The sequence below is a fragment of the Pristiophorus japonicus genome, chromosome 9 (assembly GCF_044704955.1).
Source record: "Pristiophorus japonicus isolate sPriJap1 chromosome 9, sPriJap1.hap1, whole genome shotgun sequence".
Lineage (NCBI taxonomy): Eukaryota > Metazoa > Chordata > Chondrichthyes > Pristiophoridae > Pristiophorus > Pristiophorus japonicus.
Genome location: NC_091985.1, coordinates 57,580,862 through 57,725,040, shown reverse-complemented (window position 1 = coordinate 57,725,040; position 144,179 = coordinate 57,580,862). Strand labels below are relative to the sequence as shown.

General features: G+C 46.7%; 1 protein-coding gene across 1 annotated transcript; it reads left to right on the top strand.

Annotated features, from left to right (window-relative positions):
* The first annotated feature begins 39,727 nt into the window (after positions 1-39,727).
* Positions 39,728-131,751, top strand: LOC139273893 (uncharacterized). The gene is made up of 11 exons (XM_070890968.1): positions 39,728-39,784; positions 51,206-51,331; positions 52,323-52,434; positions 56,547-56,572; positions 112,913-113,155; positions 114,446-114,565; positions 114,710-114,793; positions 117,296-117,455; positions 117,665-118,444; positions 128,086-128,187; positions 131,669-131,751. Exons 1-11 carry the CDS (start codon positions 39,728-39,730, stop codon positions 131,749-131,751), a joined length of 1,893 nt encoding a protein of 630 aa, XP_070747069.1.
* The last annotated feature ends 12,428 nt before the right edge of the window (positions 131,752-144,179 follow it).

Below are 144,179 nucleotides of genomic sequence, written 5' to 3'. Positions count from 1 at the left end.
AGTAGTAAGGACCTCATCTAACTCCTTTTTGAATATATTTAGTGAATTGGCCTCAACAACTTTCTGTGGTAGAGAATTCCACAGGTTCACCACTCTCTGGGTGAAGAAGTTCCTCCGCATCTCGCTCCTAAATGGCTTACCCCTTATCCTTAGACTGTGACCTCTGGTTCTGGACTTCCCCAACATTGGGAACATTCTTCCTGCATCTAACCTGTCTAACCCCGTCAGAATTTTAAATGTTTCTATGAGGTCCCCTCTCATTCTTCTGAACTCCAGTGAATACAAGCCCAGTTGATCCAGTCTTTCTTGATAGGTCAGTCCCGCCATCCCGGGAATCAGTCTGGTGAAACTTCGCTGCACTCCCTCAATAGCAAGAATGTCCTTCCTCAGGTTAGGAGACCAAAACTGTACACAATACTCCAGGTGTGGCCTCACCAATGCCCTGTACAACTGCAGCAACACCTCCCTGCCCCTGTACTCAAATCCCCTTGCTATGAAGGCCAACATGCCATTTGCTTTCTTAACCGTCTGCTGCACCTGCATGCCAACCTTCAATGACTGATGTACCATGACACCCAGGTCTCTTTGCACCTCCCCTTTTCCTAATCTGTCACCATTCAGATAATAGTCTGTCTCTCTGTTTTTACCACCAAAGTGGATAACCTCACATTTATCCACATTATACTTCATCTGCCATGCATTTGCCCACTCACCTAACCTATCCAAGTCGCTCTGCAGCCTCACAGCATCCTCCTCGCAGCTCACACTGCCACCCAACTTAGTGTCATCCGCAAATTTGGAGATACTGCATTTAATCCCCTCATCTAAATCATTAATGTACAGTGTAAACAGCTGGGGCCCCAGCACAGAATCTTGCGGTACCCCACTAGTCACTGCCTGCCATTCTGAAAAGTACCCATTTACTCCTACTCTTTGCTTCCTGTCTGACAACCAGTTCTCAATCCATGTCAGTACACTACCCCCAATCCCATGTGCTCTAACTTTGCACATCAATCTCTTGTGTGGGACCTTGTCGAACGCCTTCTGAAAGTCCAAATATACCACATCAACTGGTTCTCCCTTGTCCACTCTACTGGAAACATCCTCAAAAATTCCAGAAGATTTGTCAAGCATGATTTCCCTTTCACAAATCCATGCTGACTTGGACCTATCATGTCACCTCTTTCCAAATGCACTGCTATGACATCCTTAATAATTGATTCCATCATTTTACCCACTACCGATGTCAGGCTGACCGGTCTATAATTCCCTGTTTTCTCTCTCCCTCCTTTTTTTAAAAGTGGGGTTACATTGGCTACCCTCCACTCTATAGGAACTGATCCAGAGTCAATGGAATGTTGGAAAATGACTGTCAACGCATCCACTATTTCCAAGGCCACCTCCTTAAGTACTCTGGGATGCAGTCCATCAGGCCCTGGGGATGTATCGGCCTTCAATCCCATCAATTTCCCCAACACAATTTCCCGGCTAATAAGGATTTCTCTCAGTTCCTCCTCCTTACTAGACCCCCCGACTCCTTTTATAACCGGAAGGTTGTTCGTGTCCTCCTTCGTGAATACCGAACCAAAGTACTTGTTCAATTGGTCCGCCATTTCTTTGTTCCCCGTTATGACTTCCCCTGATTCTGACTGCAGGGGACCTACGTTTGTCTTTACTAACCTTTTTCTCTTTACATATCTATAGAAACTTTTGCAATCCGTCTTAATGTTCCCTGCAAGCTTCTTCTCATACTCCATTTTCCCTGCCCTAATCAAACCCTTTGTCCTCCTCTGCTGAGTTCTAAATTTCTCCCAGTCCCCAGGTTCACTGCTATTTCTGGCCAATTTGTATGCCACTTCCTTGGCTTTAATACTATCCCTGATTTCCCTTGATAGCCACGGTTGAGCCAGCTTCCCTTTTTTATTTTTATGCCAGACAGGAATGTACAATTGTTGTAGTTCATCCATGCGGTCTCTAAATGTCTGCCATTGCCCATCCACAGTCAACCCCTTAAGTATCATTCGCCAATCCATCCCAGCCAATTCACGCCTCATACCTTCAAAGTTAGCCTTCTTTAAGTTCTGGACCATGGTCTCTGAATTAACTGTTTCATTCTCCATCCCAATGCAGAATTCCACCATATTATGGTCACTCTTCCCCAAGGGGCCTCGCACAACGAGATTGCTAATTAATCCTCTCTCATTACATAACACCCAGTCTAAGATGGCCTCCCCCCTAGTTGGTTCCTCGACATATTGGTCTAAAAAACCATCCCTTATGCACTCCAGAAAATCCTCCTCCACCGTATTGCTTCCAGTTTGGTTAGCCCAATCTATGTGCATATTAAAGTCACCCATTATAACTGCTGCACCTTTATTGCACGCACCCCTAATTTCATGTTTGATGCCCTCACCAACTGTGCATTGATGGAGTTGAACCCCTTCTGTTCATGTAGGCCATTGCATTATAGAGAGGGATTCAAACAGTCACATGGGGCAATTTCAACTCACCCCACTGGGCAGGAATGGAGTGGGTCAGCAGTGAAAATGGACTGGCTCCATTTCCCCCTCTATTCCCATCAACCTCCAATTTTAACACCACTAGTTTTGCCGGCGAATGAGGAGCCTGCTGGACTTGGGCAGGAGCCTCGTGCATTAATGCAAATCGGGCATCTATGATGTCTATAGGACTCCAATGGCATTTTAACCGGGGCCTGGGCATAGAAGCCACTGTGGCTTTTCTGGCAGGTTGAATCTAGTGGGAAGGATGAAGAGGCCCTCCAGGTAGATGAGAGATTTTCCGGATGGGGCAAAGAGGAGCAGGAATGCTACTTACCTGGAAGATGGTGGGCGACCCTTATTAGTCACATCTTCATCTGTTGGCTGCTGCTCTGTGCTCTCTTCCCGCCCATTCCAGGCACGGAGTAAACTGATAGCATATAGATGAGGCTTGGGCCTGAAATCTACCTGTTTCCTAGAGCCAGAGAACAACCTAAAGAAAGAAAAGAAAGAAAAAAAGACTTGCATTTATATAGCACCTTTCACAACCACCGGACGTCTTAAAGTACTTTACAACCAATGAAGTACTTTTTGAAGTGTAATCACTGTTGTAATGTAAGAACCGCAGCAGCCAATTTGTGCCCAGCAAGCTCCCACAAACAGCAATATGATAATGAACAGATAATTTGTTTTTGTTGTGTTGCTGGAGGGATAAATATTGGCCAGGACACCAGGATAACTCCCATGCTCTTCTTTGGAACACTGGAGTGTCAGCTTAGATTTATGTGCTCAAATATCTGGAGTGGGACTTGAACCCACAACCTTCTGACTCAAAGGTGAGACTGCTACCCACTTTTTTTTTAATATCATTTATTTAACGTAAAAAACACTTACAACATCGTGAGCATCCCATTGTATCATACTCCACTCTGCACAGCCATTCCGCCAACCCATATTAACATCAAAACCTGAAGTTTAATTTGTCTCCCATAACATATATTATTAATCTATTGTACTTTAAAAATTGATCATAACTAACCTTCCAAACTCTTTCTCGGATATCCTCATCCTTGCAAACACAACAGGTCAGTGCCTCTAAAGCACTGCTGCAACTGCTGCAATTTCTTCTCCCCCCTCAGTCCATTCACATTAATCGAGACCAATGTAATAAAATAAATGATACGTCCTTACTACACAGTATAAATGCACATGAGGCCCATGCTTGAGAGAAGGTCAGTCTGTGACCTGTCCTTTATTCCTTAGCACTCAAGTGATGAAGGTGGGTGGAGCTTCCCCTTTTATACCTGAAGGTCCAGGTTAGGAGTGTCTCCCACCTAGTGGTCAGTGTTCTCACGGTGTACAACTTAGGTCAGTTTATACATGGGTTACAATGCTGGTTGAATACATGACATCACCTCCCCCCCAAAGTCTTATTGGGATCACAGGTTGAGTCTCTCTGGTGGTTTACGCTCCCTTGTAGAGCGCCTGAGTTGGGGCTCCGGTTGTTGGGCGCTGGCCTGAGTGTCTGCTGTTAGCAGTGCCTCAGGCCTGTCCAGACTGCCCACAGTGACTGGGCTCTCCTCCCTTTGGTTCCGGTGTTCGGTCACCTGTGGTGGAGTGAACTCTATATCGTGTTCTTCCTCTGCTTCTTCTATGGGGTTGCTGAACCTCCTTTTTGTTTGATCCACATGTTTGCGGCACATTTGTCCATTGGTAAGTTTAACTACCAGAATCCTATTTCCCTCTTTGGCAACCACAGTGCCTGCGAGCCATTTGGGCCCTGCAGCGTAGTTGGGGACAAAAACAGGATCATTTACATCAATACATCGCGCCCTCGCATTCCTGTCATGGTAGCGATATTGTGACTGGCGCCTGCTCTCGACAATTTCTTTCATGGTGGGGTGTATAAGGGATAATTGGGTTTTGAGCGTCCTTTTCATTAGTAGCTCTGCGGGTGGAACCCCTGTGAGCGAGTGTGAGGCGTGATAAGCGGGTTTGTAGGGAACCCCCTTGGAATCTGAGCATCCCCTGTTTGATTATCTGCACTGCTCGTTCTGCCTGGCCATTTGAGGCCGGCTTGAACGGTGCCGTTCTAACATGGTTAATTCCATTGCCTGCCATGAAGTCCTGGAATTCAGTGCTTGTGAAGCACGGGCCATTGTCGCTGACCAAGATGTCCGGTAGACCGTGGGCGGCGAACATTGCCCGTAGACTTTCTACCGTGGCAGAGGATGTGCTTGAATTTAAAATGTCACACTCGATCCATTTGGAGTAGGCGTCTACTACAACCAAAAACATTTTCCCCATGAAAGGACCTGCGTAGTCCACATGGATGCGTGACCAAGGCTTGGCGGGCCATGGCCAGGGGCTAAGGGGGGCTTCCCTGGGCGCACGGCCCAGCTGGGCACACGTGTTGCACCTGCGAACACAAAGTTCCAGATCTGCGTCTATCCCTGGCCACCAAACGTGTGACCTGGCAATTGCCTTCATCGTGACAATGCCCGGGTGCCCATTGTGGAGTTCTCTGATGAACACCTCTCTGCCCATCTGGGGCATGACTACGCGGTTTCCCCACAGTAGGCAATCGGCCTGAATCGAGAGTTCATCCTTGCGCCTGTGAAATGGTTTAAATTTCTCAGGGCATGCCCTGTACGTGGCTGCCCAGTCCCCATTCAGGACACATTTCTTGACTAGAAACAATAGCAGGTCTCTATTTGTCCAGACTTTAATCTTACAGGCTCATGGGTGAGCCTTCGCTTCTGAAAGCTTCAACATGACTATCTCAGTACCATGCTCAGTAGTCCCCTCAGTGGTGGCTAGTGGGAGCCTGCTGAGTGCATCGGCGCAATTTTCGGTGCCCGGTCTGTGCAGAATTGTGTAGTCATAGGCAGCTAACGTGAGTGCTCATCTCTGTATGCGAGCCGATGCGTTTGCATTTATGGCCTTGTTGTCGGCCAAAAGGGACGTTAGGGGTTTGTGATCTGTCTCCAGCTCAAATTTCCTGCCAAACAGGTACTGGTGCATTTTCTTTACCGCATATACACATGCGAGCGCCTCCTTTTCTACCATCCCGTAGCCCCTTTCTGCCTGGGACAGACACCTGGAGGCATAAGCTACCGGCTGTAACTGACCCTTGGCATTGACATGCTGCAACACACACCCGACACCATAGGACGACGCATCGCACGTTAACACAAGTTTCTTACATGGGTCATATAGCGTTAACAGATTGTTGGAACATAACAAATTGCGTGCTCTATTAAAAGCCCTTTCCTGGCTGTCCCCCCAGACCCATTCGCGACCTTTGCGTAGGAGCACGTGTAGCGGCTCTAGCAGCGTGCTCAATTTGGGAAGAAAGTTACCAAAATAGTTCAGGTGCCCCAGGAACGAACGCAGCTCCATCATGTTACGGGGTCTGGGTGCTCTCTGGATCACTTCCGTCTTGAATGCAGTAGGGCTGATCCCGTCTGCTGCTACCCTCATCCCCAGGAATTCTACCTCTGCAGCTAGGAAGACGCACTTCGCCTTTTTCAGTCGCAGACCTACCCGGTCCAGTCTGCGTAGCACCTCCTCCAGGTTGTGGAGGTGTTCTTCAGTATCGTAACCCGTAATGAGGATGTCGTCCTGAAAAACCATCGTCCCTGGAATCGACTTGAGGAGGCTTTCCATGTTTCGTTGAAAGATCGCAGCGGCCGAGCGAATCCCGAACGGACATCTGTTGTACTCAAACAACCCCTTGTGTGTCGTGATGGTGGTCAGCTTCTTCGACTCACTCGCCAGCTCCTGGGTCATGTAAGCTGAGGTCAGGTCCAATTTTGAAAAAAGTTTGCCACCGGATAGCGTCGCAAAGAGATCCTCCGCTCTCGGTAGTGGGTACTGGTCTTGGAGTGACACCCGATTGATGGTGGCCTTGTAATCGCCACATATCCTGACCGACCCATCCGCCTAGAGCACCGGCACAATCGGGCTCGCCCAGTCACTGAATTCGACTGGCGAGATGATGCCTTCCCTCAACAGGCGGTCCAATTCGCCTTCTATCTTTTCCCGCATCACGTATGGCACCGCTCTGGCCTTGTGGTGTACTGGTCTGGCGTCCGGGTTTATGTGAATCACTACCTTGGCCCCCATGAAATTGCCAATGCCGGGTTGAAATAATGAGTCAAATTTGTCCAGGACCTGTAAGCATGATACTCGCTCCACAGAGGAAATTGCATTGACATCGCCCCATTTCCAGTTCATGACAGCAAGCCAACTCCTCCCTAGTAGTGCGGGACCGTCCCCTGGGACAATCCAAAGTGGCAACCTGTTCTCCGAATCTTTGTGGGTCACGACTACCGTGGCGCTGCCTAGCACCGGAATGATCTGCTTTGTGTAAGTCCGTAGCTGTGCGTCAATCGGCGATAATTTTGGCCTCCTGGCCTTGGATGCCCACAACTTTTCGAACTGTTTGATACCCATCAGGGACTGGCTGGCACCCGTGTCTAACTCCATTGATACTGGGATGCAATTGAGGAGCACTTTCATCATTATCGGTGGCGTCCTAGTGTATGAACTGTATACGTGCTCTACATGAACTCGCTGAACTTCAGCTTCCAGCGATTTCCCCCAGTGTCCATTTCTGCAATTTCTGCAGGTATTTTGCTCATCTCTGCAAACTCCGGCTGAATGTATGCCTCCATGCCTCAAGCATGAGTTGCGATTTGAAACAAAAGGTCCCTTGCCAGTCGATCGTCCCTGACTGCCCCTGTTATTGTCCTTGAGTGCACCATTAACAGGTGTTGATGGCCCCATTACTGGCCGCATTGTCCCTTGCAATGGCGTGAATCGCTGTTCAGCTTGCCATTGTCTCTGTCGAACACCCCCTCTGGGTTCGACTACATGTTGGGGCATGCCTGACTGCCCTTGTCTGCCTGGAGAACTGTGTGCTGCTTTAACAATGTTGAATCTCTGTCCCAACCATTCCTTAACACAGTACCTCTCGTCTGTTCTGCTAGTGGCCATGCTCGCGTGGTTTAAATCCCAGTTTCTTGTCGCCATTGATACATCCTTACTAAACAGTATAAATGCACATGAGGCCCATGCTTGAGAGAAGGTCAGTCTGTGACCTGTCCTTTATTCCTTAGCACTCAAGTGATGAAGGTGGGTGGAGCTTCCCCTTTTATACCTGAAGGTCCAGGTTAGGAGTGTCTCCCACCTAGTGGTCAGTGTTCTCACGGTGTACAACTTAGGTCAGTTTATACATGGGTTTCAATGCTGGTTGAATACATGACAAGAAATGTGTCTGATAATCCGCACATCATTTAATCTCTGGCTCGTCCCTCCTCTCGTGCTCCTTCCTAACTTTTCGGGCAGCAGTTGCTTTCTCCTGCAGCCTTTGGCTCTTTTTCACCTCCTGTTTGAACCTTCCCTGCTGTTTCAGCCTCTTTCTTACGTTAGGTTTAGGCCGAGGAGCTGCCCCTTCTCGCCCCTGCTGCCGCTCACTAACCTTTCCCTTCCCACATGATGCCACCCTATTCCCCATTTCCATGCCTCCATCTTCCTCTGATTCCTCACTCTCGAGCCCTTCCGTAATCTCCCATCCCTGTTCCCTGTCAGATACATAGGGCTCAATTTTTCCCAACGTTTTTTTTTGGCGTACTTGAAAAGTTACGCCAGTTTTTGGGGGGCTCAAGTCCGCCAAAAAAAAATGTTCCAAGTTTCCACGTTTGATTTCTTCATTTTGGCGCAACCTAGCCTGTCCTTTAGTTTTGAGGGTGGAGCCTTGATCTGCACCAAAAAGATTGGGTTGCTACAGTAATCAGGGACACAATGCGGGTTGAAGCTGGAAAGTAAACCATACAGCCAGCTCTCAACCTGCACAAGCACCTTAAAATACATTGCAGCAACTTACCTCCATTAAATTATTAAAGTTCCTCCTCCCACCCCTCCCCTGCCGGTGCCGATTCCCGCTCCTATCCCTGGCTGAGTGGCCTCCTCCCTCCCGGTCCCGGTCCCCGCACCTATCCCAGGCCGAATGGCCTCCCAGTCCACTCCCTCGCACCTATCCCAGGCCGAATGGCCTCCCGGTCCGCTCCCCCGCACCTAACTACACCCGAAAGGCTTCCACTCCCCCACCTCTCTCTCCCTCTCTCCCCCTCTCTCTTACCTCTCCTGCTGCTGCTGTCTGGGCATCTGCTGCACTTACCTGCGTCGATTTCCTTAACTCTCCAAAAGATTTTTCTACAGAGGCCACACACGCTGGCCTCAGCAGAACTTGCGTAAATTGCCAGAATTGGCGCGGGTGGCAGGTTACGCCCTCTTTGGCTGAAAAAAATAACTTACCTAAAAAAGTCGTAAGTAACTGAGTCACGCTGGTGTAAATTGATCGGGGAAACTTGTTTTTTTAAACTTAGGCCAAAAACAGCGGCCTATGCCAAAAAAACGGCGCAAATCACTGGGGAAAATTGAGCCCAGAATCTCCCTTAGAGTCTTCCTGATATCATGGTTTCACCAACAGTGCTGCTCCCTTCGGCCTCATCTCCACCACTGATCCTTGCTCCCTGTTTCTTCTCTCTCTGGGACAGTGGCGCGTCTTCCCTTTTGTCTACTGTGTCTCCCCACTCCCGTCCTGCTGCCCCTTTAAGGCTTCTGCCTCTTGCACCCTCTCCTTGTCTTTCCCCCATCTACTCCCCAAGATGTCCAACTCCCCGTCTTTCTTTGCAGTACTTACCCATCTCCGCTCCTCCCACGGACACCTGATTTTTTTAGGGAGATCTCTCTGTTACCATACTACTGCCCCTTTAATGGCTCCTGCCTCTTACACCCTCTCCTTGTTTTGCCCCCTCCTGCTTCCCGAGATGTATGACTCCCTGTCTTTCTTTGGAGTACTTACATTTGCCCCGCACCCCGCTCCCGCCTCCACTCCCCCCATGGACACCCGATTCTTTAGCGAGAACCAAGCTGTATTATGACACGACTCTGTCCTTGACCCATGCTGTCCTCTGCTGTTTTTGTCCTTTTCCACTGTACATGGTGTGTTTTCCACCATCTCCATCCTGTTTTCTGCTCTGCGATTTCCTGCCTCTTCTTGCGCTCTTTTCCCATTACGTTCGCTGGCTGTGCCCTCCTCCTGCTCCGCTCCTCCAGCCACTCCACTCACAACTCCTTTTCCTTCTCCCATATCCTCCATCACTCAAGGGGCTTCCTTCTGCCTCACACTCACAGTGGGTGGGATCTTTGTGCACACCACACAGCTCTTTGCCGATCCGAGTGATGGGCCAAACTCGCCACAGTTATAACAGTACAGGTCTGGGCAGCTTCTTTCAGGATGGTCATGTCCAAGACAGTCATAGTAAACCTTCATCTGTTTATCATGCAGTACCAGAAGTACTGCATCCTTCCATTGTCTCAAATTTTATGACTGTACCCCCTCTGGGAACCACACCTTTACATAACGGGTTCCATCGGCTACGCGCGTTCCTGGATATTATCTCCTCTTTATTACTGAACACATTTTAATGTCCCACGACTCCAACTTTTTTTATCAGCACATCGTCCTCAACATAAACCGACAGGTTTAAGAATGAGACCACCACCTCTTCAGAATACAGCAGAGATACATCCAAGTTCTTCTAACCCACCTTCAGGCTCAGTAAAAGTCTTTCCACCTCCTCTTGGCCATGACTGTCACCTCGAATCCAACATTCGGCTTTGGTCGGCAAGCAAAGCAACTTCCCTCACCGCAGTCCTCATGTGCCGCTTGGATGATATCCCAAGCTCGTATCTCCTTATCCTGGCAGTGAACCACCACCGTGCTTTCTTTTCCAAACCTCCTGGGGTCCCAGCCCAAATCTTTGGGCCTTTTATTCTCCCTTCCCCCAACATTTTCTCCCCTGATTAAATTCATCCTGGGAGCATTGTCCTCTGAGGGGCCCGGCATTCCAGGCCTCTCAGCAGCCATAAGCTGCTGTTTATGAACCAAAATGGCCCTAAAATTTGAAAAAAAACAACCCCAAAACCCACCATCAACTTTTTACAAACTCACTCCAACTTCGGCAGTAATCAGCAGCACCTGCTTACTCCTAGCCCTTCCCACATAGAGAATGCTACCGCTGAGCCACAGCTGACACTAAATAGCAATAGGTGACCTGAAAATAAACAAGTACGGTGAGAAGTTATCTTCCAACAATAGTCATTTTCACATTTTAAAATGAAGGTAAATTTACTTTTACTGTTTTTATCAGCCTCTGATTTTGCACATTTAATCAGAGGAAGGTGATATGACCAGGTTTCAATCACCGGGCTGTTACAGCTTGCTGCTCTTCTTCCTTTATCAGTGAGATTGCAAGATTTGATCTGATTGACGTCACAGTGGTAGATAGCATAAACCAAAAGTGAGCCTGTGGTTATTGGTGCCTGTATATAGTACCTTCTGCCCCAGTAAGGACGAAGGAAGCCTGCCTGCTCTGTTTGCCATGTCTCATTCGAAATGCATGTCAGATTCTTGCACAGCAGTTCTTGTCTATAGTTGATTGAAGCCAGATTATGGTGTGACCAAGTTTGCCTTGGGTTATTTGATTTAAGATTAGAGGCTCCACACGATACTGTAAGTCAATGCTTTTTAATCGCTGGGGGTCTGAGTTCATATCTAGTTCAAGAGTATAGGATAGAGACTGTCGGTCACTTTAAAATTAACTATAAGTAATGATACAAGAGATGGACTGAGACCAAAGCATAGAATTGTCACTTTTCAACTCGAGATAAAAAAACATTTGGTAGCACCAAAACTAACAATACACTAAATCTAATTTTTGTGTAAACTTTAATCATTCAGTTCATGTCATTTTTAAATGTTGCGATGAAAACAGAGTTCTGATGGAACATCAGCTATATGTTTACTAGCATTTGGTTCCACGTGAGTGATAAGATCTGCAGTGTGTCAGGTAAGAAGGTCTGAAGGAGTATCCTTCCTGTCTGCTTGAAGTTCTGCATTGCATGAGTCGTTGAGTTCCTTTTGCGTTCTGCATGTTGCAGAAGGATGTAAGGCCCGACTAGCCACCGTGATATTTTCCACACAGCAACTCTTACCGCGTTTAGAGAAGAACTTTTGGTAGAAGCTGCAATGGAGCTGAGGAAAATATGGGGAGAATTGACCCTTTTAAAGACAAGGCATTAGGGTATCAATAAAGAAAGACTTGCATTTATATAGCGCCTTTCACGACCACCGGACATGCAGCACAGAAGGAGTGGAAGGCCACCTTCCAGTGAAAGTGACTTGCAAGCTGTATGGAACGGCTGTGTAAAGGTTCCAACTTGAATGACTTGGATATTTTTTATAAAGCGCCTTTCACAACCACCAGACGTTTCAAAGCACATTACAGCAAATGAAATACTTTTTGAAGTGTAGTTACTTTTGCAATGTAAAAAAAGTGGCAGCCAATTTGCGCATAAGCAAGCTCCCACAAACAGCAGTGTAATAATGACCAAATAAACTGTTTTTATTATGTTGATTGAGGGATAAATATTGACCAGGACACCGGTCCAGGACCAGGACAACTCCCCTGCTCTTCTTCCAAAATAGTGCCATGGGATCTTTTATGTCACTTGAGGGAGCACATGGGGCCTCGGTTTAACATCTCATCCAAAAGACAGCACTCCCTCAGCACTGCATTGGAGTGTCAGCCTAGATTTTTGTGCTCAAGTCCCTGGAGTGGAACTTGAACCCACAACCTTCTGACTGAGAGGCAAGAGTGATACCCACTGAGCCATAGCTGACACTGATAATTGTATAATTTAAAATGGCAGTTAATCTACAATAGATATAAAATCTACCACATGCTGTATCTGGGGACACTGTGTATGTGTGAAGAAAGACGGAACTTGCATTTGCCTTTGATGACCTCAGGGTGTCCCAGTAGATTTCATTGCTTGGCAATACTGATGCAGAACCTGGATCTAGAAATTAATGGAAGCAGTGAGCGCTTGCCACACCAATCCTCCTTACTGCAACTCTGCTTCCTCCTATTAAAGGAAAAGTCACTCAAATAAAACCCCTAAACACCCACTGGGAATGGGCGGTCAACATCCTACAGCACTGCTAAGGCTTCCCAGCGGATTTGTAGCGACTCCTCTTAATTTACATGATATGTGGATCTCGATGAGCCTTGTACAGACTCCAAAGAGGCTAGGTGCCTCATGCTTCCATTTCCAAGCACTCATCGCATTGGGCACTGAGTGGAGGGTGCATCCGGTCAATACCAGTAATGCAAAATGGGCTGATAGCGAATTGGCAGCCCGTTTTACACCGTGCCAATGGAAAAGAAAATTGGGCATGGTGTAAAATGGGCTGCCAATTCACTATCAGCCCATTTTTCTCTCTTGACCAATTTCACCTCCAGTAGGCCTTAGGCTTCTGAGCCCAATAATAAAGAGCTCCTATGCTGAAAGGGTATTGTCAGCCCTCATACATAATATACAGCACTATGGCCAGGGTAGGGTGCGGGTGAGGCCAAAGAAGCTGGCAAGGCCGTGGAGGCAGATCTTAACGGCTGGACCTCATTAACATTGTGTAGCTCTGCCACCCACCCAGCTGCCGACCAAATGAACAGCCTGTCCGGTGAGCGGGAGGGAACACCCATGGCACGTGACTGCAGCTGGGGACCCTTGTGGGTGGTCCCCGGAACAGGAAGGGGAGGAGGTCGGCAATTGGAAGAGGGATTAGAGGCCTCTGATTGTGAGAGCTGGGTGGGTGTCTGGAGATCGGGTCTCGGGGGGAGACTGGCAATCGGGGCTGGGAGGGGGGTTGGGTGGCGGAAGACTGACGATCAGGCCTGGGGCAGGAAGGCTGGCGATCGGGGCTGGAGAGGTTAACGGCTTCATTGAGGAGCCTGGGGGGAGCACTCCTTCTCCTCCTGGCTCACAAGGAATGCTGAAACAGCCACTGGCACTGGGGGACGCGGGCAGCTCCCACCTCCGTTTCTCTGCCAAGTTCCCCAACCCCTGGGAAACCCAGGCAGCAGCAGTTCACTTCAAATCGGGCTCCCAATTGCACTTTCGGAGCCCAATTTAAATATGTTAATAAGCGTCCCAATATCCACCACTGTAAAAATGGCAGTGAGCGTGCGTGGCAGGTTGGAGTCATATTCTCCGTATTTCACTTTTAAACACCCACCCCCAACTCTCTTCCACTCATTGTGTGGGGGGGGGTGGGGTGGTGGTGTTAATATCTATGCTTATGACTATGACTCTCCCCATCTCCCCCATTATTACAGAAATGAGAAGAGCTCCTGGAATTTCTAGGCCTATATATTTTAGAATGCTATCCACTATAAACGCTATGCACTATATCGTATACATTCCAACATGGGTCTGATAGCCTGAGGCCCACAATGTATGTGAGACATTAAGTGCACCCGAATACACTTTCCCAGTGATGGGAGGGGGATCAAAGAGGGGGACACCAAGCAAGGAGGTATTGGTGCCGAGGGCCCGGGCAGAGGCGGACCAACCCGGCAGGAGTGCCCGATTTTTAAAGAAAGTCTTACAAATGGCATTATATTAGCAGGCAGCAAGTGCAAAGATGCTGGAAGCCAGCACACAATTCTTCTGCCAACTCATTAGGCCCCGAGTTATGTTTAAGACTGCTGCCCAATAATGTGACTGGAGTGACATAGAGCCACTGCTCCAGCTGTGCAGTGCTTATTGGCAATGATCTTGGTGCTGCCAAGCATGTCAAGGCAGATCACCCATGGTGCAAGTACATTTTCCAAATGATCTTGCCTCACTTTACCCAGAGATGTCAGACCATTTGGACGAAGATGTGACTCTTTGGCACCTTTAAGTTCTCATATGCAATACATAACAATATGCTGTGCAGTGTTTTTGTGTTATTGTTATTTATTCTGATATATGCCATACAGTATACAATGTCAGCTGTGGCTCAGTGGGTAGCACACTCGCCTCGGAGTCAGAAGGTTGTGGGTTCATAGTCCCACCCCAGGGACTTGAACACATAAATCATTATCACATTGCTGTGTGTGGGAGCTTGCTGTGTGCAAATTGGCTGCCGCGTTTCCCACTTTACAACAGTGACTACACTCCAAAAAAAAGTACCTCATTGGCTGTAAAGCGCTTTGAGATGTCCGGTGGTCGTGAAAGGTGCTATATAAATGCAAGTCTTTCTTATAACGATATGTTACAATATATTATGCAATATATATTATGATATATTGTACACGTTATTATATCTGTTGTTGCCTGTGCAATGTTTAGATAATGCCTCTCTCTTTAGGTGGCAACAGTTTCCTTCTTGAATCTGTAATAACCGTTACACCTCATCCAGGAAATTGCGGTTAAGAAAGGCTGAAACGTTTTACTTTTGACAAATCATCCGAGTAGGAAACCAAAATAGATCTGTAGCCCTGCCACAAGTCCATGGAATATCACTGTTTGGCCTGCAAACTTAGGATTGTGAAACATATGGAAGGCAGGCTTGTATAGTTTAGAAACCGTTATTAACTGCAGACACTTTTGAGGTTAGACTTGTGGGTATGCTGACATGCAAGAATGTCTAACAGTCCCTTAAGTCATCTTGTGCACAAGCAAAAGATTCTTGTGATTATAACAAAATACAAAAAAGAGAATGTTCCATTTCTCCATTGTAACATTCTGCCCTTTGTTATTAGTCAAAAATCAAGAAAGAAATGGAACTGTTCGAAGGCATGGTGGTTGATGCTGTGCAGTGGAATCTTGTTCCATAAAGTGGTTGTTTCTGTTGTCATATATTTAGTTGCAGAGTGCAAAATGTTGATGTTTAGGGTTCTCTATTTTAACACTTAAGACTGTGAACATATAGCACATTGTAGACTCAATTATTCAATGCTCTCCATCCCAGCCTTCCACCCTACACCCTCCTTAAACTTCAGCTCATCCAAACCTCCCAGATCCTATCCCGCTCCAAGTTCTGCTTGCCCATTAACCATAGCCTTGCTGACTTACTCCGACTCCCAGTCTCCCCGATGCCTAAAATTTAAAATTTGCATCCTTGTGTTTAAATCTCTCCATTGCCTCACCCCTCCCTATGACTGTGACTTCCTCACAGCCCATAAAACCCAGCCTCCTGAACTCCTCTGTTCCTCTGACTCCGGCTTTTTGTGTATCCCCACTTCCTTCACCCCACCATTGCAGCCGTGCCTTCTGCTGCCTAGGCTCCATGTTCTGGAATTCCTTTTGTCAGACTCCTCCACTTCTGCACCTCTTTGTCCTCGTTTAACACTTAAAACCAAACCCTTTGACTTAGCTATTGGTCGCCTTGCCTAAAATTCCTTTTTTGGCTCTGTTTTTCTCTCACACTTCTGAAAGGTACTTTGGAATTATTTTTGACATTAATGCAAGTTGTTTTAGTAAATAATCAAAGCAGAATTCTATACACACATACATGTGTGTGTATAACACTGTATAAAATGGAATGGCAGATAACCCCAGAGCATTTACCAGACTATAATCTAATTGATGTGTGCAGATGATGTCAAGGCACAAGGGCAAAGTTCACTGGTTTGTAACTGTCATCTGAATCCTGAGATCAGATAGCAGCTTTGAAATCACTCCCTGGTATCAGTTATTATTCACAGCAGTGTTTCAACTTTATGTGAGGGAGGGTTTATTTTGTTTTTGTTTGTTAGGGGCTCAAATTGTGTGCCAGAGGTGTCTAATATTGCAGACCGCCACTGCCAGCCACTGCTATTATTGATATGCAACGGTATTTACACTGAACTACAGCCCTAGGAATAAATAATCCGCATTCTACACAAATGATCACAATAACAAAAATGCAGAAATAAAAGGGAAGAACAAACTCACCAAAAAATAGGAAAGGAAATTAAAGTTCTTTCTTACTCCCTTCCCTTGCCCAAATCCACCCCCCCCCCCACCCCCCGCATTTCCTGACCATGCTGAGTCTTGCTGTTGTAACGTTCAACATATACCCGTTTGCCACCAGTACTTCAGCCAAGTGACCGTTTTTAAATCTAGATAATGGTTGTTGATTGGTTATTCAACTGTGGGGATCACAGTTGAGCTCGATCCTGTCCTAGCACAACAGACACCTTTCAGCAGGGATCACTGGATAGCAATCAGGAATGGGAACGCTGGTTGATTTTACCGCCCAACAAGAACAATTATCGCACCCTTATTGGGACTGCAGCTGAGATTAGCTAACTAACCGGGTGGGATTAAACCTGGGACTTTTTAGGTCTGTTGACTCAGTTCAATATCAAATAATTCACTTATCAACTCAGTCATGGGGTGAGAATGAGATCAGAACTCTTTAAATGAGTTAGGTGCGAATTCACTCAGTGAAACACTTGCATTAATACCTTTCACTGGAATTAAAGATAATGGCCCTGATTTTCTCGTAAACAATTCAAGGAAATAACATCCATTTAAGCGTCTCTTTATCTTCTGTTCAAGAGTTTGAGGATCAATACTCATGTGAAAGTCTCTTGATACCTCTGCTTCAGCTGTCCTGAGCTACATTCAGCACTGTCGCTTTTCATCTGTGGGTAGTGAGGTTCCTTTGAAAAATGAAGAAATGTGACTCATTTCTAAAGCCGCCAACTAAGATTGGAAGTTTGCAACAGAAAAAAAATGCGAGGACTGGCAGAGAGATGCACAGTTTGTGCAGAGAAGATTGCAAGTGTGAATTGATTCATAACTAGTTGCATCAATTGACTAATTTACACTGTTTCAATTTTTACAGAAAGCCTGAAAGGTGGATTTTCAACTGCCGGCTGCCCATCTCTGGCCTGCTCCTGAAAATGGTTCCTGCCTCCTGACTGGGGAGATAAGCCAACCGCTGACTGAAAGCCTGCAAACCACTTCCAGCTGGAGAAAGGGGCATTTCCTCTCTTTCACACCCAGGTCCTCATTCCCAGCAGTGCCAAGTACTTCATCCAGTGAAAACCCTTCTGACTCACTGACCACTTCCTCCTGGATGGGTGTAGGGTGTCAACCCTCCAGGATTGTCCTGGAGTCTCTGGGAATTAAAGATTAATCTCCGGGATACTGCTGCGAGCGGCCCAGGAGAAAAAGCATAGGGGCAGTAAAAAATTGTGTTTTTTTTTTAAAGTGTCTCTAAACAATTTTGTGTATTAGTTATAAAAAAAGTATTGGATGTGGGGAAAAAAGACTGTTTGACTGACAGTCAAAAATCATCCAATAGGGGAATTAAGAGTGCAGTCCATTCACTTTCCGATTGGTGTAGGAAGCCGATGCACCATGAGGATGGACATGTCGGGCGACCAATAGCGAGAGTGTTGGGGCGACTGGGGGCAGGTGATCCAGTGATGAATCCTCCAGGAATAAGTCCAACCAGAGTTGGCAACCCTAAGCGGGTATCTCTGAGCAGGTAAGATGCCATGATGCAGTTGGTGATGGTGTGGCAGGAATTGTGGATTTAGAAGTGTCAGCTGTTGCGGCACTGGAAGGTGGTTGTCAGAGCGGTTGGCCCCTTCCTCCAACAGAGCTTCTCGTGATGTGAAACAGGGAAGAGCTTGTTTAGCTGTGCACACAGTGACATTTGACCATGAAGAAATAGCAGGTGAACGCAAGGGCATTACAACACGAGAAAACACATGAAGCTGACATTATTTATGCCTTTACCAACCTCTGTTACCACCTCGCATCCAACCTCACTGTCTTCCACAATCTCTCCTATTTATAGGCTTCAATTTCCCCAGTATTTGCTCTGTTTTTTTTGGAGTAGGCTGCTTTTTCTGGCCTAACTTTAAAAATTCCTAGTTTCCTCAATCAATTTGTACCAGCGTAACTGACTTAGTACAGTTTTTTAGGGAAGTTTTGTTTTGCTCAAAAGGGGTCATTACCAGCCACCTACGCCAATTCTGGCCATTTGGGCAACTTTGGCCAGCTACTAGTTACTCCATTTCTACTTAGGCCAGCGTATGTGGCCACTCGAGGAAACCCTTGCAGAGAGTTAAAGAAATTGGCGTAGGTAAGGAAATCGGTGCAGGTAAGTGCATCAGATGCCCGTACAGCAGCAGCAGGAAAGATAAGAGAGAGGGGGAGAGAGAGGTGGGGGAGGAAGAGAGAGGTGGGGGGGTAGTTGAGAGGGTGGGGAGACGCCTTTCGGGTGTAGTTAGGTGCGGGGACCGGGAGGGAGGAGACCAATCGGTCTGGGCTAGGGGCGGGAGAACGCACCGGCAAGCCCTTCGGCCATGGCTAGGGGTGGGGGAGTAGACCAGGAGGCTGAAGACAGGGCAGGTAGGGGGTGGGGGGGGGGGGGGGGGAGGGTCATTTCGGCCCAGGATAGGTGCGGACCGGCCCGTTGCCATCCCGGGCCGTAAGGACCCCGCACTGGCCCGCTGCCTTCCCGCACCTGTGCGGGGTCCTTTCAGCCCGGGATGGCAGCGGCTTCAGTTTCCAGCCCAGCCTCAGCCCTTTTTCACTATCTAACCTCAGCCCTTCCGAGCGTCCCTCGTTACCCTAGCAACATCAGTTTTTGGCACAGGCCTTAAGCTCCACCCACAAAGCTTAAGGTCAATCTACCCTGCTCCAAATTCAAAGTTAATTTAGTGGCATTTGGGCCACTAAAAAATCGTACGTACCTCTTCAACTGCGCCAAAAATCACCCATGTGGAAAATTGAGCCCATTATCTGCAGAGCTTTCAATTTCTGACCAAACGCAGTCTTTATTTGCTTGAACGCCACTCCTATTTTAATGTAACCATAGGTAAAACAGAGCCATGCCTGCATTTTCAATAATTACTTTAAAAGGTCTAATTTGGTACATGAGTGAGCAAAGAAATGATAAAATGAGAAACAAAAATGAAATAATGAAGTCACAACTTTCTCCTCCCCACCCCCGCCCCCCTCACCATCTCCACCATATAAGCACACAAACGCTTACAAAAATCTAAAGGGAAAATAAATCACACCCTGAAAGAAAACTGGCCTCAAATTGGCCACAAGACAGTTGGGAAGAGAATATTTGCAGTGTCAATCTTTGCCCATTTTCAAGAGAATGAACAATGTAATCTTGTGGAAAAGCATTACATTGGGCTCAATTTTCCCAGGTCACTTGCGATGTGATTTTGGCACGTGTGTTTTTTCTGGCGTAATTATTTAATTCAAAGTTTCCCCCTCGAATCTGCGCCGGCGTAACTGCTTTAGTTACGATTTTTCTACGTTGTTTTTTTTTGACATCATGCAGGCGTTCCCTCCTGTCTGCACCAGTTTTCAGCATTTTTTGCAGTTTACCCAAATTTTTTTATCCTAGGTCGGTGTATCCGGGCACTCCCGAAAAACCTTCTGGTGAGTTAACAGAAAGCAGCGCACATTGAAATATCCATAATAAAGTTCAACTTTTTTTACCTTTTCAACGGAGTACATGGCAGTTTCTTAGATTTCTGAAGTTTTCATTTTTTCTTACTCACACGCCATCACCAAATGTCTTCAAGCAGGGCTGGAGGGGGGTACGTACCATCGGCCGTCAGAATCAGCCACGCACCCGGACACAGGGGCTCGGGGCTCGGCTGGAAAACAAGCCCCGAAGTGGGGGAGGGGGGAGAGATGGCGATCGGAAGGCTGCTGCACTAGGCACAAGACTGCAATGAGTTGGGGGGGGCGAGAATGGGAGAAGTCACGAGATTGCAATGAGTTGGGGGTGGAGGTGGGGGGTGGGGAGGGGAATAGAATTCAAAAGACCTGGGTGTAATCCATCCATACAGACCTTGGGGAAAGAGAACAAAGAACCTGTCCTGCCTGCCTGCCTGCTGTTTTGAGCTTCTTGCAAAGGTAAACTGTCACTATGGGGGCAATACTGACAATGCCATACCTTGTACGAGCCTTCGGCATGATGGTGCTATGTAGAAGACAATTGATTCAACGTCATCGCATGAGGAATATCAGAGCCCGTAGGGTGCTGGGCAGGAAGCCTTACCCACGTCCGCTATATCAAGACAGGCGCTCGTACCTGCACCTGAGTGATGCAGACTGTGTCAGAAGGCCGTGTTTCCGTAAAGAAGTTGTAACAGATTTGTGAGTTGGTGAAAGCAGACCTGCAACCTAGAAGCATCAGAAGGACTGCTTTGTGTTATGCATGTAACTATGTAATACTTGCCACCAGAGGGCATGACTATTGGAGTCCGAATGGTCACCTGCAGGGCCAGTAAAAAGGGTTGGCTGCCATCTTGTTTAGGTACTCTGCAGTTGTAATAAAGAAGACTAAGGTCACACTAAGTTTAGCTCACAGTACTCAGCCTCATGGAGTTCTTCTATACACTCCAATTGGCGACGAGTAACAGAATACACTAAGTTGGGTGGCAGTATGAGCTGCGAGGAGGATGCTATGTGGCTGCAGAGTGACTTGGATAGGTTAGGTGAGTGGGCAAATGCATGGCAGATGAAGTATAATGTGGATAAATGTGAGGTTATCCACTTTGGTGGTAAAAACAGAGACAGACTATTATCTGAATGGTGACAGATTAGGAAAAGGGGAGGTACAACGAGACCTGGGTGTCATGGTACATCAGTCATTGAAGGTTGGCATGCAGGTACAGCAGGCGGTTAGGAAAGCAAATGGCATGTTGGCCTTCATAGCGAGGGGATTTGAGTACAGGGGCAGGGAGGTGTTGCTACAATTGTACAGGGCCTTGGTGAGGCCACACCTGGAGTATTGTGTACAGTTTTGGTCTCCTAACTTGAGGAAGAACATTCTTGCTATTGAGGGAGTGCAGCGAAGATTCACCAGACTGATTCCCGGGATGGCGGGACTGACCTATCAAGAAAGACTGGATCAACTGGGCTTGTATTCACTGGAGTTCAGAAGAATGAGAGGGGATCTCATAGAAACGTTTAAAATTCTGACGGGGTTAGACAGGTTAGATGCAGGAAGAATGTTCCCAATGTTGGGGAAGTCCAGAACCAGGGGTCACAGTCTAAGGATAAGGGGTAAGCCATTTAGGACCGAGATGAGGAGAAACTTCTTCACCCAGAGAGTGGTGAACCTGTGGAATTCTCTGCCACAAAAAGTTGTTGAGGCCAATTCACTAAATATATTCAAAAAGGAGTTAGATATAGTCCTTACTACTCGGGGGATCAAGGGGTATGACGAGAAAGCAGGAATGGGGTACTGAAGTTTCATGTTCAGCCATGAACTCATTGAATGGCGGTGCAGGCTCGAAGGGCCGAATGGCCTACTCCTGCACATATTTTCGATGTTTTCTATGTTTTCTATAATACGAACCTTCACGCAACCGTGGCTGCCGATGATTGGGAAGCCTTCGTCGAGCGTCTCGACCAGTACTTCGTGGCCAACGAACTGGAAGGAGACACGAACGCAGCCAAGCGCAGGGCGGTTCTCCTCACCGTCTGTGGGCCAAAAATATAAGACCGCATCAAGAATCTGCTCGCACCGACAAAACCGACGGAGAAGGAATATACAGAGTTGTGCACGTTGGTTCGGGACCACCTCAAGCCAAAGGAGAGTATCCTCATGGCCAGATATAGTTTTTACACACACCATCGCTCAGGGGGCCAGGATGTGGCAGATTATGTCGCCCACCTGAGACGCCTCGCGGGACCTTGCGATATTGGAACTGCGTTAGGACAAATGCTGCGAGACTTTTTCATGCTGGGCATCAGCCACGAGGTCATTCTTCGAAAGCTGCTGGCTGCCGAAACCCTAGACCTGAGCAGGGCCATCGCGATCGCCCAGGCATGCATGGCCACGGATGATAACACCAAACAGATATCTTCTCAACAAGCACTGTGCATAAAATGACGTCGCTAGCAGGCCGAACTGCATTTGGCAGGGCCTATACGCCTGCGGCTGCAAGACCTGTGATGACTCAGAGTCCGCCATTGCGGGTGAATGTGAATCCATTAGCACCGTGTTGGTGCTGCGGGGGTAATCATCGAGTCCGTCAATGTCGATTCAAGCACTATATGTGCAAAGGCTGCGCAACAATGGAGCACCTCCAGCGAATGTGAAAACGTGCTGCGACATACCACGTGGCAGAGGATGATCGATCCGGCGCAGATCACGCAGCACAGGCAACTCAAACCGAGGAAGAAGTGTATGGGGTACAGACCTTCACCACCAAGAGACCTCCTATGATGCTGAAAGTCAAATTAAATGGAGTTCCAGTATCCATGGAGTTGGACACAGGTGCGAGTCAGTCAATAATGAGCCAGAAGGCTTTCGAGAAACTGTGGGGCAATAAAGCACAAAGCCCCAAACTGAACCCGATTAATGCAAAGCTGCTTACCGACACCAAAGAGCTCATACCAGTCATTGGAAGTGCAGTCAGTGAAGGTATCGTATGATGGAGCTGTGCATGACCTATCATTGTGGATTATTCCAGGCAATGGCCCAACGCTGTTCTGCAGAAGCTGGCTAGAAAAGATTAGATGGAATTGGAACAACATCAAAGCACTATCTTCAGTGGATGGCGCCTCGTGTGCTCAAGTGCTGAACAAGTTTCCCTCGTTATTCAAACCAGACATCGGCAACTTCACAGGCTCCAAAGTACAGATCCATCTAGGCCCCAGTGCACGGCCCGTCCATCACAAGGCTCGGGCGGTTCCATAATGATGAGGGAGAAAGTCGAGATCGAACTGGACAGACTCCAAAGCGAAGGACTCATATCGCCAGTCGAGTTCAACGAGTGGGCCAGTCCAATTGTTCCAGTGTTGAAAAGCGATGGCACGGTCAGAATCTGCGGAGACTACAAGGTAATGAATAACCGAGTCTCACTATAGGAACAGTACCCGCTGCCCAAGGCGAATGAGCTGTTCGCAACATTAGCGATGGGGGAGTCGTTCACCAAGTTAGAAACATAGAAAATAGATGCAGGAATAGGCTATTCGGCCCTTCAAGCCTGCACCACCATTCAATAAGATCATGGCTGATCATTCCCTCAGTACTCCTTTCCTAACTTCTCTCCATACCCCTTGATCCCCTTAGCCGTAAGGGCCATATCTAACTCCCTCTTGAATATATCCAATGAACTGGCATCAACAACTCTCTGCGGCAGAGGTTAACAACTCCCTGAGTGAAGAAGTTTCTCCTCATCTCAGTCCTAAATGGCCTACCCCTTATCCTAAGACAGTGTCCCCTGGTTCTGGTCTTCCCCAACATCAGGAACATTCTTCCCGCATCTAACCTATCCCGTCCCGTCAGAATTTTATATGTTTCTATGAGATCCCCTCTCATCCTTTTAAACTCCAATGTATAAAGACCCAGTTGATCCAGTCTCTCCTCATACGTCAGTCCAGCCATCCCGGGAATCAGTTTGGTGAAACTTCGCTGCACTCCCTCAATAGTAAGAACGTCCTTCCTCAGATTAGGAGACCAAAACTGAACACAATATTCTAGGTGAGGCCTCACCAAGGCACTGTACAACTGCAGTAAGACCGCCCTGCTCCTGTACTCAAATCTCCTAGCTGTGAAGGCCAACATACCATTTGCCACCTGCTGTACCTGTATGCCAACTTTCAATGAATGATGAACCATGACATCCAGGTCTTGTTGTACCTCCCCTTTTCCTAATCTGCCGCCATTCAGATAATATTCTGTCTTCACGTTTTTGCCCCCAAATGGATAACCTCACATTTATCCACATTATACGGCATCTGCCATGCATTTGCCCACTCATCTAACCTGTACAAGTCACTCCGCAGCCTCTTAGCGTCCCCCTCACAGCTCACACCGCCACCCAGTTTAGTGTCATCTGCAAACTTGGAGATATTACACTCAATTCCTTCATCGAAATCATTGATGTATATTGTAAAGAGCTGGGGTCCCAGCACTGAGCCCTGCAGCACTCCACTAGTCACTGCCTGCCATTCTGAAAAGGACCCGTTTATCCCAACTCTTTGCTTTCTGTCTGCCAACCAGTTCTCTATCCACATCAGTATGTTACCCCCAATACCATGTGCTTTGATTTTGCACATCAATCTCTTGTGTGCGACCTTGTCAAAAGCCTTTTGAAAGTCCAAATACACCACATCCACTGGTTCTCCGTTGTCCACTCTACTAGTTACGTCCTCAAAAAATTCCAGAAGATTTGTCAAGCATGATTTCCGCTCCATAAATCCATGCTGACTTGGACCAATCCTGTCACTGCTTTCCAAATGCGCTGCTACTTCATCCTTAATAATTGATTCCAACATTTTCCCCACTACTGATGTCAGGCTAACCGGTCTATAATTACCCGCTTTCTCTCTCCCTCCCTTTTTAAAAAGTGGTGTTACATTAGCTACCCTCCAGTCCATAGGAACTGATCCAGAGTCGATAGACTGTTGGAAAATGATCACCAAAGCATCCACTATTTCTCGGGTCACTTCTTAAGTACTCTGGGATGCAGACTATCAGGCCCCAGGGATTTATCAGCCTTCAATCACATCAATTTCCCAACACAATTTCTCGCCTAATAAGGATATCCTTCAGTTCCTCCTTCTCACTAGACCCTCGGTCCCCTAGTACTTCCAGAAGGTTATTTGTGTCTTCCTTCGTGAAGACAGAACCAAAGTATTTGTTCAATTGGTCTGCCATTTCTTTGTTCCCCATTATAACTTCATCTGAATCTGACTGCAAGGGACCTACGTTTGTCTTCACTAATCTTTTTCTCTTCACATATCAATAGAAGCTTTTGCAGCCAGTTTTTATTTCCCGGCAAGCTTCTTCTCATACTCTATTTTCCCACTCTTAATTAAATCCTTTGTCTTCCTCTGTTGAATTCTAAATTTCTCCCAGTCCTCAGGTTTGCTGCTTTTTATGGCCAATTTATATGCCTCTTCCTTGGATTTAACACTATCCTTAATTTCCCTTGTTAGCCACGGTTGAGCCACCTTCCCCGTTTTATTTTTACTCCAGACAGGGATATAGAATTGCTGAAGTTCATCCATGAGATCTTTAAATGTTTGCCATTACCTATCCACCGTCAACCCTTTAAGTATCATTTGCCAGTCTATTCTAGCCAATTCACGCCTCAAACCATCAAAGTTACCTTTCCTTAAGTTCAGGACCTTAGTTTCTGAATTAACTGTGTCACTCTCCATTTTAATAATGAATTCTACCATGTTATGGTCACTCTTCCCCAAGGGGCCTCACACAACAAGATTGCTAATTCGTCCTTTCTCATTACACATCAGCCAGTCTAGGATGTCCAGCTCCCTAGTTGGTTCCTTGACATATTGGTCGAGAAAACCATCCCTAATACACTCCAGGAAATCCTCCTCCTTCGCATTGCTACCAGTTTGGTTAGCCCAATCAATATGTAGATTCAAATCACCCATGATAACTGCTGTACCTTTATTGCACGCATCCCTAATTTCTTGTTTGATGCTGTCCCCAACCTCACTGCTGCTGTTTGGTGGTCTGTACACAACTCCCACTAGCATTTTCTGCCCTTTGGTATTCCATAGCTCCACCCATACCGATTTCACATCATCCAAGCTAATGTTCTTTCTTACTATGGCATTAATTTCCTCTTTAACCAGCATTGCCACCCTGCCTCCTTTTCCTTTCTGTCTATCCTTCCTAAATGTTGAATACCCCTGGATGTTGAGTTCCCAGCCTTGGTCACCCTGGAGCCATGTCTCCGCGATGCCAATTACATCATAACCGTTAACTACTATCTGCGCAGTTAATTCGTCCACCTTATTCCGAATACTCCTCGCGTTGAGGCACAGAGCCTTCAGGCTTGTCTTTCTAAAGCACTTTGCCCCTTTAGAATTGTGCTGTAGTGTGGCCCTTTTTGCTTTAGGTTTCTCTGCCCTCCACTTTTATTTTTCTTCTTTCTACCTTTTGCTTCTGCCCCCATTCTACTTCCCTCTGTCTCCTGCATTGGTTCCCATCCCCCTGCCATATTAGTTTAACTCCTCCCCAACAACATTGGCAAAGACTCCCCCTAGTACATTGGTTCCGGTCCTGCCCAGGTGCAGACCATCCGGTTTGTACTGGTCCCACCTCGCCCAGAAATGGTTCCAAAGTCCCAAGAATTTGAATCCCTCCCTTCTGCACCACTCCTCAAGCCACGTATTCTTCTGAGCTATCCTGCGATTCCTACTCTGACTAGCACGTGGCACTGGTAGCAATCCTGAGATTACTACTTTTGAGGTCCTACTTCTTAATTTAGCCCCTAGCTCCCTAAATTCAACTCGTAGGACCGCATCCCGTTTTTTACCTATATCATTGTACCTATATGCACCACGACAACTGGCTGTTCACCCTCCCTTTTCAGAATGCCCTGCACCCGCTCTGAGATATCCTTGACCCTTGCACCAGGGAGACAACCTATCATCCTGGAGTCTTGGTTGCGGCCGCAGAAACGTCTATCTATTCCCCTTACGATTGAATCCCCTATCACTATAGCTCTCCCACTCTTTTTCCTGCCCTCCTGTGCAACAGAGCCACCCACAGTGCCATAACTTGGCTGCTGCGGCCCTCCCCTGATGAGTCATCCCCCCAACAGTACACAAAGTGGTGTATCTGTTTTGCAGGGGGATGACCACAGGGGACCCCTGCACTACCTTCCTTGCACTGCTCTTCCTGTTGGTCACCCATTCCCTATCTGGTTGTGTACCCTTTACCCGCAGTAAGACCAACTCACTAAACATGCTATTCCCGTCCACCTCAGCTCCAGAGTGAATCCACCCGCAGCTCCAGTGCCGCAATGCAGTCTGTTAGGAGCTGCAGGTGGTTGCACTTCCCGCACACACAGTATTCAGGGACATCGGAAGCGTCCCTGACTTCCCACATAGTACAGGAGGAGCATAACACGTGTCTGAGCTGTCCTGCCATGACTTAACTCTTAGGTTAACTTAATTTGGCAACAACAATGCTAAAAGGTTACTTACTGATAAAGAAAAGATAAAGCAAAACTACTTACCAATCACTTACCCGCTTGGCTGTGACGTCACCTTTTGATTTCTTTATACTTCTTATTTGCCTTCTTTCCCCATTGCAGCTGCACCAGCTGGGCCTTTATAGGCCTCCCCCGCACTCCCGCTGCTCGGACTTCCGCTCCTCCTCGACATTGGGCCTTTTATAGACCTTCCTCGGCCTCCCGCTTCTCGGACTGCCGCTCCTCCTTGATGGGCCTTTTATAGACCTTCCTCGGCCTCCCGCTTCTCGGACTGCCGCTCCTCCTCGACATTGGGCCTTTTATAGACCTTCCTCGGCCTCCCGCTTCTCGGACTGCCGCTCCTCCTTGATGGGCCTTTTATAGACCTCCCCCGAACTCCCGCTGCTCAGGCTAACCTCCGCCTGCATGACACAGGAGCTGGCTGAATCTTCAAAAAGACTGATGTGCATCAACACACACAAAGGGCTGTTTATACACCACAGGTGCCCTTTTGGGATTCGCTGAGCTCCAGATAAACATGGAGAGTTTGCTGAAATCTGTTCCGTTGTGTTTCAAGACGTCATCCTGATCACCGGTCATGACACCATCGAACATCTACACAACCTGGAAGAGGTTCTAAGTTGCCTAGACAGAGCGGGACTCAGGCTGAAATGCTCCAAGTGTGTTTTCCTGGCACCAGAAGTCGAATTTTTGGGGAGAAATGTTGCAGCAGACCCACGGACTCAAAGACAGAGGCCATCAAGAATGCACCCAGACCCCAGAATGTGATGGAGCTGCGTTTGTTCCTGGGACTCCTCAACTATTTCAGCAACTTTCTACCCGGGTTGAGCACGTTGTTAGAGCCTTTGCACATGTTGCGACGTAAGGGTGATGACTGGGTTTGGGGCAAATCTCAAGACACAGCCTTTGAGAAGGCCAGGAACCTGCTATGTTCAAATAAGTTACTTGTACACTATGATCCATGTAAACGTTTAGTGCTAGCTTGTGACGCCTCATCGTACGGGGTCGGCTGTGTGTTACAGCAAGCCAATGTATCAGGAAACCTCCAACCGGTTGCATACACGTCTAGAAGTCTGTCTAAGGCTGAGAGAGCCTATAGTATGGTCGAGAAAGAGGCGTTGGCATGGGGTTAAGAAAATGCACAAATACCTATTTGGACTTCGGTTTGAGCTTGAAACGGACCACAAACTGCTCATTTTGCTGTTTCCAGCGAGCAAAGATATAAATAGCAATGCTTCGTCCCGCATCCAAAGATGGGCACTAACATTATCCGCTTATGACTATGTTATCCGCCACAGACCAAACACTGAAAACTGCGCTGATGCTCTCAGCCGGCTACCATTACCCACCACTGGGGTTGAAATGACGCAGCCCGCAGACTTGCTACTGGTCATGGAGGCTTTTGAGAGCGAGGGGTCACCCGACACAGCTCGCCAGATCAGGACCTGGATCAGCCAGGATCCTGTGCTATCACTAGTAAAGAGTTGCATCCTAAATGGGAACTGGTCGGCCGTTCCCGGGGAAATGCAAGATGAAATTAAGCCATTTCACCAACGCAAAGATGCAATGTCCATCCAGTCGGATTGTCTCTTATGGGGTAATTGCGTGGTTTTGCCAAAAAAAGGCAGGCAAACGTTTACACGCGACCTACACAGTACCCACCCAGGCATTGTCATGATGAAGGTAATTGCCAGGTCGCATGTTTGGTGGCCCGGCATTGACTCGGACTTGGAGTCATGCGTTCATCAGTGCAACACTTGCTTGCAACTGAGCAATGCACCAACGGAGGCTCCACTGAGTCTGTGGTCATGGCCCTCCAAACTGTGGCCCAGGATCCATGTAGATTTTGCCGGCCACTTAGGAAAGATGGTTTTAGTAGTTGTGGACGCTTACTTAAAATGGATTGAATGCATAATCATGTCATCCAGCATGTCCACAGCCACCATTGAAAGCCTCCGGGCCATGTTCACCACCCATGGCTTGCCTGACATCCTTGTCAGCGACAATGGACCGTGTTTCACCAGCTCAGAATTCAACGGGTTTATGACCCACAATGGCATCAAGCATGTCAGGTCTGCTCCGTTTAAACCCGTGTCTAATGGTCAAATGGAGCAGGCAGTCCAAACAATCAAGCAGAGCATGAAATGCGTGACGGACGGCTCCCTTGTCCGTATTCTGCTCAGTTACCGGACACGACCTCACTCGCTCACCGGGGTTCCCCCGGCAGAATTGTTAATGAAGAGAGCCCTCAAAACCAGGCTCTCACTAGGCCACCCGAATCTTAATGATCACTTGGTGACACCAGCAGAACATGTACCATGATCACGCGGATGTTTCACGTGTCATTGATGTTAACGACCCTGTGTTTGTTCTGAATTACGGTCACGGTCCCAAGAGGGATGCTGGTACTGTTTTGGCCAAGGAAGAGAATAGGGTGTTTATAATCAAACTGTTAAATGGCCAAACATGCAGAAAGCATTTACATCGGACCAAATTGCAATTTACTGACGATCAGGAATGACTTGAAGAGGACATCACCATCGAAGATCCACTAACACACACCCAACCAGCAATCAACCTTGCTGTCAATCACGAGGATGAACCCACCATTCCTGACAGTCCAGTCAGACCAGCCACGGTGCAATGCAGCAGTGGTCCGGCCAATTCACACATGCCAGGGTTTGAACTTAGACGATCAACCAGGGAGCGAAGGGCTCCGGATCGCATCAACTTGTTAATAACTTGTACCGAAGACTTTGGCGGGGGGGAGTGATGTTATGTATGTAACTATGTAATACTTGCCACCAGAGAGCGTGACTGTTGGAATCCTAATGGTCACCTGCACAAAAATGCCAGTATAAAAGGTTGGCTGCCATCTTGTTTAGGCACTCTGGAGTTGTAATAAAGAAAACTAAGGTCACACTAAGTTTAGCTCACAGTACTCAGCCTCATGGAGTTCTTCTATACACAACACTTTGTCAGCTGAAGTGAAGGTTACAGCTGCACTTTCATTCTATGCTTCCGGAATATTTCAAGCTACAACTGGGGATGTGTGCGCCATCTCTCAACATGCAACATGTCTGCATTCGGCAGGTGACAGCTGCAGTATATGCACGAGGAAATGATTACATAAAGTTCCCCATGACCGCCCAAGCAATGCTTCTCCAGGATTGCTGGCTTCCCAAAGGTACAGGGCTGCATTGATTGTATCCATATCGCCTTGCGAGCACCTTTGGAGGATTCCGAGATGTACAGGAACAGAAAAGGCTTCCACTCCATTAATGTACAGCCTGTGTGTGATGACATGCATCATGTCAGTCGATGCAAGAATACCTGGGAGCAACCATGAAGCGTTCAGCGTACGCGGGAGCATTATATCTGCCATGTTTCAGCAGCAGCCAGAAGAGCAGAGCTGACGACTGGGAGACAAAAGGTACGGCCTCGCCACCTGGCTCATGACGCCCCTACGCGTAACCCAGATGGAAGCTGACTGGGAATACAACATGTCGCACATTGCAATGCACAGCATCATAGAGAGGATCATTGGCATCTTGAAACAGCATTTCTGATGCTTGGACCATTCCAGAGGCTACTTGCTGTACTCCCCTGAGCTTGTCCGTCAGTTCACTGTTGTGTGCTGCATGCTGCACAACTTCGCCATCATGAGGCAGCAGCAGCTGGTCGTAGAAGACCCACCTGCAGTGAGAGTGGCTGATGATAATGATGAGGAAAATGCAGATGACGAGCAGGAGGACGAGGACGAGAACAAGGAAGCCATGCAACTACCTGAACCTGAAGCACGACGATGGAGGAGGATGGGCCATCGTGCCCTTTTAACAATTGTCAAAGCCTTGCACCAGCAGCTCATTCGTGAACGCTTTGCTGCCTGAAGGCTCAGTGACAACTCTCCCATCTGGACCATGTTTACTGTTTGGACCTGTTCTGTAATGTTTTGTTGCGTTAATGGAACAAATTATGGAAATGATTCTTGTTTACTTTAAAAGTTGTGTTAATAATCGAACAAATAATGGAAATGTTTCTTCTTGAGTTCCAAAAGTTGTGTTAATAATGGAACAAGTAATGAAATTCATTCAGATTTAATGTAAAATATATTTTATTTAAAAGTTTAACAAATAGTTCTTTGTACTTAATTTTAATAAAATTGTTCTTGTATCAAACTTTAAAGTTTTCAGTTATGATCACTTACAAACTTTAAGATCACTTACAAACTCTAAGATCACTTAAAAACTTTAAGATCACTTTTAAACTTGTAAATTTACATAACGTGCAAAAATCTTTTAATTTGAGAACAACAGTTACAACAGTATCAATAATAATAACAACAACAACAACAGCAGCACCCTTCTCTCCTCCATCTTATTCTAAGACCGCCTGCCGCCCTTGTTCTTGGTGACTCCACCATCCCTGCCCGCAGGCGGTGGCACAGAGTTTCTGGGGTTGATACCAATCTTATTCTTTCTAAGATCTCGGGTTGTATGCGCCCGGTGGGGGGGCGCGGGGGGGCAGGCGGCAATGTGGAGGGCCCATGCGGCAATGTGGAGGGCCCGGCTTGGAGTTCTTCAGAGACTGGTGTGGGGATTGGAGTGGGAGTGGCAGTGGGCGCGGGGGTCTGGACGTGTTTCCTTATTGCAGCAGCTAACTCCAACATACCGTCCCTCATGCGCCCTGACAGTGTCTCAACTACCTGCAACATTCCCTCCCTCCTGTTGAGCAAAACTGTCTCAACTACCTGTGACAATCCCTCCCTCATATTCACTGATAGTGTTTGCACCATCTCTGACATTCCCTCCCTCATGGTCACTGACATGATTTAAGCTGACTGAGATATTTCCTCACTCATGGTCCCGGATATCATTCTCATTTCTCGTGCGATTGCTGTTACTTCTCCAGACTGTCCAGCTAGCTCATCACCCACCCCACTGATAGTGTCCAGGAGTGATCGAGTAAGGTCAATGCGCTCCCCACTCATTGCCATCATCTGAACCACATCTGTTAGATCTTGCACCTCAGGAGAACACTGTCGAGCTCTCCTTCCCCTCCTCCCCATGGGTGTGGCTGGCACCCCATCACTGGGACCTGCAGCCTCGGAAGGTGGGGTCCTGGGTGTGCCTCACTGCACCACACCACTGGGACCCACAGCCTCGGACATTAGGAAACCATGGAATTTCCCACCAACACTCATACCACTAGTCAGGGAAGTGGCTGGCACCTCAATGGGCGGCAACTGCTCCTCCACCAAAATCAGTAAAACAGTGGGGGCTTCAACCAGCTCCATCCCCTCCCCCTCCCCATCACCCCCATGCTCTTGGTCTGGTGGGTGGGATTGGAAGATGTTCTCCTCTTCAGGTTCGTCCTCGTCTGAATCTTCTTCTGCATTGTCAGGGTCGGCCTTAAGTTCTGCAAAATATAACAGAACACAGACAAATGGTTAGCAGCAGAGGAGGGGGCAGGGTGGGTGGCATGAGTAAGCTCACACAGCGCAGGCAGCAGGCAGATTTGAAGGACCATGATGAATGATAGCACAACCAAAGCATAGCTGATGGAGACAGCCCCATGAAGAAAGACTGGATCGACTAGGCTTATATTCACTGGAATTTAGAAGAATGAGAGGGGATCTCATAGAAATATATAAAATTCTGACGGGATTGGGCAGATTAGATGCAGGAAGAATGTTCCTGATGTTGGGGAAGTCCATAAGAACATAAGAATTAGGAACAGGAGTAGGCCATCTAGCCCCTTGAGCCTGCTCCGCCATTCAACAAGATCATGGCTGATCTGGCCGTGGACTCAGCTCCATATACCCGCCCGCTCCCCGTAACCCTTAATTGGTTAAAAATCTATCTGTCTGTGACTTGAATACATTCAATGAACTAGCCTCAACTGCTTCCTTGGGCAGAGAATTCCACAGATTCACAACCCTCTGGGAGAAGAAATTCCTTCTCAACTCGGTTTTAAATTGGCTCCCCCGTAATTTGAGGCTGTGCCCCCTAGATCTAGTCTCCCCGACCAGTGGACACAACCTCTCTGCCTCTATCTTGTCTATTCCTTTCATTATTTTAAATGTTTCTATAAGATCACCCCTCATCCTTCTGAACTCCAACGAGTAAAGACCCAGTCTACTCAATCTATCATCATAAGGTAACCCCCTCATCTCCGAAATCAGCCTAGTGAATCTTCTCTGTATCCCCTCCACAGCTAGTATATCCTTCCTTAAGTAAGGTGACCAAAACTGCACACAGTACTCCAGGTGCGGTCTCACCAATACCCTGTACAGTTGCAGCAGGACCTCCCTGCTTTTGTACTCCATCCCTCTCGCAATGAAGGCCAACATTCCATTCGCCTTCCTGATTACCTGCTGCACCTGCAAACTAACTTTTTGGGATTCATGCACAAGGACCCCCAGGTCCCTCTGCACCGCAGCATGTTGTAATTTCTCCCCATTCAAATAATATTCCCTTTTACTGTTTTTTTTCCCCAAGGTGGATGACCTCACATTTTCCGACATTGTATTCCATCTGCCAAACCTTAGCCCATTCGCTTAACCTATCTAAATCTCTTTGCAGCCTCTCTGTGTCCTCGACACAACCCGCTTTCCCACTAATCTTTGTGTCATCTGCAAATTTTGTTACACTATACTCTGTCCCCTCTTCCAGGTCATCTATGTATATTGTAAACAGTTGTGGTCCCAGCACTGATCCCTGTGGCACACCACTAACCACCGATTTCCAACCCGAAAGGACCCATTTATCCCGACTCTCTGCTTTCTGTTAGCCAGCCAATTCTCTATCCATGCTAATACATTTCCTCTGACTCCGCGTACCTTTATCTTCTGCAGTAACCTTTTGTGTGGCACCTTATCGAATGCCTTTTGGAAATCTAAATACACCACATCCATCAGTACACCTTTATCCACCATGCTCATTATATCCTCAAAGAATTCCAGTAAATTAGTTAAACATGATTTCCCCTTCATAAATCCATGTTGCGTCTGCTTGATTGCACTATTCCTATCTAGATGTCCCGCTATTTCTTCCTTAATGATAGCTTCAAGCATTTTCCCCACTACTGATGTTAAACTAACTGGCCTATAGTTACCTGCCTTTTGTCTGCCCCCTTTTTTAAACAGAGGCATTACATTTGCTGCTTTCCAATCCGCTGGTACCTCCCCAGAGTCCAGAGAATTTTGGTAGATTATAACGAATGCATCTGCTATAACTTCCGCCATCTCTTTTAATACCCTGGGATGCATTTCATCAGGACCAGGGGACTTGTCTACCTTGAGTCCCATTAGCCTGTCCAGCTCTAACCCCTAGTGATAGTGATTGTCTCAAGGTCCTCCCTTCCCACATTCCTGTGACCAGCAATTTTTGGCATGGTTTTTTTGTGTTCCACTGTGAAGACCGAAGCAAAATAATTGTTTAAGGTCTCAGCCATTTCCACATTTCCCATTATTAAATCCCCCTTCTCATCTTCTAAGGGACCAACATTTACTTTAGTCACTCTTTTCCGTTTTATATATCTGTAAAAGCTTTTACTATCTGTTTTTATGTTTTGCGCAAGTTTACCTTCGTAATCTATCTTTCCTTTCTTTATTGCTTTCTTAGTCATTCTTTGCTGTCGTTTAAAATGTTCCCAATCTTCTAGTTTCCCACTAACCTTGGCTACCTTATATGCATTGGTTTTTAATTTGATACTCTCCTTTATTTCCTTGGTTATCCACAGCTCTTACCGCCCTTCTTTTTCACTGGAATATATTTTTGTTGAGCACTATGAAAGAGCTCCTTAAAAGTCCTCCACTGTTCCTCAATTGTGCCACCGTTTAGTCTGTGTTTCCAGTCTACTTTAGCCAACTCTGCCCTCATCCCACTGTAGTCCCCTTTGTTTAAGCATACTACGCTCGTTTGAGACACTACTTCCTCACCCTCAATCTGTATTACAAATTCAACCATACTGTGATCACTCATTCCTAGAGGATCTTTTACTAGGTGATCGTTTATTATTCCTGTCTCATTACACAGGACCAGATCTAAAATAGCTTGCTCCCTTGTAGGTTCTGTAACATACTGTTCTAAGAAACAATCCCGTATGCATTCTATGAATTCCTCCTCCAGGCTACCCCGTGCGATTTGATTTGACCAATCGATATGTAGGTTAAAATCCCCCATGATTACTGCCATTCCTTTTTCACATGCCTCCATTATTCCCTTGATTATTGCCCGCCCCACCATGAAGTTATTATTTGGGGGCCTATAAACTACGCCCACCAGTGACTTTTTCCCCTTACTATCTCTAATCTCCACCCACAATGATTCAACATTTTGTTCATTAGAGCCAATATCGTCTCTCACAACTGCCCTGATATCATCCTTTATTAACAGAGCTACCCCACCTCCTTTCCCTTCTTGTCTATCTTTCCGAATCATCAGATACCCCTGGATGTTTAATTCCCAGTCTTGGCCACCGTGCAACCACGTTTCTGTAATACCCATTTGTAATGATTTGTGCCGTCAACTCATTTACTTTATTTCGAATGCTGCTTGCGTTTAAGTAGAGTGTTTTAATACTAGTTTTTAAACCATGATTTTTAGTTTTATCCCCTCCTGCAGCCCCTATATATTCAGTGGCCCTTTTTGTTTGTTGCCTTGGGTTTCTCTGCCCTCCAGTTTTACTCATCTCCTTTCTGTCTTTTGCTTTTGTCTCCTTTTTGTTTCCCTCTGTCTCCCTGCATTGGTTCCCATCCCCCTTCCATATTAGTTTAACTCCTCCCCAACAGCACTACCAAACACTCCCCCTCGGACATTGGTTCCGGTCCTGCCTAGGTGCAGACCGTCCGGTTTGTACTGGTCCCACCTCCCCCAGAACCGGTTCCAATGCCCCAGGAATTTGAATCCCTCCCTGCTGCACCACTGCTCAAGCCACGTAGTCATCTGAGCTATCCTGCGATTCCTACTCTGACTAGCACGTGGCACTGGTAGCAATCCCGAGATTACTACTTTTGAGTTCCTACTTTTTAATTTAGCTCCTAGCTCCCTAAATTCGTCTTGTAGGACCTCATTCCATTTTGTACCTATATCGTTGGTACCTATATGCACCACGACAACTGGCTGTTCACCTTCCCTTTTCAGAATGTCCTGCACCCGCTCCGAGACATCCTTGACCCTTGCACCAGGGAGGCAACATACCATCCTGGAGTCTCGGTTGCGGCCGCAGAAATGCCTATCTATTCCCCTTACAATCGAATCCCCTATCACTATCGCTCTCCCACTCTTTTTCCTGCCATCTGTGCAGCAGAGCCAGCCACGGTGCCAGGAACTTGGTTGCTGCTGACCTCCCCTGATGATTCATCCCCCTCAACAGTACTCAAAACTGTGTATCTGTTTTGCAGGGGGATGACCGCAGGGGACCCCTGCACTACCTTCCTTGCACTGCTCTTCTTGCTGGTCTTCCATTCCCTAGCTGGCTGTGGACCCTTCACCTGCGGTAAGACCAGCTCGCTACACGTGCTACTCACGTCATTCTCAGCATCGTGAATGCTCCAGAGTGAATCCACCCTCAGCTCCAATTCCGCAACGCGGTCCATCAGGAGCTGGAGGCGGATACACTTCCTGCATACCGGAAGTGTCCCTGAGTTCCCACATGGTACAGGAGGAGCATATCACGTGACCGAGCTCTCCTGCCATGACTTAACCTTTAGATACACTTAAATTGGCAACAACAATGCTCAAGTTTACTCACTGTTATAGAAGAGGAAAAAAAACTACTCACCAATCACCAGCCAATCACTTACCCTCTTGGTTGTGATGTCACCTTTCTGTTTCTTTCTGCTTCTTTTTTGCCTTCTCCCTGTAGCTGCACAAGCTGGGCCTCTCCATGCACTTCCTTGACGCTGCTCCCGACTCAGCGACTCACCGCCCGACCTCGCAGCCTTTTATAGGCCTCTCCACGCACCTCCTCGACGCTGCTCCCGACTCAGCCAGAACCAGGGGACACAGTCTAAGGGTAAGTGGTAAGCCATTTAGGACCAAGATGAGGAGAAACTTCTTCACTCAGAGAATTGTGAACCTGTGGAATTCTCTACCACAGAAAGTTGTTGAGGCCAGTTCATTCGATATATTCAAAAGGGAGTTAGATGTGGCCCATATGGCTAAAGGGATCAAGGAGTATGGAGAGAAAGCAGAAATGGGGTTCTAAAGTTGCAAAAATGATCAGCCATGATCATATAGAATGGTCAAAGGGTTGAATGGCCTACACCTGCACCTATTTTCTACGTTTCTGTGTTTCTATGAACCAAAGGATGGTTAGCCTGCGCAGTACTTAGCATTTAGCAAAGCCAGACTGTGGAATTTGCAGGACTTATCCTCTCCTTCGAGTGTGGGCCCAGCTTGTGCAGTGATGGTTGCTTTTTTCCAGGCAGGACCCATCAAAGCAGCAACCCTCTCTTCCAAGGGTGTCAGTGGCTGCAGATTTGCCAGGCCTCATCCTGTTCAAGTTCTTTCCCTTTTATTATGTGCCACCTTCCACTGCAAAGATGAAAATGCAATGTTTTAGAGAGGATGTCTTTCTGCTGGGTGGGACATATACAGCTGGTCACATTTACAATTGCAATTCCATTGAATAAATGGAAGTATTACTTGCACTAACTACTTGACCAAGGTCCTGCAACTTCTTTTTGCACTGGCCTCCAGGTCTCGTGGTGGTCACCATTGCACAGTAATCTTCTACAACTTGGTTCTTCATTTCTTTGGGTGGAACTTTTATGTGACCTCTGCTGGTGTCCAGCTCCTGCCATCTGGTCTCAATCACAGTAACTAGTGCCTCCACTTCATCCTGTGAGAAATTCTTGGTCTTTGCACCACGTTGCATCTTATTGCTGCAGAACCGATTTTTCGAAGCTTTCACACAGCACTCCTTCTCACACAACTGGCCCTTTAAAAATGGCCGATTGCCAACCCAGAGCTGTACTGCGCATGCATGTCCATTGAAATAATGTCAAAAATATCACTTATTTTGTCATGCATGCGCAGAAGCTGCGACATCATTTTTTCAGCGCAGACAGCAGGCTCCACCCCCTAAGGCGACTGGACACGCTGCGTGGCGCCAAATTTGAATTATACATCAGGGAAACTTTGGCAAAATATTTCTGACGCATTTCTGGCCTAGAAAAACGGGCGTAACTCTGGCAATACGCCAGAAGGCGGGCATGGGCGAAATTGTGCCCATTGCCTCAGCCGTTTTTAAAGATTAGGTTGATACATTGCTAAGATTACAATGCCACTAGTTTCTGTGCCACTAGAAGAAATTTTGTAACATTAAGAGCAAACCATGATAAAGATGTTTAGGCCACAGTGAAAGTTGTTAAACAAAACAACAACTTGCAATTATCTAGCACCTCGAACATAGGAAACCGGGAGCCAATGTAGGTCAGCCAGCACAGGGGCGATGGGTGAGCAGGACTTGGTGCGAGTTAGGACAAGAGCAGCCGAGTTTTGGATTACGTCTAGTTTATGTGGGTAGAATGTGGGAGGCCAGCTAGGAGTTTATTGGAATAGTCAAGTCTAGAGGTAATGGATGAGGGCTTCAGCAGCAGATGAACTGAGGCAAGGGCAGAGACTGGCAATGTTACGGAGGTGGAAATAGATGGTCTTAGTGATAGTGTGGATATGTGGTCGAAAGCTCATTTCAGGGTAAAATATAACACCAAGGTTGCAAACCGTCTGGTTAAGCCTCAGACAGAAATTGGGGAGAGGGATGGAGTCAGTGGCTAAGGAACAGAGTTTGTGGCGGTGACTGAAAACAATGGCTACGGTCTTCCCAATATTCAATTGGAGAAAATTTCTGTTCATCCAGAACTGGATGTCGGACATGCAGTCTGTGAATTTAGAAACCGTGGAGAGGTTGGGAGAAGTGGAAGTGAGGTAGAGCTGGGTGTCATCAGCGTACATGTGGAAACTGACGTTGTGTTTTCAGATGATGTCACCAATGGGCAACATGTAGATGAGAAATAGGAGGGAGCCAAGGATAGATTCTTGGGGGACACCTGAGGTAACGATGCAAGGGCAGGAAGAGAAGCTGTTGCAGGTAATTCTCTGGCTACGGTTAGATAGATAAGAATGGAACCAGGCGAGTGCAGTCCCACCCAGCTAGACGATGGAGGAGAGACGATGGAGAAGGATAGAGTAGTCAAACATGCCAAAGGCTGCAGACGTCAAGAAGGATGAGGAGAGATAGTTTGCCTTTGTCACAGTCACAAAGGACGTCATTTGTGACTTTGATGAGAGCCAATTCAGTACTGTGGCAGGCGTGGAAACCGGATTGGAGGGATTTAAACATGGAGTTGCGGGAAAGATGGGCACGGATTTGGGAAATGACAACACGTTCAAGGAGTTTGGAGAGCAAATGGAGGTTAGAGATGGTGCAGTAGTTTTCAAGGATGGAGGGGTCGAGGGTTGCTTTTTGAGGAGAGGGTTGATGACGACAGATTGAGGTAATAGAGGACAGTACCCGAGGAGAGAGAACCGTTAACAATGTCAGCTAACATGGGAGCCAGAAAAAGAAGTTGGGTGGTCAGCAGTTTGGTGGGAATAGGGTCAAGGGAGCAGGAATTGGGTTTCATGGACAGGATGAGCTCGACGAGGTCACGAGGGGAGATTGGAGAGAAACTGGAGAAAGATGTGAGGTCAAGGCTAGGGCAGAAGTGATCCTTAGAGGAAGTTTGGCCTGGTGGGCTAGGCAAAGGGAGGGAAGTGGCAGCCAAACGGATGGCAAAGAGACAAAGAAGCCCATGAGCTGCTCATACTTCTTGTGATGAGGGTGGAGACTGGGCAGTGAGGTTAAAAAAGACGGTTAGCAGTGGAGAATGGAAACCGGGGTTTATCTTTACATTCCAAAATGATTCTGGAATTTTGTCAGAGGGCAGCAGGACCCAATAGTGCTTTACGTGGTCCAGCCAGATCTGGCGGTGAATGGCTAAACCACTATATCCATTCATGTCTGCGTCCCTTGCACTTAAGGGAGCGAAGATCAGGGCTGTACCAGGGGGAACGGCCAGGGTGAGAGAGTAATTGTTTTAACAGGGACTCGGGCATCATATGTGGCTATGATCGAGCAGATCAGTAGCTGCAGAAATGTCATGGTGAATGGAAGGCCAAAGGCTGGACAGATGGGAGTTCATAAGTGCAATTATAAGAGAGTCAGGAGAGAGCTTTTTCCAGGGGCGGACACAGAAGGAGGTAAGGTTGGGCGGGGGGGAGTGGAAGGGGGATGTGGATAGGGAGCGATACGAGGAAGTGGTCGGAGAGGTCCTTATCTGCAATTGACACGATGGAAGTAGTGAGGCCAAGAGAGATGGCAAGGTCGAGGGGGTGGCCATGAATATGGGTTGAGGAGTTTACATGGAGGAAGAGATTAAGGGAGGATAGTGTATATGCAGACTATGGATGTACTCTCTGTGTAGTCACTGTGTGGTTGCATAAGATGGAGACTTGTTTACCTAATGTACCATCAATGAGGTTTATACTGTGCATATATATATGCTGGCACCACTAGAGGGTGCAACTGGTGGAGACCGGGGGTTTCCTGCCCTGGTGGCAGGGTCCGGTATAAAAGGCGGCACCCCATGCTTGTGCTTCACTCTGGAGTTTGGAATAAAGGACCTAAGGGCCCAACTGATGACTTGCATCAATTTTTTGGGAGTAAGTTGTTTTTTCTGGCGTAAGTTAAAAAATGCCATTTTCCCCCCAAAATTTGCTCCAGATTAATTTAGTTAGGTACGATTATTTTTAGATCAGTTTTTTTTTCAAAAGGGGGCATCCCCAGACACTTATGCCAGTTTTGGCCATTTACGCCACTGACCATGACTGAACCATGAATGCAATCTACCCAATCCTGGCACACGACCGCAAAACATAACGAATGTAAGTCACTGAGCCAAGGTGTCACAGTACAAACTGTAAAAATGTTTCTTCTTCCTTTCTTTCTACTTGCACTGTGTCTGATCCTGCATCTTAAAAACTTACTCCAAATCAACTTAGGTTAGCGTATGTGGCCAGCTCTGAAAAACCTTGCGGACAGTGAAGAAAAAGCAGTGCATATTCGGCAGACATTAGGGCAGGGATAGGGAAGGGAAGGGAACTGGAGAGGACCTCAACAAGCACCAAACATTGCAAGGAAAAGCTCAAACAATTAAAATACCAATAAAAATGAAGTAATTCCTTCCGCAATGTCACCGGTGGGGGGGGGAGGGGGGCGGCGGAGGGGGTGGGCACGCTACGCAGAGCGACCGGAGTAATGCGAGCTGCTGGCCATGATGTCACCGGGGGTGGGGAGTGGGGAGTGGGGGTGGGGGGGCGGGTAGCCAGAGAGAGAGAGAGAGAGAGAGATGCTGGTATACACAACACTCTTTCTCCCCTCCCCCCCACCAAAACACTCTTTCTCTCCCCCCCCACCAAAACTCTCCTCCTCCCCCCCCCAATACATTCTTTTTCTCCCACCCCCCCCCCCCCCCAAAAAAACTCTCCTCCTCCCCCACCCCCAATCAAAATTCTCAAACACAACCAATAAATAAAAAATAAAACTGAAGTCCTACCTCACCCGGGAACTCAGCCGGCCGGTGCGGGAGGCCACTCGGCCGGGGATAGGGTGCGGCGAGATTGGGGCATCCCTTCGGCCGGGGATAGGAGCTGCAAGCATCGGGTCCTGCTCACAGCCCAAAGGACACGCTGGGAGGGCAAGGGGCATTTGCGCAGACCTCACTGCGCATGCGCGCAGGTCCCGGCAATGTTTTCGGCGTTGGCCTGTTGCTCCGCCCCCCACTTCAGAATGCACGCCACGCCGGGACTCCGGGAACTCGGAAGAGTGGCCAGGATGGGGCCCCTTTTTACGGGCGCCGTTTCCAGCACGCAAAGTCAGCGCACTTAAGACAGAGGCAGAGGGAGGAAAGTAGTGAAGAAATATCGGTAATGAAATATTTTTGATACTTGGGTGGGCAGTCGAGAATGAGAATTTGAAATGAGAGGTGAGAGGGGTGGAATCTTAGGTTCTTGAGAAGTAGCGGCAGGGATTGTGGATTCATTGGTTGTAATTTACCAAAATTCATAGAAACATAGAAACATAGAAAATAGGTGCAGGAGTAGGCCATTCGGCCCTTCTAGCCTGCACCGCCATTCAATGAGTTCATGGCTGAACATGCAACTTCAGTACCCCATTCCTGCTTTCTCGCCATACCCCTTGATCCCCCTAGTAGTAAGGACTTCATCTAACTCCTTTTTGAATATACTTAGTGAATTAGCCTCAACAACTTTCTGTGGTAGAGAATTCCACAGGTTCACCACTCTCTGGGTGAAGAAGTTTCTCCTCATCTCGGTCCTAAATGGCTTACCCCTTATCCTTAGGCTGTGACCCCTGGTTCTGGACTTCCCCAACATTGGGAACATTCTTCTTGCATCTAACCTGTCTAAACCCATCAGAATTTTAAACGTTTCTATGAGGTCCCCTCTCATTCTTCTGAACTCCAGTGAATACAAGCCCAGTTGATCCAGTCTTTCTTGATCGGTCAGTCCCGGCATCCCGAAATCAGTCTGGTGAATCTTCGCTGCACTCCCTCAATAGCAAGGTCTCAGGTTAGGAGACCAAAACTGTACACAATACTCCAGGTGTGGCCTCACCAAGGCCCTGTACAACTGTAGCAACACCTCCCTGCCCCTGTACTCAAATCCCCTCGCTATGAAGGCCAACATGCCATTTGCTTTCCTAACCGCCTGCTGTACCTGCATGCCAACCTTCAATGACTGATGTACCATGACACCCAGGTCTCGTTGCACCTCCCCTTTTCCTAATCTGTCACCATTCACATAATAGTCTGTCTCTCTGTTTTTACCACCAAATTGGATAACCTCACATTTATCCACATTATACTTCATCTGCCATGCATTTGCCCACTCACCTAACCTATCCAAGTCGCTCTGCAGCCTCATAGCATCCTCCTCGCAGCTCACACTGCCACCCAACTTAGTGTCATCCGCAAATTTAATCCCCTCGTCTAAATCATTAATGTACAGTGTAAACAACTGGGGCCCCAGCACAGAACCTTGCGGTACCTCACTAGTCACTTCCTGCCATTCTGAAAAGTACCCATTTACTCCTACTCTTTGCTTCCTGTCTGACAACCAGTTCTCAATCCATGTCAGCACACTACCCCCAATCCCATGTGCTTTAACTTTGCACATTAATCTCTTGTGTGGGACCTTGTCGAAAACCTTCTGAAAGTCCAAATATACCACATCAACTGATTCTCCCTTGTCCACTCTACTGGAAGCATCCTCAAAAAATTCCAGAAGATTTGTCAAGCATGATTTCCCTTTCACAAATCCATGCTGACTTGGACGTATATCATGTCACCTCTTTCCAAATGCGCTGCTATGACATCCTTAATAATTGATTCCATCATTTTACCCACTACCGATGTCAGGCTGACCGGTCAATAATTCCCTGTTTTCTCTCTCCCTCCTTTTTTAAAAAGTGGGGTTACATTAGCTACCCTCCACTCCATAGGAACTGAGCCAGAGTCAATGGAATGTTGGAAAATGACTGTCAATGCATCCGCTATTTCCAAGGCCACCTCCTTAAGTACTCTGGGATGCAGTCCACCAGGCCCTGGGGATTTATCAGCCTTCAATCCCATCAATTTCCCCAACACAATTTCCCGGCTAATAAGGATTTCCCTCAGTTCCTCCTCCTTACTAGACCCTCTGACCCCTTTTATATCCGGAAGGTTGTTTGTGTCCTCCTTAGTGAATACCGAACCAAAGTACTTGTTCAATTGGTCTGCCATTTCTTTGTTCCCCGTTATGACTTCCACTGATTCTGACTGCAGGGGACCTATGTTTGTCTTTACTAACCTTTTTCTCTTTACATATCTATAGAAACTTTTGCAATCCGTCTTAATGTTCCCTGCAAGCTTCTTCTCGTACTCTATTTCCCCTGCCCTAATCAAACCCTTTGTCCTCCTCTGCTGAGTTCTAAATTTCTCCCAGTCCCCGGGTTCGCTGCTATTTCTAGCCAATTTGTATGCCATTTCCTTGGCTTTAATACTATCCCTGATTTCCCTTGATAGCCATGGTTGAGCCACCTTCCCTTTTTTATTTTTACGCCAGACAGGAATGTACAATTGTTGTCGTTCATCCATGCGATCTCTAAATGTCTGCCATTGCCCATCCACAGTCAACCCCTCAAGTATCATTCGCCAATCTATCCTAGCTAATACATGCCTCATACCTTCAAAGTTACCCTTCTTTAAGTTCTGGACCATGGTCTCTGAATTAACTGTTTCATTCTCCATCCTAATGTAGAATTCCACCATATTATGGTCACTCTTCCCCAAGGGGCCTCGCACAACGAGATTGCTAATTAATCCTCTCTCATTACACAACACCCAGTCTAAAATGGCCTCTCCCCTAGTTGGTTCCTCGACATATTGGTCAAGAAAACCATCCCTTATGCACTCCAGGAAATCCTCCTCCACCGTATTGCTTCCAGTTTGGTTAGCCCAATCTATGTGCATATTAAAGTCACCCATTATAACTGCGGCACCTTTATTGCATGCACCCCTAATTTCCTGTTTGATGCCCTCCCCAACATCACTACTACTGTTTGGAGGTCTGTACACAACTCCCACTAACCTTTTTTGCCCTTTGGTGTTCTGCAGCTCTACCCATATAGATTCCACATCATCCAAGCTAATGTCCTTCCTAACTATTGCATTAATCTCCTCCTTAACCAGCAATGCTACCCCACCTCCTTTTCCTTTTATTCTATCCTTCCTGAATGTTGAATGCCCCTGGATGTTGAGTTCCCAGCCCTGATCATCCTGGAGCCACGTCTCTGTAATCCCAATCACATCATATTTGTTAACATCTATTTGCACAGTTAATTCATCCACCTTATTACGGATACTCCTTGCATTAAGACACAAAGCTTTCAGGCTTGTTTTTTTAACACCCTTTGTCCTTTTAGAATTTTGCTGTACAGTGGCCCTTTTTGTTCTTTGCCTTGGGTTTCTCTGCCTCCACTTTTTCTCATCTCCTTTCTGTCTTTTGCTTTTGTCTCCTTTTTGTTTCCCTCTGTCTCCCTGCATTGGTTCCCATTCCCCTGCCATATTAGTTTAACTCCACCCCAACAGCACAAGCAAACACTCCCCCTACGACATTGCTTGGATTCTGGGGAGGTCCCAGCAGATTGGAAAACTGCAAATGTAACACCCCTATTCAAAAAAGGAGGCAGACAAAAAGCAGGAAACTATCGACCAGTTAGCCTAACATCTGTGGTTGGGAAAATGTTGGAGTCCATTCTTAAAGAAGCAGTAGCAGGACATTTGGAAAAGCAAAATTCGGTCAGGCAGAGTCAGCATGGATGAAGGGGAAGTCATGTTTGACAAATTTGCTGGAGTTCTTTCAGGATGTAACAAACAGGGTGCATAAAGGGGAACCAGTGAATGTGGTGTCTTTGGACTTCCAGAAGGCATTTGACAAGGTGCCACATAAAATGTTACTGCACAAGATAAAAGTTCACGGAGTTGGGGGTAATATATTAGCATGGATAGAAGATTGGCTGAAAAACAGAAAACAGAGAGTCGGGATAAATGGTTCATTCTCTGGTTGGCAATCAGTAACGAGTGGGGTGCCGCAGGGATCAGTGCTGGGATCCCAACTATTTACAATCTATATTAACGACTTGGAAGAGGGGACTGAGTGTAAAGTAGCCAAGTTTGGTGACGATACAAAGATGGGAGGAAGGGTAATGTGTGAGGTGGTCATAAAGAGGCTGCAGGAGGACATAGACAGGCTAAGTGAGTGGCAAGAATTTGGCAGATGGAGTATAATGTTGTAAAATGTGAGGTCATGCACTTTGGCAGAAAAAATCAAAGAGCAAGTTATTATTTAAATGGAGAAAGATTGCAAAGTGCTGCAGTGCAGCGGGGCCTGGGGGTATTTGTGCAGGAAACACAAAAGGATAGTATGCAGGTACAGCAAGTGATCAGGAAGGCCAATGGAATCTTGGCCTTTATTCCAAAGGGGATGGAGTATAAAAGCAGGGAAGTCTTGTTACAGCTGTGCAGTGTATTGGTGAGGCCACACCTGGAATACTTCGTGCAGTTTTGGTTTCCATATTTACGAAAGGATATACTTGCTTTGGAGGCAGTTCAGAGAAGGTTCACTAGGTTGATTCCGGAGATGAGGGGGTTGACTTATAAGGAATGGTTGAGTAGGTTGGGCCTCTACTCATTGGAATTCAGAAGAATGAGAGGTGATCTTATCGAAACGTGTAAGATTATAAGGGGCTTGACAAGATGGATGCAGAGAGGATGTTTCCACTGATGGGAAAGACTAGAACTAGAGCGCATGATCTTAGGATAAGGGGCCGCCCATTTAGAACTGAGATGAGGAGAACTTTCTTCTCTCAGAGGGTTGTGAATCTGTGGAATTCGCTGCCTCAGAGAGTTGTGGAAGCTGGGACATTATAAAAATTTAAGACAGAAATAGAAAGTTTCTTAAACGATAAGGGGATAAGGGGTTATGGGAAGCGGGCAGGGAAGTGGAGCTGAGTCCATGATCAGATCAGCCATGATCTTATTGAATGGCAGAGAAGGCTCGAGGGGCCTTATGGCCTACACCTGCTCTTATTTCTTATGTAATAGGGTGAGAAAGTACCGGAGGAGTAGGGGGACAGACCAAGGTGTGATTTGGTGATGAGAGCCACACTGCCACCACGGCGGTCTGAGCGGGACAAGTGATGGACGGTATAGCCAGGCACGGAAGCTTCATTTCAGGGTAAGGTGTCATTGACCCTCAATCACGTTTCCGTCAGGGCCATGATGTCGATGCCTAATTCACGATAAACTCATGGATGGCAAGGGCCTTGTTCGAAAGCGAACTGACATTCTGGAGGGAGATGGGGAGAGCATCGGTGATGGCTGTCCCACTGCCAGTGTCCACAGGGTCAGCACTGGGGGGAAGGAGGGATGAGTTAGACAGGGAGGAGATGAGCAACAATAGCCCACAGTGGGCGGGAAGGTCAACAAGAGAGTAGGATGGGACAGTTGGGTTTGCTGCTCATAAGGAGGCAGCGACGAGTGCCTCAATGGGCCCTTTGTAGAAGGGCTATAAGTTTTTTTTAAGCTGGAGTGAATGAGCTGATAGGTTAAATGGCGCCCCTCAACTGTGACTTTGACATCCATCCTGCAAGTGCCCTCAGATCTGAGGATGACTAAGTAAAGTGTTGTAAATGAACTGGGGTAACAATGGAGGCAGTCAACCTCTTTCCTGATACAAGGTTAATATCAAGGTTTATAAATAAATGATATCACTGTGTCAGTAGAATTAAAACAAAATACACACACTGATTCCACCTTGGCCATAGCTAGCTATAGTCACCTGCTGCTCTCTTCCACTGGTAATTTATCAAGGGCTGGAAAACACCCCCTCCTTAGAATTTATTAGTCAAAAAAAGAGTATGAAATAGGTCACCAATATTTCTGTTTCAAAGTTCATTATATATTGATATTTATTATTTCCAGTCAGGTGTATTTTTCTTACTTACAACGCTGGAAATTATAGAAACACGCCTCATACTGAAACAAAGATGTCAAGACAGGAATCCTGCAGTAAAACGTCACAGTGATCGACTAACGTTTCCAATGTATTTCTCTTCCAGCTTATTATTGGCCTTTTTTATTATCCTCCTCTTCCCTTTCGTATCCTATTCACCTTGAAGCAGTTCAATAATTTGCAGGAGCTCCCAGTGTTGCGGAGCCTGATCTGTTTATGTTCCAAATGGATTCAGCAACATTACCAACAGCAAAAAAGCAACTATACATGTGTAATCTTGCGCTGATTGTTGAAAATTGGCAATAGCAGCTCTCGCCATTTCTCCAGCAGGTGGGGTAAAACAAAAAAGAGAGACATGCATTTATATAGTGCCTTTCACAGCCTCAGGACATCCCAAAACCCTTTACAGCCAATTACATACATTTGAAGAGTAGTCACTGTAATGTAGGAAACGCCGTAGCCAATTTGAGCACAGCAAGCTCCCATAAACAGCAACACGATAATAATCAGATAATCAGTTTTTAGTGATGTTGGTTCAAGGATAAATATAGGCCAGGATACCAGAAGAACTCCTCTGCTCCTCTTCAAATAGTGTTGTGTTGTGGGATCTTTTATGTCAGCCTGAGAGGACAGACAGAGTCTCGGTTTAACGTGTCATCCAAAAGATGGAAGCCCCGACAGTGCAGCATTCCCTCAGCACTGCGCTGGAGTGTCAGTTTAGAGTTTGTGCTCAAGACTCCTGAGTGGAGGCACGAGCACTCAATCCAAGTTGGCCAGTGGCACCAGCAATAGCATTCATTTATATTGACTGCCCATTTCCACAAAAACCCAAGAAAAATTTCTCCTAATGTGGGTCTCCAGTCCTCTTGAGGCAGCACTGCAACTTCATTGTATTTCCTTGATAATACTGTCAGCAAAGTAAGAGCAAATAGACAACCACACTGAAATGGCCCCTTCCACCCATATCTTCGGCCTTTCCCATCTTGGGCCAATGCTGGTCTTAAACCCTTCACTGGGAAGTTTGTGGAAGATATTGAGCCCCTCACTGGGAAGTTGGTTAAGACCTGAACAATGCACTCCCTTATTTCGCTTTCCATCCTGGTGGAAACATCATCTCACATTAACCCCTCGCCCCAGTCTGATGTAGATCAGGAATTTGCCACATGGAGAACTGCTGAGGCAAACCCATGTCCTATCGATCAGTGACACAGTATATGTCCTTGAATTGTATGGGGGGGAAAGCAAGGATGAATTGGGTGGGGGGGGAGCAGGTGGGATAGTTGCCCGGGGTCCAAGTCTAGATTGGGGCCCATACAGGATCAAATTAAGGGTAAGGGTAAACAGTATTGACATGTGACGTAACAAGAGCGGAGTGAAGCCGCGAGGGCTCAGGCACATATTATTCTCGACTTGATAAACTCTAGATGCCCTTTTTCTAGATGCATTCTACACACAAATCGAGAGCGTAAAAAAGGAAAGAGCACCAGCTACGCAAGGAGCAAACGAGACGAGAAGTAGCTAAACTGCTTAAACTAGATAATCTTTTCCAACTAAAAACTCAAGATCATAAAGATGAAGGTCAAGACGACGCTGTGCAGTCAACTTCAACAATGAAACCACTAGTGACACCGGACCCGGAGTTGGCCGAGTTGGAGCTCCAAGTCCAAATAGTTGAAGAAGATGAAAACCAACTGGTGCATACTGAGCTGAAAGAGGCGCAACTTACAAGTGACATTGGGCTGTGGGGAGACAATATCTCAGTTTTGGCTACCTTTTGCAATCCAATGGCTTTGCAAGACATGCAAAGCCATCGGATTGCAAAAGGTAGCCGAAACTGCGATAAAGACTTCCAAAACTCCGGAGTGATTCATGCCAAGGAAGGATGTTCAAAGTCCTTCTTCACACATGTGCACCCATTGACAGGGGGATGTGTGGATTGAACGTGGCTCTGTTATTCACTTTCAAATGGTAGAACATACTGCTTTGCTTGCAAGGTCACAGCATGAACAAATAACCACTTCACTCATGGGTTTAATGACTGGAAGCATGAAGATGAGAGGATTTCATCTCACGAAAACAGCCACCAGCATAGAGAAGCCATAGTAGTAATGTGCACTAGACAAGCAGGCACTGGTTGTGTGGATGGTCATATTGTCTTCCAGTTTGAAAATGAACGGCAGTACTGGATCAAGGTGCTAGAGCAGGCTCTCTGTATGATAACGTTTCTCTGTGAACAAGGTCTTCCATTGCGAGGCAGAGACAAAATTGTTGGGTCTCCAAGTAGTGGTAATTATTTGGGTGTTGTGGAGGTTCTCGCAAACTATGATGCATTTCTTGCGGTTCGCCAACAAAGGCAAGGGGCATACTTCATACTTCATACTTGTCTTCCACCACTTGTGAAGAACTGATTAGTCTGATAGGTGGCAAAGTACTATTATCCAGGAATTGAAATCAGCAAAGTTCTATTCAATATCTGTTGATTCAACGCCAGATGTCACACACTCAGATCTGCTGACATTTGTCATCCGCTATGTTCTACCGACTGGTCCTGAGGAAAGGTTCCTATAGTTCTTGCCAATAATCGGTCATATTGGATAAGAAATAGCAGAAATAATACTCGCCTTTTTGGATGGGAACGGGATCGACATGGAAAACTGTCGTGGACAATCTTATGATAATGCTTCAAATATGAATGGGAAATACATTGGTGTCCAAGCTATCATCAAAGAGCAATGCCCATATGCAATGTTTATACCATGCGCAATGCACTCACTCAACCTTGGAGGGGAAAACAGTGCCGAATGCAGCCCAGTGATCGTCATATTTTTTGTCATTGTACAAAAGTTGTACACTTTTCTCTCTGCATCAACGTATCGCTGGTGACTGCTTTATGAAAAACTAAAGCCTTTAGCACTGTCTGTTCTCAAACAGCTTCCTGCTACTCGATGGTCAGCAAGGTGTGAAGCAGTGTCAGCCCTGCTCAAAGGTTACACTCCCATATGCGAAATGTTGGAATCCTTGGCAACTGACGTGGAACAGAAAGTTGAATGCCAAAATGAAGCTCAGTTGATCCTTGACAAACTGGGTGAACTGGATTCAGCTATTCTCATTGTTATTTGGAACACAGTCTTGAAGCACTATCACCTGACCAATCTCTCACTTCAAGAGACCGGTTTGAATCTGAATATCACTCGAGTCCCTTGTCGATTTTGTCTTGATCCAGCGGACAGAGTTTGAGGACTTCGAAGACCTAGGGATTAAACTGTGTGGCCACAACGAGGACAATTCAGCTCAGAGGCGGGTCTGGTTACGCAACCACCGCTGTGACGATGGAGATGCTGAAAACACTGTGCTGTCACCCAAGGAGAAATTCAAAAGTGTTCCTTGTCATCATTGATCAACCTTGAAACGCCGCCTTGCAGCATACAACTGTAAGTTTGGATTCCTGTCCAAGCTAGCCGCTCTTTTAACTCATGAGATCAAGCAAGCCGCAACAAATCTTGGCCGCTCCTACCCCAAAGATCTGGAACCTATGATTGAAAGTGAAATTATCCAGTTTTCCAATTTGGTGGCATCCTCAACAAAGCTTCAAGTCTCAATTTGTGTCAAACAAACTAAGTCAGCAGAGCTGAGAATGTACCAATTCCTCCATGCACACTCCCTCACCCAAACCTTTTCTAACATTAAAATAGCTCTTCGGATATATCTGTCGACGATGGTATCAAATTGCAGTGGTGAGCGGTCCTTCTCAAAACTAAAACGCATGAAGGATGAGGTCAGGAACCGAATGGGACAAGATCGACTTAATAGTCTTTCAATCATAAGCATCGAGAGCAAAGTACTGAGAGGACTTGATTTCTCGAAAATCATTGACGAGTTTAGCTGACAAAAATCTAGGAAAAGACCAAAGTAATGTTATACTGGTAGTTGCCTCTGTGGAGAAAATGGAATGCAAATGACAAATGATGGACTTGCAAAAAAATTGCGCTGTCTTGTTCTAAATTGTTGTCATTGTCGATTTAGTTTCAAGATGGAAGGATTTTTTTTATTAAAGTGTTGTTGTTTACTGTTTCTATAGGGTTTCATCAAGGCATCAAGGTTTGATTGTTTGGAAACACAATAAAATATTAAATGAGTGTCGTCATAGTATCAATGAGAACATAACCTGAGATGTAGACCTAACATGACATTGACCTGGTGCATACTCAATATTAGGTCCTTCATTGAACTTTTTGATGTGGAAGCAAGTCATCCTCAATTCGAGGGACTACCTATGATGATGATGATGATGACTCAGTATAGTGCACTGTGACTTAGCTCACTAATGTCATTTATTGCAGGATGTGAATGGGAGTAAGGGGCCCATGGCCGGAATACTGCCCAAGGCCCGCAGCACCCTTGATCTGTCCCTGGCGGGATGGGTGTGCACGAGCGGGCGTCACAACCAGGCAGGTCAGAGATGTGGTGGCCCGGCCAATCTTAATGGCTGGGCCTCTTTTAAATAAAACTTCTCGGACACCCACCCAACACCTGGCCAGTGGCCGGGAGCGGGAATGTGGCCACAGGAGGGGAGAGCTGGGGACCCGCGGGAACGGACCTGCCAGTCAGTGGGCTGGGGATTCCCTCAACAATCGCATTAAGAACCGGGGAGGACCAGGGATTCCCTTTGCACAATCGGGTGGAGACTGGGGCTGGGGAAACATAGAAATATAGAAACATAGAAAATAGGTGCAGGAGTAGGCTATTCGGCCCTTCGAGCCTGCACCACCATTCAATATGATCATGGCTGATCATGCACCTTCAGTACCCCATTCCTGCTTTCTCTCCATACCCCTTGATCCCTTTAGCTGTAAGGGCCACATCTAACTCCCTTTTGAATATATCTAACGAACTGGCCTCAACAACTTTCTGTGGTCGAGAATTCCACAGGTTCACAATTCTCTGGGTGAAGAAGTTTCTCCTCATCTCGGTCAAAATGGCTTACCCCTTACCTTATCCTTAGACTGTGACCCCTGGTTCTGGACTTCCCCAACATCGGGAACATTCTTTCTGCATCTAACCTGTCCAATCCTGTCAGAATTTTATATGTTTCTATGAGATCCCCTCTCATTCTTCTAAATTCCAGTGAATATAAGCCTTGTCGATCCAATCTTTTTTCATATATCAGTCCTGCCATCCCGGGAATCAGTCTGGTGAACCTTCACTGCAAGAATGTCCTTCCTCAGATTAGGCGACCAAAACTGTACACAATATTCAAGGTGTGGCCTCACCAAGGCCCTGGACAACTGCAGTAAGACCTCCCTGCTTCTGTACTCAAATCCCCTCGCTATGAAGGCCAACATGCCATTTGCCTTCTTCACCGCCTGCTGTACTTGCACGCCAGCTTTCAATGACTGATGTACCGTGACACCCAGGTCTCGCTGCACCTCCCCTTTTCCTAATCTGCCGCCATTCAGATAATATTCTTCCTTCCTGTTTTTGCCACCAAAGTAGATAACCTCACATTTATCCACATTATACTGCATCTGCCTTGCATTTGCCCACTCACCTAACCTGTCCAATTCACCCTGCAGCCTCCTAGCATCCTCCTCACAGATTGCACTGCCACCCAGCTTAGTGTCATCTGCAAACTTGGAGATATTACATTTAATTCCTTCGTCTAAATCATTAATGTATATTGTAAATAGCTGGGGTCCCAGCACTGAACCTTATGGTACCCCACTAGTCACTGTCTGCCATTCTGAAAAGGACCCGTTTATTCCTACTCTTTACTTCCTGTCTGCCAACCAGTTCTCTATCCACGTCAATACATTACCCCTAATACCACATGCTTTAATTTTGCACACTGATCTCTTGTGTGGGACCTTGTCAAAAGCCTTTTGAAAGTCCAAATATACCACATCCACTGCTTCTCCTTTGTCCACTCTACTAGTTACATCCTCAAAAAATTCTCGAAGATTTGTCAAGCATGATTCCCTTTTCATAAATCTATGCTGACTTGGACCAATCCTGTCACTGCTTTCCAAAGGCGCTGCTATTACATCTTTAATAATTGATCCCAACATTTTCCCCACTACCGATATCAGGCTAACCAGTCTATAATTCCCTGTTTTCTCTCTACCTCCTTTTTTTTTTAAAAGTGGGGTTACATTAGCTACCCTCCAGTCCATAGGAACTGATCCAGAGTCTATAGAATGTTGGAAAATGACCACCAATGCATCCACTATTTCTAAGGCCACTTCCTTAAGTACTCTGGGATGCAGACTATCGGGCCCTGGGGATTTATCGGCCTTCAATCCCATCAATTTCCCTAATACAATTTCCTGACAGGCCCAAGGACTCCTCAAGGGGCCTGGAGGGAACTCTCCTGCTCCTCATGACCCACCAGGAGCTCACCGGATCACCCTGCTCTTCCCGCCATGGTTCTGCTGTTGGGACTCCTGCCTTGACGTCACTATTACATCGTGGCTCCAATGGCATCATCGGGCCGAGACTTCTGCATCTTAAGTAGTCCCCAGCCTGCTTTTAGCGGGAGCCTGGTCGAGGGCCTGACTTGCCGCCGTTAATATTACGCCAACCGGGAATGCAGCGGGTCGGAGGTGGGATTTCAAATTTCAAGATTTCAGCCCCTTGCCCGACCCTTTCCTTCCCATTGGGAGGTGGTGGGGGGGGGAGGGGGGGGGAGGGGGAGTTAAAATCAAAACTTATATCTCTGTTTAACATCTATCTTCAAATGATCCTTTAACAGTTATTAGTTGAAACTTATCTCTTACAAAGCAGCATACAAAGTTGAACATAACACTGAAAGCTGCAGGCATTTCTGTGGCAGTACTGCTTAGTTTAATAGTATAACACTCACCATTCTGTTAAAATCAGATTACTGAACAATATGATATCCAGAACCTTACAGGCTGTGATATCTTTGTTGCTGAAGTTTGAACTCTAATGTTACATGTAAGCAAGGTAAGGGTGACTATTATAAAAAAAAAAGATTTTGCTCAGAAATACTTCATTGTACTCCTTTTACAGGATCATTAGAGTATGCACAACACAGCACTGGGTCAGGTCTGACTGGTGCTAATAAATGGCACAGAGTTAGTTAGATATAGGTCAGAGATGCCAAGTACAGCATTGATGGAGTGTTACATTGCAAATATAGTAAGGGATGAAGTGTAAAGAAACGTGAGAATGAGGGTGAAAGAGACTGAGGCCTAGAAATTCGATCACGCCCATGTGAAATGGACCGTGTGAAATTCACGCCGGGAGGTCATTATCGTTATACAGGCATGCAGCCAACGCTACCCGTGCTGTTTATTTGCTGCACACGTGTTGGGGGGGGGGAGGGGCGGGAGTTGGTATAGGGGTGGGGATGAGGGGGGGGGAGTGGAAAATCTGGCATCACTGATGCCACTTATAAACAGCCAGCACCTTTTAAAGGGGAGGTGCACTGTGGCTACAGGCAGCAGGAAGCATTCTCTAAGGACAAAAATGGCTGCAAGAGTTAGAGATAGCACAGCCAGATTGTCTGATGGAGCTTTGGAATCCCTTGTGCAAATGGTTGAAAGGCGGTGGGAGGAATAACCTGGACTGCCCCTTCCCCTGCAGCGGGTAGAAAGCCCTCCAGACAACACCTCCAATGTCAGTGGGAAGAGGTGGCTGAAGCGATGAATGCAAGGAGGACCTGGCTACAATACTGAAAACAGTTTAATGACCTTACCACAGTTGTCAGGATAAGAAGCCTAGCTCTCAACTCAAGCACACCGACACCTTGTGCAGCCCCACTACTCACAACACTCCTCTCCCCTTCCCTTCACTCACATACAATCACTGCACCACATTAAACTCCACTTTGCTCTCCTCCTCCTCACACACTCTGTGCCTCTTACTCTCAGCGCTACTGGAACACTCACTTGCTGCAGCTCACAGCTCACAAACAGCCACACTATTCAACCCAGACAGGTACATTCTCAAAACAGCTCACAAGGCTACGACTAACAGGACAAGGTGGCACAGAATCAGATCAGCCATGATCTTATTGAATGGCGCAGCAGGCTCGAGGGACCAAATGGCTGACTCCTGCTCCTATTGCTTATGTTCCTAGGTAGAACACAAGACAGAGAGGTGGAGTCCAGAGGAAGCCAAGGCCGCCTACCATTGTTCCATCTAAGCTGCATTGCTGCATGACCCGCACAAACGGGAAAGGCCCCGCGCAGGACGCTCACCAGCTTCGCCATTGTGAATAGTGCGCATGCGTGGAAATTTAAAGGGACCACTCACTAAAAGAAACAGGCCGTGCAGAACAAAACGCAACTCATAGGGAACATTGCCACCTGTACAGTCTTTCCCACTGGAGCAGCAGATCCTCAACCTGATGGGCAGGGGGCAAGTCAAGGCCATGGTGAGTGCAAATGCTGGATGAAACGTGTCCTCTTTTTCCCATCTAACTTCTATCTTGCCCCATGCACGCTGCAAGACAAACTGTAGCTGCTTTCAGCAGCCAGTCATCTTTCTCTGCTCTCCCTTTGCGCTAAATGCTAACCCCTTGTCCCTCTCTTTCCTTTCAGGTGAAGAAAATGTTGAGACTCCCATGGTACTTCAGGGAGGGGAGGGCAGCCTTCCTAAAGTCACACCGTCATGCTGAGGAGGGTCATTATCCATGGTAAAAAAAAGAGATACACCTTCTCACAAGCTATTTGCTCACTTAGCTATCCTTGAGCACAAGTAGAGCAGAACTCCAGAGGATGAAGACATCATGCTTATTTCCAGTAAATTTGGCCTTGACATGAAGAATTCTTTGTATCTGGTCACACATTGGGTGGAGACAGAGAGGAAGACACAAGAGGGACGAAGGGTGAGGTGGAGAGAGACAAAAAGACAGTTTTTAACTCAGGGCGGGAATCGGTGTCCAGGATCTTTGTTGCCGACAGCTTTCGCTGACTGTTCCAGATTATGCTGGCCTTAGTGGTTAAAATGATGTGCGAGTCCCGATGACATCATCAAGACGCAACTCTGCCATTTAAATCAGGCGACCTCCCCGTGACTGAATATAGGCAAGTAAAGAAAAGTGTGGGTGAGGGGATCAGGAGCATATGGGGAAGGGAGCCCGAATCCTGTCACCACCATAACTCTCTGCTGACACCGTTCCCTAAAGGGTAAGCCAAAAGGCAATAGAGAACGAGATAAATACAAAGGGAACAGGAGGTATGGGTAAAAAAAACATACAGGAAAAAAGGGATGAGGGAAACAGGAAATATAGCACAAGGGGAACAGTGGGTGAGGGAGACAGAGAGAAAAAGGGAATGTGAAATCCAAGAGGGTTTGAAGGGTTGAGAGGCAGAGACAGTAATACAAGGAGAATGGAAGATAAAAGAGACAGAAAGAAGAAGCACCAGGGACTGGGTAGTAATAGATAATCTGAGAAAAAGGAAAGCAGAGGATGAGAGATTAATACAAAATGAAGAGAGTCAGAAAATAAAACACAATGGGAATCGAGTGCAAGAGAGGAAGAAATATGATGGGAATGTAGAGTCAGAGAAGGATAGGCTGAGCTAAACACTAGTGATTCAGGAAGGGAGGAAACAAGAGCTTGAAAGTAAGAAAGAAATGGTTTTCAATATCAGAAGCCGTCATTTTAAATCAACTATTGCATAATTTGTAGAAATAGTGCAGATATTTCAGTTTAGAATTTGTTAACAAACGTATATCAAATATAAAAGAACTTAACCAGGTTAAGTCTAAATCGAGGCATGATCCTTTCAGAGTGGCCCACAGCCTGAGATATTTCATCCACATGTTCTCTGCTGGAATCTTACTTTCTCTCCACAGTGGGGTAGACACTGGCATGCGGAAAAAGCATGAGGCTCAGCAGCTTGTTAGTGGAAGGATTAGGGGTTAGGTCGGGTGGAATATCTAGATGACTAATTGCAATGCTGCAGGAGGGGATGGGTGCATTCACATGGATTTCGATCATTGTGGAAATATGACTTTTACTTCACAGTGTACACACGCTTCAGAAGAATTTGTTTGAATAAATTCTTAATGGGCTGTTATGCGTGATAGAACTAATAATGAAACTAGAAGATGTGACGATAACTGTTCACACAATATTCCTATTCATAATTGCATAATGGGTTTCTGTTTGCAGTCTCAAATATCAGATTATTGAGGCTAAAAAATGAAAAAACGGTAACTTAATTTTTACTGCAACAGGCGTGAGCATTAACTGGGCATATGCAATGATGCCCAGCTTGTAAGATGTTATTTCTATTCTGCTTTGGGTTGTGACACAACACTGGCCCAAATTTTGCTGCCAAAGTAACGACGAGATTAATGAGCCCACTGTTATTAATGTATAAGTTGGTGAGGAAGAGATACTCCGTGAATTGTGATTCGCCACAAGTTGCTGGACAATTTTCACCATTCTGCAGTTTGCGAAAACAGGAGTTCGCCTTTAACCTCCCCATGAGTTTCAAGAAATTGCTGCGTTTGCATATTAATTGCCAAATAAACTCGCCGCAGAAGGTTAGGGCTAGTACTTAACAGCATAAGTACCTTCTTAATGAGGTTCCTTCAATGCCACTCAACCTCACCGACCCAGAAAGGAAACAATTTAGATTTGCAGAGCAAAAAGATTGGAGCTGAACGGTGAGGGGAAAAGTCGAACTAACGGGACACGACACGAGATGCCCCATTCCAGCAAAATCTGGGCCAATGTGAAAGCCAGATGTAAATAAGATTCAAATGAGGGAAGTGAAATTTTTTGTAGCTGTGTTGTAGTAGGTGCATCTTAGAAGGGTGACCATTACATTACCCCTTTTCCTACTTGCGCATATTAATCCGGACATTTTCCTTCCTGTTGCGGTGCAGGTCGGAAGCTCATTGGAGCGACATTTAAATCGTCATTCCCACAGGTCTACATTTTGCAACTCTTTTCACTCAGCACCTCCCTGCTTCCCTAATTCAATTTGGCCCTGAATTTCTGAGGTCCCGACTCGATCGCCACCAATGCAGCAAAGCAGGACTTCCTGCTGCATGCAGCAGAGGATGTTATGCTCCTGTGAAGCGCCTTGAGACATTTCAATACGTTCAAGGTGCTATTATAAATACAAGCTGCCATTGTTGTTGATGTTGACCCTGTCCCAAATCCCTGGGACAGGTTCATTTAAATAAGCAGGGAAGGTGGCCCACATCTGTGGAGGCACTGCAGAGGTACCTGCCCAACAAAATGCCTGGAAATCGGAACGACACTGTGCCACTCTGATTTCAGGAGCCAGAGCACCTTTGCGGTCTGAAGAGAAAATTTTGGGAAAAAATGGTCTCTTCCTTGCAGAAAACTGTTGACGACGTTAGATCATCGATTCACTCTGGGATCAACTATAATTTGTCCTGGAGGTGTGTGACTTCCGCTTGGCCGAATATGGGCGTGGTGTGCAGCATTCCTGAAGTACCCCAGCAGCACTCCAGACATGCCCTCAATGTCTTGCATAGACATAGAAACATAGTAACATAGAAATTTACAGTGCAGAAGGAGGCCATTCCGGCCCATCGTGTCCGCGCCAGCCGACAAAAAGGCACATGGCCCTTGGTCAGCGGCCCTAAAGATTACATATAAACCTATGAACAATGATGGAAAGGCAAAGAGCACCCAGCCCAACCAATGCGCCTTACCACAACTGTGACACCCCTTGTACTAAAACATTCTACACTCCACCCCAACCGGAGCCATGTGATCTCCTGGGAGAGGCAAAAACCAGATAAAAACTCAGGCCAATTTTGGGTGAAAAAAATCTGGGAAAATTCCTCTCCGACCCATCCAGGCGATCGAAACTAGTCCAGGAGATCACCCTGGCCGTATTCTATTCCCTGCAGTACTTACCATTATATCTGCTCCGTCCAACAAAACGTCATCCAGTCTAATCCCAATTACCAGCTCTAGGTCCGTAACCCTGCAGGTTACTGCACTTTAAGTGCCCATCCAACCATCTCTTAAAAGTGGTGAGGGTATCTGCATCCACCACTCTTCCAGGCAGTGAGTTCCAGATCCCCACAACACTCTGCGTAAAGAAGCCTCCCCTCAAATCCCCTGTAAACCTTCCACCAACCACCTTAAAACTATGCCCCCTCATAATAGACCCCTCCACCAATGGAAATAGACCCTTACTATCCACTATGTCTAGGCCCCTCAATATTTTGTACACCTCGATGAGGTCTTCTCTCAACCTCGTCTGTTCCAATGAGAACAAACCCAGCCTATCCAATCTGTCCTCATAACTAAGATTCTCCATTCCAGGCAGCATCCTAGTAAATCTCCTCTGCACCCTCTCTAGTGCAATCATGTCCTTCCTATAATACGGCGATCAGAACTGCACGCAATACTCCAGCTGTGCCCTAATCAAAGTACTATACAATTTACCTACTTGCTCTTATATTCTATGCCTCGGTCATTAAAGGCTAGCATTCCAAATGCCTTCTTAACCACCTTATCCACCTGGCCTGCTACTTTCAGGGATCTGTGGACAAGCACTCCAAGGTCCCTTTATTCAGCTACACTACTAAGTGGCCTACCACTTAATGTGTATACCCTTTCCTTATTATCCCTCCCAAAGTGCATCACCTCACACTTCTCTGAATTAAATTCCATTTGCCACTGCTCTGCCCACCTGAGCAGTAGATTGATATCCTCCTGCAGCCCTTGACTTTCCTCTTCATTATCAACCACACAGCCAATTTTAGTGTCGTCTGCAAACTTCTTAATCATACTCCCTATATTCAAATCCAAATCGTTGATATATACCACAAAAAGCAAGGGTCCCAGTACTGAGCCCTGCGGAACACCACTGGAAACATCCTTCCAGTCACAAAAGCATCCATCAATCATTATTCTTTCCTTCCGACCTCCAAGCCAATTTTGGATCCAACTTGACACTTTGCTCTGTATCCCATGGGTTTTAACCTTCACGACCAGTCTACCATGTGGGACCTTATCAAAAGCTTTGCTAAAGTCCATATACACTACATCGTACACACTACCTTCATCGACCCTCTTGGTTACCTCCTCAAAAAATTCAATCAGTTTAGTCAAACACGATCTTCCCTTAACAAATTGGTGCTGACTGTCCCTAATTAATCCTTGCTTTTCCAAATGCAGATTTATCCTGTCTTTCAGGATTTTTTCCAATAATTTTCCCACCACTGAGGTTAGGCTGACAGGCCTGTAATTACTCGGCCTATCCCTTTCTCCCTTCTTAAACAAGGATACTATATTAGCAGTCCTCCAATCCTCCGGCACCATGCCCAGATCCAAAGAGGACTGGCAAATGATGGTCAAGGCCTCTGGTATTTCCTCTTTTACTTCGCTCAACAGCCTGGGATGCATTTCATCCGGGCTTGGGGACTTATCTACTTTCAAAGCTGCTAAACCTCTCTCGCTATATTTATTTCATCCAGAATATCACACTCCTCCTCGATAGCAGTATCTGCATTGCCCCTTTCCTTTGTGAAAACATGTGGGGAGCAGGCGGATGACCCTCCTGCCCTCACCCCCACCTCCAACTTGTGTCTCACAATGCACAGGGCATAAAACCCAATGGATCTAGGTTCCCCCAAATTTCCACCTCCTCAACAAACAAACCACTTTGTACCCTACACCCCCAGGAATTTCAGCACCCTTGTCTTTAAAAGCACCTAAACTTCCAACTACAGATTTCAAATTGAGTTTAAACTCCAGTTTGCAGAACCTGTACGTAGTGAGTTTTGGAGGACACAATTAAAATTCTTAAAACAGCTTTCTCAGTGTATTCTTACAATGATGTCATAGGCAAGCTGCATCATTGCTATGAATTCCACAGAGTTGTTAGACCTGCACACATTATATAGCCTTGCATAGTGCAGAATGTCAGTGTTGCAAAGAGCATCTCAGTACCGTGTCAACACAAAGGCTGTTTCACATGTATCAGGTTCCTGAAAACCACATGACTGACAGGAGTCACACCCCACTGCATGTAAACCACCACTCAATAGACCTCATGCGTGGCAAAGCAAATACAATGATTGATCTGTCCAGTCACTGTTACGTGCAGAAAACCTTTCTGTACATTGAAAACTTCTCAGAAGAGTTATTAATTTTGGTAAAAGCTGCATTTTCCCTGGGTAAACGTTGCACAGTGACTCATGCATAGACATGTGGTGGGAACACATAAAGCATACACAGTACAGGGCCAGTTTCCTCTGATAGAGTTGTCGAGTGAGAGGAAGGACTTTTCCATTTTATCATGAAATATTTTAATGCCAGTTATTGTTTTTAAGTCTGAATTGAAAGGAAGAACATTTATTGCTAACGAACTGGATAAAGAACTAAATTTTAAAATAGAGGCCTCTATTGTTCGAAGATTGTTTGAATATTTAGATGGGATGGATATAGAATAACAAACAACTTGCGATGAGGGACAAACCAGTTATGCAAATGGCTTATTCTAACTACTTTTCTCTTCTTGTTATCACATACACTGTAGCTGTAAGAAGCACAAGTTAACTTTAGAAAAATTCACAGCAAAATAGAAAACAAAGTCTTTAGTGGTGCACAGCTGCGCTACACAGACCAGGAAGGTTCCTAATTCAATCTAACTTTGTAGTAAGATGATCGATCTCAACTATCGCAGCAATCGAGCTGCTATGGTGACCCCCTGTAGTCAGAATAGGGAAGGGAGAAAGTCAACCAGGATTCCCGATTCCTGATTGCTGACCAGTTACCCCTGCTGAAAGTTGCACATATGTGAGCATTGGGTGAGGACAGGATTGGCTTGATTGTGATGCCCTTCAATGTAATTAGCTGGCCAATAGTAAGTGGCCTCGAAATTCGGTAACCTCCGTTTTTGCACGCCTTAGCCACAAAGTGCTAACAGCCTGCGCTCAAGTGTGGAGGTCGGAGGAACGTCGGATTTTGAAGCTCCAATTTCCAGCAAATGATTGGGTTGCATAGGAGGAGGAACGGGTGGGCCTCAGAGGGCTGTCGGGGGCTCGGGTAAGAAGATCGAAGGAGGGACTACAGTACTGTTTGGGGATTGGTATTGGTGTTAGCGAGGGTGGGTGGGTCTAGGAGGACGGAGCCGGGTTCGGAGGTAGATCGGAGGGTCTGCAGTATTGTTGGGGGGATCAGCATTGCTGACGTGAGGGGAGCGCTAGGAGGTCGGGGCCAAGTCGGAGGAAGATCGGGGGGGCCTGTGGTATTGTTGGGTGGTCGGCAGTGATGTTGGGGAGGACTAGGAGATCGAAGGCGGGAGTGAGGTCAGAGATCTCGGGGCCGGGAACAGCGGTGATAAAGGTAAGTATTTACCTTTTTTTAGTACCATGCTGTTTAGTGTTGATTTTTCCAGAGGCAATCGGCATGGGTGCTGGCTGCTTCAGACACAAATCAAATTTGCAAGAGAGAACAGAAGCAGGCGTCATGCCCTTTATTTGAATATGTTAATGGCCCAACGTCTGCTTCAGACGTGAGTAAAAGACACCTCTTGTTTGGCCCTATCAAAACGGCATCCGGTGAGGCCCACACCAGAATTATGCGCGCACAGTGCGGACACCATTTTGGACTCAAAACGGCACCCGTATAATCGGGCACTATGGAGCTGAATTTCTCGGCTAGTGTCTGGGCTCACACATAAAGAATTGCCATTAGGGTGAGGTACCATAGGGCAATTAGTATCTGTGGAACCAACAAGAGAAGTGGAAAGAAAATGGAAATTTTGAAAAACGGGAAAATGAACTGTTATGAATGTACTGGTTATGATTTAGGCACGTTAGCAGAACCATAAGACGGAATTATCAGTGATACATTAACGATCCAAGTTTTTGTGGAGGAGATTATTAACATTTGATGTTGTAATGATATTTTGTAGCTGCCAAAGTCGACCACAACTTCCGACTGAACAAAACAATCTGAGATAAAGGCCCCCAGCCCGAGATAATGGGCATTGTAGAGAACTAGCACATTATCCTTCCAGCTCTGGAATCTGGTCTTGATTCCAGCTCAGACTGATGGATTGAAAGTCTCCTTTCTCTGCTGGCTGTAAGGATTCTGTTTGAAATGAGTTTCAACAATCTCACCCAATTTATATTGGGCATATGTTCATGCTTTGAATTTGCCTATAATTCAGCATCGCTCAGAGAGATCACAATATGGCCAGCTTTGGAAGTGGTACATTTTGGACCGTTGCAGCAAGGGATGTTATTCTAAGCCTGAGGCTGGGCATAAGATGCATTCTTGGAGAGAGTACAGGAAGCCCTTGCCCATGCCTGGGAATGATTGCTCTGTGCATTGGGTAGCAAATCTGGAAAAGCATTCCATTTTCCAACACTGATTCATCATACAAACCGTGAACATTCTCCTCTGCAGTCACAGACATGCTGTCAGGGAGGAGACTAGTGTCAATGAGAAATGAGCAAACATGATGAAAGAAAGAAATACTTGGATTTATATAGCGTCTTTCATGACCACCAGAAGTCTCAAAACGCTTTACAACCAATGAAGTATTTTTGGAGTGTAGTCACTGTTGTAATGTGGGAAACGCGGCAGCCAATTTGCACACAGCAAGCTCCCACAAACAACAATGTGACAATGACCAAATAATCTGCTTTTGTTATGTTGATTGAGAGATAAATATTGGCCAGGACACCAGGGATAACTCCCCTGCTTTTCTACGAAATAGTGCCATGGGATATTGTAGATCCATCTGAGAAAGCAGACGGAGCCTCAATTTGACATTGTCATGTATATAACCACAATATAACACCACTGTATTACTGTATACACTCAACCTAGATGCACACCTTGACCACAAGGGGTGAACTTGTGGGAGACACTCCTTACCTGATCACACAGGTATAAAAATGGAGGTCCCACGCAGGGTCATCGTCTTTGGAGTCCTGTGAATAAAGAGTTAAGGTCACAGAGTGACCTTGTCCCCAGAATGTGCCTCGTGTGGTTTCATATTGTAGAGTAAGGACCTTACATTGGCGACAAGAAACAGGAATTCACGACTCACGAGAATGGCCATCGGTAGCACAGAGGAACGGTACTGTGTTGGGGAAGACTGGGACGATTTTGTCGAGAGGCTTCAGCAAAGCTTCGTTACGAAAGAATGGCTGGGGGATGCAGCAGCCGACAAGCGAAGGGCTCATCTTTTGACCAGCTGCAGACCAAAGACTTACGCGCTCATGAAGGACTTACTAGCACCCGAAAAGCCGGCGGACAAAACCTTTGAAGAACTTAGCAAATTGATCGGGGAGCACCTCAAACCGGCGAGTAGCATACATATGGCCCGACACAGATTCTACACCCACCGACGTCGTGAAGGACAGAGCATACCGGACTTCATAGCAGACCTCTGGCATTTGGCCAGCCTCTGTAAGTTCACAGATGCCTGCAGGGGGGAGATGCTAAGGGACTTCTTTATCGAGGGCATCGGTCATGCGGGAATTTTCCGCAAATTAATTGAGACCAAGGATTTGACCTTGGAATCGGCGGCGTTGATGGCTCAAACTTTCATGGCGGGGGAAGAAGAGACGAAAATAATATACGCGCGCAATTCTGCCTCTAACGCGCCGATGGTTCAGGGAGTCAACATCATCAATGCGACTCAGAGCCCCGCAGGCAGGCAGGGGCAGTCCGACACTCCCCAGGCAGCAATAGACCCCAGAGTAGGATTTCAACAGAAACAATGGCAGGCTGAACGGACATTCACGCCATCACAGTGGACAATGCGACCCGGGATGGGGCCATTGACACCCACTAATAGGGTACTTAAGAGCAGTCAAAGGGACAGTCAGCGCGGAATGCCTGGCCATAGTCCCTTTGTTCCCGACAATGGAAACTATAACTCATGCTGGAGATGTGGGGGAAAACACTCAGCTAGATCTTGCAGATTTCAACAGTTTGTCTGGAGGAACTGAAATCTCAGTGGCTCGAATGTGCAAGAAGTCTGCAACCAGACTAATATATGAGGCGGATGGACCAGAAGAGGGTTCTTTGAGGCAGGATGACTTTTGGGGCAAATCGATGGACGCCGAGGCTCAGCGGGTCCATGTGGCGAATATTCACAGTTCATACACCAAAATGCCACCAATGATGATGAGGGTTTTATTAAACGGTATCCCAGTATGCATGGAGCTGGACACTGGGGCCAGCCAGTCACTCATGGGCATTCAGCAATTTGAGAAGCTATGGCCACTTAAAGCCAGTAGACCCAAATTAGCACGTATTGAGACACAATTACGGACTTACACTAAAGAAATCATTCCGGTGCTAGGCAGTGCAATGCTGGCTGTCACACACAATGGGTTAGTGAATCGGCTGCCACTCTGGATTGTCCCACACTGTTGGGGAGGAGCTGGTTAGCCGAGATGAACTGGAAATGGGGGGATGTTCACGCAATGTCATCTGTGGAGCGAAGTTCGTGCTCACAAGTCCTACAACAATTCGATTCACTATTCCAACCTGGCGTCGGGACTTTCAAAGGCACTAAAGTAGTGATACACATCACCCCGGACGCCAGGCCAGTGCACTACAAAGCCAGAGCGGTGCTGTATGTGATATGGGAAAAGATCGAGAGCGAATTGGACCGGTTGTTCATCATTGAATTCAGCGATTGGGCCAGCCCCATCGTTCCCGTTCTAAAAGTGGATGGCTCTGTCAGGATCTGTGGCGATGACAAGGCCACCATCAATCGAGTGTCCCTACAAGATCAATACCCGCTCCCGAGAGCGGAGGACCTTTTCACCACGCTGGCAGGCAGTAAGCTGTTCACCAAGTTGGACCTCACTTCAGCCTATATGACCCAGGAACTGCCCGACAAATCTAAACTACTGACCATCATCACCATGCACAAGGGACTGTTCGTTTATAACAGGTGCCCGTTTGGCATTCGATCAGCGGCCGCGATTTTTCAACGAAACATGGAAAGCCTGCTTAAATCCATTCCTGGAACAATCGTATTCCAGGATGACATCCTCATCATGGGTTGAGACACCGAGGAACAGCTCCACAACCTGGAGGAAGTGCTACGCCAACTGGACCGAGTAGGCTTGTGACTCAAGAAGTCTAAATGTGTGTTCTTAGCTCCTGAGGTTGAGTTTCTGGGCAAGAGGGTTGCTGCAGATGGGATGCGTCCCACCGAATCCAAAACAGGCGATTCGACCAGCATGCAGGCCCTGCAACACATCGGAGTTGCGTTTATTCCTGGGACTGTTGAACTATTTCGGGAACTTTCTGCCGAACTTGAGCATGTTGTTGGAACCACCACACGTGCTCCTGTGTAAGGGTTGCGATTGGTTTTGGGGGGACTATTAGGAACGGGCTTTTGATCGGGCGCGAAACCTACTTTGTTCAAACAAGTTGTTGACCCTGTACGACCCCTGTAAAAAATTTGTTCTGACATGTGATGCATCGTCCTATGGGGTTGGGTGCGTGTTGCAGCAGGGCAATGCTGAGGGTCAACTACAATCTGTGGCTTATGCCTCCAGGTCGCTCTCTCAAACAGAACGGAGATATGCGATGGTCGAGAAGGAAGCGCTTGCATGTGTCTATGGTGTAAAAAAAATGCATCAGTACCTCTTTGGTAGGAAGTTTGAATTAGAGACGGACCACAAGCCATTAACATCCCTGTTGTCAGACAGCAAGGCTATCAATGCCAACGCATCAGCTCACATACAGCGATGGGCTCTCACACTGGCTGCATATGACTACTCCATCCGGCACCGGCCCGGCACTGAAAATTGTGCTGATGCGCTCAGCAGGCTTCCACTGACCACCACTGAGGGGGCAGCGGAGCAAAGCACCGAGATGGTCATGGCTGTCGATGCCTTTGACAGCGCAGGCTCCCCCATCACAGCCCGCCAGGTCAAAATCTGGACAAACAGAGATCCCCTCCTATCCCTGATTAAGAAATGTGTCCTGACTGGGGATTGGGCGCCCGCACACGGAGCATGTCCTGAGGAGGTTAGACCATTCCACAGATGGATGAATGAGCTCTCCATCCAAGCCGACTGCCTACTATGGGGCAGCCGGGTAGTTATGCCCTCTGAAGGGCAGGGAGGCATTTATCAGGGAACTCCACAGCGAGCACCCAGGCATTGTGCTGATGAAGGCCATTGCCCGGTCACACGTTTGGTGGCCTGGAATTTATTCAGACCTGGAACACTGTGTTCGCAGGTGCACGACTTGTGCCCAGCTGGGTAATGCCCCCAGGGAGGCCCGGCTCAGCCCGTGGCCCTGGCCCACCAGGCCATGGTCACACATTCATGTTGACTACGCGGGCCCATTCATGAGTAAGATGTTCCTTATTGTGGTAGATGCGTACTTGAAATGGATCGAGTGCATCATTCTGAATTCATGCACGACATCCACCACCGTGGAAAGCCTATGCGCGATCTTTGCAATCCATGGCTTGCCGGTCATCCTGGTTAGTGATAATGGCCCATGTTTCACAAGCTACGAATTCCGAGAGTTTATGTCGGGCAATGGCATCAACCACGTCAGGACTGCGCCGTTCAAGCCGGCCTCCAATGGCCAGGCGGAATGTGCGGTCCAAATCATTAAGCAAGGTATGCTCAGGATTCAAGGACCCTCCCTACAATGCCGCCTATCGCGTCTCCTGCTGGTCTATAGATCCCGACCGCACACGCTCACGGGGGTCCCGCCCGCAGAGCTACTAATGAAACGGACACTCAAAACTCGGTTGTCTGTCATTCACCCCGTCCTGACCGACATAGTTGAGGGCAAGCGCAAGTCACAAAACGAGTACCATGACCGTAATTCGAGGGGGAGATGTATAGAAATAAATGATCCTGTATTCATCCTCATTCATGCCATGGGGCCCAAATGGTTTGAGGGCACTGTAATTGACAAAGAGGGGAATAGGGTCATCGTGGTAAAACTCAACAATGGTCAGATATGCCGTAAGCATCTGGACCAAGTAAAAAAAAGGTTCAGCATAGACACGGAGGAACCTGAAGAAGACTATGAGATGGAGCTCACAACACCGCCAGTGAACGAGCAACAAGAGCAATCAGAAGAATGCACAGTCCCTGCGGTCAGCCCGGACAGGCCGGAATCACCACAGGTGACAGACACTCACGTCAGTGTCCAACAACCAGAGCCCCAACTGCGGCGCTCCACGAGGGAGTGTAGACCACCTGAAAGACTAAACCTATGATCCCAATAAGACTTTGGGGGGGGGGGGGGAGGTGATATCATGTATGTAACCATAATGTAACACCACTGTATTACTGTATACATTCAACCTAGATGCACACCTTGACCACAAGGGGTGAATTTGTGGGAGACACTCATTACCTGATCACAAAGGTATAAAAAGGGAGGTCCCACGCAGGGTCATCGTCTTTGGAGTCCTGTGAATAAAGAGTTAAGGTCACAGAGTGACCTTGTCCCCAGAATGTGCCTCGTGTGGATTCATACTGTAGAGTAGGGACCTTACAAACATCTCATCCGAAAGACAGCACCTCCGACAGTGCAGCACTTCCTCAGCACTGCACTGGTGTGTCAGCCTAGATTTATGTGCTCAAGTCCCTGGAGCCACGGTTGACACATGATACCAGGGCTTAAAGGGTTAAATTATTAGGACAGTTTGCCTTCCCTTGAATTTAGAAGGCTGCGAGCTGATTTAATCAAGGTCTTTAAAATGATAAAGGGATTTGATAGAATACATACGGACAAACGATTTCCTCTGGTGGGGGATCCAGAAGGCATAAGCTTACAATTCGAGCGAGGCAATTCAGGAATTCAATCAGGAGGCACTTTTTCACACAAATCTGTAATTCCCTCCCCGACAAGGCCGTGGACGTTGGGTCAATTAGCATTTTCAGACTGAGATCGACAGAGTTTTATTAGGTAAGGGTGTAAAGGGGTATAGATCAAAGGCGGGAAATGGAGTTGAGGTACAGATCAGCCCTGAACAGGCTTGTGGGGCTGAATGGCCTACTCCTGTTCCGACGCAGGGTCAATGACCCGCTGAGATTTCCAGCATTTTCTGTTTTTATTTTAGAATCCAGCATCCACAGTATTTTGCTTTTGTATTTGGCCTACACCTGTTCTTGTGTTCCTAAATCCAATGTAAGGAGAGATGGCCTCATGGCTCACTTGATTAATAAAAGTGTGCAACTGTGTCAATCAAAACAGAAGGCCCCAGGTTCAATTTCTGGTCTGTGCTGCATTATCTGAGCTCAGGCAGCATTACAATAACTGTGTTACAATTGGCTTCAATGCCCTGAGTTAGGGAGGAAAAAATTAGCCTGCATTCCCTCCGCTGACTGCTCTGCAATGATCCTACTGAGAAGTGCACTGTGTGGGCAGTGGGTAAGGACAGGACTGGCTTCAACTGTGATACCGCCGTGATTGAATAGCTGGCCAACCTCACTATACGGAGGATATCCACTTGGGCAAGGCATCTGTGAATCATACCCCTGCAAGAGTCAATGTCTTCAGGCAATAAGAATTGGAGAAAGATAACAGACAAAAAAATATTTAAAAAGATATAGCTGCTGGTTTACAGTATAAAGCTACCCAGAATTCAGCACCAATTGACGGGAACGTTTAAATATGCTCACTGGCAATATTAACTCAATGAGTTCATTTCAAACCGATTAAATCCTTTGCTAAAATAACAATAATAATGACAACTTGTATTTATATAGCACCTTTAACATAGTGAATCATCCCAAGGTGCTTCACAGGAGTGTTATGCGATAAAAAAACGGGAAGAAGAATGTTATATGAACAGAGTAGGGGTTTGTGAATATGATTTTTAGGGATGAAGTGGTTTCCCGAGCGTCTGTCACGTCAAATTGTGTGAGAAAAGGGAAAAAAAATAATATTTTAAAATTCAATCTACTTTGAAATAAAGCATTTTGCATACTACTGTGTATAATATTGCATATCTTTCAAGAAATATGCTTGACCTTTTCCTTACATCTAACTCTGACTTGAAAGTGCCATTTAGTCATTGCCAAAGAGAGATACAGGTACACAGAGTACAATTTCCTTCCTGTGCTCTTTATTTTGCTTTTTATTTCATTTCAGTATAGGTTGCTGGCTGCGTACGTTTCATTCTACTTTTACATACTGCCTTATTTAATATTGTTTCCCAGACACTTTTTGCATGTGATGTCAGGGACCTTTGGGATTTTACGCCCATTAAGAAAACCTTTCGCGGCTTTTCAGTCAAGAATGTGCTCTGCGGTTTTCAAAAAAAAACGTGCTGTTCTCCGTCAGATAATATCAGCAAAAGTGATACTATTCTGTCACCCTGTAGTGCTGAATGCTGGTAAATAGAACGAGAAAAAAATGAACTCTTTCCCCCTCTACCCCACGTTTTTATTCAAGGTGCTCTTATCGCAATAAAATCTTGTAGGTTGGTCTTTTTATTTCTGCCACAGATTGTTGCAGTTCTACAAATGTCAGTGGATGTCATTGGCTCTCTCTATCAGAACCCCTTTTAAAAAATATCCAGTAAATATGAAGAATTTCTATTAACTTTAAGAGTCTTTGGGGGTTTTGTTAGAGGGAGGGGGGAGTAGTTCAAGTGTTACTGACAAATTTAGGGGAACAGAACAGGAGGAGTTTGCTTCCCGTGTGAGCGAGCTGGAAATGAATTTACATCAGTAGCGATCCTGTCATTAAATAAAGAGGGCTACATCAATCATATGTGCGCAATTGTTGTGGTGTAAATCTTATCTCTCATGCTTGTGGGGTTAGCATTTCAGTCCAGCTAGTCATCGAAACTCACTGTTAATCATCAGAAGCACAGAAAAAGAATATCAGAGTTGATCCGAATTCTTTGCAATATTTTGATATTCAGCAAAAAAAAACAGTTGGGGTCCTTAAGGTACCCCTCACTTTTTAAACCACAAGCTGAGGTACTGGAAGCTCTGAGCACAAAAACAGTTAAATACATGATACTTTCAACATAACATCTCTGCCAGATGAACAAGATTGAAATTTCAAACATTTTTTTTTAAATATACACAATGACACAACAAGTGCCATCTGGAACAGTCTTACATTACACTGGCCCATAAACCACACCGTTCGACTGCTTGACATAAATTGATCAATTAAAGCAGGTATTCAATCATGTAGGCAGCTTACAGTAAACCACCACTAACATTTACAGTTAGCCTCCTTTATAATGTTAAAGTGACACATCCAGAGCTGCTCGCCACCATTGTTCCATTCCACGCAGCTTCCTTTCTTCCTGCTTTTTTTGACAGTCGTCCGATGCATATTTATAGTCGCATTCCAATATAACCGCTAATCAAGGGAAAAATCTCCGCTGAAAGCAACTAGTGAACCAGATGGATACGCCGATGGACAGGCATTTCAAGTCAAAACAAGTCACTGAGGCAAGATAATTCTGGCTGCTGCAGAATTATTCATTATTAGCATTGTAATATCAATTGTAACATGTGCAGGCCTTTTAAACAACTGTTAGTCCATTGATTTCTCGTGTTTCACAAGACTGCACATGGCAAATCCACCCAGTGATGGCCCGGAGTTCACTTGTACTGAAACAGATCTACCTGAACTAACATCTAGTCGAAGCTTAGCCTAGCTAGAAGATTTCTTCCACATACAACTGGGTAAATGTTGTGAGAGCCCTGTGCTGCCAATGGGGGGCTCACAGGCAGCCAGCATATCAGAACATTTTCCAACCATTGAAATTAATGTGGAAAATGTGGCAGATAGCTTGCCCTCGACCTTTCCGATATGCGCTGGCTGCATCGAAGATCCTGCCGGTGGTGTGGGGCATCGTAATATTTATCCTTGTACATGTGACACAATCGTAAATGTCATGTATTCAACTATCATTGTAACTCATGTATAAGCTGACCTAAGTTGTACACCTTGAGAACATTGACCACAAGGGGGTGAACTTGTGGGAGACACTCCTAACCTGGACTTTCAGGTATAAAAGGGGAAGCTCCACCCACCTTCATCACTTGAGGTCTTGGTAATAAAGTAGCTGGTCACAGAGTGACCTTCTCTCAAGTATGGGCCTCGTGTGCATTTATACTGTATAATAAGGACATATCATTGGTGACGAGAAACTGGGATTTAAACCATGCGAGCATGGCCACTAGCAGCACAGAAGAGAGGTACTGTGTTGGTGATGATTGGAACGACTTTATTGAGAGACTACAGCAAAGTTTTGTCACTAAGGAATGGTTGGGACAGGATTCGGCCGACAAATGCAGGGCTCATCTTTTGACGGTTTGTGGATCCAGAACGTATTCCCTGATGAAGGACCTTCTAGCGCCAGAGAAGCCGGCGGACAAGACGTTCGAAGAGCTCAGTAAGTTGATCGGGGAACTCCTTAAACTGACAAGCAGCATGCACATGGTGAGACACCAGTTTTACACGCACCGGCGGCGAGAAGGGCAAAGCGTTCCAGACTTTGTGGCAGATCTCCGGCGACTGGCGAGCCTATGTAAGTTCTCAGATGCATGCAGAGCGGAGATGTTGCGAGACTTTTTTACTGAGGACATCGGGCACTCTGGGGTTTTCAGGAAACTGATTGAGACCAACGACTTGACCTTGGAAGCGGTGGCTCTGATAGCCCAGACATTTATCTCAGGGGAGGAAGAGACCAGAATGATGTATGACAAAAATCTTGACTCAAATGCGGCAAACGACCAGGGAGTCAACATTGTTAACGCGGCACACAGTTCTCTAGGCAGACAAGGGCAATCGGACATGCCCCAGCATGTAGTCGAACCCAAAGGGGGAATTCAACAGAGACAATGGCTAGCTGAACGGTGATTCATGCCATCGCAATGGACAATGCGGCCAGTAATGGGGCCATCAACGCCTGTTAATGGTGCGCTTAAGGACAGTTACAGAGACAGTCAGAGATGATCGACTGGTAATGAACCTTTTGTTTCCAACAACGGGGCCTCCAGCTCATGGATGGAAGCAAACACCCAGCCAGAGCTTGCAGGTATCAGCAATACACCTGCAGAAACTGCAACATCAGCGGTCACTTGGCGCGTATGTGCAGGGAGCCTGCAGCCAAGTTGATGTACGAGGAAGACGGGCCTGATGTAAGCCATACGAGGCCAAATGAATACTGGGGGAAATTGCTGGAAGCTGAAGTTCAGCGAGTTCATGTGGAGCACATATACAGTTCATATAGCAGGACGCCACCGATAATGATGAAAGTGCTTCTCAATGGCATCCCAGTATTAATGGAGCTAGACACGGGGGCCAGCCAGTCCCTGATGAGTATCAAACAGTTCGAAAGATTGTGGGTGTCCAAGGCCAGGAGGCCAAAATTATTGACGATTGACGCACAGCTACGGACATATACAAAGGAGATCATTCCGGTGCTAGGCAGCGCCACCGTAGTCGTGACCTACAAAGATTCAGGGAACAGGTTGCCACTCTGGATTGTCCCGGGGGACGGTCCCGCACTACTGGGGAGGAGTTGGCTTGCTGTCATGAACTGGAAATGGGGCAATGTCAATGCAATTTCTTCTCTGGAGCGAGTATCATGCTCACAGGTTCTGGACAAATTTGACTCATTATTTCAACCCGGCATTGGCACTTTCATGGGGACCAAGGTAGTGATTCACATAAACCCGGACGCCAGGCCAGTACACCACAAGACCAGAGCGGTGCCGTACGTGATGCGGGAAAAGATAGAATGCGAATTGGACCGCCTGCTGAGAGAAGGCATCATCTCGCCAGTCGAATTCAGTGACTGGGCGAGCCCGATTGTGCCGGTGCTCAAGGCGGATGGGTCGGTCAGGATATGTGGCGATTACAAGGCCACCATCAATCGGGTGTCACTCCAAGACCAGTACCCGCTATCGAGAGCGGAGGACCTCTTTACGACAAACTTTTTTCAAAATTGGACCTGACCTCAGCTTACATGACCCAGGAGCTGGCGAGTGAGTCGAAGAAGCTGACCACCATCACCACACACAAGGGGTTGTTTGAGTATAACAGATGTCCGTTCGGGATTCGTTCGGCTGCCGCGATCTTTGGAAAGCCTCCTCAAGTCGACTCGAAGGACGGTGGTTTTTCAAGACGACATCCTCATCACGGGTCACGATACTGAAGAACACCTCCACAACCTGGAGGAGGTGCTACGCAGACTGGACCGGGTAGGGCGGCGACTGAAAAAGGCGAAGTGCGTCTTCTTAGCTCCAGTGGTAGAATTCCTGGGGAGGAAGATAGCAGCAGATGGGATCAGACCTACTGCGTCCAAAACGGAAGCGATTCAGAGAGCATCCAGACCCCGTAACACGACGGAGCTGCGTTCGTTCCTGGGGCTCCTGAACTATTTTGGTAACTTTCTTCCCAAATTGAGCACGCTGTTAGAACCGCTACATGTGCTCCTACGCAAAGGTCGCGATTGGGTCTGGGGGGACAGCCAGGAAAGGGCTTTTGATAGAGCACGCAATTTGTTATGCTCCAACAAACTGTTATATGACCCATGTAAGAAACTTGTTTTAACGTGCGATGCGTCATCCTATGGGGTCGGGTGTGTGTTGCAGCATGTGAATGCCAATGGTCAGTTACAGCCGGTAGCTTATGCCTCCAGAAGTCTGTCCCGGGCAGAAAGGGGCTACGTGATGCTAGAAAAGGAAGCGCTAGCATGTGTATCTGCAGTAAAAAAAAATGCACCAGTACCTGTTTGGCAGGAAATTTGAGCTGGAGACAGATCACAAACCCCTAACGACTGTTTTGGCCGACAACAAGGCCATAAATGCGAATGCATCGGCCCGCATCCAAAGTTGGGCACTCACGTTAGCCGCCTATGACTACACAATTCGGCACAGACCGGGCACTGAAAACTGCGCCAATGCACTCAGCAGGCTCCCACTAGCCACCACTGAGGGGGTAACTGAGCATGATGCTGAGATGGTCATGGCTGTTGAAGCTTTCGAAAGCAAAGGCTCACCTGTGACAGCCCATCAGATTAAAGTGTGGACAAATAAAGACCCGCTACTGTCTTTAGTTAAGAAATGTGTGCTGAATGGGGACTGGGCAGCCACGTACAGGGCATGCACTGAGGTACTTAAATCATTTCTTAGGCACAAGGATGAACTCTCGATTCAGGCCGATTGCCTACTGTAGGGAAACTGAGTAGTCATGCCCCAGATGGGCAGAGAGATGTTTATCAGAGAACTTCACAATGAGCACCCGGGCATTGTCATGATGAAAGCAATTGCCAGGTCACACGTTTGGTGGCCAGGGATAGATGCAAACCTGGAACTTTGTGTTCACAGGTGCAACACGTGTGCTCAGCTGGGCAACGCACCCAGGGAAGCCCCCCTTAGCCCCTGGTCCTGGCCCGCCAAGCCATGGTCACGTATCCATGTGGACTACGCAGGTCCTTTCATGGGAAAAATGTTTTTGGTTGTAGTAGACGCCTACTCCAAATGGAATGAGTGTGCCATTTTAAATTCAAGCACATCCTCTGCCACGATAGAAAGTCTACAGGCAATGTTCGGTGCCCATCGTCTACCGGATGTCTTGGTCAGCGACAATGGCCCGTGCTTCACAAGCACTGAATTTCAGGACTTCATGGCAGGCAATGGAATCAACCATGTCAGAACAGCACCATTCAAGCCGGCCTCAAACGGCCAGGTGGAATGAGCAGTGCAGATAATCAAACAGGGGATGCTCAGATTCCAAGGGGGTTCCCTACAAAGCAGCTTATCACGCCTCCTGTTAGCCAATAGATCCCAACCACACTCGCTCAAAGGGGTTCAAACCGCAGAGCTGCTAATGAAAAGGATGCTCAAAAGCAGGTTATCCCTTATACACCGTACTATGAAAGAAATTGTTGAGAGCAGGCGTCAGTCACAATGTGACTACCATGACAGGAATGCGAGGGCGCGATGTATTGATGTCAATGACCCTGTTTTTGTCCTTAATTATGCTGCAGGGCCCAAATGGCTTGCAGGCACTGTGATTTCAAAAGAGGAGAATAGGGTTTTGGTAGTTAAACTTACCAATGAACAAATCTGCCGCAAACACGTGGATCAAACTAAAAGGAGGTTCAGCAACCCCATAGAAGAAGCAGAGGAAGAACACAACGTAGAGTTTACTTCACCACAGGTGACCGAACACCGGAACCAAGTGGAGGAGAACCCAGTCACTGTGGGCAGTCCGGACAGGCCTGAGGCACCGCAAACAGCAGACACTCAGGCCAGTGCCCAACAACCGGAGCCCCAACTCAGGCGCTCTACAAGGGAGCTTAAACCACCAGAGAGACTTAACCTGTGATCCCAATAAGACTTTGGGGGGGAGGTGACGTCATGTATTCAACTATCATTGTAACCCATGTATAAGCTGACCTAAGTTGTACACCTTGAGAACATTGACCACAAGGGGGTGAACTTTTGGGAGACACTCCTAACCTGGACTTTCAGGTATAAAAGGGAAAGCTCCACCCACCTTCATCACTTGAGGTCTTGGTAATAAAGGTAACTGGTCACAGAGTGACCTTCTCTCAAGTATGGGCCTCGTGTGCATTTATACTGTATAGTAAGGACATATCAGTAAACCCATTCTTTATAAACAGGTTTACAACTTCACTGCACATAGTAAAAAGAAAAAGAAAGACTTGGATTTATATGGCGCCTTTCACGACTGCTGGATGTCTCAAAGCGCTTTACAGCCAATAAAGTACTTTTGGAGTGTAGTCACTGTTGCAAACAGCAAGCTCCCACAAACAGCAGTGCGATTGTGGCCAGATAATCTGCTTTTGTTATGTAGAGTGAGGGATAAATATTGGCCAGGACACCGGGGATAATTCCCTGCTCATCTACGAAAGAGTGCCAAGGATTCTTTTACGTCCACCTGAGAGAGGAGACAAGGCCTCGGTTTAAACATCTCATCTGAAAAACGGCATCGCCGACAGTTCAACACTCCCTCAGCACTGCACTGGAGTGTCAGTCTAGATTTATGTGCTCAAGTCTCTGGAGTGGGACTTGAACCCACAAACTTAGAGGAAAGTGTGCTATCCACTGAGCCACAGTTAACACATAGGGGTAGAAATTGGCCTCTGCCGGAAACGGGACACACCTTCTGTTTTTGAAGTGTTCTGGTCTCCACAATGGATGCAGCACTCAATCTCGGGAAATTCAGCTCCGTGGGGTTTTTTTACCAGCGGGGCGGAAATGGGAGCAGAGCGCAGTGGCCATCACTAGCAGGGCGGAAGTGGGGGCAGGACGGAGTGTCCGCAGCTGTCAGTCATCGCGCTGGCATATCACACCGTCTCTCCTCTTCAGTGAAAGGGGAGGGTCGCTGCGAGCTCTGCATTCATTTTAGTTAGATCCACTGGGCCACCAGGGAGGGTATCGGCTGGGCCAGTGGCCTGGCACCCAAGGGAAGGTGCCAGGCTGCCTGTTGGTGGCCCGGCCGAACCTGGGGGCATAATTGTCAAGCTAACCTGGCAGTCAGCCGACAAAAAAAATAACATCGCGGCCGCAGCAATGCGCCCTCCTCTTTAAGGGCGACCACGCCGCCGGGCAATTTCGGGTAAGGGGCAATTACTCGAGGGCAATTTCATGAGGGGGGTCCCACTACTCGATAAGGGGTCGACGAGAGCATGCTGCGGCGGAAAAACGTTCAGAGCGGTCCCGGACATCACCCTGCTCCTCAGGAAGGGCAATTTCTAAAATGCCGGCCCCTCCACAGAGAGTCAGCGGCCATTCTGCACGATCCGTGGCCGCCACTGTCCGGCGCTCAGAGGCCTTATCGAAAGAGGCAATTTCAGCCCCATAGTTGACTGAGGAAATGTTTCCCATAGACTCGTATCTATGCCTGCATAAAATTCCTCCCACCTCCATTTTCTCTCCTCTCCCCTCCTACTGAAGGCACTAACTCGTGCCGGGGGACTGTGGTCTTCTAGTATCTCAGCTGAGTGAGCGTTTTTCACATATAAGCCGAGTGAGTGTTGGCAATTTGTCGAACCGAGAGGGACAACAGAGTTAACCTGATTCTATTCTCCCCTGGCTGGCCTCCACATATGAAAACTTTCCTGTGTAACAATCAGGAACTGGAATCATGCCTGATTTCCCGCCCCCCCACCCCCCGACCTTCCTAGCCTAGGGGCACTGAGGCTGATTGCATTCCCTCTACTGCTGCTCTAGTAAAGTTTAGTTAACTCTGCACTGGTTCGAAATCAAAATTGGGATCTCCACACAATAACGGACTGAGCCATTGGAAGAGTCAGTACAAATAATTCCCATCATTAATAATATGTATGCTGGTTGAAAAACTTCAGGTTAATCCATTGCAGGTTCTATCATAGTAATGATACAGTCATGACATTACTAACAAAGATAATACATTACAACACAATGGTGAGAACTGTAATAAATATCTCAAAAAATGTCCACTTGATTTCAATAAAAATAAAAATTTAGGGAGATGTAAAACAGGCTGCTGATTCACTATCACCACTTTACACTATCGCACAAAGTCAAAAGCTACCCCTTGGGAGTCTAGGAAATTATGTCACTTTAATAGACAACTCAATGGGCTCAAAATTGCCCAGGAGTTGCTCCGTTTTTTTTGGAGAAACTTGATTTTTCAGGAATATCTTAAAAATCCCCATTTTGCACATTCAATTTGTGTCAGTGTAAGTGAGTTAGTTAGGATTTTTTTAGTTTCGTTTAGTATTTTTCAAAAGGGGCCATTAACAGCCACCCACGCCCGTTTTGCCCATTTGGGCCACTTTGGACAGCTAATAGTTCGTCCAAACTAACTTAGGCCAGTGGAAGTAGCCACTTGTGGCCGCACAGAAAACCCTTGCAGAAAGTTAAGAAATCAGCGCAGGTAGGCACATCGGAGGCCAGCAGAACTTAATGAATTAACTAAAGAATGTGAATAGGATCAAACAGCTATACAGGACATCATATGACAAACTTCGCATCGTTAATTTACTATACAACAGAAGCAGTCATGGAAGTTTAAACTACAAAAATAAAAGAAGTAGAGACAAAACATATTTACATAATTTTTTCAAAATATCCAAATAAAAAATAGAAGTACCTCCTGCTCGTAATTCTTATGTTGTTATGTTCTCCCAGCCGCCTAAGCTCACCCATCATCAGCCCGCCCCTTACAAACAACCCTACCTCCCGGGGTCAGGCATCAGGCCCTCCAGGATCAGAACAGCACCTGGGGTCAGAGGTCGGACACATCTGGGGATCAGATCTTCCATAGAGGTCGGGGATCGGACCGCCCACGTGATCGGAACCCCCTACCCCCATGGGGTCAGTGATCGAACCCACCCTGCGGTTTGGAATTCCCCTCCCCCTCCCCCGGATCAAAACTCCCCCCCCCCCATCCCAGATCAAAACTCCCCCCCTTCCCCAGGTCAAACCCCCGCCTCCCCCCCGGATCAAAACTCCCTCCCGGATCAAAACTCCTACCCTGGATCAAAACTCCCCTCCCCCCCCCCGCCCGGATCAAAACTCCCCCCCCCCCTGGATCAAATCTCTCCCTCCCTCCCCGGATCAAAACTCCCCCTTCCACCCCGCCCGAGGATCAAAACTCCCCCCACCCCGGATCAAAACTCCCCCTCCCCCCTAGATCAAAACTTCAAAACTTCCCCCCCCCCGATTAAAACTCCCCCACCCCCCCGGGAGATCAAAACTCCCCCCTCCACCCCCCCCACCGGATCAAACCCCACCCCCCACCCCGATCAAACCCTCCCGCCCCTCGGGATCAAAACTCCCCCCCCCCCCGATCAAAACTCCCCCCCACCCCCCTAGATCAAAACTCCCACCCCCCACCAATGAATACTTCTCCCCCCCACCCCCGGATCAAAACTTCCCCCCCCCCCGATCAAAACTCCGCCCCCCGGATCAAAACTCCCTCCCCCCAGGATCAAAACTCCCCCCCCCCCCCCACCCCGGATCAAAACTCCCCCCCCTCCCCCCTCCCGGGATCAAAACTCCCCCCCCAGGATCAAAACTCTGCCCCCATCCCGGATTAAAACTCCCCCCCCCCACCCCCTCCCCGGATCAAAACTCCCTCCCCACCCCGGGGACAAACCCCCCCCCCCCCCATCGCCGCCGCCCTGGCTTGGGCCCTGCACCAACCTGCTAGTTGTGGCCTTCTAGCCCGGGAAGGCAGCAGGCCTGCCTGTGCGGGAGGCCACTAGGCCTGGGATAGGGGCAGGACGCATCGGGTCCCATGCTGCAGCATGCACACATAGGCTGGGGGCAGGAGCTACTGCGCATGCGCGCACACTCCAACACACTCCAACGCGCATGTGCAGAGCTGCCGGCACTGTATCTGGTGGAAGGCCCTAGCTCCGCCCCCCCAATCGACTGGCCACACCGCGCCAAGCTCCGGGAGAGGCAACACAGCAGCCAGAATCAGGGGAGATTTTTTTGGTGCCGTTTTCAGCCCACAAAGTCGGCGCATCTCTGGTGAGTGCGCCGAAAAAATGGGAGGGCCAAATTTGAGCCCAAAGGGAGGGCGAAGGAGCAAAGGATAAAAGCCTAATTTAGTAAAGGATTTCATTGGAGAATGTTCTTCCTGATGAGAACTGTGCCCTTTTAATTAGGCAGGATTTTTTTGAATACTGGGGTTCTTGGAGTTAATACAATATATATAGCCTAGAAGGGGAGGGAGGTGAGGACACTGAATGGTGTGGTTCTTAGCAATGTATGTTTAGTCTAAAAGAGGAATTGGATTTTCCTTCTAACCATGTATTAAACATTCATAACATTTAATTAATAAAAGGCCACAAGCTCTTCTTCTTATGGTTTATGCATCCTCTGAATGCCAAGATTCAGTCAGAGTCTTTACTCACTCCCATTGTTCCATTTTTCAGACCCCTCTTCTTTCATTTGTTTCCTTGACATTTTATCCAGGTTTTCCAGCAGTTCTGCGCTCAAGCTTTCCCAGCTTTAATCGCTGAAATTCCATACCACATCTGACTCGCATTTCCTGCAAAATCGCAACTGTCTTGGACTTGCTTAATGAGAAAGTGTCTCATTCTGTACAGCTAAGCCTGTTTTCTGACAGAAATGACTGGTGTGAAGCCAATAAAACAGCTGGAACTGTGCGACCTACCATTACAGCATACCTTCAGATTTGGTCCGAGGACAAAACTAATTGCCGTAATCCTCTGTGTTCTAATGAAACACGTCTGTATCAAATGGGGAAGCAGGGAAAGGCCAGCTTCTTCCAGTTACTCGCAATTTAATGATGGCAAAAATATTTTAATTTTCTTTCTTGACCTTTCCCTTCTGAAACCAGTGACCCATACTAGGCTACAGTTACACGGGAGGCCTCTAGCACTTTGCCCAGTGGGCCAGGCTCCAAGTGCGCCTAAATAGTCAGCATTGCCATGCTACATAACCGCACGAAGCATCACAGCCTGGCCCATGCCTGTCCTCACTATGCAAATATGCCTAGGGCAGGAGTCGTTGGATAGCAATTCAGAATATGAAACTTGTCAATCAAGCACAGGAACATTAGCCCTGGGGATGTCAAGGCCAATTGTGACATTCCATCCTGGCTGAGATTGGTTAATTCAATGCAGACCAAGAATCAAACCTGGAACCTTCCTGGTCCATATGGCTTTATACCTGGTGGCCCTGAAATGTTGGTGGAGTGCGAGGGCAGAAGTGGAGCAGATCACTTCTGTGGAGTGGGGGGAGAGGGGGTCTGAATTTGGGAAGGAACTCGAATCTGGCCCAACTTTCAGTTGGTTGGTAATCGGGGGAGTCTTCCATCCAAAGACTGATTCAGGCATTCGTGCGGTATCCTCGATTTGCCCATTACTCACTCTTTAGGTCCAATGGAATGTACGCAAGTTAATAGCTGGCATTGTGAGCCTAATAAAGATCCTGGAATTGCCCAAGAGAAAGGTAATGATCCCCTCTTCAATCTGCTTCAATTTTGTCCCTTTGGGCCAAAGACTAATTTAAAACCATCTTCAGCCTTTAAAGGGGAGCGCTTGCTTCGGAGCAACAGAGTGCTGTTCCAATTTTCCAGCTAGCAGCCATGGTGAGCTTCTCTGTCGTACCTGCACAGGTATAGCCCACTCACTGTGACTACTTAGGTGAACCTCATCCTCACAATTTGAGATGCGGTCAACGTTGATGGTCATGGGTGACTAGGAGTTACATAGAGTTACCTAGAATTTACATACAGGAACAGGCCAGTTGGTCCAACTGGTCCATGCCAGTGTTTTTATGTTCCTCACGATCCTCCTCCTAGCCTATCAGAATATCCTTCTATTCCTTTCTCATTCATGCACTTATCTAGCTTCCCCTTAAATGCATCTATGCTAATCGACTCAATTACTCCCTATGGTACTGAGTTCCACATCCTCACCAATCTCTGGGTAAAGAAATTGCTCCTGAATTCCTGAGCTCCATGACTTTGTTCTTCTGGTGGCAGAGCAGGGACCCAAGAATTTGAGGCCTGGGTATCCAACCTGCAGTCCTGGTGCCCTAGCAATCCAGCTCTTAATGCCCACACAACTCAGTCCTATGTAAGCTTATATTTCTTATTCGCGTGTTTGTCTTGATTGCAGTTTAAGGAAATGGAAGTTTGGAAAAAAATTGTTTTTAGTGCTGTTGCCTCATTCGTGAATAACTCCTAAATCAGCTACTTGAGATACAAGCAAGTTAATGGAAACAAGGATTTAGACTTCACATGTGGTCCCCTAAGGCATCTTGGTATGTACCTATGTGCCCAACAAAGACCTATGAGTGGAAATATCGTCTCTGCACCCCCTCATTATCTTATACGGTTCGATAAGATCACCTCTCATTCTTCTGAACTCCAATGAGTATAGGCCCAACCTACTCAACCTACCTTCATAAGTCAACCCCTCATAGAAACATAGAAAATAGGTGCAGGAGCAGGCCATTCAGCCCTTCTAGCCTGCACCGCCATCTCCGGAATCAACCTAGTAAACCTTCTCTGAACAGCCTCCAATGCAAATATATCCTTCTTTAAATACGGAGATCAAAACTGTATGCAGTACTCTCTAGGTTTGGCCTCACCAATACCCTGTACAATTGTAGCAGGACTAATAAGATTAATGCCACCCTTCCAAGTGGATGTCTGGTGCGAAGTAGATTGCAGAGGAAGGAAATGAAAGTTAAATATATTATAGAGCTCCCCTGATGTTTGAGTGGGTCGGCCTATTTAAAACTAAGATGAGGAGGAATTTCTTCTCTCAGAGGGATGTAAATCTGTGGAATTCTCTGCCCCAGAGAGCTGTGGGGGCTGGGTCATTGAATACATTTAAGGCAAAGATAGACAGATTTTTGAGTGATAAAGGAATAAAGGGTTATGGGGAGAGGGCAGGGAAGTGGACCTGAGTCCATGATCGGATCAACCATCATCATCATCATCATAGGCAGTCCCTCAGAATCAAGGAAGACTTGCCCAACCATGATCTTATTAAATGGCGGAGCAGGCTCGAGGGGCCAAATGGCCTACTCCTGCTCCTATTTCTTATGTTCTTATGTTCTTATCAGAATGTAAGTTAATATATGGACTTTTTTATTATAACAAATGGAACCACTTCAAGGCATTGTTCCTATATATAGCTATGAGTTCGACAAAAGAATATAAAACTGGATCCAAAATGTCAAGTGGTTATCTATAGTGCTGTTCTTGCCCAGTTTCTACCTTCATAACCTCAAGTGGTATCACATGAGTCATGAACTGTGTTCTGTGGTCATTCTGGAATAGGCGTAATTGAAACACGGGAGCTATGTGGTAGCAGTTCAAGTGGAGGTCCCACTGACCAATCCCACCCAGCAGAAGCCTCAGAAGTAACTCCACAATTTCCATTTGTGATTGAACTATTCAACCAGGTGCCCCGTGGTAAAAATACTACACTGTTCTTCCTCTTCTCAGTTATTTATATGATGATCTGGCAATAAATAACATTCTGTTTGCAACATATCTCGTTTATTTAGGTCACAGCACTCTACATGATTTCATCAGCAGCCTGTCGCAGCACAGAAACAGGGCCTTGTGACTGATTTTGGCAATTTTACAGAACATTGGTAACCCATTGGATTGATATGTCTCATTAAATATTTGAAATAATTTTAATTGGTTAACCACCCATTGTATCACAACCAATCACAAGCCATTTAAATGTAACTGACACAATTTTAGCATCCAACAAGCATTGTATGTCTCCTATTTAAAATCTATTTCAATATGTTGTTTTTGAAAATAGAAGTTCTAAAATGTACTTTGAAGAGTAGATTCTGAGTCTGTGCCCACAGCAAAGTATTTTTCCATCACCGGCACATATCAACAAGCTGTGGGTGTATGGTCTGCGATTGTCCAATATGAGCTGACAGCAGATGAGGTACCTTATCATTTGCACAAACATCAAAAATCTACTTTTGGAAAAAAAACATTCGCTCACAAAAGGGCTCGGGACATGACCTATATAGATCAGGAGCGGCAGAGCTACGATTTCTCATCTCACTGAGCTAGACAAATTTAGATATGGCAGCAATTAGTGCCTCGCACTTGCTCCCAGTATCCCTGAGCTAGGGAAGGGGAGGGGGGAAATCCATATGGCTCTTGTCCTTAATTTCTACCCAGTGATCTTTGCTGGAAAGTGCACGTGTGGACATCAGATGAAGATGGTATCGGGGAGAGGAATTTTAACAGAGTTGAGCGGGTGTATGGGTGCGGGAGAGAGTTAAATGGGGGAAAATTTGAAGCATGCCGGGTAGCCAGCTCCAACCCGCCGACTTCTGGCTTTTACTCAGGCCCGATAAGGGACGGACAGCCAACCCGCTCCTCGGAGACAGGTTAGCAGTTTAAATAGGAAAACGAGGCTGGTAGTCTCGGATTTAACCTGCGTTGCAGGTTTTACTGCAGCCGGCCAGGTTTCCCAGGCCTCAGGAAACCTGGCAGCTGCAGTGAGATGAGGACAACCTCGGGGAGCACTCCTTGTGGGCCGGGAGAAGCAGGCGTGCTTCTTCCCGGCCCCCCAAGCTCCCCCACTATCAGACACCGCCCCCCCCCCCACTCCAGGATCAGACCTCACTTGGGATCGGCCTGCCCCTGTGGTCGGAGATCGAACTCCCCCAGGGATTGGACACCGCCCCCCGTCCCCCGGAGTTAGGGATAGGATCCACCCCGGGGTCGGATTCCCCCACCCCCACCCCACAACCCCATGTCACGGATCAGACCTACCTGGTCCTGCGGCTTCTTCTCCAGCGTTCCCCGCCCGACTGCAAGCTAAGCCTGACTTCCATGCTACCGTATCCCCCTGCACCTGGTGGGTCAAAAAGTTAAAATCTCTCCGAGTCTCTCCGGTTGACTGGACTATCGTCACTCACTTTTCAGGCTCACAAGTGAAGAAGGTACCTTGGGTGAAGTACTGGAGGGCTGCGATCATCCCAACATTATCACCATCATTCGGAGATGAGTGGAAAAGGTAAGAAGATTAAACAAAAACTAGTTCAAGGCAATAAAAGAAAAAAAACCAATCATCTCCTGTACATGACTAACACCTTGGACTGTGGTTTCTTGTTTATTCAGTCCACACAATCCCATTACTGCTTAGTGTCCAATGGAATTCCTACATTTATCATTTCATTGAAAAGGTTTATGTAAAGTGGGCTAGCCAAAGCAGGTACCAATTTTAGTTTTCACTTCTCTGAGTAACTAAAAAAGGAAACTAAAATAAAAGTTCTTGTTTTATCAAAGTCACGGTAGTTACACTAGCAAGTTAGCTGTAAAACTCAATCCATCAGATATTAGCCCAGGCAATATTATAATTGTAAACCCAACACAAGGTACAAGGGATAGCAAAATAAAGGGTATTCAAAGAACTATTAGGTGTTGTGCAAGAGCAGATTTTACATGGAATGTTGTTTTATTAAAGCACTGTAATTGATAGGGTGTCAATGATAGACAAGCATAATAGCATTTTGAGGATTACAGTGTTGGTCAATTCAGAATCAGAATTCCTAACTATGCAGAAACTGGTTTCATTCTTCATACCAATCTATAATTCACAATGAAGTCCCTTAGGATTTCCTGTGAAGCCATCTCCAGTATTGTAAGCAGTGGGCATATTTGGCTGCAAAATAGTTTAAAAAAAACCTCCCAAATGTCCCTGCCGTGGGTACAAACAACAAATATGTGTGAAATGGTATACTGTTTGAACAGTTCACAGATACAAACTCAGTTTTTCCACTCATGAGTTTATGTAAATTATAGACACACCAATTTCAGAACATCAAAGTCCTTGAGATAGTGTGAATTAAATGAGATTTTTTTTTAAATGTATCTGCCGTGGTAATGTTGAAGCAGAAAAGAAATAGAAACCACCCCCGAATGGCTGAAGTGGTTAAGACGGAGTAGCTGAGTCATATGGATCAGGAAGATCTGTGTTGCCTCCGTTGGGGAGACCAGTTCACATTAATGGAATAAGCAACTTTTCTGCTCCTTGTTATTCAGGTTATAACTGGCCTGGGTGTTGTGGAACTTGGTGACAGGTTTCAACTCTTTGCAAATTTCCATCTTACAGTCATTTTTCTATTACTCCTCCCCTTCATTCGAAAACATACTTGAATAGACATATGAAAATAAAAGTCACATAGAGCAAGACAAAAGTCCATACAATCCACGTTCAGACCCCGCTTACTTACAGTATAAAAGTCACAAGCATATGGGCCCCTATTTTCGCCACGATTGTGCGTGTTTTTGGGTGTCCAAACGTTTTTCGGCGTGGAATACTCACTTTCAAACTTTCACCAAAGTTTGGACACCGGCGCCGACCATGTGCGCCAGTTTAAACATTTTTGGCGCAGACACGAGTCAAAAAGGGATCGGGTGCCGTTTTTGTGGACTTAATCGGTTTTGGCTGTCCACGATTTTTTCCAGCGCGGGGCACACTGCCCAAAAGCCCCACAAAAAAAAAGTATGTTAACTTAAGGAATTGGCGCAGGGCTCAAGAGGACAGGAGCGAGGCAATAAGAATACAGAATAAAATACCCTTTTTGCACAAGGAACTCTTTTTGGAGCAAGGAAAGAAGATTTCTAGGCCGAAAGGACTGCTCCCCTCGCTGCATTCCCGGGCCGAATGTCCCCCACCGCCCCCGCTCAGTCCCACTTCCCCGCGAGTTGAAATTCGGGAGCGGGAGGGCCATTCAGTCGGAGATTGCAGTGGGTGGGGGGGGGGGGATGAGCGGTGGCCGCGGGTCCAGTGGGGGGAGAGGTCCTTTGGGGGCCCGGGATTGCAACGGGTCCAGTGGTGGGGGAGAGGTCCTGCGGGGGCCCTGGATTGCAGCGGGTCCAGCAGATTTCACTTTTTAAATGCTGGATTGTATGGTATAGAAATGAGCAGGTCATCATTTTGGGGTACAGAATACCTCAGTGATTAACTGCTAATGATGTCTATGTCTTGATAAAGTTGTCTTACGTTCGCTAATCTCTCATTGTGAATGTCATTATGAATCAAAGACAGGAGCGGGCTTCAGCTTGCTTCAGCGTCTCTGGTTGCCCTGGCAACTTCAGCTTTTCGCACGTGTCCAGAGAGGTTTTAGCACGGACTTGAAGCTCCCCCCCCCAGATTAACTTCGGAGAGCGCCGCACCAAATTCAAATAATTCTTTGGCAAAAGTCCCGATTTTTTTTCGGTGCAAACAGGTACAAAAAAATCGGCGATACATCCTCTTGGGCGGCAAAAAGGAAAATAGAGCCCATGGTACTTTGTTTTACATTCCTATACTGAAACTAACTGTTAACATTTGTTACTGGTCACTTTATCACTGACACAATGAAGCATAATCAAGAAAGACTCAAATTTGGCTCTGATAATCTTAACATCTGAAAATTGCTGCTTTAAAATGATTGCAGTGTGTAATGCAATTTTTTTTAATGATGCTTCATTAAAGTCTTGTAGAATCCCTCCCTTGGGTATACTTAACATGGAGCCTACATAAATCTTGATCTACCAATGTCTGACATTCCAGAAATCATTGCAAAAGGATTAACTGACCTAATTGGGTTTAAATGCACGAACCTTCTCATTTGCTAAGAAGAAGTCATTAGTCTTCCCATGCTCTTTTTCCACTGATGGTATTTGCAAAAGATTCCATGTGGACTTTCTGGAGTTGATCTTTACAAGCCATGTCCAAGTTTGTTGTAATACAGATTCATGATGGTGTTATCCTATTAGATAATTTTCAGATTGAGCTTTCTAAAGAATGTAAACAGGTTCTAAAAATTCAGAACTCATTTACGGGACGTAAATGCATTTTTGCATTTTTCATTTTTACCCCCAAATTATCTTCCTAGTCACTGACCCTTACTGGCGATAACAGCCCTTTGGGATCCACCTAGGTGGCCATTCTTCATGCGTGAGCCGAGACAGTGGATGTCAATAGCCTATTCTACACTGGGTGGCATCACAGTAAAACTCAATCTTGTCCTCATTTGTCGATTAAGCCCAGTTGGTTGCACTCCTGGCTCCTATGAAGATGTAGGATTTGAGTAAACATTTGAGTTGACATTTCAATGCAGTACTGAGACAGTGCTGAACTGATGCAAGTGCTGTCCTTTGGATGAGATGTAAATCTGAGGCTCCATCTGTCTGCTTTAGGTGGATGTTGAAGAACCCTTGAAATAATTTAAAGAACGGTGTGTTCTTCTGACCAACATTATTTCCATAATTAACAGCACGAGAAACAGTTTAACTGGTCATTTATTTTGTTGCTCTGATTTGGGATCTTGCTGTGTGCAAAATGACTTCTCCACTTGTTTACATTATAATAGTAACTGCCATTAAGTGTATGACTCTTAGACTGCCCCAAACTAATTTCATGTAGGGCCCTTAAGGCAAGCAAACAGAGGAGACCTGCTTCCTACTGATCTGGGCTAGATTTGAACCCAGTTCCCAGAAGTGAAAGGTCAGTAAGCATCCAACCCCTCACATTGTATTTATTCAAAATCAGAAGCGTTCCGCCTCTTCTGCACTAAGAATCTGAGTTAATAGGCAGTATAATGCAACACTGCATTGGTGCTGCCACTTGCCGTGGTAGAAACTATTTATAATAGTCCGTGCCATAGGGTGAAAGCACCAATTGAAACTAACTACTCCTCATAGATGGGTGTGAAAATCAGAGGGGCATTTATAGTCCATGGTGCTAGAGTTAATACTATTTTGTACAGTCCATAATGTTCGCCTACTTCCAGCAGCTGGCCACATGAACAGCATTGGGAAAAGCCTGGGGGTAAGTTGCCTGCCTGGCCTCTCAGCTGAGGGGCTAGATATGGAACATGGAGGGGGGATTGAGCATATTGAAGCAAAAATTACAGGGGCTATCCCCCAATGACTCAACAGCTATAGCAATGAGATACTGAGCCGTATAGGCTAAGGAGGTCCAAAGTTAGAGTCCTGGTCCATACTCAGTTAGCCACCTTCAGCTGGGATTGCAATAGTGGTGCTACAATTGGCTGCTGAACCCCTGGGTTAGGAAGAGGAAAATCAATCTGACTTCCCTCTCCTGATCAGTAGCCAGTGAGCCCAGCTGTAATTGCGCATGTGTGGACATCAGATGAAAACTGAGCCCAAGCGGCTGACTAACCTGCCAACACTCACTATCCAGTTTCACACATGAAGAATGGTCACTTGGACAAGGTACTGGGGAGCAACTGGTGCCCATGGAACCCTGCTCCAGGAAGGGGACAACGCTTTCAGAGTGGAAGGGGGAAAGAATAAAAGAAGGAAATGAGAGAAGTAAATAACAAAATGATGAGAAGCTTTGTATTTCGGAATGTGACCATAAGAGAGAAAGCAGAACCTAAAGGTTAGTTGGTTAGTTTTAATGAAAAACCTCCTCTTGAATGTAACCATTACTGTTCCCTGTTGGCGTAGTTGGGCTAAGGCCTCCCAGATGCTTTCATACACTCTCATACAGACGTAAGCATGCAGCTGCATGGAATGCTGATGTTAGCAAGGCTGTCAGTGAGTTTACTTAACACTCATTTGTCTCAGTCTGTTTTAGATCAGAAATGTGCCTGCAAAGGGGCCTCCAGATGCATTGACATCACTTATACAGTGCTGGTGGTAGAGTTTATATGTCGTTCAGTTTAGTTGATATCCAGACCAGTAGCCAAGTAATTTTTTTTCTGATTAAAAAAAGGTTTGACATCTTTTTCGTTAAGATTCCATACTTTTAATGAGTGCCTCCATATTAATAGATTTTTAAATGATAAAAAGGCCCTTGAGTTCTATTAATAGCTTTTCATATAATCCATACAGGGTATGCTATTTCTCTGTAACACACACATACAATAAAGTTCAGTGCCGTGTACTTCATGTGGACAGTGAAGTTATCAATCCACTGAGGGTTGACAGCACCCAGTCGTTTGATACCCATAGGGCTTAACCCCCCAATGATATTTATGTAGTTTGGGAGTGGGTCAAAGTTAATTGCCACTCTGTGCCAACTTCCCATAGCTAAATCTGATACAGAGTCAAGGTGAACTCAAAGAAATCCTAATACTGCTCCAAGCATTTCAGCCTGTTTATTTTTTTTAAACAAAACTTCTCTATGAGATCTAGGCATGACCCGAATCCTGTCCTTAGTGGATCAAGATGTAATGAGGACAATTAAATATATTTTTGAATGAAAAGCATTCCACCATACGTATCCCCTGGGCTGGATATCAGCACTCATTTCCATGGAGGTTCTCCCGCTCAGCCACCATAAGATTCGGAATATAAGAATAGGGTGAGGTCATTCAGCCTCTTGAGCCTGTTCAGCTATTCAGTTAGATAATGGCTGATCTGTACATCAACCCCAGCCTTTGCTTCATATCTCTTGGTACCCGTGCCCAATGGAAATCTATTGATCTCTGAAGGGAGAATTGCCCCAAGTATATATTTTGCAATAACTACAAATGGGACTTGTTGGAAACACACAGGATGCCTTTCTGTAATTGATTATCCTGAGCTGTAATTCAAATTATGGATGCTAAAAATAGATAAATGCATTCCCCATCATTCGTCTGATTCCTCTTCCCTGTCCAAGAAGTGCAATTAATCACAGAGCAGTTCTGACATCAGTGACCACAAGCCAGATCAGCCTGTGGCTAAATAAATTGGTGTGGTAACAGGAGGCACCTGATCATGGAGAAGGAGGAAAGATTTCAATATAGTAGCTTTTGAATAGTCATATGGGAAGAGTGCATCCGACTGGAAATTACACACCACCACATGTCTCAGTCAATAATCTACCCTTTCCATGTGGGTTATTTACAGCATAACTAACGGCATGATCCAAATTGTTTATAGCTCTTTCATTAGCAGAGAGATCTGGGGTTGCCTCAGTAATTCTGTCAGTGTAGGAACCTAGTCAGAGGGTGCCTGCCGGCTTTGAATCCCAACCCCCAAGTGATGTTGAACTTAATTTATCTTTGAGGGGTAAATTTTATCCAAGTTAACATAAGGAAGGCTTCATTTGGGGGGGAGGGGGGGGGGGAGAGTAAATTCTGTTGACGAACATATTCGACCTTGTGAAGCACTTCCTGCAGAGCAAAATCAACAGTGGTCAAAGAGACTTCAGCGATTCGGACCGCCCTGGCCTGGCTGAAGTAGGACAACAGGAAGCTCAAGGTCACAGTGACATTGGGCTAGGTTTCCCCATTTCTCAGCCGCACAGTACGGGGGGACATAGAAACATAGAAACATAGAAAATAGGTGCAGGAGTAGGCCATTCGGCCCGTCGAGCCTGCAGCACCATTCACTATGATCATGGCTGATCATGTAACTTCAGTACCCCATTCCTGCTTTCTCGCCATACCCCTTGATCCCTTTAGCCGTAAGGGCCATATCTAACTCCCGTTTGAATATATCTAACGAACTGGCCTCAACAACTTTCTGTGGTAGAGAATTCCACAGGTTCACAATTCTCTGAGTGAAGAAGTTTATCCTCATCTCGGTCCTAAATGGCTTACCCCTTATCCTTAGACTGTGACCCCTGGTTCTGGACTTCCCCAACATCGGGAACATTCTTCCTGCAAATAACCTGTCCAATCCCGTCAGAATGTTATATGTTTCTATGAGATTCCCTTTCATTCTTCTAAATTCCAGTGAATACAAGCCTAGTCGATCCAATCTTTCTGCATATGTCAGTCCTGCCATCCCTGGAATCAGTCTGGTGAACCTACGCTGCACTCCCTCCATAGCAAGAATGTCCTTCCTCAGATTAGGAGACCAAAACTGAACACAATATTCCAGGTGAGGCCTCACCAAGGCCCTGTACAACTGCAGTAAGACCTCCCTGTTCCTATACTCAAATCCTCTCACTATGAAGGCCAACATGGCATTTGCCTTCTTTACCGCCTGCTGTACCTGCATGCCAACTTTCAATGACTGATGTACCATGACACCTAGGTCTCGTTGCACCTCCCCTTTTCCTAATCTGTCACCATTCAGATAATATTCTGTCTTCCTGTTTTTGCCACCAAAGTGGATAACCTCATATTTATCTATATTATACTGCATCTGCCATGCATTTGCCCACTCACCTAACCTGTCCAAGTCACCCTGCAACCTCTTAGCATCCTCCTCACAGCTCACACTGCCACCCAGCTTAGTGTCGTCTGCAAGCTTAGAGATAATACATTCAATTCCTTCGTCTAAATCATTAATGTATATTGTAAATAACTGTGGTCCCAGCACTGAACCTTGCAGTACCCCACTAGTCACTGCCTGCCATTCTGAAAAGGACCCGTTTATTCCCACTCTTTGCTTCCTGTCTGCCAACCAGTTCTCAATACATTACCCCCAATATCATGTGCTTTAATTTTGCACACTAATCTCTTGTGTGGGACCTTTTCAAAAGCCTTTTGAAAGTCCAAATACACCACATCCACTGGTTCTCCCTTGTTCATTCTACTAGTTACATCCTCAAAAAATTCTAGAAGATTTGTCAAGCATGATTTCCCTTTCATAAATCCATGCTGACTTGTACCGATCCTGTCACTGCTTTCCAAATGCACTGCTATTAAATCTTTAACAATTGATACCAACATTTTCCCCACTACCGATGTCAGGCTAACTGGTCTATAATTCCGTGTTTTCTCTCTCCCTCCTTTTTTAAAAAGTGGGATTACATTAGCTACCCTGCAATTCATAGGAACTGATCCAGAGTCTATAGAATATTGGAAAATGACCACCAATGCATCCACTATTTCTAAGGCCACTTCCTTAAGTACTCTGGGATGCAGACTATCAGGCCCTGGGGATTTATCGGCCTTCAAACCCATCAATTTCCTTAACACCATTTCCTGACTAATAAGGATTTCCCTCAGCTCCCTCAGTTCCTCCTTCTCGCTAGACCCTTGGTCCCCTAGTATTTCTGGAAGGTTATTTGTGTCTTTCTTAGTGAAGTCAGAACCAAAGTATTTGTTCAATTGGTCTGCCATTTCTTTGTTCTCCATTATAAATTCACCTGATTCTGACTGCAAGGGACCTACATTTGTCTTCACTAATCTTTTTCTCTTCACATATCTATAGAAGCTTTTGCAGTCGGTTTTCATGTTCCCGGCAAACTTTCTCTCATACTCTATTTTCCCCCTCCTAATTAAACCCTTAGTCCTCCTCTGTTGAATTCTAAATTTCTCCCAGTCCTCAGGTTTGCTGCTTTTTCTGGCCAATTTATATGCCTCTTCCTTGGATTTAACACTATCCCTAATTTCCCTTGTTAGCCATGGTTGAGCCACCTTCCCCAAGGAGACCGTGGGAAACGCAGAAGTTCGGGCGATGGCAGGGGCGGGTTGCCCGCCTGGAAGCCAACCTGATTGATAGGCTGACCCAGTCATGCAGGGAATGCGGACCAGTGGGCCACAGGAGTAGGTAAATGCTGGGCCCAGGATGGTGAGGAGAGTGTTCCAAGTTGTGGAGGGGGGGGGGCGGGGGGGGGATGGGGAGGGTGGAGGGGTGTGAAGGGTAGCGGGGTACAAGCCCGGAAGGGTTTCCGATCCCCAAGCCCAGGACTGAGTCGCAATCCCGGGAAGGAGGGTGGGAGGGCAGAATTCCACACCTGGCAGGGTTGGGGGTGGGGGGTCTGATCCCCGATGGCTGGGGGTGCGGGCTGCTGGTGGCGGAGCTTGGCAGCAGAGATTCCTGCTTCACCCGGCCCACAAGAAAGAAAAAAGAAAGACTTGGATTTATGTAGCGCCTTTGACGACGACCGGACGTTTCAAAGCACTTTACAACCAAATACTTTTGTAGTCACTGTTGGAATGTTGGAAACGCGGCATCCAATTTGCACACATGCAAGCTAGCTCCCACAGACAGCAACGTGATAATGACGATAATGACCAGATAATCTGTTTTTGTTATGTAGATTGAGGGATAAATATTGGCCAGGACAAGGATTGCTCCTGAGGCTGAGGCCGCCTCGTGCCCTGGGATCCCTGGCTGCCTGCAGTAAAACCTGCACAGTAGGCTAAAGTAGAGGCTTCAGGCTTCATTATAATATTTAAATTGCCAACCCACCCCCCTGGCAGCGGATTGACAGCCCACCCCCCTGCCCCCACCCTCCACCTCCCCGTCCCGCCAGAGTGAAAGATGAAAGTCGGTGGGTTGGGGTCGGGTTTTACAACTTTCACTTCTCTCGCGCCCCCCCCCCCCCCACTCCGCCACACCTCCACACCTCCAACTTCACCCGTTCTTTCCTGAGAAAGTTCCAGCCATTGAAATTAAGATACTTTATAAAATGTTTCTATCATATTTGCTTCACTGAAGTAACCTCTCAAAAGAGAATCCCAAAGATTGATGTAACGGGGAGAGGTTTCTGAATTTAGTAAGCTCAAGCTAATGATAAGTATTAGTGCATATTAAAGCTATAAAATAGGGGAGCTCCATAGAACCTTTATGTGTTAATAGTTTCAGTCCCTCCGAAAGGCAAGTTTACCACACAAGCATCATGTGGACGTCACTGCCATGAATGAGAAAACAAGCATGCCTTTTACAGTGAAATATCCCACCTAGTCACATCTACTTACTCACACATTTACAGTCAATGTTTCTGAATAAAGTACATTTTCAGCATTACTCATCACGCCCCTCTAATAACCATTGGGTAAGTACAAGTTTGTCTCATGACGTGTTCAGAGTATCTTCTTGAATGAAAGCTGGTTTTTCCACCACAGATTGGCAAATGATCTAAAGTAAAAACGAAAAGAATGTATTTTCAAAACACTGATACTTGGCACGATAAGGCACACAGTGGAGTCCATTCTCTCCCCCACAGAAGGTTTGACACATAGAAATAGCAATAAACACCTACAAAGCAGTTTCTGGTATCTGGAGATGAAGAGTTAATAAGTGTCCAAATTCCAGCAGTGCAATACAAAGGGCACCAGCAAAGAAAAGCAAAGAATACTAAGATAGACATTAAGGGGATCATTTTTATCGAACTCACAGAGCGGGAAACCCATGGGATTGGGTGGAGCGCTGGTTTAACATCCCACCCAAAATTATTCTCCATTGACTTCAAGGACAAGTCACTGGCAGGTTGCGAATCCCAGTCCACCATAATTATAACAGTGGCAAACGATCATGGATGTTTGTTGCCAACATGTCAAGACAATTTTTATGCTTGCTCAACAAGATGGCGCATAATACCAGGGAGAAAAGATATTACCGGGTTCATCTGTGACCAAGTTGGACACTTGAGGAAACTTACATTGGGGTGAGGAAAATCAGAAAATGTGAGGGTGGCAAGCAATGTTCCCTTTAAGTTGCGCGGCCATGCGGCACTATGGAGGTCCCACACAGTCAGCTCACAAATGGAAAAACTGTGCATGTGCGGAATTTTGAATGGACAGCACAGCCCCCCAAAAAATTAGAGGGTTCATTGGTGGCAAGGCTTCAATTGAAAGGTACTCTCACAGTGCTGTTAGGGAGGGAGTTCCAGGCTTTTGACCCAGCATGCTGAGTTAGCCTTTCATTTGCCCACAGACTCCATTTCAAGCCTCTACTTAGAGTTTGCCTTCTCAGGCCTTTGGGCCTACAATTTCTCCACACACCTCTCCATTCCACCCCCCTCCCCCACCCCCCATTAAGGCTGACCAATGTGACACTTTTAGAAATGCCTGGTAGAGACAGTTGCAAGATTCAACATATCATTGATAAAGACATCAAACAGGTTGGGTGATAGTGAACAACCTTGCCTCACTCTTCTTCCAAGACAAATGTGTTCAATGAGTCTCTTATTTACATAAGAACATAAGAAATAGGAGCAGGAGTAGGCCATTTGGCCTCTCGAACCTGCTCCGCCATTCAATAAGATTATGGCTGATCTTCTACCTCAACACTTTCCTACACTAACCCCATATCCCTTGATTCCCTTAATATCCTAAAATCTATTGATCTCTGTATTGAATATACTCAATGACTGAGCCTCCACAGCCCTTTGGGATAGAGAATTCCAAAGATTCACAACCCTCTGAGTGAAGAAATATCTCCTCATCTCAGTCCGAAATGGCCGACCCCTTATTCTGAGACTGTCTAGACTCCCCAGCCAAGAGAAGCATCCTTTCTGTATCAAACGTGTCAAGCCCTGTAAGAATTTTGTGTGTTTCAATGAGATCACCTCATTCTTCTAAACGCGAGAGAATATAGGCCTAGTCTACTCAATCTCTCCTCAGGCATCTTCCACCCTTCACGATGTAGTTCGGGATCTGGAATATTAGGTCCTTCATTGAAACACCTGTGAACTCATCCTTTTTTGGCGTGGAAGCAAGTCATCCTCGCTTCAAGAGACTACCTATGAAGATGATGATTATGTTCCAAGATGCTTGGTATTTGCTGTGTTACAATAATTGTATTACATGTTTTCTTCCCTTCCTCATGTTGATTGGCTGAATGGGTTATTGGCCTGTCCTAAAATAAATTTCCAACAAACCGTTAATTAAATTCCACTTAAATTGGGATTGAAGATAGAGTTTCAAATGGTAAACAGCTAGATTGAATTATTACTAACAGGCAGCAGATGGGGACCTTTGTAATCCGTTAGGCTTTTCTGTAAAGACATCTCAAATTCAAATTATAATGAGGACAGCTGCCTGAAATAATAATATAATTAAAGAAATGACAGTAACCAATTGGTCCTCATGAAGGAGCTGGAAGCCAAACCTGGTATTTTATCTGAGATGTGTACTCTAGCTCCAATACCTATATAAGGGCAAATAAGAGTAAAGATGTCTCACTGCAATTATATATGGCCCTGGTGAGACCACATCTGGAGTACTGTGTACAGTTTTTATCTCCTTACTTAAGGAAGGACATACTTGCCATAGAGGGAGTGCAACGAAAGTTCACCAGACTGAATCCTGGGATGGGGGAATTGTCCTTTGAGGAGAGATTGAGTAGACTAGGCCGTGACAGTGTGGCTAGGTCTCTGAAGTCACAATGGGACACGACGCTCGCTTAGCTCGAGCGGGAAACCGTTAAAGGGCTGTTAGGACCTTGGAACATAAACAGGGGCCTTAATTACATATAGGATCAATAACAGTATGGTAACCTCAACAGCTTAGGAAATAAGAGTGACTAGTTTTCCAATCTATTATTGTTTCCTTTCCTCTGGGATTGCACACCTTACAAAGACAATAGGGTGAGAAACAGTTATGTCAGCTCATAATTAAAGTCCTGCCTTCAAATGGAACTGCAGAAAATAATGCGATACCGTATGTAATTCCTGCTTTAAAGGATCAGTTTGCTTAGGGTCATAAGTGATCGAAATCAACTGCCTATCTTGTGATAGGCAGTTCACAATTTCCCTTTTTTCCCCCTTTTCACCTGAAATCATTGACTGGAGACAATCCACCAGCACCTCACCTGAGGGCATTCTTCATGTTTGCGCATGGACATTTAGGGCCATAAATTTCTAGGGTGAGAGAGGCCTTACTGCAAGTGGATCATCTGGAGGGTGGGGGGGAGCCAAAATTTGGGGAAAACCCTTGGATTTCCGCCTCATTTTTGCTAAATCCAAAATTCAGGTGGGGGGTGGGGGGCAGCATTTGGTGAGTTCTCTGGCCAATTCCCTTTTGTCTGGCAGAGACTACGGGGTAGTCTCTGAGGTGTTCCCAGGCTTCCAAGAAACTCTGCCCATTACACCACCTGATTGGCCCAGCAGGACCTGTGCCTCCTGAGAACTGGTGTAGGTAGAGTGCTGCCGCATTAAGAAGGCCCCAAGACTACCCAAGATAAAGATAACCAATCCCAGAGGGGATATGTTACCTTTAAAATGCTGTCCCTTTATTCCCTTAGAAACAGAAGAAAATGCCTTCTTTCTTTGGCCCGTTCCAAGCATCGAAGCCTGCCTGTCAGAGCAGCAAGGTGCCATCCTGAATACCGCCAGCACAGTGGAGAGGGTGGCTCTGATGCGCCTCGAGAGACCACCTCCTCAATTATGAAAATTACCCCGTCTCTGGAATTTGTGACGCAGTCAACGACTGGGATCAGCCGCGGCAATCCTGTTCCATCACACTTCCAGCGGTTAACGGGGAATCCAGAATTTCAGAGATTTAACGCCAAAAGACTATATGGCCATAGATCACATTCAAACGTGATCATGCCCTCTCCCCAGATGTGCATACAACTAGCAGGAGTTATTGAATAGTGCTCAGGAGTGGGAACCCTGGCTAATTTTGTTACCTTACTAACTTAGGGACCTTAATATATGTTGTAATACTCAAGCTCCTATCATAGCTGACACAAGTTAATTCAGCACAGATGGTAGATGGAACCTGGGATTTTCTTGCTCCATGTGGCTAGCACCAAACCAACTAGTGTATTTACCCAATGAGCAACCAAGGGAGCTCATAATTAATTATTGAATTCTAAAAGCTGTTAACATATAGAAATACTATTATCCGACCGAAAAATTATATCCCTTAAGATATACTTGCAAGTTCCCCTAGTGAATAAAGCTACTGCCCATTACAACATGAAACAATACACAGCTGAAAGATCCAAACTCGATTCCCAGTCTGTATTGAGTAAGCTGGGCTCAGCTGGGGCAGCAGTAGGATTGCAACAATTGGCCTCCTCCCAAGGCCCATTTGACTACTATCCAGCGAGCCCTTCCTAGAATAATGAGTGAGTGTAACACTGGGCTCAGCTGAGATGATTACCACATTTGAATTGGCAGCATAAAGTCGCCTTCTAAGTTCATACATGAAGAATGGTCACCTGGAAAAGATACCGACAAGCTACTAGTACCTCTGAAACTGTAATTTGGCAAGTGTTGATGCCTTCAGGAAAGAACATAAGAAATAGGAACAGGAGTAGGCCATTTGGCCCCCCGAGCCTGCTCTGCCATTTAATAAGATCATGGCTGATTTGGCCATGGACTCAGCTCCACTTCCCTGCCCGCTCCCCATAACCCTTGACTCTCTTGCAGAAAGGAGAAAGGAGAAGGGAGAGGAAAGGAAAGGAGAAGTTAACATTGTCTCCCTACATATGAAGTAGAATGCCACTGGGAAAAAAAAAAATAGATTTGCCAGTGGTAATGCCCTTTGTATATAGAAAGAAATTGAGATTTGAAACTATTTTTCATGTATCAGAACATTGCTATGAATTTGCTTTGATCGGAATTCATATACAACAACAACTTGCATTTATATAGCACCTTTAATGTAGTAAAATGTCCCAAGGCAGTTCACAGGAGCATTATAAAACAGAATTTGTATTATCTTGTATAATCACAGAATTCTACAGCACAGCAGGATATTTGACCCATTGTACTTCTGCTGGCTCTCTGAAAGAATTATCCACTTAGTCCCATTCCCTTGCCCTTTCACCATATCCTTTATTTTTTCTATATTTCTAATATGTATTAACTTCTCTTTTAAAAGCTATTATGGATTCTACTTCTGCCACTATTTTTGGTTCCGCACTCCCTGTCCTAACAACCGTCTATGTAAAAAGATTTCTTCGAACCTCACCCTTCATTTTCTCGGTGCTGATCTTAAATTTATTTCTCCAGTTAATGATTTATCAACCGGTGGAAATAATTTTTCTCTATTTACCATATCAAAAACCCTCAAATAATTTAGAAAGTGCTATCAAATAAGAGACAACAGATAACCTTCTCAATTCCAATGAAAAGATTCCAGTTTCTCTAGTATTTCCTCATAATTAAAATCTCTCAACTTTGCCAGGCCAATCAAACGTGACCTAACAATTGTTTTTGTGCTCTGTAACCCTTTTTATCCAACCGAGGACTCCCATATGCTTTTTTATAGGTTTATCAATTTGCCCTCCCCCTTTCAAAGATTTGTTTTTCTGCTTTTCTACTCCTTTTAAAGTTTTGCCATTTAGTCGATATGTCCTCTCCTTATTCGTCATTCAAAATGTCTCACATCACATGACTCCACATTTAATTTTATCCAACATCTATCCGTCCAATTTGATGACCTGTTAATGTTCTCCTGAAGTTGCATACAGTCCCCTTCACCACAAACGTTCTCCTACTTGTATATAGTTTGAAAATGTTGTTATTGTGCCCCCTACATCCAAGACCAAATCATTTATCTGACTCAGAAGATTGCGGGTTCAAGTCCCACTTCAGGCACTTGAGCATAAAAATCTAGACTGACACTCCAGTACAGTGCTGAGGGAGTGCTGCACTGTCGAAGGTGCCATCGTTCGGATGAGACGTTAAACATCTGCTCTCTCAAGTGGACGTAAAAGATCCCATGGCACTATTTTGAAGAAGAGCAGGGGAGTTATTCCCAGTGTCCTGGCTAATATTTATTCTTCAAGCAACATAACAAAAACAGACTATCTGGACATTATCACATTGCTGTTTGTGGGAGCTTGCTGTGCGCAAATTGGCTGCCAGATTTCCTACATTACAACAGTGACTAAACTCCAAAAATACTTAATTAGCTGTCAAGTCTGGTTTGAGATGTCTGGTGGTCGTGAAAGGCGCTATATAAAATCCAAGTAAAAACAGAAATGCTGGAAATCTCAGAGGGTCAAGCAGCATTTGTGGAGAAAAAAACATAGAAACATAGAAACATAGAAAATAGGTGCAGGAGTAGGCCATTCGGCCCTTCGAGCCAGCACCGCCATTCAATGAGTTCATGGCTGAACATGCAACTTCAGTACCCCATTCCTGCTTTCTCGCCATACCCCTTGATCCCCCGAATTGTAAGGTCTACATCTAACTCCTTTTTGAATATATTTAGTGAATTGGCCTCAACAACTTTCCGTGGTAGAGAATTCCACAGGTTCACCACTCTCTGGGTGAAGAAGTTTCTTCTCATCTCGGTCCTAAATGGCTTACCCCTTATCCTTAGACTGTGACCCCTGGTTCTGGACTTCCCCAACATTGGGAACATTCTTCCTGCATCCAACCTGTCTAAACCCGTCAGAATTTTAAACGTTTCTATGAGATCCCCTCTCATTCTTCTGAACTCCAGTGAATACAAGCCCAGTTGATCCAGTCTTTCTTCATGTCAGTCCCGCCATCTCAGGAATCAGTCTGGTGAACCTTCGCTGCACTCCCTCAATAGCAAGAACGTCCTTCCTCAAGTTAGGAGACCAAAACTGTACACAATACTCCAGGTGTAGCCTCACCAAGGCCCTGTACAACTGTAGTAACACCTCCCTGCCCCTGTACTCAAATCCCCTCGTTATGAAGGCCAACATGCCATTTGCTTTCTTAACCGCCTGCTGTACCTGCATGCCAACCTTCAATGACTGATGTACCATGACACCCAGGTCTCGTTGCACCTCCCCTTTTCCTAATCTGTCACCATGCAGATAATAGTTTGTCTCTCTGTTTTTACCACCAAAGTGGATAACCTCACATTTATCCACATTATACTTCATCTGCCATGCATTTGCCCACTCACCTAACCTATCCAAGTCACTCTGCAGCCTCATAGCATTCTCCTCGCAGCTCACACTGCACCCAACTTAGTGTCATATGCAAATTTGGAGATACTACATTTAATCCCCTCGTCTAAATCATTAATGTACAATGTAAACAGCTGGGGCCCCAGCACAGAACCTTGCAGTACCCCACTAGTCACTGCCTGCCATTCTGAAAAGTACCCACTTACTCCTATTCTTTGCTTCCTGTCTGCCAACCAGTTTTCAATCCACATCAGCACACTACCCCCAATCCCATGTGCTTTAACTTTGCACACTAATCTCTTGTTTGGGACTTTGTCGAAAGCCTTCTGAAAGTCCAAATACACCACATCAACTGGTTCTCCCATGTCCACTCTACTAGAAACATCCTCAAAAAATTCCAGAAGATTTGTCAAGCATGATTTCCCTTTCACAAATCCATGCTGACTTGGACCTATCATGTCACCTCTTTCCAAATGCGCTGCTATGACATCCTTAATAATTGATTCCATCAATTTACCCACTGCTGATGTCAGGCTGACCGGTCTATAATTCCTTGTTTTCTCTCTCCTTCCTTTTTTTAAAAGTGGGGTTACATTGGCCACCCTCCACTCCATAGGAACTGATCCAGAGGCTATGGAATGTTGGAAAATGATTGTCAATGCATCCACTATTTCCAAGGCCACCTCCTTAAGTACTCTGGGATGCAGACCATCAGGCCCTGGGGATTTATCGGCCTTCAATCCCATCAATTTCCCCAACACAATTTCCCGACTAATAAGGATTTCCCTCAGTACCTCCTTCTTACTCGACCCTCTGACCCCTTTTATATCCGGAAGGTTGTTTGTGTCCTCCTTAGTGAATACTGAACCAAAGTACTTGTTCAATTGGTCTGCCATTTCTTTGTTCCCAGTTATGACTTCCCCTGATTCTGACTGCAGGGGACTTACGTTTGTCTTTACTAACCTTTTTCTCTTTACATATCTATAGAAGCTTTTGCAGTCCATTTTAATGTTCCCTGCAAGCTTCCTCTCGTACTCTATTTTCCCTGCCCTAATCAAACCCTTTGTCCTCCTCTGCTGAGTTCTAAATTTCTCCCTGTCCCTGGGTTCGCTGCTATTTCTGGCCAATTTGTATGCCACTTCCTTGGCTTTAATACTATCCCTGATTTCCCTTGATAGCCACAGTTGAGCCATCTTCCCTTTTTTATTTTTACGCCAGACAGAGATGTACAATTGTTGTAGTTCATCCATGCGGTCTCTAAATGTCTGCCATTGCCCATCCACTGTCAACCCCTTAAGTATCATTCGCCAATCTATCCTAGCCAATTCACGCCTCATACCTTCAAAGTTACCCTTCTTTAAGTTCTGGACCATGGCCTCTGAATTAACTGTTTCATTCTCCATCCTAATGTAGAATTCCACCATATTATGGTCACTCTTCCCCAAGGGGCCTCGCACAACGAGATTGCTAATTAATCCTCTCATTACACAACATCCAGTCTAAGATGGCCTCCCCCCTAGTTGGTTCCTCAACATATTGGTCTAGAAAACCATCACTTATGCACTCCAGGAAATCCTCCTCCATCGTATTGTTTCCAGTTTGGTTAGCCCAATCTATATGCATATTAAAGTCACCCATGATAACACCTTTATTGCATGCACCCCTAATTTCCTGTTTGATGCCCTCCCCAACATCACTACTCCTGTTTGGAGGTCTGTACACAACTCCCACTAGCGTTTTCTGCCCCTTGGTATTCCGTAGCTCCACCCATACCGATTCCACATCATCCAAGCTAATGTCTTTCCTTACAATTGCAGTAATTTCCTCTTTAACCAGCAACCTGCCTCCTTTTCCTTTCTGTCTATCCTTCCTAAATGTTGAATACCCTTGGATGTTGAGTTCCCAGCCTTGGTCACCCTGGAGCCATGGCTCCGTGATGCCAACCACATCGTATCCATTAACTGCTACCTGCACAGTTAATTCGTCCACCTTATTCCGAATACTCCTCGCACTGAGGCACAGAGCCTTCAGGCTTGCCTTTTTAACACACTTAGACCCTTTAGAATTTTGCTGCAAAGTGGTCCTTTTTGTTTTTTGCCTTGGGTTTCTCTGCCCTCCACTTTTACTCATCTCCTTTCTGTCTTTTGCTTCTGTTTCCATTTTGTTTCCCTCTGTCTCCCTGCATTGGTTCCCATCCCCCTGCCATATTAGTTTAACTCCTCCCCAACAGCACTAGCAAAAATTCCTCCTTGGACATTGGTTCCAGTCCTGCCTCGATGCAGACCGTCCGGTTTGTACTAATCCCACCTCCCCCAGAACCGGTTCCAATGCCCCAGGAATTTGAATCCCTCCCTGCTGCACCACTGCTCAAGCCACGTATTCATCTGAGCTATCCTATGATTCCTACTCTGACTAGTGCGTGGCAGTGGTAGCAATCCCGAGATTACTACTTTTGAGGTCGTACTTTTTAATTTAGCTCCTAGCTCCTTAAATTCATCTCGTAGGACCTCATCCCTTTTTTTACCTATATTGTTGGTACCAATGTGCACCACGACAACTGGCTGTTCACCCTCCCTTTTCAGAATGTCCTGCACCCGCTCCAAGACATCCTTGACCCTTGCACCAGGGAGGCAACATACCATCCTGGAGTCTCGGTTGCGGCCGCAGAAATGCCTATCTATTCCCTTAAAATTGAATCCCCTATCACTATCGCTCTCTCAATCTTTTTCCTGCCCTCCTGTGCAGCAGAGCCAGCCATGGTGCCATGAACTTGGCTGCTGCTGCTCCCCCCTGATGAGTCATCCCCCTCAACAGTACTCAAAGCGGTGTATCTGTTTTGCAGGGGGATGACTGAAGGGGACTCCTGCACTACCTTCCTTGCACTGCTCTTCCTGTTGGTCTTCCATTCCCTATCTGGCTGTGGACCCTTTAACCTGTGGTAAGACCAACTCACTAAGCATGCTATTCACGTCATTCTCAGCATCATGGATGCTCCAGAGTGAATCCACCCTCAGCTCCAATTCCGCAACGCGGTCCGTCAGGAGCTGGAGGCGGATACACTTCCCGCACATGTAGTCGTCAGGATCAGCAGAGGCGTCCCTGATTTCCCACATAGTGCAGGAGGAGCATAACACATGTCCGAGCTCTCCTGCCAGGACTTAACCCTTAGATTAACTTAAATTAGCAACAACAGTGCTAAAAGTTACTCACTGATATAAAAGAGAAAAAAGAAAAACTACTTACCAATCACCAGCCAATCACTTACCCCCTTGGCTGTGACGTCACCTTTCTATTTCTTTCTACTTCTTTTTTGCCTTCTTCCTGTAGCTGCACAAGCTGGGCCTTTCCACGCACCCCGGACTGTGGCCTCTCACCGACACTGCTCGTCTCCTTATCTCGCCGCCTTTTGTAGGCCTTTCCACGCACCCCGGACTGTCGCCTCTCACCGACACTGCTCGTCTCCTTATCTCGCCGCCTTTTGTAGGCCTCTCCACACACCCCGGACTGTCACCTCTCACCGACACTGCTCGTCTCCTTATCTCGCCGCCTTTTGTAGGCCTTTCCACGCACCCCGGACTGTCGCCTCTCACCGACACTGCTCGTCTCCTTATCTCGCCGCCTTTTGTAGGCCTCTCCACACACCCCGGACTGTCACCTCTCACCGATGCTGCCCGACTCCTTATCTCGCGGCCTTTTGTAGGCCTCTCCACGCACCCCGGACTGTGGCCTCTCACCGATGCTGCCCGACTCCTTATCTCGCGGCCTTTTGTAGGCCTCTCCACACACCCCGGACTGTGGCCTCTCACCGATGCTGCCCGACTCCTTATCTCGCGGCCTTTTGTAGGCCTCTCCACACACCCCGGACTGTCACCTCTCACCGATGCTGCCCGACTCCTTATCTCGCGGCCTTTTGTAGGCCTCTCCACGCACCCCGGACTGTGGCCTCTCACCGATGCTGCCCGACTCCTTATCTCGCGGCCTTTTGTAGGCCTCTCCAAACACCCCGGACTGTCACCTCTCACCGATGCTGCCCGACTCCTTATCTCGCGGCCTTTTGTAGGCCTCTCCACGCACCCCGGACTGTGGCCTCTCACCGATGCTGCCCGACTCCTTATCTCGCGGCCTTTTGTAGGCCTCTCCACGCACCCTGGACTGTGGCCTCTCACCGATGCTGCCCGACTCCTTATCTCGCGGCCTTTTGTAGGCCTCTCCACGCACCCCGGACTGTGGCCTCTCACCGATGCTGCCCGACTCCTTATCTCGCGGCCTTTTGTAGGCCTCTCCACGCACCCCGGACTGTGGCCTCTCACCGATGCTGCCCGACTCCTTATCTCGCGGCCTTTTGTAGGCCTCTCCACATACCCCGGACTGTCGCTCTCGTCGTTAACGTTTCAGGTCGATGACTCTGTTTTTCTCTCCACAGATGCTGCTTGACCCGCTGAGATTTCCAGCATTTTCTGTTTTTATTTCAGCTTCCAACATCTGCAGTATTTTGCTTTGTATAAAATCCAAGTCTTTCTTCTTCATATCCAAGTCTTTATATTGAGAATACTGAACCCTGGGAGACACCACTGTTTACATCTGATAACATTCATTTACCAATATTCTCTGTTTTTTTTAGCAAACTTCTTATCCATGGAATGAAAATCAGACAGATTCTGTGATGGGCTTCAACAGATAAGCAGCCATGTGGTGAAGAAGAACATTTTCTTCCATCTGCCTGTGTTAATAAAGATTTCATATTTGTTAAATTGAACAAAATGTATTAATGTATTAATGAAATAAAGACTTGCATTTATCCTACACCTATCACATCTATCAGAAATGTACCAATGTGCTGTACATGGGAAGAATTACTTTGAAGAAACTGTTGTTGCAAAAGCAAATCAGCAGCCTTTTGCACACAGCAAGATCCCAGCAACAGTACTGAGATAAATGATCAATGAATCTGTTCTGGAGCTCTTGCTCCTGGTGCTATCTGAACCCTGCTAGAAAGTGCACAGATGCAGCTGAACACAGGCTCAGGCTGTGCTGTGATGCCCCCTGTAGTTGATCAGCCAGTCAACATTAACTGTCTGAATTCACATGAGGGCAAGGTGAGTGCACTATGTCCATGTATCCCAGCACATCTCAGGAGAGACAGAGAGAAAATTGAACAGGGAGGGGGCAGATTAGCTCACATTTACTCATACACAAAGAAATTTAAGCCTGTAACTATACTTACTCATCATCATAGGTGGTCCCTCCAACGAGGATGACTTGCTTCCACGAGTTCACAGGTGTTTCAATGAAGGACCCAATGTCCCAGTCCTGAACTCCAATTGAGGAGGTGGAAGATGCCTATGCGTGAATTTTTTTAACGTGTGGTGACCGTTGCACATCAGCCACCACACGGGCTTGACAGAGCTAGGTCTTGGACCAGTGGCAAGGATTATCCAAGACGACTGGAGACCAGCTCTGCTACACGGACCTAGCGCGCACACATATCGCAGTGTGGGCTGGCCCGTGCTGCCCCTGGGCCCTCGGCTCTTCTGGGCCCCGACATCACTTACTTACTGACATCGCAAAATAGGGATCTTGGGGTCCTGTCTGTCCAAGCCATGTGAATCTAGTGGCCGTGTGTCTGGAGATTATCTGACTGACAATCTGCGGGTTCAGAGAGATCTCTCAGGAGCAGGAGAGTCACTTGTGTAGCCTATGATATTGCTTTTCAGTGGTGTAATCAGGGGGTTTTACCTTCACCACGCGGACAACAATCTGGAAGAGCAGCTCATCCGCCCATTGTTGCACCCGCCCAATTTTCATCCAACTAAAATTAGTGGGATGACAATCAGGGAAGGATCTCTAACAAAGGGGCAATCTACTTCACCAGATTGCCCAGGCAATGAAGGTAGAAATTACCCCTATCACAATGTAACTTACTGCTACCCGTCCATTGCTGTATCTAATACTCTTAATAGTTTTTGAAAATAGGTGAGGCCCTCATTGCCCAGTGCAGGGTATTAGAACATCACTAGTGAGACCAGTGTAATCTACATTATTTCACTTGATACAAAAACACTTTTGTTGTTTGTTTTGATCTGCTTTCAGTAAATGGAATGAATGCAATTGTGCTTTAAATGGCTTCAGTATGGCATTCAATAGGTCAGTGGCATTTATTAAACCACAAAGATTTTCTAGGAAGTGCATCTAGCCAATCATTCACTCACGTATCTGCAATATAGGAACCATTTAATTCACAAATTGCGATGATTTAGCCTGATGACTCAGAGGTAAAGTCACCATCTCGGAGTCAACCAGACAAGAAAGATCCCAGGCCTAAAACCCAGTCTATACTGAGTTAGCTGATCTGCATAATACCAATGTTAGAGACACTGAAACTGGCCGCAGCGCCCCAAGGTTATGGAAGAGAAAGTTTCCTGATTATATTAATTAGTCCCTGCTGGAAGTGCATGCAATGTAGATGCTGGTGAGGACAGGATTGAGCTTAATTGTTTTGTACTCCAGTGAGAGAGAGAAAGAAAGAAAGAAAAAGAAAGAAAAAAATATTTTTGAAGTGTAGTTACTGTTGAAATGTAGGAAGTGGGTGAACCGTATCCCAGTGAGTGAACCGTACCCCTCTGAGAGAACTATATCCCAATGAGTGAACTGTACCCCAGTGAGAGAACCGCACCCCAGTGAGTGAACTGTATCCCAGTGAGTGAACTGTACCCCAGTGAGTGAACCGTACCCCAGTGAGAACCGTACCCGAGTGAGTGAACCGTACCCCAGTGAGTGAACTGTACCGCAGTGAGTGAACCATACCCCAGTGAGAGAACCATACTCCAGTGAGTGAACCATACCCCAGTGAGTGAACTGCACCCCAGTGAGAACTGTACCCCAGTGAGAACTGTACCCCAGTGAGTGAACTGTATCCCAGTGAGTGAACCGTATCCCAGTGAGTGAACCGTACCCCAGTGAGTGAACTGCACCCCAGTGAGTGAACTGTACCCCAGTGAGTGAACCATACCCCAGTGAGTGAACTGTATCCCAGTGAGTGAACTGTACCCCAGTGAGTGAACTGCACCCCAGTGAGTGAACTGTACCCCAGTGAGTGAACTGTACCCCAGTGAGTGAACTGTACCCCAGTGAGTGAACCATACCCCAGTGAGTAAACTACCCCAGTGAGTGAACTGTATCCCAGTGAGTGAACCATACCCCAGTGAGTGAACTGTACCCCAGTGAGTGAACTGTACCCCAGTGAGAGAACCATACCCCAGTGAGTGAACTGTATCCCAGTGAGTGAACTGTACCCCAGTGAGAGAACCGTACCCTAGTGAGAACTGTACCCCAGTGAGTGAACCATACCCCATTGAGAGAATCATACCCCAGTGGGTGAACTGCACCCCAGTGAGAACTGTACCCCAGTGAGAACTGTACCCCAGTGAGTGAACCATACCCCAGTGAGTGAACTGTACCACAGAGAGAACTGCACCCCCGTGAGAGAACTGTACCCCAGAGAGAACTGTACCCCAGTGAGTGAACCATACCCCAGTGAGTGAGCCATACCCCAGTGAGAGAACCATACCCCAGAGAGAACTGTACCCCAGAGAGAACTGTACCCCAGTGAGAGAACTGTACCCCAGTGAGGGAGTCAGCACTTTCAGTGGAAGAGGAGAAATAAAAACATTTGGAAAGAACCAAAAATGAATCTGAGATTGCCTAAAGACTGGTGTTTGCACATCGGAGAATTTTTGGGCAATCTCAGCTCCTGAAACCGCCTGATTTGAAAAGTTTGGTCAAAGTCCAGCATGATGACCACATGGGTAGGTTCATGCAGACACTTTATCTGCTGCAGGGTCAAGTTTTGCAATGTTTACTTTTATGTGCAGGAGGGAGGAATGGTGGTTATTAATGTATGGATTTGCTGTGGTATGATGACATTGCATGCACTTTTGTTTACAAACTCACAAAACACTTTACTAGACAAGAGGGTCCCTTTCAGAATAAACTCCAGTGATTGCAAATAACCAGGCATTAGAATGTATGGCTGAAGGGGAGGCAGCTCATCTCTATGGCATTTATTGACAAAGAACAAAGCTCTGACATGGTTCTATTGGAAGCACAGTACAGTCATGCTGTAGCACAGAATCTGTTCCAACATGGCACATCAGCACATCTAACACATGCCGATGTAACACTCCAAATGTTACGCTCCAGATATGGTACTTTAGATATCACGCTTTATAGATGCAAAAAAACAAGCAGGGTACTTCGGAGCTGCAGCTTGACACTGACAAGCAGATTTCAATGTGGAAAGTTCCCTCATCAAGCAATAATGAAATTCTGATTTACTTGAGCCTTTTTTTCACTAAATAACCATTAGACTTTGTGACTTGAAGGGCACGGCTCCACTTTAGCAGCAAAATAACACATTGCGCGTTACATTGACCTTTGTGCTCATGGAACAGGATATCATCTGACTTACAGTGGGTTACACCATGGCAGATCTGCTAGTCTGTATCGAAGACTTTCATCCAGCATGCATCTGTCACATCAAGCATCACACACCAGATGTTTACACATTTCTTACAGATGCAAAGCAATCTTTGAAAAAGGAAAAGAAAGCCAGTCATGGACCTGGAACCTGAAATTTACAAACAGTTCCATCTACTCAGGCTGATCATGGCAATTTATAAATAGCTACCTGGATTTGCCTACTTAGAGTGGTGGTCTTAAAGGCACAGGTCTGGGTAGTGGCTGAGTATCATAATCATGCCTCAGACAAGAGACTACCCATGAGCAATGCAATGGAAAGTCCATTAGTTCCACAGGAAAGTAATGACTGGTATATTAATAGATTCCATCCTGAAGCTTCCCTGGAAGCTGGTTGCACCATTTCGAAAACAGATTCATGTTTCCATTTCGAGATTCAAAAAGAGAAGATTTGAACACACATTCATATTCAACAAACTGCGCTGAGTGTTACAGTTTCTGCAGGGATGGATCTCAGAATCAGTGGTGTGCCGTATTTGGGTGTCTGACTGAATAGCACAGAAATAATAAGGTCACATGTGCATTATGGTGTTAACATTGTGAACATCACGTGCAATAGGTTTCTGGTCTATTTTAAGTTGCTACTGTGGTTCATTGGGCTTTTTTTCTGCAAATATTTGAACTATAATTTTAGTTTCAGGTTATGCTTTTTTTGTTGGGGCGAGGTGTGGAAAGAACAGAAGAATTTCTGCAATGTTTTGGTGATGTAGCCATTCATTGTTCTGTGTGCGATGAAGTAGGTTGTGATGGCCAGACAGGGAGGAAGTGCTGTATGTTGTATCATGGGCTGAAGGGGCCTGTGTTTAAATCCTGTTAGGTTTGAATTCCCACAGAATAATATAGGAATAATAAAAAATGTATCTAATTCATGTTATCCATGTGCTAGAGACTCAAACATATTACAAAGTAATAGCACTCCAAAAGGAGCAAAAAACATGCAATAGCGACAACTTTGTTCATATTCATTTAGAATTTGTTAAAGGCAAGTTGTGTTCAACTGAAGAGGTGACTGATTGGATAACTAAAGGGAATCCTACAGATAAAAGATGCATAGAATGTCAGGAAACATTTGATAAGGTGTCTCACAAGAGGCTCGTTAGGAAAACTCAGACAATATGGGCCTCGATATTAACCCCCCTCCAACGCAATAGGCAGGGGGAGAATGGGGCGGGGGGGTTAAACCCTCAAAAACGGGGACCGCGTCCCCAACCCGCCGCGTACGTGCCCAATGACATTATTACGGCGGTGGGTAACGAGCTGTACGAGCGTCCCGTCTTGGAGAGGCGGGGCATTTCATTAACATATCTAAATTCGGCTCCCACAGTGCAATTGGGAGCATGATTCAAACTTAACTGCTGCCGCCCGGGTTTCCCAGGGCTCAGAGAATCCGCCAATGGAATAGAGGCGGGAGCTGCCGGCTTCAGAAGTTAAGTGCTTTTTCGAGCACTCCTTGTGGACCAGCAGGAGCAGGAGTGCTCCCCCAGGGCCCTCAAGGAAGACTTTGGCCTTCCTTCAGCCGACCTCCTCCCCAAGCACCGATCGGCAGCTACACCCCGAACACGATTGCTGGCGACCATCCCCAAGGGTCCCCGGCTACAGTCTTCTGCCATTAGTTTTCCCACCCGGCAGCCAGCCAGCTTGTCAATTTATCTGGCTGCTGGGCAGGAGATGGAAGAAAAAATTATCAGCAGTAATCGCCTGCTGGTAAGTGCAATTGAGCAGAGTTCCAACCAAGACTGCAATTGGCTCAGTCGTGATGCCCTCCATGGGTGCATAGCCCAGTTATACTCACTGTCAAGACTCACACATGATAAATAGCCACTCGGGCAAAGTAACAGAGGGCTGGCTGCTAGCATCATGGAAGGATACACTAGAAAGAGTCAGCACCTTCAGCAGAGTAAAAGGGGAAAGAACTGGGTAAAACAAAGAAATATAGAAACCAGACAGAACAAAATGGTGGTTGGCCTTAAGTAGAATGACAATGGCCTGAGCGCTCCAGTGGGTTAGAACACTGCTCTTTCACTTCTGGAGCCTGGGTTTGAGTCCAACCATCAGATTAATATCCCAGATATTATCCAGACTTGATGGGATGAAAGTCTCTTCTCTGTGACACATTTAACTGAAATGTATTTAAGGAAGTTATATTGGTAGGCAGGGGGATCCATAGCACAAAGACTGACTCCAATTAGCATTAAATTGAAGCTTTACTCTACTTATGCGGCTTGGTGTCAAATTTTTATCACATGATACTCCTGTGAAGCGCCTTGGGACATTTCACTACGTTAGAAGCGTTAAATACAAGTTGTTTTTGTTGTTGTAGATGGCAGATGTACATAGAATGACATAGAATTTACAGCACAGAAACAGGCCATTCGGCCCAACCAATCTATGTCAGTATTTATTCTCTACACGAGCCTCCTCTCACCCTATTTCATCCAACCCTGTATGCGTATCCTTCTATTCCTTTCTCCCTCGTATACTTATCTAGCTTCCCCTTAAAAGCATCCATACTATTTGTCTCAACTAGTACATGTGTAGGAAGTAGAAAATATCTCACTGCTGCATTGGGGGATGATCTCCTGAGGTTATGGTTGGGTCAGTTTATAGGATGCTTTTCCTTTAACCTGTCCTGTGGCTGCTTAATACTGACACACAGTGAAAAAGTCAGAACATTTTCCATTGCCAGCACTGACATCCAATCCTCACAATACAAGCACTAAATCTGTCCTTTCTACCTCATAACCAAAATGAAAGCGAGAAAGAAGTAGTACGCTGATGCAGTAAGTGTAATACTGGCAGGTGTTATTAAAAGAATGATATAAATAAAAGGCTGCAGCTATTTTATGTTACTTTAATTGCTGGTTACCAATTTTTACAATCTTGTATCAGTGTAATGAAACAGTTCTCATTGTCATTTTTGGGGGTTACCCATTCATCTCAAAGGGAGATATATTTGTGAATAAAATATCCTCCAAAATATTTTTTGTACTGTAGCTGCCGGAAATACCATTTCTGAGTCGCTCAGTCACAGAGCCCAAGGCTGCAATTGACAACAGCTGCTCATGTGACCATGAGTCACTGGTGCTCGATAACATTCTTGCTCAGAAAGACATGGTGCGTCAGTGTGTGGTTTTAGTATCAGCAGTGACATGTGTGCAGAGCTATGAGACAGCAGGAATAGCACTTGGTACAGCTAAAAAACAAATCACGTTAACACTTTATTTGCCTGCCAGACACCACTAAAACATCAATCAGCAGAAACTTCAGAAGGTGCTGTCGCAATTAATTATTTTTATTGAATATTATCCAGGCCAAATCACAATTGGAGAATTCAATGTCCAGGTACCATATATAACAATAAGGTTCCCGAATTGTTAATCCATTCCCCTAGTTACTAAAATAAAAACAGAAAATGCTGGAAATACTCAGCAGATCAGGCAGCATCTGTGGAGAGAGAAACAGAGAAACAGAATTAACGTTTCAGGTCGATGACCCTTCGCAGAATTCGATGCTACCTGACCTGAGTATTTCCAGCAATTTCAATTTGTATTTCAGATTTTCAGCATCTGCAGTACTTTTGTATTAGTGTCCCCTAGTTACTAATAGGCTGGGCAGAGTCTGTGATAGAGTAAATAATACCTGGGCTATATAAAGAATTGGCTTGGTGAGTCCAATGGCTTTGCTTGTGCCATGCTTTTTCATGTTCCAATAATGTGCCTATGGCATTTCTTTGAAGATACTCAGAAGTCATTCCCCTGATGGCTCAGATTATAAAGATACCATGAGCCATACAGATCAGAAACACCCATTCCCAGTCTATACTGAGTTAGCCAATCTTAGTTGAGGTGCTCCACTCCCTTGGGCTAGAGAGAGGAAATCAGTGAAGGTTCTTGCTGCTGATCAGTATCCAGTGATCCCTGCTGCAAAGTGTGTGTGTGTGTGTGAATATAGGGGTGAAGAGAAAACCAGGTTTAGCTGTGCTGACCAATTAACCTTCCGACAATGTCTAGGTATGTGAAGATATGGGCAGGTACATCAGGAGCGGTGAGGTCGTATCGAGGATGACTTACTTCCACGCCAAAAAGGGTTGAGTTCACAGGTGTTTCAAAGAAGGACCTAATATTCCAGATCTGGAACTACATCGTAAAGGGTGGAAGATGCCTGTGCGTGGATTTTTTTAACATGTGATGGCCATTGCACACCAGCCACCACACGGGCTTAACAGAGCTAGGTCTTGGTCCAGTGGCAAGGATTAACCAAGACGACTGGAGACCAGCTCTGCTGCACGGACCTAGTGCGCACACACATCGCAGTGTGAGCTGGCCCATGGTGCCCCTGGGCCCTCGCCTCTTCTGGGCCCTGATCATGTCGTTCTACCAACTCTTGCCGCTCTTCCGTCCAAACCTCACCGCTCCTGCTGTACCTGCCCATACCTTTACTTACCTAGACATTGTCAGAAGGTTAATTGGTCAGCACAGCTAAGCCTGGTCTTCTCTTCACCCTTGATGGCAGGAATTCCACAGGAGGGGTAGATCTAGGCCACTGCCAGTGATTTTTTAACAGGATCTGGAGGAAGATAGCTGAGGAGGTCTCTGCCTCAGATACAGTAATAAGGACTGCCACATAGTGCCGTAAAAGTTCAATGATCTTTCGAGGATCGTTAAGAGTGAGAGGGTCGTTTATTCATGCACTCCTTTATTACTTAAATTATAAATCTGACTCTATTTGTTCTCATGCTGTTGCTGTCTCTCAACACTCTGTGGGTTGCCTCCTAAAATGCATGACACATAGGTAGGCTTAGTATGGCACGTTATCTGTCATGAGCTGCGGCTGGTGGTTTTTCGTTGCTGGTTTCTTGCATTTATATAGCACCTCCACACATCCTCTTCCAGTCCGAAAGCCTTCAGCATTCCTCCGACAGAAATATGTTACCTGTTCTGGGACCAGGGGCATCTCTTTAGGATGTGATATTCCTCTCACTTTCATTGAAGAAAAACGGGCTCGACATGGTGGCGGGATCGGCGGCTGGTTGGTGAGCGGAAAAGGAGCGGAGGTGCGGCGGCCCGAGAGCAGCTTGGAGGCCATTTCAGGGAGCAGCGCCAGCTGGTGCAAGAGGGCGATGACTTGGAGAAAGGCGACAGGACTGGACTTCACCAAAATCAAGTTCGTTGATTGGAGCGTGGGCAGGTACAGCAGGAGAGGTGGTAAGCAGCAGAGGAGAGGCGAGATCGGGGCGAAGGAGCGGCGAGAGATTGTGGAGCGACGTGATCGGGGCCCAGGACAGGCGTGCGTTGGGGGCCAGAAGAGGCGAGGGCCCACGGGCAGATAACACTGCAATATGTGCACGCACTAGGTCCATGCAGCAGAGCAGGTCTCCCATCGTCTTGATTAATCCTTGCCACTGGACCAAGACCTAGCCCTGTCAAGCCAATTTGCTGGCTGGTGTGCAACGGCCACCACACGGTTAAAAAAATCCATGCACAGGCATCTTCCACCCTTCAACATGTAGTTCGGGACCTGGAATATCAGGTCCTTCATTGAAACACCTGTGAACTCGTCCCCTTTTTGGTCTGGAAGCAAGTCATTCTCAACACGAGGGACTGCCTAAGAATAGAAGATTTGCCATGATTGATCTATACACACTATTAAGATTGTTTTCTGAGATCTCATAAGATGCTTTCACACTTCGATGTCCACCTGATGAACCACGTGCAACTTCCAAGGCTATTAAACAGAGGACTTTATTACATTCCGACAGTATGGTATAAGTGCTTTGGTGGCTATCTGTGTGTGCCACAAAAGGAGACGGACCTCTGGTAACCATTCCCATTTAAATCTTTGCAGGCAAAGAAGTCACACAACCGCCGCAAACGGGTGCGGAAAGGCGATGGTCCGCCTCAGACCCTGCCACCTACGGACGTGGAGGAGCGAGTGGCAGAATTCATCAGCATCTCAGGTCGACCAACTGCCACTGGTGGCACTGACCCCCACTTGATACCTGAGGGTAAGTCCTGCACACTCCCTGGGCTGGGTTGGGACAATGTGATGCAGTGTCTGTGGACTAGGGTTGGGGCAATGTGATGCATTGTCTCTGGACTAGATAGAATGGAGTTGTGGCCGTCCTTCAAATGAGCCTGTGCTCTGCGACCTTCCTCATGTCACACTGCCCCCTCCTCTGCTGCTAACCACTCATCTGTTGCTTTCTACTTCCAGATGACCAGCCACAGGCAGCGAATCCCTGGGATCACCCCTCCACGTTAGGCCAACATGTGGAGGAGGAGGAATTTGAGGAAGAGGAGTTGACGGAGCAGCTGACTCCAGGGGCGGGGGGGCAGATGCAGTCTACACCTCTTTTACCACTGGCAAATGCCTCGTCCAAGGATGATCTAACATTCCCAGGCTTTGAGATTTCTGAGGTTCCTGGGATTAGTAGTGTGCAGCAACGCAGTTCTGGGGTGGAATCCCGCATGCCATCTCTCCGGAAGGTGAGTCATCAAAGTCGGTCTGCAGACAGACAGGCAGACGCAGAACTGGACATGGTGGGACTGTCCAGGGAGAACATCCAGCTCACCCGTCACCTCCTTGATGTCCTGGGTAGGATTCCTGCAACCATCCAGAATCTCACTGCGACCGTTACGGAGGTAGGGTCGCAGATTGTTGGTGTGAGCTGCGAAACCTGCGAGGCCATCAGTGCCAACACGAGGCCGGTGGCCTCCAACAGTCACACCGGAGTCCTGGAGAGTGTGGCGAGAAGCCTTTCCGAGTTCCCCAATGTGACACCCAGACACACCCCCACACTACCTGTGACTGGCAACACCGATGAAGAGGCTCGTCTGTCAGAAGCCGGGCCTTCCACTCCACGAGCTTGTCCAGTGTCTCCCCAGGCGGCATCTCCATTGTCACTCCCCCAACACAGCAGTGCTCTGACAACGTTGCTGCACGCCATCATGGTGCCACTTTGGGTACAAGAAGCAGACCAGGAGGGGGCTAAGGGTAAGGGGGGGGAAAGCCAGTGGTAAAAGACCATCGGGCAGGGATGGTGGTTATCATGTTGTTGTTCTTGTTGTTGTTGTTGTTGTAGTATAATCACAGTTTAATCATAATTTATGTTATTGTATTAAAGTTTCAACATTTTCAAATTATGTTAATGAAGTTATAAAATTTTACAATGTTTGATAAATTCTTTTGTTCACCTCAACCATTCGTGTGTAGTGTCTCATTTTCAGAATAAAAGGGGAAGTGGTCAACATGGTGGGATAGAGTGGCCAGGCAACAGTCAAACGTGCCATTTACTCTTCAAGCAAAGCGTTCAATTATGAGCTGCTGACATAAGGCTTTTGCAGCAACGAAATTTCCATGATGCCTCCCCTGTGGTTGTGGTGCGGGTAGTGGCGGCATTGGTTCCTCACCAGGCTCCTCTTTCTCGTCCTCCTCCTCCTCCTCCCCTCTCACCTGAGGTGGTCCTGCAGTCCCCATTGGCAAATCCTGTCCCCTAATGATGGCTAAGTTGTGTAGCATGCAGCACACCACAATGTACTCAGAGACCTGCTGAGGGGAGTATTGCAGGCAGCCTCCAGAGTGGTCCAGGCAACAGAAGCGCTACTTGAGCACTCCAATTGTCTGTTCGACGATGTTGCGTGTGGCTACATGGCTCTCATTATAGCGATGCTCGGCTTCGGTCCGAGGGTTCTGGAGGTGGATCATGAGCCAGGTGGTGAGGCCGTAACCTTTGTCCCCGAGCATCCAGCTCTGGCCTTGTGGTTGAAGCTGGAACAGGCCTCGGACAGTGCTCTCATGCAAGATGAAAAATCATGGATGCTCCGTGAATATTGGGCATTGACTGCCATGATTTGCTGAGTATGACTGCAGACGATCTGTACTTCATGGAGTGGAATCCCTTTTGGTTACGGTACACCTCTGCATTATTTAAAGGTGCTCGCAGGGCAATGTGTGTTCAGTCAATGGCACCTGAACCTTGGGGAAGCCAGCAAATCATCCAAAACCTACAATACCCTCATTTTGGGCCTCCTTGGTCATTGGGAAGTTTATGAAGTCCATCCTGCATGTGTACAGTGCAGTAGTCACCTGGAGAATGCTGCAATGTGTAGTGTGCTGCGAGATGGAGCATATGTTACCCGCTGATGCCTGAAAGGAGCCAGAGGCATAGAAGGCAAGTGCCGCAGTCATCTTCACCTCGACGGGCAGTGTAGTCCTGTTCCACTGGTAGGCTACAGGTCTGTCTGTATGAGCTGGCATATCTCAGCAAGCACTTCTTTTCGAAAGCGCAGCCTTCTAACGCACTGTGCCTCAGAGAACTGGAGGTATGAGCGACGTTCCCTGTAAACTCATTGGAGGTAAGGCCTCATCCCCATACATCTGCGACCTCTTCGATTACGTTCAAAATGTTCATCAATAAGCCTTCTTCCAGCTCGACGCCGTATAAATATTGCAGCAAGGAATAATGGCTGACATAATATAGCCTCCATCTTCTAAAATGTCCTTAAATGTCCTTTAAAAATGTTAAAGTCCTGTCCCCTCCGTACAGATTCACACGAGGCATGTAGTGAAGTCAAGGTCACTCTGGACCTGCACCTTTATTTCACACCTTTATTTCACAGCTCTGGAATGCTGCACTTGCCTGAGACCTGTCCTTATAAACCTGTCTCTTGCAAGTGCACCCCTGGTGGTAAGGTATGCTGGTGGTTACAGGTCATATCTTATTACAGTCATGTATGGCATGTTAGGATACAGTTATATATAATAATGTAAGATACATGACATCATCCTGCCCCAAGGTCTTATTGTCTTTATAGGTTCAGTCTCTCAGGTGGCCTATGCTCTCGCGTGGAGCGTCTGAGTTGTGGTTCAGTTGTTTGCCTTGGTGTCTGTTTTTCTTTGGGTGTGGTTGCTGGTATCTTGCCTGGGCTGTCTGTTTCGATTGGTGTGATTGTTGTTGACTCGCCTGGGCTGTCTGTTGGGATTGCTCTTTCCTCAGGTTGTTCCTTCTGTCTGTCCACCAGGTGTGGTGCGAGTTCCACATTGTAGTCTGCCTCTGGTTCCACAGTGTTGTTGGTAAACCTGCTTTTGACTTGGTCTACATGCCTCCGGCAGGTTTTGTCATTGTCCATTTGTACTACCAGTAGCCTGTTTCCTTCTTTGTTCGTTACTGTCCCTGCAAGCCATTTGGGACCCCTGCCATAGTTTAGTACAAACACTTTGTCCCCTATCTCATTCCATCTCCCCCTCGAATTTCTGTCATGGTACTCAGTCAGCTTACGGCGCTTTGCCTCAACGATTTCGTGCATGTCTGGGAGGATTAATGAGAGCCTTGTTTTTAAAGTCCTTTTCATCAACAGTTGCGCGGGGGGAGATCCCAGTCAGTGAGTGCGGACGAGATCTGTGTGCCAGCAGCAGTCGCGACAGGCGGCCCTGCAGTGTGGGACCTTGGATTTTAAGCATGCCTTGTTTAATGATTTGCACTACTCTCTCCGCCTGGCCATTGGAGGCCGGCTTGAACGGTGCCGTCTTGACATGATTTATGCCGTGGTCTTGGAATTCTGCGCTGGTGAAGCACGGACCATTGTCACTGACCAATGTGTCAGGGATTCCGTGCGTTGCAAACATGGTTGCGAGGCTCTCCACAGTGGTGGAGGTTGTGCTCGAGTTTAAAATGGCGCATTCGATCCACTTTGAAAATGCATCTACAACTACGAGGAACATTTTGCCCACGAATGGGCCCGCATAGTCTACGTGCACCCGCGACCACGGTTTGGTAGGCCAGGGCCACGGGCTCAGTGGAGCCTCCCTGGGGGCATTGCTGAGTTGGGCACAAATGGTGCACCTTCGGACGCATCAATACCAGGCCACCAGACGTGGGATCTGGCTATGGCCTTCATGAGAACGATCCCCGGGTGCTCGCGGTGGAGCTCCCGGACAAATGCCTCTCTGCCTCGCAGAGGTATGACTACTCGGCTGCCCCACATCAGGCAGTCTGTTTGTAGTGATAGCTCATGCATGCGCCTGTGAAAGGGTTTTAATTCCTCGGGGCAGGCATCGCGAGCCTCTGCCCAGTCACCGGTTAGGACACATCTTTTTACTAAGGATAACGTGGGGTCGCTGGCCGTCCAGGCTCTGATTTGGCGAGCCGTCATGGGCGAACCTGTGGACTCAAAGGCATTGATTGCCACGACTATCTCACAGTCCTGTTCGTCAGACCCTTCCGTGGTCGCCAAGGGTAGCCTGCTGAGCGCGTCGGCACAGTTGTCTGTGCCTGGTCTGTGCCTTATTGTGTAGTCGTAGGACGGCAGCATGAGTGCCCACCGTTGAATTCGCGCCGAGGCATTGGCGTTTATTGCCTTGCTCTCGGATAGGAGGGACATGAGGGGTTTGTGGTCGGTTTCTAACGCGAACTTGGCCCCGAAAAGGTATTGGTGCATCTTTTTGACACCATACACGCACGCGAGCGCCTCCTTCTCTACCATTCCGTACCCACGCTCCGCCCGCAAAAGTGACCTGGAGGCATAAGCTATGGGTTGTAATTTGCCCGCACTATTAACATGTTGCAAAACGTACCCGACCCCATACGCTGACGCATCGCATGTGAGAACTAGCTTTTTACCTGGGTCAAAGAAAGTCAAAACACTGTTGGAACACAGAAGGTTGCATGCCTTATTGAAGGCGCGTTCCTGGGCGTCCCCCCTAAACCAATCGCACCCCTTCCTGAGTAGCACGTGGAGAGGCTCCAGCAGCGTGCTTAAGTTCTGCATAAAGTTACCAAAGTAATTGAGTAGCCCGAGAAAGGCGCGCAGTTCTGAGACATTCCAGGGCCTGGGTGCCAGGCGAATTGCTTCTGTTTTGGACTCTGTTGGGCGGATTCCATCAGCGGCAATCCTTCTGCCCAAAAATTCAACCTCGGGTGCGAGAAACAGGCACTTGGATTTCTTGACTCGTAGGCCTACCCGATCCAACCGCTTTAGTACTTCCTCCAAATTACGGAGATGGGAGTCGGTGTCCCTGCCCGTGATAAGTATGTCGTCTTGAAATACAACCGTCCCCGGGATGAACTTGAGCAGACTCTCCATGTTGCGCTGGAATATGGCAGCTGCTGACCTGATGCCGAATGGGCATCGATTGTACATGAAAAGGCCTCGACGTGTGTTGATGGTGGTGAGTAGCTTGGATTCCTCGATCAATTCTTGCGTCATATACGCAGATGTGAGGTCTAATTTTGAGAAAAGTTTACCTCCAGCCAATGTGGCAAATAAGTCCTCCGCTCTGGGCAGCGGGTACTGGTCCTGTAGGGAGACTCTGTTTATGGTAGATTTGTAGTCCCCACAGATTCGTACGGATCCATCAGGCTTCATGACTGGGACGATGGGACTTGCCCAGTCGCTAAATTGCACAGGTGATATAATGCCTTCTTGCAGAAGCCTGTCTAGTTCGTGTTCAATCTTTTCCCTCATCACATAGGGTACAGCTCTGGCCTTGTGATGGACCAGTCTAGCATTCTGTGTGATGTAGATTTTGACTTTGGCCCCTTTGAAAGTGCCCACACCTGGCTGAAAGAGATGTTCAAATCGCTTTATAACTGTTGAGCAGGAGGTCCGTTCCTCTAATGACATGGCATGGACATCATCCCATTTCCAGTTTAGTTTTGCCAGCCAGCTTCTCCCCAGCAGTGCTGGGGGATCTCCGGGGTCAATCCACAGGGGAAGTCGGTTCACTGTCCCTTTGTGTGTGACAGAGAGCATGGCGCTGCCGAGGACTGGTACGATTTCTTTGGTATAGGTCCTTAGTGTGGTGTCGACCCTTGTGAGTTTTGGTCTGTCTCTTTTGTGCGGCCACAGTTGTTCAAATTGTTGAGCGCCCATGAGAGATTGACTCGCTCCCGTATCCAGCTCCATGTTGACAGGTATCCCGTTGAGAAGGACCCTCATCATTATAGGAGGCGTCCTGTTGTAGAAGCAGCGGCCATTGATCGTGTTGACCCGCTGTACACCGGTGTTCCGGGTACTGTCCCCACCATCTTCTGGTCTGTTTTCCGACCCATCCGATTCGTATACCAGCCGAGCTGCCGTTTTTTTGCACATGCGGGCCAAATGCCCTGTATATTCACAATTTCTGCAAACAGCCTGCTGAAATCGACATCCCCTTGACGCGTGCCCACCCCCACACTCCAGCACAGACCTGTTCCATTGTTCAAAGAGTTCCCAAAGAATGAGCAGCATCTGGCTGATCTCTCTTGAGCTTCTCTCAGTTTTTAGTTGATTGCTCGCATTGTGGGTTGATGAGGTGTGAACGGCTGTTCCTGTGGCCCTTGATGGCTTCTGCCTGCAGTCAAGAGCCTGTTCTCCCAGTTTTGTCTGTGTGTGGGGGTAGCAGCTTGTTTAGTGCTGTGAACTTCTTCTTCCGATATTTCGTTAGTTGTCGTACGTGCATTGTAAATCAACCTCGTTTCTTCTTCCCCTACCAAGAATGTCTGTGCAACCAGTGCTGCTGCCTCTAAGGTCAGGTTCTTGGTCTCTATGAGCTTTCGTAATATGTCTGCGTGGCCTATTCCTTCAATGAAAAAGTCTCTCAGCATTTCTCTCCTCAGTTCATCGGAGAACTCACATAAACTAGCCAACCTCCGAAGTTCCGCCACGAAGTCGGGTATGCTCTGGCCCACACAACGTCTGTAGTTCTGTAGTTGTAGAACCTGTGTCTGGCCATGTGTAGGCTGCTCTCTGGCTTCAGGTGGTCTCTTACCAGTGTGCTCAATTCTTCAAACGCCTTGCTTGCTGGTTTCTCGGGTGCCAACAGATCCTTCATCAAAGCGTATGTTTTCGAGCCACAGCTGGTCAAGAGATGGGCTCTTCTCTTGTCTGCCTTATCGTCGCCTAACCAGTCTTTGGTTACAAAGCTTTGCTGGAGCCTTTCTATAAAGTCCTCCCAATTGTCTCCCGCATTGTACTTTTCATCTGATCCGTTGTTCGCCATTCTGTGGATTCTGTAATCCCGTAACCTGTCGCCACTGTAAAGTCCTGTCCCCTCAGTACAGATTCACACGAGACATGTAGTGAAGTCAAGGTCACTCTTGGCCTGCACCTTTATTTCACAGCTCTGGAATGCTGCACTTGCCTGAGACCTGTCCTTATATACCTGTCTCTTGCAAGTGCACCCCTGGTGGTAAGATATGCTGGTGGTTACAGGTCATATCTTATTACAGTCATGTATAGCATGTTAGAATACAGTTATATATAATAATGTAAGATACATGACAAAAAAGAACTATAAACTGACATAAACTTTACTATGAAAAACGCAGCCTTCTTTTCCCAATCCTTTTATGCTCTCAACTTCTCCTCCGTTTTCAAGATGGCGCCGTTAGCTCCTGGTGCGCCCTTGGTCTGACCTGAGTTCAACTGGTTTTTGCTGGCAAATTCCCGGACGGACGCTAAATCAGGCGATGTGTCCAAAAGTTGCGCCCGGGGCACTAGCGCAGCGTTGCACACCAATTTACGTCACCCAAACGGTGTAAATATCGGGCGGGCGCTGAGTTTTAGCGCTGCCGCAAAACCATTGCCAAAAGTTCCACCCGGACGCAAAATGTTGTGCGCCTTGTTTCGCGCCAAAAAAAAAATCATTTTTGCGTCCCTCCCAGGGACTAAACAGGGCACAAATTAACCAAAAATCCAGCCTTTGGACTTTAAGCTTCAGAGCTTTTGATCGACAAAACCATTTTTTTCTTTTCAATTGCTTGTTAGATTAATAGAGGTGATACTGTTTCCATTTGAACCTTATTGTGGAATTCTTATTTGAACAATAGACCTTTTTGAAGTAGTTTTGTTAGGTCTGGCTAGTCCATATCCAAACACCTTCCAAAAAATATCTTGCATTTGCCACTGTTTCAGACTGTTCCATAATGAGAGTTAATTACAAGAAGGGTCAGCAGCAGACGGTGGGCACAGACTCACACATCCTTTCCAACAGGCAAAACAGTGAGTGGAAAGTGACTAAAGTGACCGGGGAGAGGTAGCTATTACACAGCAGGATGGCGAGCAGTATATTAGCAACAGAGAATGGTGCTCAATATAAGCAGAAATAACATTAATTGCATTGATAGAGGATGTGGGGAAAATAAAAAATCTATTCAATGAAAGATGAGCCAATTTACTACTGACTGCTGCGTACCCAAGTGATTTGTAAGGACGAGAATGGTTTATCATAGAAAGCATGGCTGAAGTAAAACTGTTCTTATATTTTTTTAAACATACATCAAAAGATTTATGTTAAAAAGTAATTGAAAAACCTTTTACTAATAAAAAATCATTCTTTGTTTCTTGCACTCACCAGAATCTATGTACTAACGTTTATCATTACCCTTGCAGACATATGATGTAACAGCTAATGTGAATATTTTGGATGTTGCAAAGGACATTGAAGTGAAAACCAAGCAGGCCCTGAGTTTACAAGCCAATAAATAGCTCCCACATATTTAATAAATTGTGAGGAATTTATTGGAGAGCCCAAGCTCTTTCTCGTGGCCAGCTTTTGCCCAGTTTATTGCTATTGTGCTGCAGCTTTTAAAAATCATTGCTGTTTTTTTGGAGGATCTACCTGCTGTTTTGGACCAAGCAGAATTTCATATTTGAATTTTTTGCTGGTGGAAAGCCAGCAAATAATTAAGACCAGGGGAGGCCACATTGCGCCATTTTGCTTGTTAAATCTTCGAAGTTGCTTGGGTTGCTCGGGTACATCTGTCTCATTTTATTTGGCCAGGGCTAGGGGTTGCGTGATTCGGGCCCCTCCCACAAAGTTTCGGGCGCCTGGAGCTACTGCATATGCACGCACACTGTAGCACACCTGTGCAGAGGTCCTGGCACTGTTTTCAGCGCAGGGACCTGGCTCCTCCCCCCACAGCTTGTTCTGCGCTGCGCCAAGGGCCTGGATCGATCTGAGGGAGTGGAGAATACCGAGGTAAGTTTTCGGCGCAGTTTTGAGCACGGAAATCAGGCGTGGCTCGCGGGGCTGCAGGCGTTCTAGGCGCAGCCCGAAACCTGACCCCTATATGTGTAAGCCTAGATTGTGAATGATTGCATGCTATCCAGCTGTGGAGGCATATCACAGTTAAGTCAGATTCTGTACTGATCAACATCCACACATAAGCACTTTTCAACAGGGGTCATTAGATAATGATCGGTGATCCTGGCTGATTTTTTTTCCCTTTCGCTAGCTTGGTTATTCTGTAGCCAATGGAGCCTTTACCACTGACCTCGCTGACTACATTGGCTCCTCTTCCCTCAGTGCCTCAAATTTAAAGTTTTCATCCTCATGTGTATGGACATTATCGTCGCCAGCTTGGTGGCCTGGGTTGTTACTGGCAGCAGCAGCGCACTGCCAGTTTTGCATCTCCTCTGACTTGTGCAGGAGCCAGTAGCACTGCCGCCATCGCCCCTCACCCCCCCCCACCCCCATCCCCCGCCTCCGCTGCACCCAAAATGAGAAATCGTTTGCGCCTGGTTAGCAAATTTCTCCCCCTTGGTGTTTTATAGTAATGGCAGTATTATTGGGCTCAATTTTGCCCAAAGCCGTTTTTTGGCACATTGCCCGGTTTTCTAGGCCAGAAATACTCTAAAAATATTTGTGCCAAGTTTCCCCGCTATATTTTTCAAAATCGGCGCCACGCAGCCTATCTGGTCGCCTCAGGGGTGGAGCCTGCTGTCTGCGCCAAAATAATGATGCCGCACCTTCTGCACATGCGCAAAAAAAAAGGTCGTTTTTGACGTTATTCCTATGGGCGCGCTTGCGGAGTATAGCTACCGGTCTGCAAGTGACCATTTTTAAAGAGCCAGTTGTGTGTGTGAGAATGCTGAGTGCTGTGTGAGAGCATTGGAAAAATGGGATCTGCTATATAAGATGCGACGCGATGCAAGGACCAAGAATTTCTTACAGGATGAAGTGGAGGCACCAGTTACTGTGATTGAGGCCAGATAGCAGGAGCTGGACACCAGCAGAGGTCACATAAAAGTTCCACCAAAAGACACGAAGAAATGGTGGAACAAACTTGCACAAGATTACTGTGCAATGGTGACCAGCCCGAGATCTGGAGGCCAGTGCAAAAATAAATGGCAAGATCTTGGTCAAGTAGTTAGCGTAAGTAATATTTTCAGTTATTCAATGCAATTGCAATTGTAATGTAAATGTGACCATTCAGCAAAAAGACACCTTCTCTAAAAAGTTGTATTTTCATCTTAGAAGAGGAAAGTGGCACATAACAAAAGGGAAAGAACTCGAACAGGAGGAGGCCCGGCAAATCTGCAGCTATTGACACCCTTGGAAGAGAGGGTTGCTGCTTTGTGGGTCCTGCCTGGAGAAAAGCAACCACCACTGCACAAGCTGGGCCCACACTCGAGGGAGAGGGTAAATCGTGCAAATTCCACAGTATGGCTTTGCTAAATGTTAAGCACTGCGCGGGCTAACCATGCTTCGGTTCATGGGGATGTCTCCATCAGCTACGCTTCAGTTGATGCAATGTGCTATCATTCATCGTGGTCCTTCAAATCAGCCTGCTGCCTGCGCTGTGTGAGCCTACTCATGCCACCCTGCCCCCTCCTCTGCTGCTAACTATTTGTCTGTTCTGTTATATTATGCAGAACTTGAGGCCAACCCTGACGATGCAGAAGAAGATTCAGACGAGGACAAGCCTGAAGAGCAGAACATCGTCCAACCCCACCTTCCAGACCAAGAGCATGGGGGTGAGGGGGAGGGGGAGGGGAAGGGGATGGATGAAGCCCCCACTGTTGTACTCACTTTTGAGGATGTACAGGTGCCGCCCATTGATGTGCCAGCCCCTTCTGTGAGTAGTGGTTTGTGTTGGTGGGATATTCCATGGTTTGCCACCGTCCAAGGCTGCGGGTCCCACAGGGATGCTGCAGGCCACACCCAGGGTGAGGAGGGGAAGGAGAGCTCAACTACGCTCTCCTGAGGTGCAGAATCTAACAGATGTGGTCCAGATGATGGCAAAGAGTGCGGAGAGCATTGACCTTACGCGATCACTCCTGGACACCATCAGTGGGGTGGGTGATGAGGTATCGGGACTGTCGGGAGAAGTAACAACACTCTCATGAGAAAGGGGAACGATGTCCGGGACCATGAATGAGGGAATTTCTCAGTCAGCTGAAACCACGTCAGTGACCATGAGGGAGGGAATGTCACAGATAGTTCAAATACTCTCAGTGAACATGAGGAAGGGAATGTCGGAGTTAGCTGCTGAAATAAGGGAACATGCCCAGACCCCGCGCCCATTGACAGAATCAGCTGCCACTCCCACTCCAATCCCCAGACCAGCCTCTGAAGTGCCCCAAGCCGTGCCCTCCACATTGCCGCCTGCGCCCCCCCACCCTGCCCCCCCACTCCCGCACCTCCCCGGGTGCGCACTACCCGAGATGTTAGAAGGAATTAGCTTGGTGCCAACCCCAGAAACACTGCACCACTGCCTGCGGGCAGGGGTGGTGGAGTCACCAAGAACAAGCACGGCGGGCGGTCTTAGAGTAAGGTGGAGGAGAGATGGGTGCAGCCTTTCTTTGCTGCTGTTGTTGTTGTTGTTGTTGTCTTTATTACTGTTGTAACTTGTTCTCAATTTAAAAGTTTTTTGTAAGCCATGTAAATTTACAAGTTTAAAGTTAGTAAATTATCTTAAAGTTTTTAAGTGATCTTAGAGTTTGTAAGTGATCTTAAAATTTGTAAGTGATCATAAAGTTTGTAAATAATCTTAACTGAAAACTTTAAAAGTTTGATACAAGAATATTTTTATTTAAGTTAAGTACAAGTGTTTGTTAAACTTTGGAATGAAATATATTTTAAATTATAACTGAATCATTTACATTATTTGTTCCATTAACACAATACAACATTACAGAACAGATCCAAACAGTAAACGTGGTCCATATGGAATAGTTGCCCTGAGCCTTCAGGCAGCAAAGCGTTCACGGATGAGCGCGCAAGGCCTGAGCAATCGTTAAAGGGGCACGATGGCCCACGCTCCTCCGTCATCGTGCTCCAGGTTCAGGTAGTTGCATGGCTTCCTCATCCTCCTCATCCTCCTGCTCGTCATTTGCATCTTCCTCATCATCAGCCACACTCACCTGCCAGTTGCTGCTGCCTCATGATGGCTAAGTTATGCAGCATGCAGCACACAACAGTGAACTGATTGACAATCTCAGGGGAGTATACCAAGTAGCCTCTGGAATGGTCCAGGCATTGGGAACGCTGTTTCAAAATGCCAATGGTCCTCTCTATGATGCTGCGCATTGTATTCCCAGTCAGCTTCCGTCCGGGTTACACCTAGGAGCCTCATGAGCCAGGTGGCGAGGCCGTACCCATTGTTTCCCAATAGCCAGCTCTGCCCTTCTGGCTGCTGCTGAAACATGGCTGATATATCGCTCTCATGTAGGATGAATGCATTATGGGTGCTCCCAGGGTATCTTGCATCAACTGACATAATGCGATGCATATCGTCACAGTCGAGCTGCATGTTCATGGAGTGGAAGCCTTTTCTGTAACTAGATCTCGGAATCCTCCAAAGGTGCTCGCAAGGCGATGTGGATACAATCAATGCAGCCATGTACCTTTGGGAAGCCAGCAATCCTGGAGAAGCTCACAGCCCTGTTACACTTTGATTGGGTGGTCATGGGGAACTTTATGTAGTCATTGCTCTGGGCATATAGTGCAGCAGTCACCTGCCGAATGCAGACATGTGTTGCATGTTGAGAAATAGCACACACGTTGTAGCTTGGAAGGATCCGGATGCATAGAATGAAAGTGCAGCTGTAACCTTCACTTCAACTGACAAAGCAGTCCTCCTGACACTTCTAAGTTGCAGGTCTGATTTCACCAACTCACAGATCTCAGTTACAACTGCTTTGCAGAATCGCAGTTTTCTGACATAATCTGCATTACTCAGGTGCAGGTACGAATGCCTGTCTCGATATACCCGAGGTGGGTAAGGCCTCCTGCCCAGCACCCTATGGGCTCTGAGGTTCCTCGTGCGATGACGTTGAATCAATTGTCTCCTCTGCAGCACCATGAGGCAGAAGGCTCGCACAAGGTATGACATTGTCAGTATTGCCCCCGTGCTTAAATTTTACCTTTGCAAGAAGCTCAAAATGGCAGGAAGGCAGGACAAGTTCTTTGTTCTCTCAGCCCAAGGTCTGTATGGACCACACCCAGGTCTGAGCAAGTGCAGTGATCGGGAACACTCCCCCTCCCCACCCCAACCTCCCCTGGGCTCATTGCAATCTTGTGTTTGTTTTTTTCCGATCACGTTCAACAGCATTTTCTTCTCCCCGCCGCCCCCCCCCCCAACCCCTCCCCGCCGCCAATCCCAACGGCTCATTTGGTGCCTGGTGCAGTCTTCCGATCGCCACCTCTCCCCTGGGCTTGTTTTGCAGCCGAGTCCTGAGCCCCTGCATCCGGGCATGAGGCCGATTCTGCCGTCTGTCGCTTCGACCCTCCAAGACATTCAGTGGTGGCGTGTGAGTTAAAAAAAAATGAAAACTTCAGAATTCCATCAAACTTCCATCTACACCGTTGTAAAGTAAAAATATGTCATTTTTATTATGCATATTTAAAGTGTTCTTACCTCCTTCCAAAACTTCAATGAGAAACAATGGCGTCTTTCTGCGCCAATTTTTCAATGCGTGCTGCTTTTTCTTAACTCACCAGAAGGTTTTTCGGAAGTGGCCAGATACGCCGACCGAGTATAAAAAAATATGGGGCAAACTTTGACAAATGATAAAAACTGGCACAGACATGAGGTAACGTCCCCTATGACGTCAAAAAAAACGAACCTAAAAAAATTGTAACTCAGTTACACTGGCACAGATTCCTTGGGGAAACTTCACTTAAAAAACTTACGCCAAAAAAACGGTGCAAATGACCGGGGAAAATTAATCCCATAGAAAGTATTGTTTAAGAAGCATTGAAATCTATTGAGTAAAGGTTCCTACTTACCTGCTGTGGAATGAAAAGAAATTCTTTTTCTGCTTCATGTAATTAGATTCTAAACTTTAATTGAGTAGAAATCATTTGCAGCTTGTAAGATTTGCTGAAGAATTACAGAAATGGTAAAAAAAAAAGATGGATTGCAACAAATTTGTACAATGATAACTGAGCCAGTTTGTCAGATTACTTGTTAGAATTGATTCTTCTGCTTATTTAATCATTTTGATCATTTAGACATCATTGATATATTTGAAATTGGGATGGAGCTGCAAGAATATTCAGATCTACAAAAAAACCGTACTAAGAAGCTGTCTTAGGGACACAAGCTGTGCACATCTGTGCAGAGATCGCAGTTGACAGAAAATATCTAACTGTAAAAAGAGGCAGTGGTGAGTGATACTCATGTGCTTGCACAGGGTAAAAGAGCCAGGTTGTTGTACAAAACTCTTGAGTAGGCTCTTGGCGATGAGGACAATGGCAAGTTTGCTGGGACAGAACAGCTAGGTATTTTGTTCTATCATTGAACTTGATTAAGTTTTGGGAAAAATGTACATAAAATCATCATCATGTGGCTCCCTCAGAGTGAACTCCCAGTACTGTGCCATTAGAGAGGAAGTTATTTCCCAGCAGGAAGACAGGGAAACCAGAGGTAAAATTCTCTTAGAGCTCACCTAGAAGTTGGACTAAGAGGAACGTTGACAGACGACTTGAGCCAGTCCACCATTCAGAGAAAGGTATGCAGGAGAGTGGATGCACTTTCAGTAATGTAGAAACACCCGTTTGTACATAATGACCTCGGTTCTGGCCCCGAACTGAAAGGGTGAAGAATGGAGGTAAATAGAGATACACATACCCAACCGCCCTGAAACTGACCCTTGCTGCAAAAATGTGAACATCTGGCATGTCGTAAACTCTAAAAGCAGTAGGATGCAACGTTCAAATTGCTTATAAAAATTAATTGTAAGATATTTTACAAGCATTGATACCCCTTTTGAGGAGCATTATGCCGTAAATGTGACTAACAGACATTTTAACTGGATAAATCTCTAGAATGTTTACCGTAACATTTTTCATTGACTTTTAAAATTATTTTTAAAATAAACATAGATTATAGCAGCGCTAAACTAAGTGCATGCTGGGATAGCTCAGCTGCTTGAGCCCTGATGCCAACATGGCATTACTAGCAACTCTAGTACAGTCACCAACTCTGGTTGGACATATTCCTGGAGGTTTCATTACATGACCTCTTGCCTTCAACCAACCCACCCCCATAATGCTGCCGACAGTCGCCCGACACGTCTATCCTCATGGTGCCTGCCATCCCGCCCACTGGAAAGTGAATAGACACTTCATTACTCGATTGGATGATTCTTCCTTTATTCCCATGTCTGGTATTTTTATGACTAATAAACAAAAGTGTTCACAGAAAATAAAAATAGAAAACAATTTTGTTTAATGACCCTATGATTTTTCTCCAGGATTGCTCGCAGCAGTGTCTTGGAGTTTTTAAATTCCTGGAGACTCCAGAACAGTCCTGGAGAATTGGCAACCCTAAACACTGGAGAAAGGTCAGGTGAAAAAGATCTATTTTTTTTGCTACAATGCTAGCTACTGCAAGTTAAAAAAACATACTATTCAGGCCGGGTCTGGATGTCATCACCAAAGTTTTAGTCATTTTAATTATATTTCCTTGAAAGGGAAGTAAACAGTTAGATTTTTTTTTTGTGTGCAAAGAATGAGTCTGACTGGCCTCTTTTTCCAGATCCTCTTGTGGTTTAGGCTTATGTGCGAAACTTTGCATTCTGTGGTTGAAGTAATTCCCTTCACCTCCACTGCATTCTGTTAAACCACATTACACCAAATAGCATGTGCAAAAATACACGTCCCTCCTCCTTCCAGCCCCCATTCCGAATTCTCACAACCTGAAGACCTGGTAACCTCAAACATCTGTAAGGCATTTCACCAGTAACACCATGTCCTCGTCTGGTTTAACTGCCACTACGCTCATTCGGTGTGAAAACCTTGAGTGTATACAAACAGGCTGAATAGGAAAGAGTATTTATCCCTGACAACACCGCAAGCTGAGTGCAGTGTGGTTTCTGGGTTTCCCACAGATAGAGCATCTGGGCAACGTTAGCTGTGGCACTCCGTAAACATTGGCTTGGAGATAATCCCCAGAGCACTGACCACAAAGCACATAAACGGCTGCTCCCCTGTGCCCCCAATGTAATCATTACACCAGCTAAAGAACCAAGACAAAAAACAACTGATGCTGGCTTTCAAGGCCTGGCAAGGGCATTCCTTCAGTTAAACAACAGGTGTCTGCACTGCAGTGAGCCCACTTGTAATCGTTAGTCAATGCACACCGTTCCGTACCTGACTGTACTTCCCCCCACAACCCAAACTCCACATCTGTACAAACACTTCGTAGATTTCTGTTACATTTTCAAAGACTCGAGCGATACTCAGAAAAAAAAGTACTGTTAAACCTCTGTCAGAAAATGGACTGAAACTGAGACATGTTTTCTTGCAGCTTAAGCTATGGTACTAATAATGTAGTAGAGGATTAATAGTACCACAGCTTAAACTGACACTGCAAGAAGGCAATCTCGTGTCTTTTTATACACTGCTGAAACCACTCGGGAACGGTTTATTTGTCCATTGGTGCTTCACAGGTCAAAATTATGAAAATATGGGTCTGTTTTTTTTTCAGCATAGCTGTGTGCTAATTGAATCATATAGCATTGTAAAGGGGAAAGTACTATAGCAGAGATCTTCCTTTAAATGAAGTATTACTACCCCTGCAGATCATTCGGAGGCCCTGAACTCAAATCGTAGCTTCAGCTCACATTCAAACACAATTTCAACATATCCTATCCAAATCTTTAAATGGAATACTTTGCAAAAACAGAGATTTTTTTTACTATTTGCAAGTTACTGTTTGTCCTATTGGCATAACTGGAAGCTGCCCCTTCAGACTGAGTGTGGGAATAATGTATGTTTTGAAAATTTAAGGACATAAGGACATGCCAAAATTTCCCCAGCAGTTGCTCCGTTTTTTTTGGAGCTACTTGATTTTTCTGGAGTATCTTTTTAGTTGCAATTCTGGCTATTTAATTTGCGCCAGTGTAAGTGAGTTAGTTAGGTATTTTTTTAGATTTTTTTTTCCAAAGGGGGCATTCCCAGCCACTTGCATCTGTTTTGGCCATTTAAGCGAGTTTGGCCAACAAATAGTTGCTCCAAACTAACTTAGGCTGGCGTATGTTGCCACTTTTGTCCGCACAGAAAAACCTTACCAAGAGTTAAGGAATGGGCGCAAGTAACTACATTTAAAGCACCACCAAGCACCAAACAAGCACAAAAAGTAATAAGCATTCAATAAAAAATTAAGAACTGAAGTAAATAATTAAATTAACAAATAAAGAACTGAAGTAAATCCTATCTTCAACTGAACTCAGCAATGGCTGGCCGTGCGGTAGTCCCTTCGGCCTGAGATAGGGAAGCCCCACAGACTTTCAACCCTTTTCGGGCGGGAATTTTTTCCCTTTTTGCTCATTTTTCGGGTTTTTGGTCAGGCTTTAAAAACGGCAGCCTGAAACCTGGCAGAGGCATGGGGCTTCGGCTCCCTTGCATGAGGGACCGCGGACGACTCCATTTAGCTCCGAAAGGAGTTCGGAGATCGGCCGACACGGCTGAGTTCAGCCCTGGGGTCGTAGGTCGTAGGCAGAAAGGTATTTTGTCGGCGCCGGCCGGCATCTCCAGCGCAACAACACACACACCGCTGTCCTCAAGACCAACCCGGGTGGGCTAGTACAGGCGGACGGGGGGGGGGGGCGGGGGCGGGTGGGTGCACGAGTGCGCTGGAGCCCGGGCTCAGCTCTCACTGTTCTGGAATCCCGATTCAGAAAGACAGAGAGAGTGCCAGAGGGACAGGCGACATCGGAGCGAGAGAGAGAGAGAGAAAGAGAGAGAGAAAGACCAGAAGCAGTGGCTGGGCAGCGCGGAGTGTCGGAGGATAAAAGCAGGCAGCAGCGACGGCGGCGAGACATACAGGGACTGACTTGAGCGCAAGCTCAGCGGTCGGCAAGTGTGCTAGAGCCAGGCGGGCCACGTGTGGAAGGACACCGAGGTCCAGCGCAACACATGGCACTGCAGAGACTCTTTGGCAAACCGCCACCCAACCAAACGAATGCAAAGCCAGCCCAGCATGGCAAACGACGTCGCTACACAATAAGCTATCCTTGGTCCAAACCGCTAGACTGCAGCCAAAGACAACCAACCTCTCTCCCCTCTCTCTCGCCCCGATCAAATCTCAGTGGCACCAACCTGTTTTTTGCAGCCCTCAGCAGCCAGCCTGTGTGGTAGGCCACTCGGCCTGGATGTGTTCTGCAGGCATCATCATCACAATCATTGGAAGGAGCTACTGCGCATGCGCGACCGCTCTACTGCGCATGCGTGCAGCTGCCGGCACTGTTTTCGGCGCAGGGCTGTAGCTCCACCCCCCACTCCACATGGAGTGCCCACGCCAGGACCCGGGACACACAGCAGAGCGGCCAAAATCGTGAGTAAGCTTCTCGGCGCCGTTTCCAGCGCACAAAGTCGGCGCATCTTAAGAGAGTGCGCCGAAAAAAGGGGTTGGGGAAATTTGAGCCCTAAACCTCTTGGAAAACAGGAAACTGAATTAATACACACGGCCCAGTCATGACTCTGCCAATGTTAGCTCATTTCTCATTTCATCGGTTTATTAATTCCTCCATACCTCTACCAACTCCCTGAAGATGTCAGCAGCAGTCACGGCTTAGCAAGAAGCAACAAAAGATCAATGAGAAAGACAGAAATATAAAAGATGCTACTTCTAATGAGGCAAGGAGAGAGGGAAAGGGAGAGCGACAGAGAGAGAGAGCGCGAGAGAGAGACATTCAGGAGTCCTTCAACACCGTGAAAATATGTCTCCTACTGTTGGCCTGCTCCAATGCTTCTGACTCCACTTCAGTCCCACCCTCCTGATTGTTGGCCACCAGGTGCAGAGGGGGGGGCAGGTAAATCAGAGGGCATTCTTGTAGGCCTAGCCAAGGTGGACATTTATAGGTCCAGGTTGGACGCTGCCCGTGGAGGGAGGGGGTCGCTCTAGCTGCCTGCTTCTCTCCCGCGGTCTTGTCTGCGCTTGGTTGGCCCTGGCGAAGGAGCATGCGATATGCGCCAGTACATTGGAGGCCTTCCGTGACCGGTGGGCATGGCAGGGTCATTGTCATTTAGATTGCTAAATTTTACTTTTTCGTTTTGCTTAAGTTCTGTTATTAGTCGTGCCCCTTTAAAAAGGGGGCACATTTATTTATTTGGTTTTTAGTTGATGTCTTTGGAGTAACCCAGTGGCTAGATTATAAATGGCCTACTATTGGCCATAGGGGGCATAGGTTTAGGGTGGTTGGTGGAAGGTTTAGAGGGGAATTGAGGGGAAGCTTCTTCACGCAGAGGGTTGTGGGGCTCTGGAACTCGCTGCCTGGAAGGGTGGTGAAGGCAGAAACCCTCACCACATTTAAAAGGTGCTTGGATGGGCACGAAGTGCCGTAACCTGCAGGGTTATGGACCTAGAGCTGGTAATTGGGATTAGACTGGATAACCTCTTGTTGGTTGGCGCAGACACGCTGGTAAGAACTTCAGGGAATATAATACAGCCAGAGTGATCTCCTGGACTAGTTTTGATCGCCTGGATGGGTCGGAGAGGAATTTTCCCAGATTTTTTCCCCAATTGGCCTGGGTTTTTATGGTTTTTTGCAAATCCCAGGAGATCGCATGGCTCCGGGTGGGGTGGAGTGTAAAATGTTACGATACATAGGGTATCGCAGTTGTGTGGGGCGGACAGGTTGGGCCAGATGCTTTTTACCTGTTCGCCATTGTTCATTGTTCATAGGTTTATATGTAACCTTCAGGGCTGCTGACCGAGGGCTGTGTGGCTCTTTGTTGGCCGCCGTGGACACAATGGGCCGAAATGGCCTCCTTCTGCATTGTAAATTTATATGTTTCTATGTTTCTATAATATGATAAGCCCCTTTGGCCTTGGGGTAATCCACAGCTCAGACCATCGTGGCATCACAAGTTTGTTTGTTTCATTGAATGAATGGATTAATTAACTAAGATATTTATACAGATAGGTCATTTAAGCTTGAAAGATAGTTTAGAATGGATTCCTGCCCAGAAGGAGTTAGACTGCCACACTTACGCCAGAAACACGAGCTGCAGTTGCATCTGCACCTCAACATTCTGTCTCAGTCTAGAAAGTCTACACAGAATACAAGCAGCGAAGCTCTCCTGCAGACAGTGTAGGCACTGGAAATCTATCCCTTGTGCATTTAGACACAGAATTATCACTTGCTGAACCAGGGTTGTTTAAGCACACATTGGACTGTAGTTAATCTGTCACTTCTCCATTGATACCCTAAGAGAATTTTTCCAAGCCTTTATGTGCTCCAGCAACCACCAAGGTCAAATTCATGAGACATCTGTGCCCAACTACACTTTGTTCTCGTATGCTACTTCATAGAACCATAGAAAATAGGTGCAGGAGCAGGCCATTCGGCCCTTCGAGCTTGCACCACCATTCAATATGATCATGGCTGATCATGCAACTTCAGTACCCCATTCCTGCTTTCTCTCCATAACCCCCTGATCCACTTAGCCGTAAGAGCCACATCTAACTCCCTCTTGAATATATCTAACGAATTGGAATCAACAACTTTCTGTGGTAGAGAATTCCATAGGTTCACAACACTCTGAGTGAAAAAGTTTCTCCTCATCTCGGTCCGATATGGCTTACCCTTTATCCTTAGACTATGAACATTCATCGTAAACGTTGCCTTATAGAGAAAACAGAGTATAAGTGATACAAGCTTAGACGTTATCGGTGGTGATATTAGTAATGAAACATTCATATATACTTAAGTATTCATCCATTAATATCAGCTACAACTAATTTCTAGGCTATATAATATTAGATACAACACTAATCAACACTTCACAGACGCATTGCAATGTTTACCCCTTTAGGTTAGTACACTTCTTGTTTTGTCCTATAAGAGGTAAAGTAGACTGCTTGCTGCAAATAAAAGTTCAAAACACCAGAAGATCTGTATTTGAACTCTATCCATATTACAATCAGCAGGGAATTATTTTGTATTATTATTCACAAATGATTGCTTATGTTATTAACAAAGCAAATCAACAACTTGTATTCATGTAGCACCTTCAACATAGGAAAAGGTCCCAAGATGCTTCACAGGAATGTAATCAGACAAAAATTGACAATGATGGAGTTTGAGTGTAAGGCACCCACACTGCAGCTGGATAGTGCTTTGGTAAGGCCACAACTTAAAAACTGTTATCATTTCTGGTCACTGGAGCACAAGATGGAGGTTGTGCAGAGAGGGGATAATTTTACAACATTTTGCTCCTGCCCAGAGCACATATCAGGAATTTGTGTACAAAGGTTTTTGGAAACTCCTTTGGGGCCCATTGACTTCCACACCCAAAATCTCAATATCCACTTCTGCTGCGTGAAGATTTGCGCTGGAAGGACAAATTTGTGGAATTTCCTTATCGTTTCAAAGGACTGAGCTTTGAGGAAAGGCTAGAAAAAGTAGGAGTATTCAACTTTGAAAGGAGGAAATCTGGGGATTTTGTAGAGCTATAAGTAAGTAGAATAGAAAAGATTAATCCTGAGAACTATTTTATGTTAAACTATGTGTAATGTCCTTACACACTACTATAAATTCACACAAGGCACAGTCTGCAGACAAGGTCACTCTGTGACCTGAACCTTTATTCACAGGACTAAGAAGTGCTGACCCTGCGTGGGACCTCCCTTTATATACCTGGATGACCAGGTGAGGAGTGTCTCCCACAAGTTCACCCCCAGTGATCAAGGTGTGCATTTCTTAGGTGTATACAGTATGCAGTGTTGTTATGAAGGTTACAGTTGCATGAAGGTTACATACATGACATCACCTCCCCCCCAACATCTTATGGGGTCAAAGATTAAGTCTTTCAGGCGGTCGACGCTCTCTCGTGGAGCGCCGCAGTTGGGGCTCTGGTGGTTGAGCCTTGGTATGCGTCTCTGTCACCTGTGGTGATTCCGGCCTGTCCGGGCTGGCCGCAGGGACTGTGCATGCTGCTGAATGTTCTTGTTGCTCATTCACTAGCAGTGGTGTGGGCAACATCTCATGATCTTCCCCAGATTCCTCTGTGTCCATGCTGAACCTTTTTTTACTTGGTCCAGATGCTTGCGGCATATCTGTCCATTGTTAAGTCTGACCACTATGATCCTATACCCCTCTTTGCCAATTACAGTACCCTCAAGCCACTTGGGCCCCAAAGCATGATTAAGAACAAATACAGGGTAATCGATTCTATACATCTCCCCTTTGAGTTACGGCCATGGTACTCATTTTGGGACTGGCGCTTGCCCTCAACAATGTCTGACAGGACAGGACGAATGAGGGACAGCCGAGTTTTAAGTGTACGTTTCATGAGTAGTTCCGCGGGCGGGACACCCGTGAGCGAATGCGGTCGGGACCTATAGGCCAGCAGGAGGCGCGATAGGCGGCATTGAAGGGAGGGTCCTTGAATCCAGAGCATGCCCTGTTTTATGATTTGGACCGCACGTTCCACCTGGCCATTGGAAGCCAGCTTGAACAGTGCCATCCTGACATGTTTGATGCCATTACCTGACATGAATTCCCGGAATTCGTAGCTAGTGAAACACAGGCCGTTGTCGCTAACCAGGATGTCCGGCAAGCCGTGGGTCGCAAAGACCGCACGCAGACAGTGGTGGATGTCGTGCACGAATTCAAAATGATGCACTCGATCCATTTCGAGTACGCATCAACAACAATGAGGAACATTTTTCCCATGAACGGGCCCGCGTAGTCTACGTGATACGTGACCATGGCCTGGTGGGCCAGGGCCACGGGCTGAGTGGGGCCTCCCTGGGTGCATTGCCCAGCTGGGCACACGTCGTGCACCTGCGAACACAGTGTTCCAGATCTGAGTCAATTCCCGGTCACCACACATGTGACCGGGCAATGGCCTTCATTAGCACGATGCCTGGGTGCTCGCTGTGGAGTTCCCTGATGAATGCTTCCCTTCCCTTCTGGGGCATGACTACCCGGCTGCCCCATAATAGGCAGTCGACTTGGATGGAGAGCTCATCCATTCGTCTGTGAAACGGTCTGACCTCCTCAGGACATGCTCCATGTGCGGGCAACCAATCCCCAGTCAGGACACATTTCTTAATCAAGGATAGGAGGGGATCTCTGTTGGTCCAGATTTTGATCTGGCGGGCTGTGATGGGGGAGCCTGCGTTGTCAAAGGCTTCAATGGCCATGACCATCTCAGCGCTTTGCTCCGCTGCCCCCTCAGTGATGGCCAGTGGATGCCTGCTGAGCGCGTCAGCGCAATTTTCGGTGCCTGGCCAGTGCCGTATGGTGTAGTCATATGAGAGCCCATCACTGTATGCGAGCTGACGCATTGGCATTGACAGCTTTGCTGTCTGACAACGGGGATGTTAACAGCTTGTGGTCCGTTTCTAACTTGAACCTTCTGCCAAAAAGGTACTGGTGCATCTTTTTCACCCCGTAGACACATGCGAGTGCTTTCTTTTCAACCATCCCATATCCTCGTTCTGCTTGGGAGAGCGACCTAGAGGCATAAGCCACAGGTTGGAGTTGGCCCTCATCATTACTCTGCTTCAACACGCACCCAACCCCATAGGATGATGCATTACATGTCAAAACCAATTTTTTACAGGGGTTGTACAGGGTCAACAGCTTATTAGAACAAAGCAGGTTCCACGCCCGATTGAAAGCCCGTTCCTGACAGTCCCCCCAAAACCAATCGCAATCCTTACGCAGGAGCACGTGTAGCAGCTCCAACAATGTGCTTAAGTTCGGCAGAAAGTTCCTGAAATAGTTCAAGAGTCCCAGAAATTAACGCAACTCCGATGTGTTGCCGGGCCTAGGCGCACGACGAATCGCCTCCGTTTTGGATTTGGTAGGCCGGATCCCGTCTGCGGCAACCCTCCTGCCCAAAAACTCGACCTCTGAGGCCAAAAACACACACTTGGACTTCTTTAGTCGCAGGCCTACCCGGTCCAGTTGGCGTAGCATCTCCTCCAGGTTGTGGAGGTGTTCCTCGGTGTCTCTACCCATGGTAAGGATGTCGTCCTGAAATACAATTGTTCCAGGGATGGATTTGAGCAGGCTTTCCATGTTTCTTTGAAAGATAGCGGCCGCTGATCGAATGCCAAACGGACACTGTTGTAGACAAACAGCCTCTTGTGCGTGGTGATGGTGGTCAGTAGCTTGGATTCTTCGGCCAGTTCCTGGGCCATGTATCCTGAAGTGAGGTCCAACTTGGTGAACAACTTGCCGCCTGCCAGCGTGGCAAAGAGATCCTCCACTCTCGGAAGCGGGTATGGGTCTTGTAGTGACACTCGGTTGATAGTGGCCTTGTAGTCGCCACAGATCCTGACCGAGCCATTCGTTTTTAGGACAGGGACGATGGGGCTTGCCCAGTCACTGAATTCAATGGGCGAAATTATGCCCTCTCTTAGCAACCTATCCAACTCATTCTCAATTTTCACCCGCATCAAATATGGCACAGCTCTGGCTTTGTGGTGCACTGGTCTGGCGTCCAGGGTGATGCGTATCACTACTTTGGTACCTTTGAAATTCCCGACACCAGATTGAAATAGTGATTCGAATTTCTGTAGGACCTGTGAGCATGAACTTCGCTCCACAGATGAAATGGCGTGCACATCCCCCCATTTCCAGTTCATCTCGGCTAGCCAGCTCCTCCCCAAAAGCGCAGGACCATTTCCCGGGACAATCCAGAGTGGCAGCCAGTTCTCTGATCCATTATGTGTGACCACCAACATTGCACTGCCTAGCACTGAGATGATCTCTTTGGTGTACGTCTGTAGTTGCGTGTCAATGCGTTCTAGTTTTGGTCTGCTAGCTCTGAGTGGCCATAGTTTCTCGAATTTTTGGACACTCATAAGTGACTGGCTGGCCCCTGTGTCCAGCTCCATGCATACCGGGATACTGTTTAATAGGACTTTCATTATCATAGGTGGCATTTTGGTATATGAGCTGTGGATGTTTGCCACATGAACCTGCTGAACTTCAGCGTCCATTGCTTTGTCCCAAGCATCAACCTGCCTTGCAGACCCCTCTTCTAGTTCATCTGCCTCATAAATTACCCTCGCTGTAGGCTTCCTGCACATTCTGGCTAAATGTCCACTGAAGTTACAATTTCTACAGATAAATTGTTGAAACCTACAAGTTTTTGCAGCATGTCTGTCCCCCACCTCCAGCATGAGCTGAGATCGTTGTGAACAAAAGGGCTGTTACCAGGCATTCCTCTCTGATTGTCTCTTTGATTACTCTTGAGCACTCTGTTAATGGGTGTCAATGGCCCCATCCCGGGACGCATTGTCCACCGTGATGGCGTAAATGTCCGTTCAACCTGCCATTGTCTATGTTGAGGACCCACTCTAGAGTCTGTTGCTGCCTGGGTGGTGTCGAATTGCCCTTGCCTGCCTGCAGGGTTCTGAGTCGCGTTTACAATGTTAACTCCCTGATCCATCGCGTTGTGTTGTGCGCGTATATTATCTTGGTTTCCTCCTCCCCCGCCATGAAGGTCTGAGCCATCAACGCCACAATTAGCTTCTCAATTAGCTTTCTGAAAATCGTGGCATGACCAATGCCCTCAGTAAAGAAATCCCTTAACATCTCCCCCCTGCAGGCGTCTGTGAACTTACAGAGGCTGGCCAAGCGCCGAAGGTCCGCAACGAAGTCCGGTATGCTCTGTACCTTCCCAACATCGGTGTGTATAGAATCGGTGTCGGGCCATGTGTATACTGCTCGCCCGTTTGAGGTGCTCACCGATCAGTTTGCTGAGCTTTTCAAAAGTTTTGTCCGCCGGTTTCTCGGGTGCGAGCAGGTCTTTCATCAGCACGTACGGTCAGTAGATGCGCCCTTCGCTTGTCAGCCGCTGCATCTCCCAGCCAGTCCTTCGTGACAAAGCTCTGCTGGAGCCTCTCAACGAAATTGTCCCAGTCCTCACCAACACAGTACCATTCCTCTGTGCTACCGGTGGGCATTCTCGTGAGTCGCTGATTCCCGTTTCTCGTCGCCAAATGTAATGTCCTTACACACTACTATAAATTCACACGAGGCACATTCTGCAGACAAGGTCACTCTGTGACCTGAACCTTTATTCACAGGACCAAGAAGTGATGACCCTGCGTGGGACCTCCCCTTATATACCTGGATGACCAGGTGAGGAGTGTCTCCCACAAGTTCACCTCCAGTGGTCAAGGTGTGCATTTCTTATGTGTATACAGTATGCAGTGTTGTTATGAAGGTTACAGTTACATGAAGGTTACATACATGACACTATGACTACTGGAAAAGAGGACAGAAGTGTAACTTGGCAAAAGGCCAGTTCAGGTCTGATGTCAGGAATTACTTCTTCATACAATAGGTTATTAATGCCTGAAGGTCTTCTGGGTAGGGTAATGGAGGCAAAAACCTCGGAGTCATTCAAAAGATAGTTGGATGCCATGATGGAGGAGTCAGAAAGATTGGCTAAATGGCCTCCCTCATCTTATTTTTGTACTGGAAATGGAAACTACGTCCTCAGACAGATTTGACTTTGTTTGTTTAAGGTTATTAAGAAGACAGTTTCT

Bases quoted from the DNA above. Each gene is read 5' to 3' on its own strand.
- LOC139273893 (XM_070890968.1), top strand. From the start codon at position 39,728: ATGGGCACGGATTTGGGAAATGACAACACGTTCAAGGAGTTTGGAGAG. The intron at 52,435-56,546 runs GTCAGAGATGTG...CTTTCCTTTCAG, and splicing joins CGGGCGTCACAACCAGGCAG to GTGAAGAAAATGTTGAGACT. The intron at 118,445-128,085 runs GTAAGGGGGGGG...TATATTATGCAG, and splicing joins AGACCAGGAGGGGGCTAAGG to AACTTGAGGCCAACCCTGAC.